Source organism: Anabrus simplex, chromosome 4 (assembly GCF_040414725.1).
Source record: "Anabrus simplex isolate iqAnaSimp1 chromosome 4, ASM4041472v1, whole genome shotgun sequence".
In the NCBI taxonomy this organism is placed as follows: Eukaryota; Metazoa; Arthropoda; class Insecta; order Orthoptera; family Tettigoniidae; genus Anabrus; species Anabrus simplex.
The window spans coordinates 144959545-145103723 of record NC_090268.1 but is presented as its reverse complement, the minus strand read 5'-3'; the positions used below and the strand labels follow the sequence as shown (position 1 = coordinate 145103723).

The following is a 144179-nucleotide window of genomic DNA, read 5'->3' as shown; positions in this document are numbered from 1 at the left end:
ATGCGAGTTGTCTATGCTATGTTCACAATATTTTCCTGTCACTGAAAAAAGGCTATAAGTACTCCGTGAAATTGTTATTAATGGAACAAATTTCAAAAACCGTAGTTGCATGCATGCGTGAACATTGCTCGAAGGATAAAGAGCTACTATGGAATTGACGACGGGTATTTGTATTAGAAGGCATATTACTGAACACTAAGGGCCGATAGGTAAAATGATGACTGTAATTGACCCGTTTAATTAGAACATCCGTACTAATAACGTTACTACTACTACTCCCTCATGGCACTACAGCCCTTGAAGGGCCTTGGCCTGCCATGCGACCGCTGCGCAGCCCAAGGGCCTGCAGATTACGAGGTGTCGTGTGGTCAGCACGACGAATCCACTCGGCCAATATTCTTGGCTTTCAAGACCGGGGCCGTTATCTCAACGTCAGGCTGAGTGGACCTGGAACCAGCCCTCAGGTCCAGGTAAAAATCCCTGAATTGGCCAGGAATCGAACCTGGGGCCTCCGGATAAGAGGCAGGCATGCTACCCCTACACCACGGGCCCGGCACTACTACTACTACTAATAATAATAATCATAATTGTACCGAGATGTACACCTCAACCCGTGCATTTATATGAAGCGCCTTGAAGAAAGCTATCTAACATACAAAACTTGGGACACCTAGGGCAAGAAGTTGGGACGTTGATCAACAGATGTCACTACTAAAGTGATAAAGTAATGCGTTATTTTATGGTATCCTACACTGACTGGATTTCTTTCTTTTTTTTTTTTTTTTTGGTGTATAACAGGTTGCAGCAACTATTTCAAGAAGTTTGGACTGTTCTCCATAGATGTCTCTATTAAAGAACTGATGTCATGCACTCTGGTGCAAAGTGGAATAACTGGAAACTTAATGAAATTTTGTATTTATGGGTTTTCTAAACTGAATTGATTACTCCTTGTTTTGATATTTCAACGTTTGCAACACTTCTAGATCTTCCCGCCGACTTGGGATATCAACCAATAAGAAAATTCATGTATTTATTTTCCGCCAATCATAGGCTTCTTGTGAATTCCTCGGCTGTGCAATAAAAATGGGAGGGTGTGTCCGGATTTAGTCCAGAGCCTTCTCGAACCTTCCTCTCAGGTATAAAAGCCGACGCCTTTTCGAGCTAACTTGTCTTACTGATCGTCGTGTTACTGAGTGTGTATGTTAAGAGAGGAGGCTGGGGACCTTGTTCTTCGGCAGGCAGAACACCAGCCCAGGTAATAGCCACCATATTTCTTTCTATCTTAGTATTCATCTCCGCAAGTTGATTCGTGGGTAAGTTTCCTATCTTTAACTATGTAACCGTCAATTACTTATTCTGTAAAATTTCTTCTTTCTCATGTAAGTCAAAGTACTTAACTGAAAACCGGGGATAGCCTCTCGAATTCCCCTTCAATTAATCTTGAGGCGCCTACGATTTTGTAACTGTTTTTCACTTGTAAATTATAAATTAACTTGTCCATCTAGTCACCTCAGTAGTTTGGGATTAGCATCTGCAAGGCCCTACACCACTGGTTGCGCAATATTGTGTGACTGGGGAAGAGATGTCCATGCGCGTATCGCCATGTTGCGGGCACTCCACAGCTCGCCGAGGAGACCGTAGTATGGAATTCATGCATTAACTTACATTACGCATGAATGAAAACACATGTCGAAAGGTTATTTTTATTTCTGCGAACAGATGTTCATCAGATGCATAGAAAATAAATTGTTAAAAAGGCGCCGCATTAGAAAGCAGAGATCCGTACGGAAATTCCCGTCAGTTCGCAAATCAAAACTACAGTGCTAATATTAAATCAAAAGCCTCGCAGAAGTTTTACAGAGCAATAATCCTGAGGTCTAAATAGTACCAGTGGAACGTGAAGAGTGAAAGTCTGTGTGTTCCTTCACATTAATCTCCGGTAAGCGTCTAATTTTGTTGCGTTCCAAGTATCAGGAAAACTTAGCAATTCCCAGGTCCTGATTCATTAATAATAAATGGCACGGCCTACACCGACTAGCGCGAATACACGCAATAAATATACCGTACAAGAATCAAGACGTTAATGAAATGAAAATGATACTTATGCATACAAACTGAACACATTTTCACTGTTATTGAACTGGATAAGAAGACTCCAAAATACACTACTAATGATAGTAAATATATACCTAGGTAGATAAACAAATGTCTTAAATTTAGAGAACACTCTCCAGAAACAGAAAAACATTGTATACCCCTAATTATTTAATTTTCTTCAAAAAAGAATACGTAGCTAACATTAGCAATTCAGTAATGATCATGTTTGTAACTGGTGCTCCTCGACTTCATAATCCTAAATGTCTCTAACAATGAAAATAATACCTAGGTTTTTTGAGTTTCTCTGAGTTAAATTTATTTCTAGTAGTTGGTTAGGTATAAGATAGGAAAAATATTATCAATCAGGATGCAAAATTCCCTCTCATACTATTGATGATGATGCTTGTTGTTGTTTGAAGGGGCCTAACATCGAGGTCATCGGCACCTAATGGTACGAAATGAAATAACAAAAAACTCAAATTCACTGACCAAAATAAAATAAAAAAGTCATGAAGAATGAATGGATGGACATGAACCCTACAAAAAACAAAAACAAACAAACAAAAACAGTGGATCAGACTCAAAAAGAAGGTAGGTGTAGTTAATTAGAATATTGCTGACCAAGGGACCATTTATAAAGCACAATGATGCTTGATGTCTGAAGGGGTGCTAAATTCAGATCTAAGGCCCCACAGAATGGTACATGTCGCGAGTAAAGTAGAACCATGGTATTTGTCATTTTGGGGTACTGACCAAAAGTAGCGAAGACTCACGGTGGTCCACACAAGATGATACTACTCACAAGTATTGCAATTCGTACAGGGAACGCAGACCTATGGTGTTTCTCACACAATGGCGCCACTCATAGCCAACGCAAACCGGTAAGGTTCCTCAACTAGGTGTACTAGTCACGGGCGCCGGTATTCCCGTGGTGTTCCTCACATAGTGGGTACCAATTACAGGCAACGCTGACCCACGGTGACGCTCATATAGCGGTACAACTCACAGACTACGTCCAGACCCGCGGTATTCCTCACATGGGTACAACGCACGGGTACTGGAATCCACCAGGCCAGGCTTTTTACTGCACCTAATCACAAACCTATTTCGTACCAATTTAGTGATACTACTCGCAAGTACATGGAACCCATGGTGTTCCCCGCATGATGGTACGAATCAAGAGTAGGTTCATGGTTCTAATTCAACCATCCCTTGGTCGCCCCTTGTAGTCGCCTCTTACGACAAGCAGGGGATACCGCGGGTGTATTCTACATGTGCGTCCCCCACCCGCAGGGGGTAGTGTGTTTGGTTCGCGAGAGGTATTTTATTTCCCTCAAGTCCGCCGGCAAGCCGGTTAGGACCCCCCTATCCTCCACATGGGACGCGCCACGTGGGTGTATCACCTCTCCCCCTGCTACGCCCGCGTAGCAGGTTCGTGGTCTCATACTATTCTCATCTTAAATACCAATATTAGGCCTATTGTTTTTATAAACTCGAACTGGAAGGAGATTTTATGAGCACAAATTAAAATTGAAAATGTATTCTAACTTTTCTCTTACAGGAGCATAATGATTCATATAACAGTTAAATAGGTAGTTTGATTAGTGTTTCCTATGGCAAAGTAGGAGTCAGCCTAGTCAAACTTCTCTGGAACAGCATATTTAGCAGTTCTATTATAAGAAAGAAGATGTGAAAACACGGATGATGGTATCAATGAATCATTTTTTTTGTAATTGTTAATAACTTGAAGCCATATTTTGACCTAAAAATATATGGCTTTATGTAGCTTTGAAATCATATTTCGCAAATTCTAGGCCCGTGTTTATCGAATACGGATACGCAGTCTGTATGAACAAAATGTGCGCTTTTTCAGAACAGATGTTTAATTCTTAAGAATTGTCCCTAATGAAATGAAAAACGCCAAGAAGAAGAAGAAGAAGAAGAAGCAGCCTAAACCTTAAGAATGCCACGTCCATACATCCCTAAATCCAGCACTCTATAGTCCATTCTCGATTATGGTAATTTTATAACATTTCAATTTCTACTCACTTGTGAGAAGAAATACCAGATCCTTTCCGATAGCGATTTTTAATATTGAAAGCTGCACAAGAGGTCACCATCCTGAATAGTTCTCAACTCCCCACTTAGGCGTACGGCTTAACTTAAGCCTAATCTTCTTTAATATCGCCGATCAATGTAAGCTCGCACTTATGACTAAAAATAGTTGCCAGTACTATAAATTTTCACATAACACAACCACAGATCCGCTAACCGATAGGAATCACCATGAAAAACGCACAAGGAACTGTAAACATCACTACGTGTTAACCATGCATTCGAAATTAGAGAGGCCAGAAATTGTAAAGTTTATTGAGAAATGCAAAAGTTAAAGTTTGCTTGAGTAGGCCGTAAGAGTTTGGGAGCGCAGTCTCCTTGGTAGAATTTGTAGACCATGTAAGCTCTTCGTTGTAATGTAAACTGGGTGCTTTTGGAAGGCCGTAACATGTCATATTTTGGAGCAAAAGTGCTCTTGATAATTAACACCCTGTAAAAGAAACTTTGGAGATCTTTCTCCTTGAATGTGTTAGAAATGCGCCTCAGCGCTCGTGTTAAATTGTCAACGTAAAGAGCGACAAGCTCAGGTCCCTAATGTATATGCTTTTCTGATGTTACCTACCTTGTACCTGATTTATCTAATTAGTTCTGTAACCCTATTTTCGCAAGCGAATTGATTGTTAATTTTTTTAAAAGAAATATAATCTTTGTTATCAAAGTTTAAAATGAGTCTTCTGACTGCCAAACATAGACCCATTCCAGGCCGCACCTTCTTTCACCTCTACGTTCCATAGAATTCCCCGGAACAATAATAATACTACTAATAATAATGTCTTTCGGAGACGCCGACGTGCCGGAATACTGCACCGAAGGATTTTTAATGCAAGTTAATCTACAGACACAAAACTGGCGTATTTAAGCACCTTCAAATAACCCTACTACTTGAAAAATAATGCAATCAAAAATTCCATACGCACGTTTCTTAATATAGCTGTGATACATATACCATACATATTTAGTTACATTCGGCAGAATATTATGGGAGAAAATGGGATTAAAATGTAAAATTACAATTGGCAAACAAAGCATTATTACAGTGATAAATTGTTTGAATTCAGCGGAATAACTTCGTGACCAGAAAATAGAAAATCAATTCTTTCATTTCAGTCGTAAAAAGTATTTCACCAAAATAATCAAAATATCGATTTTTATCCCCGGAGTGTCGCCTTAATAATAATATATCCATCCGGCATTTGCCTGTGCGGTTACCTGAGTTGTCAGGCGCATACTACTGCAAGGGTATACGCAGCGTCCACCCGCCGAATCGTGGACTGTCACAAGCGGGCTTTCGGGCGTAATCGCACACGTAAGAGGCCCATATTCGAGCAGCACGCACATCTAGAATTTTGAATCGTTCTACAACTAACCCTCAAGAGCAACAAAAAATAAAGAGGGTCCATGGATACATGACCCTTTTGGTCGTGTTCTATGACAGGCAGAGATTGCCTGTGAATGTATTCAACCCCTCCCATCCACAGGGGATGTATTCTACATATGCGTCCCCCACCCGCAGGGGGTGTTACCCTTTTTGTCGTCTCTTACGACAGGCAGGGAATACCCTGGGTATATTCTTCGTCTGCATCCCCCACGCACAGGGGGTTGTGATATCTTTAGCTGAGGGAGATGAAATACGGAGTTTTAGACTACGGGGCAGATTGGCCAGGTCACGCACTCCGTAAGGATTTGTACCACGCTAAGACGACCACCGCAGGTACTCACCGGGGGCTTATCCCTTCAGTACGTGGGAGCGGGTTGTTAGACCATAGCCAATTCCAAGACGACATAACACCGCTGCTTCGCTCCCTGTTAAGGGCGGCCCTCTTTCCCACCCGCGCCTTCTTTCCTTGTTGAGAAGGGCTTGGAGTAGATTTCCCTGTGCCGCTCGACGATGCAACATACGCCGGGTTGTGTGCGGCATTCACCGACCTCTTGCTGAAAGAAGAGCTACTTTTCATCTCTTATTTGCGCGCGAGCTTTTACTAGGACTACCCCTCCCCCAGCCCCTTCGAGATTTTACTGTGTGCGGCTTTGCTTACAAGAGCAACACTCGCCTTCTGCGCAGGGATCTACACAGGTATTGCAGAAGCAAATGACGAACCTGGTAGACTCTGTGCTATCATGCTTTAATCTAGTGTTTTCGCAAGTTTATTTTTGGAATTAAACTTACGACGCGCTTCCTGGTAGGAGAAACTATCCAGGGTTATGGTTCCCTGGATCTCCTTCACACTGAGATATGCCGGAGAGTTTCGATCTCGAGGAGAATGGAGATCAGGTGAGTTAGTACATCTGTAACGAATAATAACTCATTTTCTGTGTTTGCCGCCCGAAAATAGAATCGCTTACCGGATGACGTCAGAGGAATACCAACCACCAGGTCATTTAAAAGAGCGTTAAGAGGTACAGCAGGATAAGAATGAACTGTGCATTTCTAGTCCTTTACTGATGGTGTTAGTACATTATTACTACTAGCTATTTATATTATTATTATTATTATTATTATTATTATTATTATTATTATTATTATTATTATTATTAGGCCTATTATTATTGTTGTAACTATGTTTATATCACTGGGGTGGAATTTTATTTCTGTTATAAAATATTTAGATTGTCTTTAACTGTGCTATACTTAGTATTAATTACGGTAGTGTTAACTTTGATTCTATGTACAAATTGGTTTAGTGTAAGAGAAGGCCTAATGGCCTTAACTACGCCAATAAAGACATTTATCTATCTATCTATCTATCTATAACGAGGTGTGCACACTTCCGGGCTATGAGATCATCGTCCAAGTGATTCCCACAACGAGATACCATGAGTCCTAATTTTTTGAATTGAGAGCACCACATGGGAAGCGAGACGTACGGCATCACATTGCAAAGATAGTTTGTAACCTTGATTTTCTTTGATGATTGTTGTTTAAAGGGGCCTAACATCTAAGGTCATCGGCCATTGACTTTCTCTGGCAACACTGACAGCTTGAAGGAGACCATAAACCCACACGTGGCAATATCTTCACCGTTGATTTTGAGCGTAATGCGCTCGATGTGTGTCACACCACGGTGCTTCATGACTTCTATCAATTCATCGTCAGTGTTCAAGTTCAGATCACGGCAGGAGATTACTCCACGAACCATATTCAAGGATTTGTGCTCTTCCACTTGGACGGGGATTTCGTCCAAGTGGTCGTACTTAAACACTGATCAGCGTGACGAGCAGACAGCCAGATGGCGTCAAATCGAAATGTCTGCACACGGTAGCTGAGGCCATACGATTATTATTATTATTATTATTTTAGCGTGAACTGCAGTGCGCGTCTTCAATAACAAGCTACGTTTGCGCATTTCCTTTGAGTCTTCCGAGTGCAGGGATATTCCAGCCAAGACAGAGAAGTAAAAGCACAGAGTAAAAGATTGAGATATTATTGTCCTGAGGACCATCAGAGGGCAGCACTTAGCAGGGTAACTTGCTCGGAAATGCCCAGAACCCAGCCCTAAGATAGTGGGAAGGGACTAACCTTTGCTTTACTGAGGGTGGATAAAATACGAATTCAAGATGGCAGAGGGGGATTCTCGAAATTGAACCTGCATAAAGTTGTACGTGAGGTGCTGCAAGACAGGGGTTGAAATGCGCGGAGAGTTATAGGTTAGTGGGTAAGTTCCCGACAGGACAATATAGTGATAATTTGTATATATTGTAAATAGCCTAGCTCTCATCATTCTCCTATAATGTAGCGTAGCATTTTTTTTACTTCATGTTGTTATATCGGGAGATCCGAGCCCAGTACACACGTAATTACTTCCGTACAGAACCGCTCGGCAGGAAGGATAGCACAACGTCTCACTAGACAGGTAGGTCACGACAAGGCCACAGCCGCTGCCTTCACAACTGTAGGCATTTCCCATATTCTGAATTCATTTTACTTTACGGTATTCACTATATACCCCAACTAAATAGCAATATTACATATTGCGAGTTTACTATCAAATATTATGGAGGACGCTCCTCTTGCTTACCTGATTTTCGGTCAGGATTGCATGCATCCTCGCACTCCTTCTGTGTGTCAAAGCTGAAAATAAAATACGAAATAATGTGGGATACATCAAATTAGGAACAATGAAACTATATAGACCATGTTATCCACGGGCCAGTTCAATGATTAAGTTACTTACTGGTTAGCATAACGTGGATCATTCAGCGATTCAGGGTCAGCATAAAAAAGGCCGCAGACCGATTCCTCATTTTCATCGTTGTAGTAGTAGACTTTCACATTCTTGCTAAATGATCCGCTTGAATATGGATGGTCCTTCAAGCATTTTGGGTCCCTATCCTGCGCCATCACTGTGGACAAGAGAAAAATCATGATGATGAGGACGATGATTATGTAGTTTAAAGGGGCCTAACATGTAGGTCATCCGCCATTAATGGTCCGAGATCGAACGAAATGTAATGACCATTTAATAGTCCAAAATTCATCCACTGGCCAGAATTCAAAACGGGATGATTAAGAATGAATGGATGAATATGAATTTAAAATAATCAGCGGATCCAACTCACAACACTGTAAGTTAAAAGTAATTCCAAAATAGATCCACGGACTAGAATTCAAAAAGACGACGATGAAAAATGTTTATGAACTTAAAACTAACGGTGAACCCAACCCGAAAGGCATATTAAGACAATAGTATTACTGACAAGGGGACTGCTTCCAAAGCACAATCCTGAATCGTTAATAGCTTTTTGCCTAAAGGGGTCCAAAATGCAGATCAACGGACCCTCATAATGGTACTTACAGCTAGTAATGTAGAACTATGGTATTTCTCGTCATGCAGTCCTAATCAAAAGTAGCGTACACTCATGGTGTTCCAAATATTATGGTACAAGTCACAAGTATTGTACGTCGCACAGGTAACGCAGACCTATGTCACATAATGGCGCCACATACAGGAAACGCATATCCATGGTGTTCTTTACATATGTGTAATAATCATGGGCGCCAGTATTCACATGGTATTCCTCACATAGTGGGTACTAATCACAGGCAACGTAGACCCACGGTGTCGCTCATATAGTGGTACTAATCACAGGCAACGCCCAGACCCGTGGTCTCCCGAATATGGTGGCACTAATCACACTAACCGTAAACCTATAGTGAACCACTCTCTGCTGCTACCAATCACAAACCTATTGTCTACCTAACATAGTGGTACAACTCGCAATTAAGGCGACCCATGGTGTTCCCCGTGTGATGATACTAATTACAAGTAGTTCCATGGTCCTAATTCAATTACCCCTTGGTCGCCCCTTTTAGTCACCTCTTACGAAACGAAGGAGATCCCGTGAGTGTATTCTTCGTCTGCGTCCCCCACCCACAGGGGAATGTGTGATTGGTCCGAGAGAGATATCTTATTTTCCTCAAGCCCGCTGACAAGCCGATTAGGACTCCCTATCAGCCACCAGGTACGTCCCCCTGGTACGCCAGCGTAGTCGGTTCGAGGAAGGTTATTGGCCGCTAATGGTACGAGGTGCAACGAAATCAAAATGAACATTTCAAACTGTATCCACTGCCTAGAATCTAAAACGAATGATGATGAAGAAATAGTCATGAAACAAAAACAATCAATGGATCCAATTCCCCGAGGTTACCGGCCTGTCATAATGGTATTAACCACTGGTAAAGCAGAACAATGGTCTTCATGCTTTAGTGGTACTTATAACAGGTAACGTAGTCTCATGGTGTTTCTCGCATGGTGGTACAAATCACAAGTAATTTGGCACAACTCACAGGACACACAAACCCTTGGTGTTTCGCACGTAAGGGCAACATCCATAAGCAACGCAGACCCATGATGTTCCTCGCATAGTGGAGCTCCTGCCTTAGTGGCCACAGGCCACGTATACTCATGGTGTCGCTCACACATTCTGGTACAATGTAGACCCACGGCGTATCACTCATTACGCCAACGCCGAAAGGCAACACGAACCCATGGGTTTCCTCACATAATGGTACTACTGATGATGATGCTGATGAAGCTTATTGTTTTAAGGGGCCTAAAATCTAGGTCATCGGCCCCTGATGGTACGAAATAAAATGAAAAATTAAAAGTTTTAAATAATCCACTGACCAAAATAAAAAATGGCAAGAAGAATGAATGGATATGAATTTAAAACAATCAGTGGATCCTACTCAAAAACTACCATAAAAATAGTATTACTGACCAAGAGACTACTTCTAAAGCTCAATCCTGAATCGAGAATGCTTGTTGTCCAATGGGGTCCGAAATACAGATCAAAGGCCCCGCATAATTTTACTTATCGCTAGTAAAGGAGAACCATGGTATTTGTCTTGTTGGGGTACTAATCAAAAGTAGTGTAGCTTCACGGTGTTCCACACAAGATGGTACTGCTCACAAGTATTGGACGTCGTACAGGTAACGCAGACCTATGTTGTTTCTCACATAATGGCGCCACTCACAGCCAACGCAAACCGGTGGTGTTCATCACCTAGGTGTACTAATCACAGACGCCGGTAATCCCCTAGTGTTCCTCACATAGTGGGTACTAATTACAGGCAACGCCCTGACCCGTGGTGTTGCTCACAAGTGTTCGACTCACGGGTACTGGAAACCCACAGTGACCCAGTCTCTGCTGCTACTAATCACAAACCTATTTCGTACCTAATATAGTGGTACTACTCGCAAGTACAGGTGACCCATGCTGTTCCCCACGTGACAGTACTAATTAAAAGTAGTTTTTTGGTTCTAATACAATCACCCCTTGGTCGCCCCTTGCGTCAGGCAGGGGATACCGAGTGTGTATTCTCCGTCTGTGTCCCCCACCCACTGAGGGTGATCTGCCCCAAAGAAGAACCGCTAAGGAACTGCAAAATATTCAAATTCCTAGTACATTTGGCTTTCAACTGAGGCACATGCAGCCCCCCGCGTAAACTTACTGTCGAAATGGAACCCAAGAAATCCGGGAGTGTCAACTACCCCCTAGATATAGATCAGGATGGGGATGGTGTTATTCTCGCAGAAGTGAACAACAGAGGTCTTTGCAGTTTAAAACTGAAAGCATTCTTCTAGGGTAAGCTGTTACACTCTCCTAATAGCTTGCTGTAATTGCCGCTCTGAGACTGCCATATTTTGTCAGCTACAGTGCAGAGCAAAATCATTTACATATAGGGACGGTATTAATGTTGAACCAGCGGCAGTGACAATAACGTTAATGACAATCGCCAACACAGTTACACTGACAACGGATCCCTGTGGCTCTCCACATTCATGAACGTGGTATTGCAAATATTCCGTCCCTACTCGAGCACGGAATGCACGGAGGGGCAAGAATAAAAGCCGTCAAGTTATCTCGGAATCTCCACTGATGCAGGACTGAAAGTATTCCGTATCGACACGTTGTGTTATAAGCCTTTTTTGAACCAAACAAAAAAAGCCGTCAGATGCTGTCTAGAGTTGGCGGCTCGGAAACAACATTGGTACTCGGAAAAAGATCTTTTTTCTCCAAACACCTATCAAGTCCCCGATTCACTATTCTCTTAAATAGTTTGCTCAGACACTTAATGAGACAAGCAGACCTATCACTTCCTCCATACTAAAGATGTTTGATGGGCTTGTGGAGAGGAATTACTATACCCTCTCGTCACTGTGACGGAAACTCAGCCACTATCCAATTTTGGTTGAACACCCTAAGGAGATATAAGATGCTATCCTCGCTCAATTTCCATCCGTTAAGGGCATCTCATAGACCTCTGAGGGTGAAGTGGCAAAACTGAGATGATGACGCTCTGTCTCCCGGTTCGGATCCAGGAAATCACGATGGCGATTCCTCGAATCAGACGCATCTGCGAAATGACTTGCTAGATGCTTAAAAATCGTTATTGGACCAGTAAGGATTCTGCCTGCAAAGGAAATTCCCGGTATTGAGTATGGTCCTTGTACACCAAAAATACTTCGAAGTTTATTCCACACTTCGTATGACGGTGTATTTGATGTCACACACGACACATACTTCCCCAAGAAGCTTTCCTCTTCTGTCGAATAAGAATTCGCGCCTTAGTGCGGCGTATTTATATGTTAACACTTTCGCCACTGTACGCTGCCTACGATTGCGTTTATAAGCGTGAGGTCGTTGTTTAATAGCTGACGAAATTCGTTCATTTCACCAAGCAACGAGTTTTCTTGAAGAAGTCCCAGAAGAGTATAGAAACGACTCCTCAGCAGCAGCAAGAATAACTCGTGCGGTATAAGTCTTATCGTGCTCCGCACTCCCACTATCCGCGTCGTTAAAAACCGCTAGTGATGCGAACTTACAGCTTCCTTTCAAATCCTAGGCCTTTCCTATTCCATCGTCGCCATCAGACATATCTGTGTCGGTGCGACGTGAAGCAAATTGCAAAGAAAACAAGTTCTTAACGAAAGTGGCGTGATCATTAACCTTTCTGTTACACATGAACATTCTGGGCCCGCCAAATCACTTATTTTCGAGGTGGAAGTGACAGCACTCATTTTAATGTTTAATGCGTTGTGCAATTCTATAGGGTATCCTTACGGAACGTAATTCACACTTTAACAAGAAAAGCCACATCGTATTATAATAGAAAACAGTAACAATAATATGGTAATGCACTGTTGAGCGCGGCGGAAAGAACGGACAGTACATCTCAGCACCGGCGTTATAAGCATTTGTTTCCACTTTCCATTGTGGTAACACGACTTGAGAACGTAGCAGGATACATCTCTGTCGAGGGGAAACGGGCCTTGCTTGGCGCAGGCACCTAGCTGTTAGAGATTCAAAACGTGAACCCTGCATGAGCCTCTCTCTCAGCTTTGACGGTGACACACTACTGCAATGGAGTTCTTGGGACACGTCCAGGCGAAGAAACAAAAATAATAAATATTAGTAATAAAAGAATACTAGGTTTTTATATTTTCAAACTGTTAACAGTGGTAAGAGTGGATACTAGCAGGCTTCGCCACTGCAGGAACTATCTGTAAACAATAGAATTACTGACCACAGGATTGCTTCTAAAACACATTCTTGATGATGATGATGATGATGATGATGATGATGATGATGATGATGATGCTTGATGTCTAAAGGGGTTCAAAATCCAGGTCAAAGGCCCCTCATAATGTTACTTATCGCTAGGCGAGTAGAATCATGGTATTTGTCATGTTGCGGTACTAATAAAAACTTGCCTAGACTCACGGTATCCACACATTATGGTACTACTCACAAGTATCGTGCGTCGCACAGGTGACGCAGAACTATGGTATTTTTCGCATTATGACGCCACTAATAGGCAACGCAAACCAATGGTGTTCCTCACATAGGTGTACTAAACACGGGCGCCATCGGTATTCCCGTGGTGTTCCTCACATAGTGGGTGGTAAATACAGGCGGCGCGTACGCACAGTGTCGCTCATATAGTGGCACTAGTCACAGGTACTGTAAACCCACAGTGAAAACACTCTGTGCTGCTAATAATCACAAACCAGTTGTGTACCTAACATAGTGGTACTACTCGCAATTAAAGGCGACACATTGTGTTCTCCGCGTGGTGGTGCTAATCACAAGTAGTTTCATGGTTCTAATACAATCATCCCTTGGTCGCCCCTTGAGTCGCCTCTTACGACAGGCAGTGGATATCGTGGGCGTATTTTCTTCTGCGTCCCCCACCCACAGGGGGTTCTAAGAATTAGACATTTATTTTGGAACAAAACGCTGAAGGAGGAATGAGTGAATATGTCAAGAATAGAACTATAAATACAATACCTGCTATGACGACAAAAGCCAGAAGAATGCAGACTTGTTTGTACATGTTGCCGGTGTTACACGTTCTGTGTCGGTTCTCTGGATACCGACTGCTATATATACCAAAAGTAGAAGCTCGTTGGCAACTAATTATCATAAGTGGAGGAGATGGGGAAATTTTACATGCTATCGGACTTGGCATTCGTGACGGCGAGGCTGAACAGATAGCTCTAAGTGGAACTAAAAGATTAATAATTACACTTATTGCCTAAGCATTAGGATAATGTTTCGTTAACAATTTCGAAATGTCCCCCTCTCCCATTGGTAATGGCGTAGTTGACAGGAGAAATCACCGCAGCCTATAAGCAATGTAGAAGGAATTAGTTGAAACCCGGCAATATTTTTTAATTCAAAGTTACATTAGGACTTCCAAAAGCGATCGCGCTGGCTACGCGGGTGGAATGTCGTATCTATTACCTTGCATTCGGGCGATGATGAGTTGATATTATTATTTTCCAGGATATGTAGATACAATTCACGGATGGTGAATAGAGGAAGGGAACGGCCCCACGAACGACAAGGTACCTCGATAACCACCTTAAATTATAGCGTTAAAAATAATTACAAATATAGGCTTTAGAATGTGCTTGTACAAGTGTCGTATTTATATGGGATGTCATTTACAGGATTTGTTTTACACTATCAAGAAAGTCTTCTTACACACACGCATATCTCCACTTGTACTCCAGCTAGACTGGCACATCCATACTCATATACACTCTCACAAACTCGGACTGACACAAATATTGTAATGATGATGTTGATGATGATGATACTTGTTGTTTAAAGTGGTCCATCTTCGAGATCATCGGCCCCTAATGGTACGAGAGGAGACAAACTGGAATAATAATAATAAAGTTAAAATTACATACTGGCCAGAATTTAAAATATGATTATGAAGGAAATGGCGATGAATTTAAAATAATCAGTGGTTCTATTTCGCAATGACACATTTTCCTAGAAAATGGTTTAAATATTAGATTTCCTATGAATTTAAATCGTGTGTTTAATTCATGGTTCATTGTGTGGGTTACTGTAATGACGTCCTAGTTCGTGAACCAAGGGGCAACGGCTGAGTAGCCTAGTAAGTGGTCCTGATAGTCGGGATACCAGTTACTATGGAACAGGAGTGGGCATCTCGGACATATTTTTAATCATGGCCCCTTTGTGCTCAGGCGACTAGGACTATGCGATCCACCGGTGGTCCCCAACCCGTTTGAGGAGAGATCCTCACTTGGACTATGTGTTAGTATGGGCAGCATCCTGCTTTACAGAATTTTCATCCAGCACGCTCAGAACATTTTCAGCAAGCATCCGATCAATGGGAGAAAGGGAGTCCCACTCCCATTTGACAGGCGGGGGACTTGATAGAAAATACTTGGCGAACGAAAAGGGTGATGATGATGCTTGTTGTTCGAAGGGGCCCAACATCTAGGTCATCGGCCCCTAATAGTAAGAAAGGAGAGGAAATGCAATGCCAATTTAAAAGTCCCAAATTCATCCACTGACTAGAATTTAAAACGTGATGATGAAGAATAAAAAGATAAATATCAATTTAAAATAATCAGCGGAACCAATTCTCAATACTGAAAGTTAATAATAATTCCAAAATTGATATACTGGTTAGAATTAAAAAAGATGACGATGGACAATGATAATGAACTTAAAACAATAAGTGGATTCGACTCGCGATGCCCCACCATCGCAGAAACTACGGTATTTTAAAACTGTAGTATATACTCACCAAGGGAGTGCGTCCAAAGCAAATCCAGATTCGATGATGCTTGTTGTCTATAGGTGTCAATAATCCAGATAACGGCCCTCATAATGAATTATCTTTAATAAAGTAGGGGCATGGCATTTTTCATGTTGCGGTACTAATCAAAAGTAGCATAGGCTCAAGGTGTTGCACACAGTATGGTCCTACGCACATGTATTGTGCGTCGCACAGGTAACACAGACCTGTGGTTTCTCTCACGTAATGGTGCCACTCACAGCCAACGCAAACGCATGGTGTTCCTCACATAAGTGTACTAATCACAGGGACTCGTACTATTCCGTCGTGTTCCTCACATAAGTGTACTAATCATAGGGACTCGTACTATCCCGTCGTGTTCCTCATATAAGTGTACTAATCACAGGGACTCGTACCATCCCGTCGTGTTCCTCACATAATGGGTACTAATCACAGGCAACCCAGTACCACGGGGTCGCTCATATACTGGTACTAATCACGCGTACAGTAAACCCCATTCTGATTCACACTCTGTTGCTACTAATCACAAACCTATTGTGTACCTAACATAGTGGTACTACTCGCAGGTAATGTCGACCCATGGTGTACCTAGCGTGATGGTACTATTTACAAGTAGACTCATGGTTCTATCATCCCTCAGTTACGCCTTTTAGTTGCTTCTTACGGGAGGCAGTGGTACCGAGGGTGTATTCTTCGCCTGGATCGTGTGTTTGGTCCACGAGGGCTATTTTATTTCGCGTAAGTCCGTCAGTTAGCCGGTTTAGACCCCAATATCCGCCACCTGGTACGCGCCAGCTGGGAGTTTCACCTCACCCTCCACTGTACCGGCGTAATAGGTTCGTGGAAGAAACTCGAAGGGAAGCTTTAAATACCTTCCTAGTTCCTTTCGAAGCCCTCAACTTATTCCAAACAGGGGTTGCCTGCCACTGCAACTCCCAAATGGTCATTACCAAATTAGAACGAATATCACTGGTTGGATTCTTGTAAGGTAACGAGAGTAATGTGATAGAAACCTCGATGGCCCTATCAGCTAATTCGTTTCCCGCAAAACCCATTTGGCATGGAGCCACCAAAATCCTTATAATGGCACTAGCACTCCAACACCCGACCAGCAGAAGATCGATCCGCGGCACCAGAGGGTCCAAAATCGTCCACTTAACGACGAAACTACTGCTGAACCAACAGCAGCCATTAAACCATTTATGATAATTGCGAACGGAGTGACACTGAGAACCGTTTCCTGTGTGACTTCATTAACTAAAACGTGATATTGCGAATGTGTCATGCTTACTCGGAAAAGAAATAGACGTAGGGACAAATAAATCGTGAGAAAAACGGGACATTTCGACATATCGCAACTTAGTATCATAGCATTTTTAAATATAAAAAAAAACAGCGACCATATACTGTTTTCGAAGAAACACCTCCTGGATAGAACTCTCCAGGCGTACTGAGTGGTCAGGTGTGGAGCGAGCAGCTAGAAAACCACACTGGTACTCGAAAAACGTCCTATAATTCCAAACAGCACATAAGTCGTCGATTCACCAGCCTCTCAACAGTTCGATGACGATAATGATGCTCGTTGTTTAAAGGAGCCTAACATCGGGTTCATCGGCCCCTAGTGACCAAAATAAAAAAATGTCATGAAGGATAAATGAATGGATATGAATTTAAAATATCAGTGGATCCGACTCAAAATACTATCATAAATAATAGTATCGTCACCTAGGTGTACTAATCACGGGTGCCGGTGTTCCGTGGTGTTCCTCAAATAGTGGGTACTGATCACAGGCAACGCAGACCCACGGTGTCGCTCATATAGTGGTACTGAGGATGATGATGATGATGATGACCATGATGCCTGTTGTTTAAAGGGGCCTAACATCGAGGTAATAATAATAATAATAATCGTATGGCCTCAGCTACCGTGTGCAGACATTTCAATTTGACGCCATCTGGCTGTCTGCTCGTCAATTTCGACGTTCCGTTTTACTCTAGGCCACCACTAGATGGCAGACCGAGTAAACCGAAACTCTCTTGGGCGTCTATGGTTGAGATTTTTAATGAATTTTGTCGGGTAAACACCAAATGTGTCACCAGAGATCTTTTACATGCCGACATCGTACGACATGGAGTGTCGAATGGACTTTTTTCCGCCCTTCAAAAATCCGACTACCTCTACCGGGTTTGAACCCGCTATCTTGGGATCCGGAGGCCGACACTCTACCGATGATCCACAGAGGCAGCTAACATCGAGGTCATCGGCCACTAATGGTAAGAAATGAAATGACAACAAAAAGTTCAAAATCATCCACTGACCAAAATAAAAATTGTCACGAAAAATGAATGGATGGACATAAACCCAAAAAACAAAACACACAAAAAAAACCAGTGGATTCAACTCGGAAAAGGTCATAAATAATAGTGTTACTGACCAAGGGACCGCTTAAAAAGCACAATCCTGAATCAGGGCCGATGACCTTCGATGTTAGGCCCCTTTAAACAACAAGCATCAAGCATCATCAATCCTGAATCGAGGATGCTTGATGTCTAAAGGTGTCCAAAATCCAGGTCTAAGGCCCCTCAGAATGGTACACGTCGCGAGTAAAGCAGAACCATGGTATTTGTCATGTTGGGGTACTAATCAAAAGTAGCGAAGACTCACGGTGTTCCACACAAGATGGTACTACTCACAAGTATGTACTCGTACGGATAACGCAGACCTATGGTGTCTCTCACACAATGGCGCCACTCATAGCCAACGCAAACCGATGAAGTTCCCCGCCTAGGTGTACTAGTCACGGGTACCGGTATTCCCGTGGTATTCCTCACATAGTGGGTACGAATCACGGGCAACGCAGACCCACGGTGTCGCTCATATAGTGGTACAACTCACAGGCAACGCCCAGACCCGCGGTGTTGCTCACATGGGTACGACGCACGGGTACAGGAAACCCACAGGGGAGCCCACTCTTTGCTGCTACTAATCACAAACCTATTTCGCACTTAACATGATGCTGCCCGCGTGATGTTAAGTGTACCGGCGGTACACCTCTACGACGCAAGTTCAAATCTTGCGCCAATTGAAACTCCTGTACAGGAGAAGCTCTGAACTTTAAAAACTGATCTAACTCTACTGTTTATCAGAAGATGTCACTGTGTATTTTTGATTTGCTTTTGTTTTTTATTGATAAAGAAGTGTGGACAGTCTCTAACAGATGTCTCTACCAAAAGCTATGATAACGCACTCCGGTGTAAAGGAATGAACCTTCTTGGAGAAATGTTGTATTCATAAGTTTTGTTTTTACTAAATTTTGTTCTGTGGTTTGTGGGTTGGCAACATTAATCCTTTCTTTCCGCCTGTTTTGAATTTAGCCAATCAATAATTTCTGTAATTAATTTTCCTCTAATTATAGCTTTCATCTTCAAATTTCCATGTGTAATTCTTGTATACCAATAAAAATTGAGGGGGTTTGTCTACTCATTCCTGAAAGGTCTCGAATTTTCCACGAGGGTATAAAAACTGCTGATTTTCTTGTCTCAGCGCCACTTCAGTAACATCTAGCTTAGTGTGTGGATATGTAGCAGGAGGCGGGAAGCGCCCCGTTCACCAGCCAGCAGCTCTTCATCAAGGTAATGGCCTCGTAACATCTTTATTTCTTGCTAGCTCAGCAGTTTAACTCCCGGGGAAGGTTCGGAACTTTTAATATGTAAACTATTAAACATGTAAACCCTTTTCCTGGTAAACTTCAGTTTTCTTGAACTTCAATTCGGGGATAGAGAGTGCTTTACCCTCTCGAGCTCCCCTTCATTTGAAATTGAGGTGACTACTATTTCGTAACCGTTTGTTCTTTTCCTTAAGGTATTAAAAGTTTTCTCATATGAGTCACCTCCCTAGTTTGGGATTAGCCCCTGTGTATCGGTCTAGAGCCACTCAGGTTTTAAAATGTAGATTTAGGAGTGCAAATTCAAGCCTCCATCCTTTTGTTTTGAGCCATTTAAACTAACCTTGTTTTCTACTCTAAGGCCCAGTAGATTGGGTACGAGATACCCCTGTTTATTTATTATGCCTTGATGGCAGTTTGTGTAAAAGTCTGGTATTGCCTTTATAGGCTTGAAAGATCGAGAATGGGTCAGCTCTTTATGGTGTTGTGGTAAAAGTGCCTTAGAGAGGCTTGAGATGTAAAGTTGGGAGCTAATGCTCCGTGTAATTAAGGGTTTCCTGCCCTTTGGTATTTTGTGGTTGTGAGGTGAGAGCTCAGAGATTGTAAAAGGTGGGGCTTGAAGCCCAGATCACTAACTTGTCTCTAAATCCTTTCTTTTCTGGTCTGGTACCTGACTGACTTGAATTGTTAAGTTTTCAAATTCTATGTAAACTTTTGTTAACTCTTGTTGTCTATTGAAAATATAACCTTTATTTAAATTTTAAATTCATCTTTCGAAATTGTAGTTAGACCCATTCCAGCCCGCACCTTCTTTCACCTCTGACTTCCACGGATAACTCCGTAACAGTAAGAATCAAAAGCAGTTTCATAGCTCTAATTCAATCATCCCTTGGTCGCCCCTTATAGTCGCCTCTCACGACAGGATACCGTGGGTGTATTTTTCGTCCGCGTCCCCCACCCACAGGGGGTAGGGAGGGAGAAAAAAAGAAGAAAAAGGAGTGATCCGTCACTTCGAAACATTAAGTAACGGACGAATAAAAACAAGGGCCACGAAGGGCATGAAAATATAAGACACCCGAGGCCTCGAATGCTCTAATACCGTTGGGTTAGGAAAAGAACAAGAGTTGACCAAGGGAGGTCGAACAGGATAGACGAAAGTGAGGAGCCTGGCACAAGTAAGTGGAAGCAAAACCAGGACTCAGTTAAGGGCCCGCGGTCGCCAAACGACACTCCCATGTTGAGAGCCCCGCGGACACCTTTTAGTCGCCTCTTATGACAGCCAGGGGATACCGTGGGTGTATTCTTCATCTGCATCCCCTACCCACGGGGGGTAGTGTGTTTGGTCCGCGAGAGGTATTTTATTTCCCCCAAGTCCGCCGACAAGCCGGTTAGGACCCCCCTATCCACCACCTGGGACGCGCCACGTGGGAGTATCACCTTTCCACCTGCTACGCCAGCGTAATAGGTTCGTGGGTGGACTTCTGTTTTAACATACAAAGAATAATAGGAAAATCATCACTGTCACAGAGGTCATGGTGTAAAGGGATCAAGGAAACGAACGTACGGCTGCACAGACTAATATCAATGCGGCAGATGATACCGTACGGTACGCTGAAATATGTTGGTTCCCGTGTATTCAAAATGCATAAATCCATCTCTCCTATTATATGATCCGACACTCTTCCTCTGGGAAAAGGCATTTCACCATAATGCATAACAGCAAGGGAGGTGGGAGATGGTCTCTAATATCCATTACATCATGGATATTAATGATGCTAGCCTGGTGAGAAATGAAAGTGTAGTTATAACAGGCAGGGAGGCAGGTGCAGCAACTGCCTCCACGTTGCTTTTTAGTCGAACCAGTTCACTTTATGGTCAAAACGAGTAAAATTACCAACGCAACCGGAAGCTCGATTAGCATAATCCCGATGAAGGGGATGTGTCCCTATTCACAGGAGGATGGGAGAACGCATGGTAACGGCGTCCTTCTTCCACGCCTTCGTTTCTTGTTTAGTTGAGCTGGGAGGTTAAATACCAGCCCCGGTCTCCAATGCCACCGTCGGCAGTTTGGGCATGGCTTTTGCCGACCTCCTGCATGGCTTAGAGTCTTTAGTCGGCGCAGACTTATTTGTGATTGGAGGCTGGGATGGCCCCACCTTTGAGCTCATACTCTTTGCGGGATTGCTCAAGGGAGCAAATGCCGCTTTAGGCGCAGGGATCATAATAGGTGCCGCTTGAGTAAACCACGAACTTGCGAGAGTCTGTGCTAGCACACGAAACACTTGTATCTTGGCAGGTGCACTGAAAGAATTATAGTTAAAGAGCGCTTCCTCTTAGGATAGACCATATAGTGTCTTGATCTCCTGGATCACCTTCTCGCTGGGATACACTGGACTGTTTGAATCTCGAGGAGAATTTTCAGGCTAACACTGACAGTTTGAAGAAAACATTGAACGCACCCATGGCAATGTCTTCGCCGTTGCCTTTGCGTGTAATGCGTCCAACGTGTGTCACACCAAGGTGCATCATGTCTTTCATCAATTCATCGTCAAGGTTCAAGATGAGGTCTTGGTGAAGGATAACTCCACAAACAAAAATCCAGGTTTATTGAACTTCCATTTTGACTGGGATTCCCTCAAATTGGTCGCACGTGAGCAGCTAATCAGCTTGCATGGCAGTTGGCGTCTTTAACAACAAACTACCAATGTGCAATTTTTTCAGGTCTTCCACTTCGGCGTAGACACCTTCTATATGTCTACTAAACAAAGTAGAATTTACCAGCTTAGAAACTTGCCATCAGTTCTGGTAGCAACCAGGAACCCAGAGCATCTGCATTCCATGCATTCACGCTGCGTTTGTTCCCAGGTGTTTGGCCCCATGAGGGAATAAAATTTTTTAAAGTCTTCGGTGGCGGACATCCTTGGGCAGACTGTAGACGTTTGTTTCCAGCCATGCCCGGGAAGCCACCCACTCCTATCAGGCGGCTCTCTAAAGGAAACCTGCATCAGAGGCAATACCAACCTGGTCGCTGTATCTATTGCCCGGCGCCGGATGCTGGCCGATGCCTAATACGGGTTGACTGAGGTAATGAGCACTACGACTACAATCCTCCAATCACCCGGGTAAGTACACAGAGAAAAAACTAATTAACTTTAATATGTCCCTCTGGAATTCGGCTCTGCGGAGAAATGCGTTGTCGGTGGATACTACTGCTGACTACGTGCCGCCCCCACCCAACTGGGGTTTTGGGGCACCGTCGGGCTACAAGCGTAGTCTCACACATAAGGGGCCTATCGCCAAGGAGCACGCGCATCAAAGATGTCGATTCTATCCACAACGAAACCTCAAGAAGAAATAAAAATTATACAAGTGACCGATGGCCACATAACTCTTTTAGTCACCTTGTACTACAGGCTGGGACTGCCTGTGGATGTATCCTGCGACGCCCACCCCCCCACAATCCACAGAGGTACAATACATTGTACTAAAGCCACAATCCATTTCCACGCCTTAATCGCCTCTTTAGTCGCCATTTACGACTGACAGTGTATACCGTGGTTGTATTCTTCGCCTGCGTCTCTCACCCGCAGGAGGTTTTAGCGAAAGAAAATTCGAGGCAAGCCAGAGGAAAACGTAGTCTCTGGTGCAAAGTAAAGGAAGTGTTATTGAAAGAAATTGTGTGTTTATAGGTTTCCTCTTCATTTGTTTTTTTACGTAATTCTAGGTTTGCAATGCTTCTTTCTTATTCTGCCAGTTTTGAATCTGGCCAGTGAAAATTTTCTGTAATTAATTTTCAGTATATCAGAGACTTCTTGTTCGATTTTGAATGCAACTTTTGGGTTCAGCCAATAAAAATGAGAGGGTGTATCCGGATTAGTCCAGAATCCTCCCGAACCTTCCCTAAGGGTATATAAGTTGCGGTTTTTCAAGTTTCCTCGTCTCGTGATCGTCGTCTTTCCGCGCGCGCGCGTGTGTGTGTGTGTGTGTGTGTGTGTGTTAAGGCAGGAGGCGGGACGTCTCATTCTTCGGCAGGCAGTACATCAGCCAGGTAATGTACAACAGACTTAGATTTCTGTAGCTACCTCCGCATACTTATCCGAGGGGAACGTCCGAATTTTTAACTATGTAACTAAACTTTTCTACAATGTAAGTTTTCTTTCGGAAAATGTAAAATTCCATAAAGTCTTTAATTTTAACTCGGGGATAGAGAGTGAGCTACCCTCTCGAGCTCCCCTTCATCTTGGTTCGAGGTGACGACGATTTCGTAACTGTTTGCTTTCCTGTAATGTATTAAATTTATTCATATGCGAGTCACCTCAGTAGCTTGGGACTAGCCCCTGTTTCATCAGGCCAAGAGCCCCGTTAGGGTTGCAATTTTCATCATCATCTTTTCAGTTTGTGCTTCGGGACAAGAACAGGTTTTTTTTTCGCAAAGGCCTAGTAGGTTCGTTACTAGATACCCCTGTGTAAAACGATTTCAATTTGTAAATCGTGCCTTGAGAGGACAGAGATTGTTAAGATTTTGATGTAAGGTTGCCTTGAGTATGCTGTAAGAAACTGAGAGCCTGTAAGCTCTTTTCTAAGTTTTCTGTAATTGTGAGGGGTGTCTCTGGGAGGCTAAAGATTGTAACAATTTGAGCAAAGTGCTCTTGTATTGGGGGATTTCTGCCCTTGCCTAAATTATTCCTCATTTTTAATTGTAAATCTTGTTCAATTGAGCTTGCAGCTCAGAACTTGGAAATCTTCTAAAACTTATTTCAAGACTGCTTTTGTACCTGACATGTTGTTATCTTCACTAAGTGAAAATTTGTTAAGTATGTTATTTTGAAGAATTACAACCTTCAGTTCATATTTTACATTAATTTTGATATTGTAGATAGACCCATTCACCCCGGCACCTTCCTTCACCTCTTTCTGCGATCCACTAAAATACGGTAACAGTTATTATTATATTAAAGTAATTTACTAAGAACAGTATGGCAAATCCTTCCGTCCGTTCTACTGGACCGATTTGCTTCACCTTTGTTTTATTCCCTCCGGAAATACTTGCGGTGAATCATGAGACATTCAGAGGTCTCGAAGTTCAGCCAACTTTGAGTAACCATAAACCCAAATCATTAAATGATTACTCTAACAATTGATGGCGAAAGGTATAATTATACCTAAGCGAATAACACTTTCAAAATAGTCTAATATATTATTTTCATCCTTAGTAATGTCATTCCATGCAGCCATGTGTGATTACTATCTATCAAGCCAGAGAGTATACACTTCCTCTTATCACAGACTAATACTATTCCTTGATAGATACTCTTTGATTCTCTAACTTGTCCCATCTTCCTAACAGATGAAAGAGCGTTCCTAATGACTTACATCCTACTAAGTGAAAAAAAAAGTCTACGTACAAACAGACCCCGTCATGACATATATGAATATAGAGGGGCCGACTGCTTGGCTAAATGGTCAGCGGCGAGGTCTTGTTTCTGTGGGCACCTGGTTCGTTTTCCGCCGCGTTGGCGATTTTCATCGCTACTGGTTGATTACTCTGACTCGATGAGCGGGATTTTGGAATCACGGATGCTGTTGAGGATGATGTTATACTGTATAGAGTAGTAAATTAGTTGCAGGATTGTGAGCGACTTCAGGGGACCTAGACAATGTTGTGAGATGGACAGCGGATATTGGTAAGATGGTAAATGGGATGGAAAATCAAATTGTGTCTTCATGCTCTTCGCTGGGGTAGCCATATTTACGAGGGTGATAAAGAAGATTACAGATCTCTTCACACGGTCATGAGAGTATTTCGGTGTTTTAGTAAGGATGTCCTCTCCTGCCAACCACGTGACCTTGCCACGGTGGGGAGGTTTGTATGTCCCAATGAGGCAGAAACCGAGCCGCAGGTGCAACCATATCGGATGAGTATCTGTTGAGAGATCAGGCTAACAAATGGGTCATCGAAAAGGGGATAGCATCTTTTCGGAACTTACAAGGGTGGAGGCCTAGATGATTGACTGTTATGGCCTTGTAATAATACTCAGCATGGCTTAGCTGTGTTGATACTGCTACATGGCTCAAAGCAAAGGGAAACTATAGCCGTAACTAACTCCCGAGGACATGCAGCTCTCTCTGTAGAAGGATGCGCTGATAATGACTTCCTCCTGGGTAAAATATTCCGGAGGAAAAGTAGTCCCCCATTCGGGTCACGGGAGGGGGGGGGGGAGTACATGAGAGAGGGCAATTATCAGAGAGATATATACCAACATTCCACGAGTCGGAGCGTGGAATGTTAGAAGTCTGAATCGTTCTAGAAGCTTAGAGAATCTGTAAAGTGAGATGGATAGACTAAAGTTAGATGTAGTTCGTTTAAGTGAAGTGCGTTGGGAGGAATAACAGGAATTTTGGTCAGGTGACTACAGAAATAGCAACACAAAATCAAACAGAGGAAATGCAAGAGTTGGTTTAATAATGAACAAGAAAATAGGGCAGCGGGTAAGCTATTACGACCAGCATTGTGGAAGGATTATTGTTTTCAAGATAGACACCAAACCACTGCCCACCACAATAGTGCAGGGCTTTATGCCTACTAGTTCAGCTGATGATGATGGTGATGATGATGATGATGAAGACATCGAAAAAATATATGAAGAGATAGAAGATTTAATAAAATATGTAAAAGGCGACGAGAATGTAATTGTGATGGGAGATTGGAATGCAGTGGTAGGCCAAGGAAGAGAAGGTAATACAATAGGAAAATTTGGAATGGGACAAAGGAATGAAAGAGGAAGTCGGCTGGTTGAATTCTGAACTGAACATACTTTAGTCATTAAATAATTAGTTCAACCTCCACAGAAGACGGCTGTACACGTGGGCGAGAGCTGGAGACATTGGAAGGCATCAAACAGAATTCATTATGATTAGGGAGAGATTCAGAAACCAGGTGTTAGATTGCAATACTTTTCCGGGAGCTGACGTGGACTTTGACCACAACCTGAAATTGAAGAAATTGAAGAAAGGAAGGAATGCAAGGAGGTGGAGTCTAAACAAGTTGAGAGAAAAGAGTGTGAAGAACTGTTTCAAGGAATATGTTGCACAAGGACTAAATGAAAAGGCTGAAGGAAACACAATAGTAGAAGAATAGACAATCATGAAGAATGAGGTCAGTAGGCTGTTGAAGAAATGATTGGAAGAAGATCACCTACTAATCAATGGGTAACTCAGGAGATTCTAGACCTGATAGACGAACGATGTAAGTACAAGAATGCAAAACATGAAGAGGTAAAAAAGGAATAAAGGCGATTAAAGAATGAAGTGGACAGAAAATGCAGGACAGCTCAGGAAGAATGGCTGAAGGGAAGTGCACGGTTGTTGAAGGTTTTATTGTCCTACGGAAGGTAAATGCCACACACAGGAAAATAAAGGAAACCTTTGGAGAAAAGAAAAATAGGTGTATGAATATTAAGAGCACAGATGGAAAACCACTTCTAGGGAAAGAAGACAAAGCATACCCAACAGTTGTATCAAGGTAAAGATGTAGACGATATTGTTATGAAACAAGAAGAGGCTGTTGATGCTGAGGAAATGGAGGACCCAATTTTGAAATCAGAATTTGACAGAGCTTTGAGAGACATAAGCAGGAACAAGGTACCTGGAATTTGTGATATTGTCTCTGAATTACTGACTGCCTTAGGAGAAACCATCATGACGGGGTTATTCCATTTAGTAAGATGTATTAGATAGGAAAAATAAAATCCGATTTTCGGCAATATATCATTATACATATTCCTAAGAAAGCCGCTGCTGACAAGTGTGAAAACTACCGCACCATTAGGTTAGTATCTCACGCCTTCAAAATTTAAACACGTATTATTTACAGACGAATAGAAAGACAAGTTGAAACTGAATTGGGAGAAGAACAATTTGGCTTCAGATGAAATGTTGGAACACGTGAATCAATCCTGACTTTACGTCTGATCTTAGAGGATCGAATTAAGAACGACAAGGCCACATATATTGCATTCGTAGATCTTGAAAAGGCCTAAGACAATGTTGATTGGACCAAGCTATTTGAGATTCTGAAAATGACCGGAATTAAATACTGAGAACGAAGAATTATCTACAATCTGTATAAAAATCAGTCTGCAGTGACAATAATCGAGGGCTTTGAAAAAGAAGCAGCAATGCAGAAAGGAATGAGCCAAGGTTGCAATTTGCCCCCCTTACTTTTCAATATATTGTATATATATAACAGGCAATAAAGCAAACCAAAGAGGAATTTGAGAAGGGAATCAGAACCAAAGGAGAGGAAATTAAAACAATGAGATTTGCTGATGATATTATTTTATCCGAGACTGCAGAAGATCTGGAGAAACTGCTTGAATGGTATGGACAGAGTCTTGGGTTAGGAGTACAAGATGAAAATAAATAAATCCAGAACAAAAGTAATGGAGTGCAGTCGGACAAAGTTAGGTGATACAGAAAAAAGCATTAAATTAGGGAATGAAGTCATAAAAGAAGTTATTTGGGTAGTAAAATAACTAACGTTGGCAGAAGTAAGGAGGACATAAAATGCAGACTAACACAAGCAAAGAAGGCCTACCTCAAGAAAAGAAACTTACTGACTTCCATCACTGATATAGGAATTACAGTAGAAAAACGTTTTTGAAGACATTCGCCTGGAGCGTGGCATTGTATGGAAGTTAAACATGGACGATAACTAGCTCGGAAAGAAAGCGAATAGAACCTTTCGGAATGTGGTGTTACAGAAAAATGCTGAAGGTAAAACGGATAGATCGAATGACGAATGAAGAGATACTGAATCGAATTGCTGAGACGAGATCGATTTAGCTAGAGAGATCGAATGATAGGACACCTCTTAAGACATGCAGGACCCGAGCAGATATTCGACGCAGCCGTTATGTAGAAATGAAAAAATTAGCACAGGATAGGGTGGCATCAAAGCAGTCTATGGTCTTATGACTCAAACAACAACAGTGAGGATGTAAGGGAGAGGGCATGTAGATCTCGTAAAAAAACCCGTTCGAGTACGGTTGCAATGTATGGGATCCACACCAGGGCTACTTGTTCTGGAAGATTTCCGACAAAGAAGTAGTGTTACGAAAATGTTGCAAACTTCGGGCTGGTAAGACTTGAGAATAAGGAGAAGAGATGCTCGCTAAGTGCTACGTTTTGAGCTGTTTGTGGAGGGATGGCGTGGAATGATATTAGTAGTCGAATAAGTTTGAGCGGAATGTTTGAAAGTAGGGAAGGTCAAAAATTGAAGATGAAGTTGGAGTTCAAGAGGACACATTTGGGCAAATATTCATTTATAGGACGAGGAGTAACGGATTGCAATACATATGGAGGTATTGTTCGATAAATTTCTAAATTTTATGCAAAAGTTTAAGAAAAGGCTGGGCACATAATTTCTTGAGAATCTGCCACCTGGGGGACACCCCGAAATGATGATGATGCTGATGATGATGATGATGATGATGATGATGATGATGATGATGATGATGATGCTTGTTGTTTAAAGGGGCCTAACATCGGGGTCATCGGCCCCTAATGGTACGAAAGGAAACGACAAAGTAAAAGTTCAAAATTATCCACTGACCAAAATAAAAAATGTCATGAAGAATGAATGAACGAATGAATGAATGAATGAATGAATGAACATGAATTTAAAACAATCAATGGATCCGACTCAAAAAACTATCATAGTTAATAGTATTACTGACCAAGGGACCACTTCCAAAAGCGAATCGAGGATGCTTGGTGTCTAAATGGGTCCAAAATACAAGTCAAAGGCCCCTCAGAATGATACTTATCGCTAGTAATGTAGAACCATGGTATCTGTCCTGTTGCGGTACTAATCAATGGTAGCAGAGACTTGCGGAATTCCACACATTATTGTACTACTCAAAGCTTATGAAATTCGACATTAATACAGACCTATGTTTTTCTCACTCAGCGGCGCCATTCACAGGCAACGCAAACCTATGATGTTCATCACATAAGAGTACTAACCACAGGGACCTTTCCCTATCCCGTGGTGTTCCTCATATAGTGGGTACTAATCACAGGTAAGGCAGGTCCATGGTAGCTACCATCCCATGGTCCCGCTCATATGGTGGTACTAATCACAGGTACTGCAAAAGCCGACCACGCGGTGCTCCTGTGTGCTACTAATCACAAACCTATTTCGTACTTAATATAGTGGTACTACGCACAAGTAAAAGCGACCCTTGGTGTTCTCCACGTGGTGGTACTAATCACATGTAGTTGCATGGTTCGAATACAATCATAACTTGGTCGCCCTTTTTAGTCGGCTCTCACGACAGGCAGGGGATGCCGTGGGTGAATTATTCGTCTGCCTCCCGCACCAACAGGGGGTGTGTGTTTGGTCCGCGAGAGGTATTTTATTTCCCTCAAGTCCGCCAGGAAGCCGGTTAGGACCCCCCCTATCCGCCACCTGGGACGCGCCACGTGGGAGTATCACCTCTCCCCCTGCTACGCCTGCGTAGCAGGTTCATGGCAACCCGAAATGCAGATGATTATTTGATTAATTGATTAATTGATTTTTCGTATACATACTACACACTCCACCACTTAGCACCAAAGAAACATTTAAAAATTAATACATCCATCTCCTACATTTTATTTTTTATTTTTACAAGTTACTTTGCGTCGCACCGGCACAGACAGGTCTCAGGGCGACGACGGGATAGGAAAGGGCTAGGATTGGGAAGGAAGCGGCCTTGGCCTTACTGAAGGAGCCTGATGAAAAATTGGGAAAACACGCAAAGCCATCTTCAGAGCTGCATTCTCATAATTTGGAGACCTTCCGGTTGAGTAGCGGTACGTCGGTAGGCCAAGGTTCAGGAGAGCTGTAGTGCCGTGGGGTTGCTGTGTATTTTTATTAGGCCTACTTGTATCGGCAGATCATGCGCGTGACCTTTTACTTAACGAGTAATTATGGTTTTCTGACCCATGAAACTTAATTTAAACTCGTGAAAAGTGTACCTCCTCCCCAAATTTTCGGATGCAACGTCGTATATTAAACCAAACCCGATGGCGCAAGAGCCCCGAAGGGCTATGGCCTACCAATGCCCGAAGGCCTGCAGATTACAAGGCGTCGTGTGGTCAGCACGACGGATCCTCTCGGTCGTTATTCTTGATGATGATGATGATGCTTGTTGTTTTAAGGGGCCTAACATCGAAGGTCATCGGCCCCTAATGGAACGAAATGAAGGACATGAGATATGAAGTTAAAATTTTTAAAAGTATCCACTGACTAGAGTTAAAAAGGAATGGTAATGAAGAAAAATGAGGGTGAGATTAAAACAGTCAGTGGATCTAATACGCAATGCCTTATATTCTATTAAAATAAGAGAAAGTACAGGAAATCGAAGGAATAAGGCATCGCCCAGTAATACAGATATTAACACATAATGTACGTTAGACGTTAAAATAACACATTAAAATGCGCAACACAAACTAAAATGGAGTCAATGAGATAAAAGCGCAACTGACAAAAACAACACTAGGACAAAGGACATGATCACACACGATAAAACAGACCGCTATCCCTCATAAAGCGGATGACGAGGTCTGCTGACTGCTCGTCATCGCGCAAGATAAGGGAGATAGTACTCGGAAGGTTAATACTACGGCGCAGATCGACCAGGTCCCCGCACTCCGTAAGGATGTGTACCACGGTAAGATGGTCGCCGCAGGTACACACCGGAGGGGGTTCTCCTGTCAGTAGATGGGAGTGCGTCAAGATACCGTGGCCGATCCGAAGGCGACATAATACCACGGCTTCCCTCCGCGAAGCCCGAAGGGAAGTCCTCCATACCTTCGTTGTTCCTTTTATCGCTCTAAGCTTATTGGGAAGTGGGATGGCCTGCCACCCCATCTCCCAATGAGACATAACCAGATGTCTCAGCTGAGAGCGAATATCACTTGCTGGAACCTTGAAAGGCAACGGGGGCAGTGTAACTGCCTCCTTGGCAGCGTGATCCGCTAACTCGTTTCCCTCTATGCCCATGTGGCTGGGGAGCCACACGAACGTAATTCTGGTGCCGGCATCCGAACACCCGGCCAGCAGGTCCTGGATCCGCTGCACCAGAGGGTGTCGAGGGAAACAGGTATCAATAGACTGAAGCGAACTCAAGGAGTCAGTACACACGAGAAAGTGTCGGCGCACATTGTCTAGTGCGTACCGCAGAGCCTCACAGATAGCATAGAGCTCTGCCGTGTACACACTAGAGGTGTCCGGGAGAGCAAAAAGAAAACGATTATTGTCGACAACGAACGCACAGCCCACCTTCGTATCTGTCCTTGAACCATCCGTGTAAACGACGACCGAACCTGGATAGCGGCCAAGAACGGACAGGTAGATCCTCCGATAAATCGAAGGGTCCGTGTCTCCTTTCGGGCCAGTGTGCAAATCCAGGATGATTTCAGGTCGTCGTACAACCCACGGAGGTACCCCACTTGGTTGTCTGACAAGGCAAGGATCCGAAGGTACGTCAAACAATTCATAACTGCTATCCAAGCGTATCCCAACCGGGCGCGTCGCACGAGGATGAGCAACGTACAACAAACGGTTACCAATGTTGAACACGCAGGGATAGCTCGGATGAAGTGGCATCTGTCGCAAATTTGCAGCATACGTAAGTAGTAATTGCTGGCGCCTCAGGTGTAAAGGCGGCACACCAGACTCAGCGAGCAGGCTAGCGATGGGGCTAGTACGAAAAGCTCCCGTCGCCAACCTAACCCCGCTGTGGTGGATACTGTTCAGCTTCGCAAGAACGCTTGGCCTTGCGGAGCCATATGCTGCACTGCCGTAGTCTAACCGAGATAAAATGTGTGCCCGATAGAATCGCAGGAGCACCACGCGGTCAGCTCCCCAATTAGTGCTGCTAAGAAACTTCAAGAGGTTAAGCCTCTTGGTGCATTGCACTTTTAGCTCCCGCACGTGTGGCTCCCACGATAATTTACTGTCAAAAAGGAGCCCAAGAAATCGGTAGGTGTCAACAACTGGAAGAACGACATTACCTAGATAAAGCTCAGGATGAGGGTGAAGTGTACGTTGACGACAAAAGTGGACAACGGAGGTCTTTGAGGCGGAAAACCGAAAGCCATGTTCTAAGGTCCACTTCTCCACCCTCCTAATAGCTTGCTGTAACTGTCGCTCTGCGACTGCCATACTGCACGAACTATAGTGCAGAGCAAAATCATCCGCATATAGGGACGGTATTACGGCTGGACCAGCAGCAGCGACAATACCGTTTATGGCAATCGCGAACAGAGTGACACTAAGAACCGATCCCTGTGGGACTCCATTTTCTTGAACGTGGTATTGCGAATATGTCCCACCTACTCGGACACGGAATAGACGGAGGGACAAAAAATTCGCAATAAATACCGGCAAGTTACCTCGGAATCTCCATTGATGCAGGACTGAAAGGATGCCATATCGCCAGGTGGTGTCGTAGGCCTTCTCCAAGTCAAAGAAGACAGCTACCAAGTGCTGTTTGCGGAGAAACGCATCCTGGATAGAGCTCTCCAGGCGTACCAAGTGGTCTGTGGTGGATCGAGCGGCTCGAAATCCACATTGGTACTCGGACAAGAGTCCTTGTTTCTCCAGACACCACACGAGTCTGCGATTTACCATCCTCTCAAATAGCTTACACAGGCAATTTGTAAGACAAATCGGTCTGTAACTTCCTGCATACTTAGGATCTTTGTCAGGCTTGAGGACAGGGATGACTATGCCCTCTCGCCACTGAGACGGAAAATCACCCTCCGTCCAGATTCGATTGAACACACGAAGGAGATATAGTAAACTATCATCACTAAGGTGTTTCAACATCTGGTTATGGATGTTGTCCGGTCCAGGAGACGTGTCCTTGCAAAGCGCTAAGGCGCTGCGGAGTTCCCACTCCGTAAAGGGCACGTTGTAGTCCTCTGAAGCTTGGGTGGCAAAACTAAGGTGATGACGTTCTGCCTCCCGCTTCAGAGGGAGGAAATCAGGATTGTAATTCCCGGAGCCAGAGACATCCGCGAAATGACTAGCGAGATGGTTAGCAATCGCGAGGGGATCAGTGGCGACACTGCCTGCAATGGAAATTCCCGGTACAGCAGATGATCCTTGAATACCCGAAATTCGTCGAAGTTTTGTCCACACTTGAGATGATGGAGTATGTGACGTCATGGACGACACATATCTCTCCCATGAAGCCTTCTTACTTTGTCGAATAAGAACTCGCGCCTTAGCGCGGAGTTTCTTAAATGTTACCAAGTTGGCCACAGTAGGCTGTCTACGGTAACGCTTATGAGCGCGACGGCGTTCTTTGATGGCTGCTGCTATTTCATCGTTCCACCAAGGAACGAGTTTTCGGCGAGGAGTCCCCGAGAAAAACGGAATGGACTCCTCAGCAGCAGCAAGAATAACTTGGGTGATGTAAGTTATTTCCTCGCCGACGGTCCGCCTGACATCATCGCTAAAGACAGCTAGTGATGTGTACTTTGGCCAATCAGCATGTTTAAGAATCCATCGAGGGGGAGCCTCGACGAGTTTATGATTCAACAAAGTAAGAACGATGGGAAAATGGTCACTGTCACAGAGATCATCGTGTGCATTCCACCGAAACAGTGGAACCAACGTTCGGCTGCATAGACTAACGTCTATGCGAGAATATGTGCCGTAACGTACACTAAAGTGAGTTGGTTCCCCTGTGTTCAAAATACATAAATCCAGATCTGATAGGAGTGCTTCCAGCTCTCTTCCTCGGGGGCAAGGCGTCTCAGAGCCCCATATGGGGTGATGGGCGTTAAAATCTCCCAATAAGAGGAAGGGTGGTGGAAGCTGATCCATAAGATCAGCGACATCATTGATGTTCAGATGCTGGCCTGGTGGAAGATAAACATTGCACACTGTTGCTATGACAGGCAGCGAGACGCGAACAGCTACAGCCTCAAGAGGGGTTCTTAATGGAACCTCTTCGCTGTAGCCATCAGAACGTACAAAAATGCCAACGCCTCCGGAAGCCCGATGAGCATAGTATCGTTCTGTCGAGTATAGTTTGAAATTCCTCAAGACCGTGTGATGACCAGGTCGGAAATTCGTCTCCTGAATACAGACTATACTCGCTGCGTACTCACTAATAAGCTGACGTAACTCAGCAAGATGCCTGTCATAACCGTTACAATTCCACTGTAACAGTGCCATAGTGTGGACTATAAAAGGAGTGTTAGGTTATGAGCGACAAAATGCTCGTAAGCCTAAACACTATCTAGTTCTACATCCGTAGATGTAGAGGACAGCGCGACATCCATCCCGTCATCAAAAGATGGCAGGGGTGCCGCCCAGAACTTCGACGCTTTTCGGGCGCGAGGGGGTCCCCTACGAGGAGAGCGCGCAGGTTTGGGAGCAAGAGTGCCTCCCGGCGCAGACTCATATCCCCCAGATGGAGGGCATGACTTCTCCTTCGCAGGGGAAGTCCGAGAGCGCCCAGGACGGGCGCTCTTCTTCCCCTTTTTCTTTTCAAGTTTAGACGGGCTGGGAGATGGTTTCCCAGCCCTGGTCAACGAAGCCGCCTCCGCCGGCTGGGGCACGACTTTCGTCGACCTCCTAGGGGGGGGAGACTTAGTCTTCCCCCCTTGCTGTGCCGGCTGGCAGTTCCCAGCCGGCACAGACTTCTGGTTGGTCGAAGGTGGGGTGGTCCCCCCCTTCGAGCTTTGACTATGTGCGACGTTGCTGGGAGAAGCAACAGTCGCCTTGGGCGCAGCGGTCCGGACAGGTGTCTTGGTCGTAAATGACGAACCTGGAAGACTCTGAGCTATCAAGCTATAGTCGAGTGTACGGGCAGGTGTATTCATAGAATGAAACTTACGTCGCGCTTCCTGGTAGGAAAGACCATCCAGGGTCTTGATCTCCTGGATCTTCTTCTCACTCAGGTATGTCGGACAATTCCGATCCCGAGGAGAACGAAAACCGGAGCAGTTAGTGCACTTGTATGGAGTTGTGCACTCCTCCGCGCCGTGAGCTACTCGTCCACATGTACCACATACAGCCTGATTCGAACAGCGAGATACCATATGTCCGAATCGCTGGCATTGATAGCATCGCATAGGAGGCGGGATGTACGGCCTCACATCGCAACGATAAGTTGTTACCTTGACTTTCTCTGGTAACACTGACAACTTGAAAGAGACAATGAAGGCACCAGTGGCAACGTCTTCACCGTTGACCTTGCGCGTAATGCGCCGGAAGTGTGTCACGCCACGGTTCTTCATGTCTTCCATCAACTCGTCGTCAGTGTTCAAAATAAGGTCGCGGTGAAAGATGACTCCGCGAACCAGGTTCAAGGACTTATGCTCCTCCACTTTGACGGGGATTTCGCCAAAGTGCTCGCACTTAAGCAACTGATCAGCTTGCAGTGCGGTACGAGTCTTCATAAGCAAACTACCGTTGCGCATTTTCTTAAGTTCCTCCAGTTCGCCATAGACGCCTTCGATGTGCCGACTAAAAAGGATCGACTTCACCAGCTTAAAATCGTTCCCATCGGTTCTGGTAGCGACCAGAAACCTAGGGAAGCTGGATCCTATTCCTTCACGCTGCGCATGTTCCCAGGGAGTTGAACCTCTCAGGGAAGCAAAAGTAAAGACTTAGGTGGGGGACCACCTTGAGAGAGCAGACTTCGTTTGGAAGCCATGCCCGATAGCATCCTCCCCGAATGCCACCCACTCCGATCAGGGGTCTCTGTAGCCGAACCAAGCAGCCAAGGCAATACCCACCTGGTCGTAGCAGGTATTGCCCGGGGTCCGATGTTGAACGATGCCTAATACGGGATGACTGAGGCAATGAGCACTAGGACTCCCTTCCTCCGGTCACCCGCAATAGCATGTACCCCATAGCGTGTACAGAGCACTAACAATAGAAAAAATAAATAAAAATAATTAATAATAATATGTCCTTCTGGCATTCGGCTGTGCGGGGACCTGTGTTGTCAGGCGGATACCACTGCCAAGGTACATGGCGCTCCCACCACGCAATGGTCCTGGGTGGACAGTTGCGGGCTTTTGGGCGTAATCGCACACGTAAGAGGCCCATCTCCGGGCAACACGCACATCAAAATTTCGAATGGTCTACATCTGACCCTCGGAAAAATAATAATAAAATAAAGAGGGGACCATGGTCACATGACCCTTTAAGTCGCCTTCTACGACAGGCAGGGATTACCTGTGAATGTACTCGACCCCTCCCATCCACAGGAGGTCCAACACGTTTTACCAAACCGCAATCCATGTCCGCGCCTAGGTCGCCCCTTTTAGTCGACTCATACGACAGGCAGGGGTACCGCGGGTGTATTCTACATGTGCGTCCCCCACCCGCAGGGGGTAGTGTGTTTGGTCCGCGAGAGGTATTTCATTTCCCTTAAGTCCGCCGGCAAGCCGGTTAGGACCCCCCTATCCGCCACCTGGGACGCGCCACGTGGGAGTATCACCTCTCCCCCTGCTACGCCTGCGTAGCAGGTTCGTGGGGTCGTTATTCTTGGCTTTCTAGACCGGCTGCTCAATTGCAATCACGTAAGATATGACGGACAGTGCATAGACGCAGAATTCGAGGCTCGTGGCGAACGTGAATTTAGCAGGTGAATTTTCGTAGTGTGGCAGCTCAGAGTTTATTACACTATCTCTACCAGTGCAGTAGTTCCGTGTGAGTGTTAGTGAAGTGATTGGTGAAAGCGTAAGGCAAAAATTCAATAAATTAATAATGCCACGCAAGGTGAAGCAAGTGCCAATGGAAGCCTAGTTAAGCAGGCCGTACAAGAAGCGCTGAGCAGCAAGGAGACACTTGCCAACCTTATCCAGGACCAGGTAACAAAGTCAGTTGTTGATCAATTAAAAGAGACTATCAATTTTAATACGAGTGTAATTGAAGAACTTAGGAGGGCTCTGGAGGAGCGGGACAAAACAATCAGTGATCTAAAAACTGAACTGCAGGATAAAACTGACTGTTTGGAACAATATCAAAGAAGGCAGTGCCTACGTGTGTTCGGTATACCGGAAACTGCGGACGAGAACACTGACAACTTAGTTCTAGACATTGCGAAGGAAATCGGGGTCAGTCTTTCCGTGGATGACATTGATAGGTCTCACAGGGTTGGGAAAATCCAGAACGGGCGTCCGCGACCTATAATTGTCAAGTTTGTATCATACCGTAAGAGAAACGCTATGTTCACGAACAAAAGGAAACTTAAGGGCTCGAAAAAACCATCCGCGAGGACCTAACCCCAGCAAGACTCCGGCTTCTTCAGGACGCAGTCGCAAAATTTACCGTCCAAAACGTATGGTCTAGAGATGGGATCATATATGTAAAACATGGGAACCGAAAAATAGCCATTACTAATCGTTCAGACTTGAACAGTATTCACTATCCATGAGCAGACTCTCTGCAATATAAGGACCATCATAGTTATTTTAGTTCACTTAAGTTAATTTTCCACATAGTTGTAGTGTTGATTTAGGTGCTAATCTTATAGTTGTAGTAGGTACTTCTTACTATCAGTTGTCATAATTTAACTTTCAAGTTGGCAGCATTTAGCAACCAGGAAACAAATGTCTCTAATTTCAGCCTCCTTTCACCACCGACCCAGGCAGTTCATTACCCCGTCGTGCCAGCCCCTTCGAAGAATACCGCTAACCGTCTCAAAGACATTCTTGCGCCCTACCCTACTTCTCTACAAATAGCACATGTCAATGCACAGAGCATTGTCCCACATTTCTCAGAATTCTCCGAAATATTTTCAACCTGTAATCTGCATGCTATAATGATTTCAGAATCATGGCTGCGTCAGTCTATCCCTTCAGCACTGGTTAAAATGAGTGGATACACTTTAATTAGGAACGATAGAGAAGGAAAGCCTGGAGGCGGAGTCGGAATGTTCATACGTGACGATTTGAAATACAAGGTAATATTCAAATCGCCAAGCGAATACTCTCACAGACCGGAGTTCTTGTTCGTGGAAATTGAAATTCGTGGTACGAAGTGTTTACTCGGTGTAGTGTATCGCCCACCGAAGACCGGAAACACAACGGATCTAGAGGAAGCCCTACAGGATTTAATATCCAGGTATGAACACATGGTTTTAATGGGAGATTTTAACAGTGACCTGACAAATGCAACTACTGAAACTAGGCGACTAACATGCATGTTTGAATCCATTAATATGACAATTCTGCCCTTACAACCCACACACCATGTTGCAACATCGCACACACTCCTTGACCTAATCGTTGTAAACAATAAAGACCGTATATTGTCACATGGACAGATGCCTGTGCCAGGCCTTTCCCGCCGTGATATGATTTACGCTGCATACTCTTTGAAGTGTCCAAAATACAAGCCTAAGATAATCACATACAGAGATTTCAAAAATTTGAACGAAGAAGCCCTCATTGAGGACGCTCTGAGCACACCATGGCACACAGTTCAGTACATAAAGGACATTGACGACAAAGTATCTCATTTTAACGAACTTCTCTTAACTTTATACGACAGACATGCCCCGTTACGTACTGCTCAAGTGAAGCGACCCTCTAACCCTTGGCTCAATCAAGAAATTTGTGATCAAATGAAAGACAGAGACGTAGCCTATAGCTACTATGTGAAATATCCAACACAGGACAATTTCGAGAAATATAAAAGACACCGAAATAAAACAACGCAGATGATAAGAAACGCTAAAATACGGTACTCGTACGAAGTTTTAAATACACATAACTCTGCAGCTGTATGGAAAACTCTCCGCGATATGGGTCTAAATAAAACAAAGACAAAGGATAGTAACTGTAATGTACCACTGGACGATCTGAATAGTTATTTTAGCTCAAGAAACGTCCAGACGAACGGAAATACCAAGAGAGCCACTATTGACAAAATATCTTCAAAGAGAAAGCATGGTGGAGAAACATTCTACTTCTCTCATGTGACTCCAGGTGATGTAAAGAGCGCCCTCAATGACATAAAATCAGGGTCTACCGGACACGACGGAATAAACCTGTCCCTTTTAAGAAAAATTCTAGACATCATTCTTCCTACAATAACGCACATTATTAACACCTCTCTGATGACGGGAATCTTTCCTGAGAAATGGAAAAATGCCATCCTCAGACCCTTGCCGAAAAATAGTACCCCTATAACCTTTGACGATTACCGGCCTGTTAGTATCCTCCCTGTACTAGGAAAAGTACTGCAAAAACTAGTACACAAACAAATGACAGACTATCTCTTACATCATAACTTACTCGACAGATATCAATCAGGGTTCAGATCGAATTACAGTACCAACACAGCATTGGTAAAAGTAACTAACGACATTCAGCTAGCAATGGATAACGGACAAATGACAATTCTAATTCTTCTCGACCTTACAAAAGCATTTGACTGCGTAGACAAACACATTTTACTAGCCAAATTAGAAACGATGAAATTTTCTAATAATGTATTATGCTGGGTACGTTCCTATCTCAGCGGACGTAAACAATGTGTGTCAGTGGGAGACAATATGTCTACATGGCTAAATACTGAGATGGGAGTAGCACAGGGTGGGGTGTTATCGCCGCTTCTGTTCTCCCTATACATGAATGACCTATCAGAACAACTGACGAACTGTAAATATCACTTATATGCTGACGAAATCCAATTGTATATTCATACCAAGCCGAATGACATACAAGAAGCAACTATGAAATTAAACGAAGACCTATTTAACATTAACGAATGGACTAGTAGCCACTGCCTGAAGGTAAACCCATTAAAATATCAAGCCATCATAATAGGATCTAAAAAAGGGCATGCCAAGTTAGAAAGTATCAATATACCGGTTATCAAGATCAATGAAACACCTATAACACTGAAAGACTCCGTTAAGAACCTTGGAATATTTTTTGATAAGTATTTAAGTTGGTCAGAGCACGTAACAAAAATTTGTCAACGTGTGTTCGGCTCATTACACTCACTGCACAAACTGAGGGACTTTCTTCCTGTCAAACCCAGGAAACTGCTCGTTCAAGGATTAATTCTACCAATATTTGATTATGGTGACATAGTCTATAATAACATAAGTTATTCACTTGGTTCCAAACTTCAACGGGCGCATAATGCCTGCATTCGATTCATTCCAAATGTTCCGCTCCATTCCCACATCAGCCCATTCCTCCATCAGCTGTCCTGGTTAAGATTATGCGATAGACGCAAGCACCATGCTGTTTCTCTTCTGCACAAAATACTACGAACAGGTAAACCAGACTACCTGAGAATAGATTTTAGCTACCTCTCTCCCTCAGGCAGAACACCTGCAATGTCATCAACACGATCCCTGTTGTCCATCCCCATTCATCACAGCAGGATGTATAACAACTCATTTGTACCAGGGACCATACGTTCCTGGAATTTCCTCCCGGCTGAAATTAGAGACATAAGCAACCTAAAGGTATTCAAAAGAATGTGTTGGAACTTTTATCTACAATCAGAATAATTTACTCCAAGAAGTACCCTCAAATGTTAGATTAAGTCAAATGAATAAAATGTAAATGTAAGATTAGTGACATTGACAATTTTCGAGGTATAGTTTTAATAATAGTAAATACTATAAATTCATTTTAAAATATAAAAACAAATTATTAAATTACATTTCACGTTAATTTTAAATTATATTAAACTTATTTTAAATTTGAAATAGTTATAATGTTCTGTTTACACAGGTGTAGCCTACATAATGGCATAATAGCAGGCTTCATAGCCTGAGCCCCACCATGTACAGAAAGACATTAACAAATAAATAAATACATAAAATAAGCTGAGTGGACTTCGAACCAGCCCTTAGATGCAGGTAAACATCCCTAACCTGGACGGGTAAAATTACCTTACCAATGAAATGTTATTTTTTTTATGATGATGATGATGATGCTTGTTGTTTTAAGGGGCCTAACATCGAAGGTCATCGGCCCCTAATGTTACGAAATGAAAGAACAAAAATTGCAAAGGCATCCACTGACCAAAATAAAAATAAATATGGCATGAAGAATGAATGGATGGACAGGAACTCAACAAAACACAAAACAAACAAACAAAAACCAGTGGATCGGACTCAATACAGATCGAAAATTACATTATTACCGACCAAGGAACCACTTATAAAGCACAATGATGCTTGGTGTCTAAAGGGGGTGCAAAATCCACGTCTAAGGCCCCACAGAATGGTACATGTCGCGAGTAAAATAGAACCATGGTATGTGTCATGTTGGGGTATTAATCAGAAGTAGCGAAGACTCACGGTGTTCCACAAAAGATGGTACTACTCACAAGTATTGCAATACGTACAAGTAACGCAGACCTATGGTGTGTGTCACACAATGGCGCAACTCAGTGTCAACGCAAACCGAGAAGGTTCCCCACCTAGGTGTACTAAACACGGGCGCCGGTATTCCCGTGGTGTTCCTCACATAGTGGGTACTAATCACAGGCAACGCAGACCCACGGTGCTGCTCATATAGTGGTACAACTCACAGGCTACGCCCAGACCCGCGGTGTTGCACACATGGGTACGACGCACGGGTACTGGAATCCACCAGGCCAGGCTTTAACTTCTACTAATCACAAACCTATTTCGTACCGTATTTAGTGGTACTACTCGCAAGTACAGGCAACCTATGGTGGTCCCCGCGTGATGGTACGATTCAAAATTAGTTTCATGGTTCTAATTCAGTCAGCACTTGGTCGCCCCTTTTAGTCGCCTCTTACGACAGGCAGGGGATACCGCGGGTGTATTCTACATGTGCGTCCCCCACCCGCAGGGGGTTGTTATTTTTTAAATTTTTTTTTCAGTAAAAGAACAAAGAAGAGCCTGATTCCCTTTCTACTAACTAGAATATGATGTCATTATTTCGCAACGTTCATGCAGATATGCTATCTCTTGCTGTCACGTTCAGTATATCGTTATTTTAGTGCCTGCATGCACTTTTATCACATTTTTACTGTTCACTTTCACGGAATATTTCTCAACATGTATGCTGATACGCTATCTTTGCGCGCCCTTGAGATCAAGATTTCATTGGTCTAGGACGATGTTTGTACCTATTATAGTGTAATAGCACAGATGTGTGCGTCACGAATACTGATAAGTAGCACACAATTATTCCTCAACACTTTCATATGTGATAACTAGCGCACCGATTCTTATATAACCGAAAAGGTTCGGATGGTAAGGAAAAGTGGTAGAGCATTCCTGAGCTCATTTTACCTGAAATATGAAAAATGACTGTGTATGATAGATCCCTGACCACGTTTGAGGCAATTTTATGTTGCATATAAATAAGTATGTCGGTCATTTTATTAGATTGGTAATATTTTTTATTTGAGTGATACAAGGTGATATACGAGGCGTCGTTTTTAACAAGGTACATGTTATCTGCGCTTAAATTCAAACGCAGGATTTGCAAACACTGTAATAGATATATTTTTCTTTCTTTTCTAGAACAGACAGGTAGAAGCATGTTAATACTTCCTTTTTCGGCTCTTTTTTTAGCAAAACAGTGAGAACTGGGCGGCAGGGCTATGCTATTGATTGAATGTATAAAGTTTTAACGTACCTACAGAGCTCTTGTCAGTTCGCGTGATTAAATTTGTCTGATTTATCACTAATCACCTTTTTTGGAGCATTTAATGTTAGTAATAATCTTTGCTACCCATCGCTAAAATTCTTATGTCACATTTTACCCTTTCTTAGGTCATATATAGGTAGATTTTAGAGCATACTTGCTTGGACATTTTGGACTTCTTTAGGTCATAAACTTCCCAGCCGGCGTAGTCAGTGATGGGAAAAGTGAAAAATTTTACTCAGTTGTTACTTACCTTCTTAACAAGTAATCAATACAATTATAATTACTTCAAACAATGCCAGTCTTTTGGGAATAACTGACTTTTTTAACAGCGGGAATGAAATTATATCAAAGTATGCAAAAAGTTTACTTTCTTTTTCTTTTTCTTCCCTTTTTATCATTCAGGCGTAATGTGGCTATCATGACTTAGTGACACAGAAACTTTACAAATGTTTCATCCATAGCAAAGTTTGAACGGAACATTAGAATTTTTATTTCTTTCAGCGTAGCTAATTCACATTATTTACTCAAATAGGAGAATAGAAATTCCTTAGCCCTTTCTCCACCGTAAATTGATTGCGGCTCCATCCTCGACCACGTATCCCGTGCGTGCGGTTGGTAGAATACCATCCACGGTACCCCCTGCCTGTCATAAGAAGTGACATTTTCTTTCTAGTGTTTTTACGTCGCACCGACACAGACAGATGTTATGGCGATTAAGGGATAGGGAAGGCCTGGGAGTTGGAAGGAAGCAGCCGTGGCCTTAATTAAGGTTCAGCCCCAGCATTTGTCTGGTCTGAAAATGGGAAACCACGGACTCTCAATTGGGAGCGTGGGATGGAAACCACGGTTCCGCTGGCTGAGTCTGACATTTCTTCCACTTACTTTTAGTAAGTTCCTCACCTTCGTCTTTTTTTAACCGACCTCCCTTGGTCAACTCGTGTTCTTCTCCGGACGCGACATTACTATGTTTTAGAGGCCTAGGGAGTCTCATTTTACTCCCTATGTGCGCCTCCCTTTCTTTATCCGATATCATTATTTTTCGAAATGTTGGTCCCCTTTCATTTTCCTTGATAACTGCGATGCTTTTTGTTTAAGGGGCCTAACATCTATGTCATCGGCCCCGCATTCCATTTTGCTACTGGTTAGTGATAATTAGGTTTCGGAAGTTTATGACCTAAAAAGTACAAAATGTTCAAGGTAATATGCCCTGAGTTAAGTATTACCTAAAATTGTAAAATATGACAAACAATTTAGGGTTAGGTAGCAAGAATTAGAGTATTACTAATATTAAACGTGTCAAAAAGTGATAAGCTATAATACAGCAGTTTAACCATGCCTCCTGAGAGAGATACAGTACGTAAATTAAAACTGTATACATTCATTCAGTATAAGGTCAATGCTGAGTAGGAAAGCAACGCCGGTTCAGCATCATAAGTCAGCACCACTTCTGCTGAGTCAGCACCCAGTGCCACTGACCCCAGCCAATGTCACTGACCCCATGACGTCATGACCACGTGATTGTGACGTCACGACCACGTGCTCTTGTTATTAAAAACCTAACTTTTGAGGACAAGTGAACATCACTAACCTCAGTGCTGCCATCTTGACGGTGCCTAACTTCACTGCTGCCATCTTAACCACGTTGGAGCGCGGAATTTAAAATATACGTGCTTTTGACAGCTGTCATCTTGACAGGTCCTTTGAACACGTGGGCGCGGAATTTAATCAAGTAAACTTCGCTAACCTCAGTGCTGCCATCTTAACAGGGCCTAACCTCACTGCTACCACCTTAATCATGTAGGGGCGCGCGGCATTTAAAATCCACGTGCTTTTTGACAGTTGTCAGGTCCTTTGAGCACTTCGACGCGGGATTTAAACAAATGAAATTACTGCTACTATCTTAACAACGCCTAACCGCACTGCTACCATCTTAACCATCTAGGGAGCGCGGAATTTGAAAAAGTGACAGGTCCTAACCACGTGCACTTGTTTTGAACGTGGTTAGCCTCACTGCTGCCGTCTTGACAGGACCTATCCTCACTGCTGCCACCTAAGAGCACGGAATTGAATTTATCTTGACGGGACTTAGCCACACCGAGGATTGGTTTTGATCGAGGACATAGCCAGGGGTCCTAACCACATGGGATTAAGGCAAGTTGACCTTCTCGATATGCCCCTTCCCGTTACCTTCTTGGAGGTTGCCTAAGGACTATAGTTTAAAGCAAGCTGTCCTTCTCGACATGATCCTTTCCCGTTTCCATCTTGAAGGGGATTTAAACTGAGAGGTTTAAGACAGGTTGCCCTCCTCGACATGATCCTTCCCCGTTTCCATCTTGAAGGGGGTTTAAATTCAGCGGTTTAAGGCAAGCTACCCTCCTCGACATAATCCTTCTCCTCACCATTTTGGAGAGGGGAATATAATTTTAAGGCTTGCTGCCCCTCTCGACATCACACCAACTTAGATGACGGCCAAACATCAGAGTTCTAAGGCTAGCTACCCTTCTCGACATGACCTTCTCGTCATAGTTTTCAATGCAAGCTGCCCTTCTCGACAAGACCCTTCCCGACATAGTTTTAATGCAAGCTGCCCATCTCGACATGACCCTTCCCGACATGGTTTTCATGCAAGCGTCCCTTCTCCACAAGACCCTTCGGTTATATTTTTAACGTAAGCTGCTCTTCTCGACACCATCATAGAGTGGGCTATAGATTTAAGGCAAGCTGGCCTTCTCAACATATTCGAACCCTGATTAATAGTTGAATAAAAATACCAAAACATAACCTAGGAGATTCTTCTAGTTTGAGGACTGGGTGTTTGTTCCAACACTTTCCTCTTCATATTTGGACAACTTACTACACTACACAGGCATGCAAATCTGATTATATAGGGGTTGGCGTGAGGAAGGACATTCGGACGTCAAATCAACATGTGCATCACAGTTCATAGGGTCGGAACGTTATACGCAGTTGTATGACCGGATGCTCTTCCTAGATGTATTCAATATTGCGTGGTTCTGTGTGTGTGTGTGTGTGTGTGTGTGTGTGTGTACGTGTACGAAGAGATGTGCAATGAGATAAAATTCACAGTCTCCGAGGTAAGAGAATTAAAACATTCGACATTTTAGAACCCCGGCCCACTGCATCACAGATCAGTACGCTTACCAAAGCACCCTCTATGATGATGATGATGCTTGGTGTTTAAGGGGGCCTAACATCGAGGTCATCGCCCCTAATGGTACGAAATAAAATGACAACAAAATTTCGAAATCATCCACTGACAAAAATAAAAAATGTCATAAAGAATGAGTGGATAGACATGAACCCAAAAAATAAAAAGTAAGCAAACAAAAAAACAGTGGATTCAACTCAAAAAATCGTAAATAATACTATGACTGACCAAGGGACCACTTACAAAGCACAATCTTGAATCGAGGATGCTTGATGTTAAAGGGGTCGAAAATCCATGTCTAAGACCCCTCAGAATGGTACATGTCGCGAGTAAATTAGAACCATGGTATTTGTAATGTTAGGGTACTAATCAAATTAGCGAAGACTCACGGTGTTCCACACAAGATGGTTCTACTCACAAGTATTGTACGTCGTATAGATAACGCAAACCTATGGTGTTTCTCACACAATGACGCTACTGATAGCCAACGCAAACCGATGAGATTCCTCACCTAGGAGTACTAGTCACGGGTGCCTGTATTTCCGTGGTGTTCCTCACATAGTGGATACTAATCACAGGCAACGCAGCCCCACGGTGTCGCTCATATAGTGGTACAGCTTACAGGCAACGCCCAGATCCGCGGTGTTGCTCACAGGGTACGACGCACGGGTACTGGAAAACCCCCAGGCCAGGCTCTTGGCTGCTACTAATTACAAACCTATTTCGTATAGTTGGGGACAAATCATAACGACGTCGCCTCACACCACTACTTTCCAGCGGCAGCTCGGTGTTATTAGCGACTTAATAGGATTTACTACCTCTACTGCAGCCCGAGTTGCCAAATCAGCTACTGCACTCTACACGAAGTAAGGGTAAATACTACAGAGAGTGAGGAAGAAAGTGGTTTGGCAGCCTCTCCAAAACAAACAAGGATCACTTGAAACTCGTTAATTCAGCCGGGTGCAAGGTGTGATTGACTACTGGCTTCCAGCTCGCTTCTAGGAACTGAGGCCGTCATGTTTTGTCCCCAACTATACCCAATATAGTGGTACTACTCGCAAGTAAAGGCAACCCATGGTGTTCCCCGCGTCATAGTACGAATCAAAAGTAGTTTCATGGTTCTAATTCCTAATCCCTTGGTCGCCCCTTTCAGTCGCCTCTCACGACAGGCACGGTATACCGTAGGTGTATTATTCGTCTGCGTCCCCCACACACAGGTGGTAAGCATCCTCTATAATCATCCGAGCATTTGCCTGGTGTGATAATTGGAAACCATCTTTAGGGATGAGATAAAAACAGTCAGTCCCCGAGCTAAGGGAATTAAAACTTTCTGCCTGATAGAACCAGCGTCTCTCCCAATCACAGATCAGTACGCTTACCAAAGCAAACTCTATACTGGCACAGCCATTAATAAAACTAATCTCTTTTTTGATGATGATGATGATGATGATGCTTGTTGTTTTAAGGGGCCTAACATCAAAGGTCATCGGCCCCTAATGGTACGAAATGAAACGACAAAGTAAAAGTTCAAAATTATCCACTGACCAAAATAAAAAATGTCATGAAGAATGAATGAACGAATGAATGAATGAATGAATGAATGAACATGAATTTAAAACAATCAGTGGATCCGACTCAAAAAACTATCATAGTTAATAGTATTACTGACCAAGGGACCACTTCCAAAAGCAAATCGAGGATGCTTGGTGTCTAAATGTATCCAAAATACAAGTCAAAGGCCCCTCAGAATGATACTGATCGCTAGTAATGTAGAACCATGGTATCTGTCCTGTTGCGGTACTAATCAATGGTAGCAGAGACTTGCGGTATTCCACACATTATTGTACTACTCAAAGCTTATGAAATTCGACATAAATACAGACCTATGTTTTCCTCACTCTGCGGCGCCATTCACAGGCAACGCAAACCTATGATGTTCATCACATAAGAGTACTAACCACAGGGACCTCTCCCTATCCCGTGGTGTTCCTCATAGAGTGGGTACTAATCACAGGTAAGGCAGGTCCATGGTAGCTATCATCCCATGGTCCTGCTTATATGGTGGTACTAATCACAGGTACTGCAAAAGCCGACCGCGCGGTGCTCCTGTGTGCTACTAATCACAAACCTATTTCGTACTTAATATAGTGGTACTACGCACAAGTAAAAGCGACCCTTGGTGTTCTCCGCGTGGTGGTACTAATCACATGTAGTTGCATGGTTCGAATACAATCATAACTTGGTCGCCCCTTTTAGTCGGCTCTCACGACAGGCAGGGGATACCGTGGGTGTATTATTCGTCTGCCTCCCCCACCCACAGGGGGTGTGTGTTTGGTCCGCGAGAGGTATTTTATTTCCCTCAAGTCCGCCGGCAAGCCGGTTAGGACCCCCCTATCCGCCACCTGGGACGCGCCACGTGGGAGTATCACCTCTCCCCCTGCTACGCCTGCGTAGCAGGTTCGTGGAATCTCTTTTTTGCTAGTGGTTTAGCGTTGCATTAAATTTTCAGCGATGGAAGGATGGGGAAAGGGCGTAGACTAAGCCGTGGCCGTAGTTAAGGTACATCCCAGCATTGGCCTGGTGTGATAATGGGATCCTACGAAAACCAATAATCGAATGGCGCTATTTTGTCCTCCGGAGCCCTGGTTCACAGCTGCAATCTTGCGCATTACTCCCTAGGCCATTAAAGTAGAAAAGTACTTTTTGAATAAGCCAGGATCGAGTATGCTAAGCTGTACACAGATAAAGTTGATGTAACGGAATTTTTCTGTTCCTACAACGGTGTTGTAATGCTTTATCATTATTGTTATTATTATTGTTATTATTATTATTATTAGCCCGCATTGTGGTCATGATCGTTGGTGGAAAGTCTACAAAACCTACGTCGTGCTATCTTATTAATGGTGTTAGTGATTATTGTTTCGAGAGAAAACACCTGCTACCGCTTTGTTTACAATCATAGTGTGACCGAGATTGGAACCACGGACCACCGAGCGGTTAGAGGGCCTGCCACCTAAGTTCGTACAATGATAAGGTAACGGTGAGTTGGCAGTGCGGTTAGGGGCGTGGCGTTAAGGTAGGGAAACTGTAACATTTAATATCACACCATATCTTATTTAATTATAAATCTCAATAGTATATGGGCCAGTCGTGCGGTTATGAGCTGTAAGCTTCCATCCAGGAGTTGGTCGTGTACAAGGTCATCGCTAGCATAAATGAAATCAGACCTATCGCTTACTGCTCACTCGCTTGCCGAGCGAGCTTCTCAGCCCACTTCCTATGAATAAGACGCTAGAAGCAGAACTCTGCTGAATTTAAATCAAGTTTAAACATGATCACTTCCCTCTATATGTAAGTATTGATAATCTCAGCTAATGTGTATGCGTGTGCGTGTGTATTAAAGTTCTACTGTGCACAGAAATAGTAGTGATTATTGTTGTTTAAGAATGTGATCCGTGTGAAAATATTCCAACACTTCAACGTCTTGGAAAACCGTGTAGGAACGTAAAGCCGATACTATCGACGTTTTCTAAACGTGATTGCAAGTAGAAATACGACCTATCATGCAGTTAATATCTAGCTTCTCGTAAAATGTGTGATTTACTGAAAATGTTAAACGACGGAGGACATTGGCTACCAAGCGACTGCTACTCAGCCTACGAAGGCCTGCATCCATCGTAGCTATCGGCTTGCATTTGGGGATAACTGGTTCGAACCCCACTGTCGGTAGCCCTGAAGATGTGTTTCCGTGGTTTATTATTTTCACACCAGGCAAATGCTGGGGCTGTACATTAATTAACACGGTCGCTTCCACTGTGCGGTTTGGGTCACGTAGCTCAGTTTGCATTCGGGGATAGCGGGTTCGAACCCCGCTGTTGCAGTCGCTAACCTACAGACTCAGCTACGTGCCTCGTAATCGTCAACTGCATGCATTTAGAGCACTGTAGCAGGACCGTTGATGGTGTGTAACAGGACTGAACCTGTACAGATAGTCAACATGTTTTGTCTTGTCGGATGGAGACATACAGCAAAGACCCCGGTCGGGCTGAGCGGCGGTCGGTTTGTAGGTCAAGGACCTTCGGGGCTGTATCTAATACCCCAGTCGTGTTGAGCAGCGTCGCTTGGTAAGGCAAGGCCCTTTAGAGCTGTATGCCATAAAATTGAAGTATTATCTCAACCCCTACACTACTAAATTGTATGTGATATATATTTCATTATAATTCTCAGTACTGCATAGAACTGTATAGTAAGTGTAAAAGTGCTTCGTATGCTAGGTCACATCGGATTATGCTAGCGACGTGCAGCCAAAATCTTGCTGTGTAGTAAAATGCTGACAGATATTGAACCTTGATCGATACGTCGGTATATAAGCAGACAAGTAATTCTGCCCCCTCTCTTACTTTCAACGAAGCAGCCTTCGCGACAAGGTAAGCACGCATGTGTACTGTTTGTAAAAATAAATATAAATATAGACAGTAAAATAATATATATTTACGATTTTCCCTTTTTAGAAATTATTATCAAAATTATTGGCATTATTATCGGTGATTTTTGCCGTACTGTGGTTTGCTGCTACATCGCAGAAAGGACTAGGAAGTTGTTATCTGCTGTCTACTCTATCATCGGTGATTGTTGCCTGCTAAAAATCTTGCGGTTTGATTTTCAACATTAATCTAAAAATGTAAGTCTGATTTAAAAACAATTATTATTATTTGATTTGGTTTGCTGCCACATCTCAGAAAGGATAGGCAGGTGGTTTGCTGTATTAATCACAGAAAGGACTAGGTTTGTCGTATCTACATTCAACGCGTACATTATTTAAAGGCATGATTTACCTTTTTATTAATGATGCATTTTTATGTAAAAATAGTATTTTGATTTTTAGATAAATAGAAAGGATTAACCATCTAGGACAGCATACAGGGACAACAACAACAACAACAACAACAACAACAACAACGAGATTAAGTGAGCTTCCTGTTAAACAACAATTTAAAGTTATTTCGCTTCAGATATTATCAACGAGATATGGTGATAGGATATTGTGCACCTGTGATGACTTCGAGGTACTTCTGCCGAATAGATTTAATGCGTAAACAGATACAGAAATACAAAATAAATATCAAGGAACATTTGCCTTCACATATCATGGAATAGATAACAACTCATGTATTCTTAGATTTAATGATGTTTAACACACTCATTTTTTATTATTATATTTAATGTCATGGCATCTAATTGGGAGACTATTATGCATGATTTTCATCACCTATAGTAAGTGTTATTATAAGAAATTCATTGAATATTTTAGATCCAAATTTTTTCTTATTTTCCTGCTACAATGTATTTGAAGAAAAAGTCACTTCTTTGCTGACTACGCATACTGCGCTTAAGCTAAATGCCTCACTTTCTTGTTCATTTATTCTTTTTAAGGGCAATGATGAAATTCATGAAACATTTTTCATATCTTCTGAAATGACAAAACTATTATGTTCAGATAATATTTCAGAATGGTTTCGTGAACACATTGTTGACGAATTGCCTGCCAGGTTTCAAAAGTTTGACAAGGTTGCGAGCAATAAAGCTCTACAAAGTATTTCTCATCTTGAGATTAATGTCTGTAAATTTGATCCATTAAATTCAGGTAGACAATATATCGAACGTCCGCAAGCCATTGCAGATAAAATAGCTATTCTCAATATTCAGAATAATGATGACTGTTGCTTTCTATGGTGTATCGCATTGGCATTAAAACAAGCAATAAATAATCGCACAAGAACTACAGAGTATAAAGATATGTTTACTGACTTGCAACAGATGTTACATTTGACGGTGTTACTTTTGCAATAGACTTAACAAATATTTCCAAATTTGAGAAAACAATCCTAATTTTTAATTTTGTGTGTATGGTGTAAACGGAGAGAGTATTTTAGGACCCCTTTACACAGCTTCTTCTCCAAGACAACAACATATTCATCTTTTGTATGTTTGCGATAAAAACACAAGTCACTACTGTCTTATAACAAAACTTTCACGTTTGTTAAGCTCTCAACTTTCATCAAACAATCACAAGAAGTTTACACGTGACAGATGCTTGCAATGCTTTTCAACAGAAAGCATTTTAGCTACACATTTAGTTGATTGTACAACACATCTAGCCGTAAAACTTGTTCTTCCAAACAGTGAAAATGCCGAAACGAAATTTGAGAATTATTATCGTCAGGAACCTGTTCCGTTTACTGTTTATGGAGATTTCGAATGTTTCACAGAACCTTACCATCGTCAACAACCAGACTTGACTGAACCGTATACTGAATATATACAGAAGCATACATCATTTTCTGTAGCATACAAAGACGCTTGTTCATACGATTTGTTATTATAATTTTTTAAGGTGTATCGCAGAGAAAACTGTACTGAATGACTGTTAAATGAATTACAAGAGTTAGCACATCGTGTTCATTTTCTTGTATCACATCCACTTCCAGTTCAAGTGACATTGGGTGATATGATTTTGCATGATGATACAAATGAATGTCATATCTGTTAACAGCCAATTACATTCCCAGAGATTAAGGTTAGAGATCGCTGGCACTTTACTGGAAGATATCGCGGACCTGCACATTATTCATGCAACATTTGGTATCGTGTTCCTACATTTATTTAATAACTAGTCAGGCTACGGCAGCTACTTCATTGTTCGAGAGTTTGCACGATTAAATTGCACAAAGTTCGCTGTAATTGCACAAAATCATGAACGGTTCACTTCATTCAGTCATCGTGTAGCCGATATTAGCATTCGCTTTCTAGATTTCTATAAATTTATAAACTTTTCTCTTGATACAGTTGTAAATAGACTTAGATGCGATGACATACATTCACGAGTATTTTCCAGATCCTGAGAAATTGAATCTTTTTTTGAGGTAAGGTATTCGACCATAGGGCTATATTTAAAACTTTCAAACATTACAAAAAACAAAATTATCTCCTCGGTCTGCATTTACCAGTGTATTAAGTGAATGTAGTACACCATCACTAAGCTCATCCACATATGATAAGCATACAATATCGATTTCTGACAAAGACTATTTGCATGCATGTAATGTGTGGTCAACATTTTATATAAAGTCTAGCTGATGTACCCGCGCTTCGCTACGAGATTCTCAGAAAGACTGACCTTGTGGTTTTCCTAACTGAAGTAAACAAAGGCCATTACGTTTGCTAGTTGCTTTACGTCGCAGCGACACAGATACGTCTTATGGTGACGATGGGACAGGAAAGGGCTAGGAGTGGGAAGGAAGCGGCCGTGGCCTTAATTAAGGTACAGCCCCAGCATTTGCCTGGTGTGAAAATGGAAAACCACGGAAAACCATTTTCAGGGCTGCCGACAGTGGTGTTCGGACCTACTATCTCCCGAATACTGGATACTGGCCGCACTTAAGAGACTGCAGCTATCGAGCTCGGTAAAGGCCATTACAAAAACGTCAGTAGGAAAATAGCGATGTTATAACAATAATTTCGTGTGGCTACTTCTAGCCGGGTAAGGCTAGCCCTTGTAAGGCGGACCCTCCGAAGAGGGTGGGCGGCATCTGCCATGTGTAGGTAACTGCGTGTTATTGTGGTGGAGGATAGTGTTATATGTGGTGTGTGAGTTGCAGGGATGTTGGGGACAGCATGAACACCCAATCCCCGAGCCAAGGGAATTAACCATTTAAGTTTAAAATCACCGACCCGGCCTGGAATCGAACCCGGGACTTATGGACCAAAGACCAGCACGCTAAACATTTAGGTATGGAGCCGGACAATGTTATCATATAAAATACTCGATCAAATGCAAAACCGCACATTTACTCAATTTTAATGAACAGTACTACGGTGCCGATCTAACAGTCCAAAGTTCCAGAGCTGGAATGACCAGGCCACAGACATCCGTCATCATTCCTCTGCCATAATTCTCTTAAATATGCAAACTGCTCATTCCAATCAGTGCCTCAGAGTACGGATTGAACAGCTCGAATGCTATGATGAACCAGTGTGTTATGTACCAGTAGCATCAGAAAATGTATGAACCAGAGGAATGGCATGCTAAAGAAGAAAGTTTTCTAACTCCCCAGCTACTTCCCGCTAATAATCAGGCAGGCTGTTACACTCGGTACGACCGGGCGAGTTGGCCGTGTGGTTAGGGGCGCGCAGTTGTGAGCTTGCATCCGGTGGATTCGAACCCTACTGTCGGCAACCCTGAAGAATGTATTCCGTGGCTTCCCATTTTCACACCAGGCAAATGCTGGGGCTGTATCTTAATTAAGGTCAAGGCCGCTTCCTTCACACTCCTAGCACTTTCCTATCCCATTGTCGCCATAAGACCTCTCTGTGCCGGTGCGACGTAAGGCAATTTTCATACTAAGTATCGTAGATGTGTGTGCAACAGAAGACACAACGCCCAGCACAACAAACAATGGTCATTGAAATGTTATTGTTGATCAATTTTACGCGCTTTCAATATTGTACGCCTTCACATTTAGTTTTCTTCCGACTCTGAAATACCACTCTTATCATAGTCGGTACGATAAAATGATGATGATGATGATGCTTGTTGTTTTAAGGGGCCTAACATCGAAGGTCATCGGCCCCTAATGGAACGAAATGAATGATATGAGACATGAAGTTAAAATTTTAAAAAGTATCCACTGACTAGAGTTAAAAAAGAATGGTGATGAAGAAAAACAAGAAGAAAAGTACCGAAAAAATTACCTCAGCAATGAAATAAGACTTTTCCTCAGTAAGAAAACAAAGAACAGCCTTTCTACTAACCAGAGTATGTTGCCATAATATGTATGGAATATTTCACAACGTTCATGCAGATATGCTATCTATTGCACGTATGCATTTACCTTCAAGATAGCGTTGCTTTAGTTCCTGCATGCAATTTTATCACATTCTTACTGTTCACTTTTATGGAACATTTCTCAACATGTATGCTGATACCCTATCTAGGTGCGCCCTTGAGTTCAAGATTTCGTTGGTCTAGGACGATGTTTGTACAAGCCATTATTCAAGCTGTTATATGTATGCCTCACCAATACTGATAAATAGCACACAATTATGCCTCAACACTTTGATATGTGATAACTAGCGCCCCGATTCTTATGTAATCGAGGTTCGGGTGTGATGGAAAAGTCACATTTCATTCCTGAGCTCATCTTACCCGAAATGTGAAAAATGACTGTGTATGATAGATCCCTGATCCAGTAGCGTAGCCAGGATTTCAGTTTGGGGGGGGGGGGCATTCATCCAGAATTTTATTTTGATAGGTGTCCAAACTTCCAGAATTTAGGTGGTGTAGAATACCTAAAAAGGTAATGATTGTCCTTGGATCCAGTAAGAGTGGCGGATTCATGCGGATTCTGGAAGTAATTTTCTTCTCCTTCTTCTTCATTCCCGTTTTTCCCACACCTGTGGGGTCGCGGGTGTGAACTGTGTCGCAAATGTGGGTTTGGCCCTGTTTTACGGCCGGGTGCCCTTCCCGACGTCAACCCTATATTGTCCCCGTTAAAATTGGCGATATTACGAATATTTTAACAAGTGGAAAGTGAAAAGTTTATTGTCTGCTTGTAACTGCAGTATATCATGTGGGGAGTTGTGGCGAGCTGAGAACGAGTTTTTTTCGTCGTTCAGAGGGGTGACACACCGGCAAGACTGTGCCAAGGTCAGAGCAGACCACGTGACTGCCTTCGCACGCGCGCAACCCAGCTTGTTTCTGGAATAGTCTGAGCCAATTAAACGAGACCATCAGCCAATCACCGTTCTCGGTGAAGATCACACCTCCCTGGCTAATTAGATAAAAGGCCTTGTTTCGAGTAAATCGCTCTCTTAATGCTCTTAATACTCTTGAAGCTCTTACTCTGAATATCCTTCGTCATTCTCAGACCACGTGGAGAAGTAATTTCAGTTCAAGTCGACGCCGTTCTGCTAGAATTTAGAGAAACCATTAGTGAATTCTATGGAATAAAGACGCCTAGGAGCCAAGTTAAGTGTGACAGTGTAGACGAGCTATTTATATTCGGCGTGTGCTTGTGCAAAATACTTAATTTTGTCATCTCAGTTACAGCTTGTGACCGGCATTCTACGGAAGTCGTCTTAGAATTGAACTTCTCAAGATGGATAATTCTGCAATCACCGACAACATCATTTCATCGAGGGACACCGGTTGCAGAGCCTCCATGGAGCTGTAAAATGTGAGGCGTATCTGGTAAATGGAAGGAGACTGACCGGAGGAGTATGCTGGAATAACTGACTGTCGACGGGAATCGAACTACACCAAAAACTTGAGTACCTTTTTAATTTAATTTATCTGTCTTACCTTTTGTACAACTAGAGGTCTTTCTTCTTAAGTCGTAGATCTATTAGTTTGTTGTAGTTAGAAATATTTCATTTTTCCACTTCTTAAGGTGTCGTGGTAGACTAGGTACGTGTGAATGAAATTTTGGAATCTATTAGAGTAGACATGTAGGTTGTCTGAATGATTTCCCATGCTTAAGGAACTTTATATTTAATAATCACTGACCACACGATAAATCTGCTTTCCTTGTAATGTTGAAAGTTACTGGATGGAAATTTGCGTGTACATTTTGAGTGAATAGGGTCGAACCTAGTGTCTTTCAAGATCACTTGTTGTATTTATGATGAAGTCATCTAATTTTACGATATTCCATGAGGATCAGTAGATGTAATAATCACTTAAATAATAATAATATTAACTAAAGACCGGGTAAAACAGAAGTAAACACTCGTGAGCCTAAAAAAATTACGGTAGAGTCCTTAGATGTGAGATTGAATGTGCTCTGTTCATGAAGGGTCTGGAATATGACCAATCCTGAGGGATACTTGTTGTATAATTGTGCAGTTGATGATTTAATGATGATATTTGACTTATTCTTGTGTATTGGGAGCGCAAGATGGATTATAATTATTGGAGCACGTGTTACGAGTGTATCTCACAGGTAGGAAATAAAAGTAATACAAGTAAGGCTCACGCTTGCGGTAATTTCAACCTGTAGCCCTAAATGATGGTAGTGCTTATGGATTTTACTAGAATCTTCCATTATAATTTCATGAGTTAGATGAACTTGCATTGATACGTGAAATGTGTTTCTACCAAGTGATACCCATGACTTCGATCACTAGCCACTATAAATGGAGGATAATTTCAGTACACGGATTATTTCTACTAGACATTACGCGTCCCGACCACCAATAAAAATCATGCATAAACTTGCCAAAACAGGATTCGATGTAAAAATGTACATAAAAACGTGTTTCCCTAGTGTGAATGTGTGTGTGTATGTAAATATGTATATTTCTCTTGTGTCATGTTGGTTTCATTTAATTTTGATCTGTCACGCACTCGCTGTGACGCAGATTGCACTCATCGTTGTGTGTTGCCTTAAGAAATAATTTTCATGCCCTTAAGGGAAAGTTTGATTAAGTTAAGTCGAGGAAGACTAGGAAGAATTTATTTTCTTAATTAGCGAGATTTAAAAGGAAAGATCATCTCGTTACTTTATGAAGGCACTCGATTTGTAAATAAAATTTATTTAACTAGCTCACACGTTGGTAATGTAAATTTCAAAAATTTGGAAAATATTAAGATTAATTTGAATAGAAATGAAATACAAAGATCAGAGGTAGAAATTTTGTTAGCCGCATAATTAATTGGAGTTATGGTGAAAATAAGTCATTAATAATTAATTCAAAATAATTATTCTGAAATGCTAATGACGATCATTAGGTAAATAATGCAGTGGAAAATTAATAAGAACACGATCGTGTGACCATGAAACATGGGCTAATTAAATGATGAGAAATTAATAATAATAATAATAATAATCAGAATAATAATTAATTAATTTTGAGAATCTTGAAATCAATTTTCATTTTCTGCTGAAGTTCATGTTGGTGTCATTGACGATTATTAAATACTATAAATGACAAATTCAGTTGAGTACATCTTAAAACCACGTGTTGAGACTACTTTGAATTGGTAAAGCTTTGAACACATTTATTGTAAAACCCTCGTTCGCAAGACAGCTGTTTATGATTTTATGAAGTTCTATGTTAATTTATTTAATTTTTAGTCAAATATTTTGATTTGAAAAGGCAAGAGGCCTAATTTTTCTTTGGTTTCATTACAGCACAGTAAGGCTGGAGATTAAGAACACGTGTCACTCTAAATCGAGGAAGAAATGCAATATTGTGAAAGTTCTATTCTGTAAAAAAAAATATCAGCAAGAATATTTTCATTTGTTTGTTTGCTTATGTGAATAAATGTCAGAGTGTTGTTTTAACATTTCTTTTTTATCCTGCTTGGTCATCAATCCTTAACAACCCTTAAATGCCTCTAGAAAGTGATAGCCAACGATCGAACGGTCCACCTTGGGATCTCTCGCTCGACGGCTTGGGCTTAGCTCGGGAAAAATGGGGGCAATATGGAGGGATGTAATCACTGTTGTGTCTTTCTTTGGTGGTTGGTAGTGTAGTATGTTGCCTGAATATGAAGAGCAAAGTGTTGGGACAAACACCCAGTCCCCGAGCCAGAAGAATTAATCAGACGCTATTAAAATCCCCGACCCGGCCGGGAATCGAACCCGAGACCCACTGAACCGAAGGCCTCAACACTGAACATTCAGTCAATGAGTCGGACTCCGGAAGCTAACATTAATATACATCTATATATATAAAAATGTATGTATGTATGTATGTATGTATGTATGTATGTTTGTATGTATGTAAATGACACATCTCCTCCTAAACCACTGGAGAAAATTCAAATAAATTTTGTACACTCATAACTTACCATCTGGAGACGAGCACAGTGGGGGTAAGCCATTCCTAGCACCCTTAGGGGTGGGGGCCAGGGGGGTTATATATAAAATTAATAGAAAGTAGTGTCGAATACATAGTTTTCGGGTTCGCTGATATGAATAGTGACACGCCAGATTTTTAAAAAGTCCAAGTCAGCCCCCTTTCGTTAAATGGGACGTGGGGGCAGTGATATATAAAAATAATCGATAATAGCGTCGAATCCATTGATTTCGGGGTCGCTGAGATGAATAGTAACACTCCGAAAATTTTTAAAGTCCAACTTCAGCCCCCTTTGAAGTGGAGGGTCCGAGGGAGAGTGATATGTAAAAATAATACAAAATAGCGATGAATCTACAGATTTCGCGGTCGCTGAGGTGAATAGTGACATTCCGGATTGTTTTAAAAGTCCAACTTCAGCCCCCTTTGGTGTGGGGAAAGATTTATTAGTGATATATGAAAATAATCGAAAATAGTGTCGAATCCATACTTTTCGGGGTTGCTGAGATGAATAGTGTCAATGAGGATATTTTTAAAGTACAAGTTTGGCCCGCTTTGGGGTGGGAGAAGTACAAATATTACCTACTATCTGGAAAATATACTGTGGGGGCAGGACGCCCCTAGAACCCATAGGGAACGGGGTTAAATATAACCCATATTAATACATGAAAGTCGGTTTGGAACTATCTACATACGTAGTATACTGTACTGTATATATAACTTAAGGTATAAAAATTAAAATAGACCTGAATTAATGAGGCACTTCCAGGCATCCTAGAAACTTAAAACTTGGTACCAGAGAAGCTGGTGAATTCAGGGACCCAAGAAAAATAGAAAATTTTAAAAATACCCTGAGGGCCCTCGCTGGGAGTCTCAAAATTGGGGCTCGGCATCAGAACGCAGTCGGATATATTTATCCTAAACGATAACCTATAGGTTTCATGGGCTTAAAAGTCTCCTGAAGGTCCTAATTTGTTATCCTCTCCCCCATATCGAGATGGCGGCAAAATCTACCAGACGAGCTAGAAAATTGAAATTGAGCAAAATTATAACTTTTAGCCTGTAATCAACGAAAAAATTACGAGATGTTAAAAAATGTTTATTTTATACTCCCAAAAAATATGGAAATGTGGAGGCAATTTTAAATACGGTGCTGACATTCCTTTTGAGGTATTTGGTGGCTAAACGGTAAGTCGTATCACAAAACGGATGGCATATTCTCCGTTCAATTTGGAGTGGTCTACAACTTTGGTCCTATGACTTTTTGTCGTATCTCTATCCCTTATACGTTAAATTTGACTGTATGTCTGGATTGTACGTTTTTTGCACTTTTTACACGTATAATTGGTAGTTTGATTCACTTATCCGAAAGATAGGATCATCAACTTGGTGAACGTTGGCCCACGCATTAGCTATATGTGTACCAAATTCTATGTTTGTAGTTGTCACATATGTGTCCGAAGAGTAATTCAATGTGAGAACACTTTACCAAAATTTCACCGTATTCAACATTCTAACCCAATCTTACCTAAAAATAGATGAGATATGAGAACATATCATATGACCGTTATATATGGCGTCTCATCGTAGGCCTACAATCCTTTTGTCGATGTGGTGTACCTTTTAGAGCAGTTAATCTTCAAATGAAGGTAAAAAATGCACTTACTTTCGTATGTCGATCTCCATTTATTCATTGAAATCGATTTGTAGCGATCCAGAAGGAGTTTGCGTGCCCTTGTAATTAATACTTTAAAAATCGATAATGAATCTCAGCAGGAGGGCATCTGCTGTTGTAATCAGTACTCCCCACAGCGACTTAAACTGGCAGTATGAATGGGGTCTATCTCCAACTCCTGTGTACCACTATAATGAATATTTTCCTTCTCGATTTGACTGGCAGAAGGCTAGGGAACATGCAATTTTCTTAAAACCCCATAACCGATTGTGTTTGGTATTAGGCTGGGGTGCTCGTCATTATAAACAAATTTGCTCATCTAAAATATGCTTGACGTTAGGCATAGTGGCCTGCTATCATAATGGAAACTCACCAACTCGGTGTGACTGGCAGTAAGCTGACTGGCATTGGGAAAAGGGGCCTGTCATTATATTGATAACAGCACAACTCAATTTTGACTGGCTGTAGGGAAGGTGCCTGCCATTATAATAAAAATTCCTCGACTGTTATCTGTTTGGAAGTAGGAAATGGGGCCTGTCATTGCAACGAAAACTTCCCAAATATATTGTGACCTCGCAGCAGGCAATGGGACCCGGCATTATAATGAATATTCCCAAATCGATTGCGAATGGCAGGTAGGTTACTGGACCTGCCGTTATCGTCACAACTCCGTAACTCACTCTTTACATTAGAAGCAACGTATGCGGACCTCCCTATGCTGTTTCTCGGATAACGCTCAGAGACATGGAATTAAAAAAAACATGTTATTCACTGCATGTACCGTAATTTACTTAAATATCCGTATACAATATAGAATACCGTAGTGAAGTACGGGTACATTTGCTAGTTATATATAAAATGCTTAATAAAATGACATTCGTTAGAACTCCTGGGGTGTTTGGACTCCTTGGACGACAACCCCCCCCCCCCCGTACCTCTGTTACTCCCATCCCAACATAACAGCAGCATTTCATATATTCCTAGTTAAAGTGAAATGAATGCAAAAATAAACAGTTTGGATGAAGATGCAATATTCTGCTTTAGAATAAATACGGTAATGTTATTATAATAATGGTCATGTGCTAAGCAATAAAGAAGTGACATTTTATACAAATATTGCTGCAAAGAAATACACACCCTCGCACGTCGAATACAGGTTTCTCGCCCTCCTTGTCCATGGCTAGATGATGAAGCCAAGAGAATGATGGCCCACCGTGACTCGTTATTTCGACATTATAAACAAATCCTAGATGACACAGAATTCTAATCTAACCGCATCTTAAGTAATCGCACAAAACAGTTAATCAGAAATAAAAAATGTATATATTTCCGGAATTTAGCTAACAGCTTAAATTTTAATCGCGCATGGGACCAACTTAGAGCTGGGGATAGGAAAACATCAATAGAGACAACTACTGATATTCCACTTGACGAACTGAACGATTACTTTAGTAGAATAAATATTCAACCTATCCGACTCACCACCCTCCCCTCCAGCCAATCCACCATTCACATTTCACAGTGTCACAGAAAATCAGTTTAAAAGGCTTTGTATTCCATTAAATCAAAGACTACAGGTGTAGATGATACAGTATTCCAATTACTTTTATACATAACATTATGGGTGCTGTCCTGCCTATACTACTGATGCACATACTGAACTACTGTTCACTAAACGGTACTTTCCCTCCTGTCTCGAAAACAGCCATTATTATACCGGTACCTAAGTGTTTAGACCTAGTATCCAGTAATCGGGTGATAGTGGGTTCGAGCCCCAGTGTCGGCATCCCTGAAGATGGTTTTTTGTGGCGTCCCATTTTCACACCAGGCAAATGCCGGGGCGGTACCTTAGGCCACGGTCTCTTCCTTCCAATTCCTAGGCCTTTCCTATCCCATCGTCGTAATAAGAGCTATCTGTGTCCGTACGACGTAAAGCAAATAGCAAAAGAAAAAAAAGAAGTGTTTAGACCCACAATCACCCTCTGACTATCGTCCTATATCCATACTCTCTGCGCTTTCTAAAGTCCTTGAACGTTTAGTATACGAGCAAGTTCTGGAATACCTAAATAAACATGCTCTTTTGGGCCCTTTGCAATCTGGATTTAAGAAGGTTCACAGTACCGCGACAGCACTTTCGAAGGTTACTGATTGACATTCAACAGCGAGGACATAACTTTGGTAAGCATCAAAGAAGGAGAGATGTTCAGAGACCGCAGGTGGTGGAGAAGCCTCGTTCGCCGACCCATCGCTTAAGATGGAACGACGTGGAATATGTATGTACTGAAAACATTAGAAACGCTGTGTACAAACGACTGCTCACTGTACTTATCCTTCTTGACTTCAGTAGCGCCTTTGACACTATAGTAATTCCGACTATGATCAAGAAAATGGAACTGCTAAATTTCGACCTGGCTGTGCTTAAGGTTTTTAGTTCTTATTCGAGTAACCGTCAACAGCGTGTAACAGTAAATGACAAAGCCTCTAAATGAAAAATGAAACTTAGTGTTGCCCCACAGGGAAGTATTCCAGGGCCCCTAATTTCCTGTACGGGAATATCCGTGGACCAGCAGAGGTGAAGGAAGGTGCCGGGATGAATGGGTCTAACTACAAAGTCAAAGTTAATTTAAAATTTTAACAAAGGTTATATTTTCTTGAAACAACAGAATTTAAAGAACTTAGTGAAATAACACTGACCCAGAAAATTAGACACAAGACTTCGAAAGATCCAAGATTTCAGAATTTTAACACACTTGGGCTATAAGCCCCTAGTTTTACAATTTTGAGCTCCTAGCTCAACTTAAAAGCTTACAATTTTACACAAAGGGCAGAAATCCCCTAATACCTGGAGCATTTGTTCCCTAATTTACAATATCAAGCTTCCTAGAGGCACTTTTCCAACACTTGAAAAGAGCTGACACGCTCTCAGGTTTTTCAAGCCTATTCCAGGCAATACCAGAACTTACAATTCATTGCCCACAAGGCACAACTTACGGAAAATGAAACAGGGATATCTCCTACCCAACCTACAGGGCCTTCATGTAAAAGAAATAACAGTTAAATAAATGGCCCGAATACGAAATGAAAGGAGGCGAACACTTGCACTCCTCTATGTAGCTTCTTAAAACCTAAAAGGCACCAGGCCGATGAAACAGGGGCTATTCCCAAACTATGGAGGTGACTCGTATAAGAATTATTTAAGACATTAAGGAAGAGAAGAAAATCAGTTACCAAAACGTAGTCACCTCAAACCAAAATGAAGGGGACCTCGAGAGGGTAAATCACTCTCTATCCCCGAATTACAGTTACAGATTTAATTTTCTTATACAAGCCGACAGAAAATTACATGTTTAGAAAGATAGGTTACATGGTAAAGGTTTCGGACCTTTCCCGCAGGTTAAACTGCTGAGCTAGCAAGAAATAGAGATGTTTAACGGCCATTACCTTGCTGAAGACCTGCTGCCTGATGAAAGAGGCACCACCCGCCTCCTGCTTCACATCACACACTTAGATAGATGTTGATCAAATGACCAAGAGACGTGAAAATCCGCAGTTTATAAACCCTCGGGGAAGGTTCGAGACCTTTCATGAATAACTTAGCCACACCCTCTCAGTTTTATTGGATAGCTTACAGTTACACACCAAATCGAAGAAGAAGCCTGTGATTGGTAGAAAATTAATAACAGAAATTCTGGATTGGCTAAATTCAAAACTGGCGGAAGGAAAAGATAAATAATGCCAACCCACCAATGAATGAACGAAATTTAGTAAAGAACAAACTTAGACATACAAAATTTCTTCAAAAAAAGTTCCTTAACTTCGCACCAGGGTGCATGATCATAGTTTTTTAGCAGAGACATCTATGAGAGAATGCCCACACTTCTTGAAGAACGGAAAACAAAACAAGTTGAAATGCACAAGTTCAGGAAACTTCACTATTAAAAAACTTACGGTAGTGACATCTTCTGAGGAAAAGTTTAAGTCAAGTTCCAAGTTCGGTGTTTCTCCTGTAGAGGAGGTTTTATTGCCGCAAGATTTTAAAGTGCGGCGTAGAGGTGTACCGCCCGGTACAATATCAATGACATACCATCTGTGACAGGAAATAACACACACCACCTCTATACTGACGATCTTCAAATATTTCGACACTGCAAGACATTAACAATGACCTCCGACGACTCAGTGTATATGCACAACGAAACTCTCTTACACTAAACTGCACAAAATCTCAGGCAATCATAAGTGGATCACGAAAATTACTGAGCTGCTCAAACAATGTCGCAATCCCGCCTATCCTACTGAATGGTAACATTATTCCCTACAGTAAAGCGGTTATAAATCTCGGCATAATGATGAATGAAACAGTTGATTGGTCTGATCACACGAAAGAAATACGTAAAAAGATGTTTGGAGTTCTTCACCCTCTTAAATGGCAGAGGGATATATTTCCATTTGAGCTACAGGCCAAACTAATACAGACACTCATTCTCCCTATTCTTGATTATTGTGACGTTGTTTTAGTTGACATGACGAGAGAATAAGCACTGAAACTTCAACGAGCACTGAATTCCTGCCTGCGATTTATTTACAATATCGTGTACGATGTTTGTATCAGCCCATACTATCAGGCTGTCTCATGGCTTATGTTTGATAAACGTCGGCAGCTACACACTTTAATGACGGTGTTTAGAGTGGTAGCTGAAAGTCAGCCACTGTATATTTCTTCTAAATTCATCTTTTTATCATCATTTCACAACTTAAATACACGTTCTGGATTCATTTTTTCTATTCCACTGCACCGCACAAATAAAATTAATAGATCATTTGTGGTGACTGCCACCAGATTATGGAATACCCTGCCAGCTCAGGTCAGAGAAAGTGGCTTTATTTAAAATCACGATTTAAGGTCACCTGCCGAGACTACCTGGTGAGGACAGCTGACTGAATGGTTGAAGTATGAATGTGTGCGTGACTGAGGATTAGTCATTTTTAAGAGTATTTAATGTTAACTAGTTTTAATATTAATTTAGTAATTTATTTAAATTTATTTTCAATTCTATTAATGTATATAGTTTTAACTATTTTAAGTATCTCAGTATTTTATTTAAGATTCTGATTAGTATGTGGTTAAGTGTACGAGAGGCCCTGGAGCCCTAACTTTGCCACTGTACAGAAGGTACAAATAAATAAATAAACAAACAAATAAATAAACACATAAATATAGAATGCAAAGCGTATGGGTATAGATACGTATTTTGTCAGTTGGTTAAGAAAAATACACGTCACAACATATGCTAGGTAGGATTTACCTTGTCCTATTAGTTTCCCTTGCGGTTAGGGCCATACAACTGTGAGCTTGCATCCGGAAGATAGTGGATTCGAACCCCACTGTCGGCAGCCCTAAAGACGGTTTTCCGTGGTTTCCCCATTTCCACACCAAACAAATGCTGGGGCTGTACCTTAATTATTAAGGCCACGGCCGCTTCCTTCCCACTCCTAGGCCTTTCCTATCCCACCCTCGCCATAAGACCTATCTGTGTCGGTGCGACGTAAAGCAAATGCTAATTACTTTCTCTCGCAAACCTGGGATAGAGAATATAGTACCGTAGAATAAAGTTACAGTTTTGTGACGCTAATATTCGTATCTATCATTTTTATTGACGTGCCGGAAACCAACTACATGGAGCTATTGCCATTTCAACACCATTTTAAGGGCCACCGACCCAAGCAGAGATTTAAACCTGCAAACTCGGACTCAGAAGGACAGGGACTCAACCAACTGAGCCATATGAAAAGGAAGCGTTTGTGATTATTGTTATAAATAGATGCAGTTAGTATTTCTACAAAGGTTTTATGACGAGCATTTATTAAGGCGTACGTTTTCCAACTGTCCTATATGCACGAGGTCGGACAGAAGAACTAGCTGGAAGCTAAAGAGTCTTGCAGGGGTGTCGCTTCCTTCCCTGTTCACTTTTCCAAACCAGACTCCATGGTGAAACAGCCCCGAAGGACCACCGCCTACCAAGCGACCGCTGTTCAGCCCGGAGGCCTGCAGATTACGAGGTGTCGTGTGGTCAGCACGACGAATTCTCTCCGCCATTATTCTTGGCTTTCTAGACCGAGGCCGCCATCTCACCGTCAGATAGCTCCTCAATTACAAACACGTGGGCTGAGTTTACCTCGAACCAGCCCTCAGATCCAGGTAAAAATCCATGACATGGCCGAGAATCGAACCCAGGGCCTCCGATAAGAGGCAGGCACGCTACCCCTACACCGCGGGGCTGGCTGGTGACTTTTAGGTCTCCTTATTTTAGAATTTGACTTAAGGCATCCTGCATTCGATTCTCGGCACTGACAGAGTTAAGAAACGCATGGGATGGGGAAGATACAGCCTTGTTTTTGGGTGCATTAGAGTAATCGAAATATCTACGACCTAGAAGGTAGTCACCTTCACGGGGTGTAGTACCAAAGTGGCTCCTTTTTATAAGAAGACCAATTAAATGGAGATTCTTCTTCCTCACAAACGAAGAACGATATTACCAATTTTACGAACAGTTTCAATAATGCAGCCGATTTATGTTAAGAGTACAGAAGCTATGATAGTACATGGTAACAATCAAAACCATCAATATCTACTGAAGATCCGTCACCGCACTCGGTAGGACCGGCTTTCTTTTCATATACACCGGGCGAGTTGGCCGTGCGGTTAGGGGCGCACAGCTGTGTGCATGCATCGGGAGACAGTGGGTTCAAACCCCACTGTCGGCAGCCCTAAAGACGGTTTTCCGTGATTTCCCATTTTCACACCAGGCAAATGCTGGGGCTGTACCTTAATTAAGGTCACGGCCGCTTCCTTCCCACTCTTAGCCTTTCCTTTCCCATCGCCGCCATGAGACCTACGGTGCGACGTAAAGCAAATTCTAAATAAAAATTAAAAAATATTTTCACAACCCCTTCCAAGGAAATGTTGTATCCACGCTACTGGCCTGGACTTACACCTCACCCACTGAAATTACTTTTGAGTACGCCACTGCATCCACTCACCATTTAAAGTACAAGGTAAACCCGAAGAATTTTTGGATACTCAAAATACACCACCATAAATGATGCGATTATGGCTCAAAAGTATAAAGAGAGGTAAGGGACTCGATCTAGTGTTTTAAGTAGTATCCGTATCAATAAAACGTGTCTTCCCATTTTAAAAATGTTTCAGGCATCGACTGCGATTCAAGCCTGGGCCGTCCTGATGAGAAGATAGAACCGTTGAGTTATCACGCCCGCCAATTAAAAAAAAGTTTTGATGGTACAATTTGATGATGATGATGATGCTTGTTGTTTTAAGGGGCCTAACATCGAAGGTCATCGGCCCCTAATGGTACGAAATGAAAGAACAAAAATTACAAAGGCATCCACTGACCAAAATAAAAATAAAAAATTTCATGAAGAATGAATGGATGAACAGGAACCCAACAAAACACAAAACAAACAAACAAAAACAAAAACCAGTGGATCGGATTCAACAGAGAACGAAAATAACATTATTACCGACCAAGGAACCACTCATAAAGCACAATGATGCTTGGTGTCTAAAGGGGGTGCAAAATCCACGTCTAAGGCCCCACAGAATGGTACATGTCGCGAGTAAAATAGAACCATGGTATGTGTCACTTTGGAGTATTAATCAGAAGTAGCGAGGACTCACGGTGTTCCACAAAAGATGGTACTACTCACAAGTATTGTACTTCGTACAGGTAACGCAGACCTATGGTGTTTCGCACACAATGGCGCCACCCACAGCCAACGCAAACCGATGAGTTTCCTCACCTAGGGTACTAGTCACGGGTGCCGGTCCCAAGGGCCCCGTGGTGTTCCGCACATAGTGAGTACTAATCACAGGCAACGCAGACCCACGATGTCGCTCATATAGTGGTACAACTCACAGGCTACGCCCAGACCCGCGGTGTTGCCCACATGGGTACAACGCACAGGTACTGGAATCCACCAGGCCAGGCTTTTTACTGCAACGAATCACAAACATACTTCGTACCATGTTGGTGATACTACTCGCAAGTACATGCAACCCATGGTGTTCCCCGCATGATGGTACGAATCAAGAGTCGTTTCATGGTTCTGATTCATTCATCCCTTGGTCGCCCCTTTTAGTCGCCTCGCACGACAGGCAGGGGATACCGTGGGTGTATTATTCGTCAGCCTCCCCCACCCACAGGGGGTGTGTGTTTGGTCCGCGAGAGGTATTTTATTTCCCTCAAGTCCGCCGGCAAGCCGGTTAGGACCCCCCTATCCGCCACCTGGGACGCGCCACGTGGGAGTATCACCTCTCCCCCTGCTACGCCTGCGTAGCAGGTTCGTGGGGTACAATTTGAGGTTCCAATCCGTTCCGGGGCATTTGTCAAAATATATAGGCCTACCTATCGAACTTAGGCACGCATCCGCAATTCTCTTGCTACTGTAAGAATTTTAAGAAAACTTTTTTATAACTTACCAATGATGCACATAGTTCTGGCTTCTCATTGACAAAACGGGCCCTCTTCAAAAAAAGTTGCTTATACATCACAAAATGAGGAACTAAGTGCAGCTCACATTCCTGCCACAGTCTTCCCAACGCTGTAACTTAAACACAGCACATCTCTCAAACACAACACAACCCGATGATCCCTAGGACATTGTTGTTTCTGGGAACCGATGTGCAAAAGCTGTAAGCTTGCAACTGTTTATGGCCGTGGCCCCCGTTATCTCGGTGATAACGTTCTGGCCCCTTACTGAGTAATCCCTTGCTAATTGCCCCTTTCCTCATGTCTTGACATTTGTCAACACACGGTTGCATTCCCAATACTGCGGCCTATACAGGGAAATATTCCCGCGCATCACAATCCTAAGTGTTTTCCTTTCATTCAAACAGTACAAATATGGAGAACTATGTATGACCCTATTGAGCCTTGCTAGTAGAGTCTTTGTCGCTACATTAATTTAACATTTCGGCGTAAGTTTTTAATTTGTTCGTATCGTACGTAAAACAACGGCTGATCCTCGCTCTAGTTTCAGGAAACTTTTGGGGGGGGGGGGGCTTTCTGACCCCTCCCCCCTTGGCTACGCCAGTGCCTGATACCGTTTAAAGCAATTTTACGTTACATATAAATGCATATGCTGGCCATTTTATTACATCGGTCATATTTTTTTATTTGAGTGATATAACGTGATATATGAGGCGTCGTTTTTAGCAAGGTACATGTTATCTGCGTCGAAATTCAAACGCAGGATTTTCAAATACTGTAGTAGATGTATTTTTCTTTCTTTTCCCGAAACAGACAGGTCCAAGCATGCTAATACTTCGCTTTTGGCTTTTTTTTAGCGGAATAGATTGAGAACTGCGCGGCAAGGCTGTGCTATTGAATGAATGTATAACGTTTTATCATACCTACAGTAGCTCTTGTCAGTTCGCATGACTAAATGTGCCTGATTTATCTGTAATCACTTTTCTGCGCGTGAATGTTAGTAATAACTTTTGCTATCCATCCCTAAAAATTCTTATGTCATATTTTACCCTTTCTTAGGTCATACTTAAGTATATTTTAGAGCATACTTGCTTGGACATTTTGTACTTATTTAGGTCATAAACTTCCCAGCCGTAGTAGTCTGTGATGGTAAAAGTGAAAATTTTTACTCAGTTGCTAATTACCTCCTCAAAAAGTAATCAATAAAATTACTTCAAAGAATGCGAGTCTTTAGGGAATAACTGACATTTTTACAAGGGCAATATAATTATATCAAAGCAAGCAAAACATTAATTTCTTTTTCTTCCCTTTTTTGGAATTCAGACATAAAGTGGATATCATCACTAAGTGCGAATAAAACTTTACAAAAGTTTCCTCCAAAAGCACAGTTTGCATGGCACATTCGAGTTTTTATTACTTTCAGCATAACTAATTAAAATTATTTACTCAAATAGGAGAATATAAATTCCTTAATCCTTCCTCCATCGTAAGTTGATTGCGGCTCCATCCTCGACCACGTATCCCGTGCGTGGGGTTGGTAGATTAACATCCACGATATCCCCTGCCTGTCATAAGAAGTGACCTTTTCTTGCTAGTGGCTTTACGTCGGACCGACCCAGATAGATCTTATGACGATTATGGGATAGGGAAGGCCTGGGAGTTGGAAGGAAGCAGCTGTGGCCTTAATTAAGGTACAGCCCCAGCATTTGTATTTCATGAAATGGGGAAACCACGGAAAACCATCTTCAGGGCTGCCGACAGTAGGATTCGAACCCACTATCTCCCGGATGCAAGTTCAAACCGCGTGCCCCTAACCGCATGGTCGACTCGTCCGGTAAGAGGTGACTAAAATTGAGGCCAGGGACTCTCAAATTGGGAGCGTGGGTTGACAACCACGGTTCCGCTGGCTGAGTCTGACATTTCTTCCACTTACTGTACTAGTGTGAGGCGCCTCACCTTCGTCTTTCCTATCCGATATCCCTTGGTCAACTCGTGTTCTTTTCCGGCCGCGACAGTATTAGGTTTTAGAGGCCTAGGGAGTCTCATTTTACTCCCGTCGTGCGATTCCCTTTCTTTCACCGATATTATAATTTTTCGAAATGTCGGTCCTCTTTCATTTTCCTTGATAATCATGATGCTTGTTGTTTAAGGGGGCCTAACGCCAAGGTCATCAGCCCCTCATCCCATTTTTCTGGTTAGTGATTGTACCGGGCGGTACACCTCCACGCCGCTAATTCAAAAGGTGCGCCAGTTGAAACTCCTCTGCTGGAGGAAACCTGAACTTTATTGACGGTATTAATTTTCTACTTTCTCAGAAGATGTCACTACCTGTAAATTTCGGAGTTTTAGAACTGTGTCATTTTTGATGTGTTTTTGTTTTGCTTGAAGTAAGAAGTGTGAACTTTCTCTTCTAGAGGACACTACTGAAGAACTACAATAGTGCACCCTAGTGCGAAGAAAAAGAACTGTTCTTTGGAGAAATTTTTATTTCAAAAGTTTGTTTCTTGTTAAATTTCCTTCTGTTATGGTTTAAGTTGGCTGTATACCCCTCTCTTTCTCCTTGTTTTGTATTCAACCAATCCCGAATTTCTTAACTTAATTTTCCACCAATAATGTGTTTCTTCTTCATCTTGTGTAGGGGTTTCTCTTTATTCTCCAATAAAGTGATTGTGGGCGGGTGTTCTCATTCCCCTAACGCCTAGAACCTTCCGCGAGAGTATATAAACTGCTGATTTTAGGGTCTCTGCGCCACTTCTGTTCCATCTTTCAGTGTGTAAAGTACATAGCAGGGGGCGGGAAGCGCCTCTTTCTTCGGCAGCGGTCAACAACAAGGTAATGGCCAATTAATAACTTCTTTCTTTGCTAGCTCAGCAGTTTAACTCTCGGGGCGGGTCCGAAGTTTTTCCATTATGTAACCTTCCTTAAAAATGTAAAGAATCTGGTATCTATTTTACCTTTTAAACTACGTATTGGGATAGAGAGTGCTTAACCCTCTCGATCTCCCACTCATATTGTTTTGAGGTGAACTTTTTTCTCAACCTATTCTTCCTTAACATTATGTAAATTTGTTTCTTTTCTAAAGTCACCTCCGTAGTATGGGATTAGCCCTTGCATCAGTGGCCTAAGAGCCAAATTAGGTTTTAAAAACAAAGTGTATTAGGAGTGCAGATCGCCTCCTCTCAAATTGTTATTTTGGAGGTCATGTAATCAACCTTCTTTTCATTTAATAGACCTCAGTAGGTTGGGTATTTTACCCCTGTGTCTATGTCCAGTGAGGACAACTCGAAGGTGGAGTTTGGTGTGGCCTTTGAGAGGCTTAAAGTTGAGAGCGAGTAGCTCTTTTTGAAAATTGAGTGTTGTATGCCTCGTGGAGGCTTTTCAGTGTAATTTGGAGCAAGGGCTCCTAGGCATGAATGGGGTTTTCTGCCCCTCTGTTGAAACTTGTGTTTGGGGTAAAACTGAGCTGATTGCCCAAGCATTGTGAAGTCAGGGCGCGAAGCCCAAATCCTGTAAATATTGTAACTACCCTTTTGACTTGCTACTTTGTACCTGCCGTGCTTGTTATTTCCTTATTTTGAAAAGAAAATATAACCTTGTTAAATTTTAAATTAATTTTACTTTCGTAGCTTGAGACCCGTTCACAACCGCACCTTCTTTCACCTCTACCTACCGCTAAAACACGGTAACAGTGATAATTAGGTTTCGGAAGTTTAAGACCCAAACGTACAAACTGTGCAAGGAAATATGTTCTAAAATAGCTAAATATGACCTGAAATTGTAAAATATGACAAACACTTTAGGGTTAGGTAGCAAGTATTAGAGTATTACTAACATTAAACGTGTCAAAACTGCGATAATACAGCAGTTTAACCATACAAAAAGACAGAGCTACAGAAGATAAATTAAAACTTTATACATTCATTCAGTTTAATAGCAATGAGGAGCAGTTCGCATTCATTTATATTTTTTCAAGGAAAACATAAGTATTAGCATGCCTGTTGGTATCTGTCGACGTACGTCCCTACAGCATCTCTTTTCAGTAATCATTTCATTTTACCTTCCTACCTATCTCTTACTGGAAAAGCGGGAAAAGTACATCACCTACAGTAGTTTGAAATTCTTTGTTTGAAAATCGACGCAGACAACTTCCTTGTTAAAAACGAAGCCTCAGTTTAAACGAAAGTGTTGAAAATATAACCAAATGTGACCTTATATCACTAAAATGAGCAAAATACGGCCAAAGCAATAAATTTTCCCAAAATAAGCATATACCAGGTGGCTCACGAACGCCGTACTTTCTACTTATAAATGCCCCGCAAGCGCAAATGATGAATGGGACGTCTACCAACTGATTTTCACAGGGTAACTACTGCCAGCGGGCAGCTTACGTCAGAATATGAAGAGATAAGAAACGGAGTGTTGATGAAGATGATGAAGCTTGTTGTTTAAAGGGGCCAACATCGAGGTCATCGGCCCCTACTGGTACGAAATGAAGTGACAATAAAAATTTCAAAATCATAAACTGACCAAAAGAAAAAAAATCACCATGAAGAAGCAATGGATGGACATGTAGCAAAAAACCAACAAAAACGAGCAAACAAAAGAATTAGTGGATTCAACTCAAAAAAGGATTATGTATAATTTATTACTGACCAAGGGACCACTCATAAAACAGAATCCTGAATCGAGGACGTCGAAAGGGGTGCAAAATCTACGTCTAAGGTCCTACACAATGGCGCAACTCATAGCCAACGCAAACCGATGAGTTTCCTCACCTAGGTGTACTAGTCACGGGTGCCGGTCCCACGGACCCCGTGGTGTTCCTCACATATTGGGTACTAATCACAGGCAACGCAGACCCATATAGTGGTGTCGCTCTTAAAGTGGTTGCTTACATGGGTACGACGCACGGGTACTGGAAACCCACAAGGGAACCACTCTCAGCTTCTACTAATCACAAACCTATTGTGTACCAAATATAGTGGTACTACTCGTAAGTACAGGCGACCTATGGTGTTCCCCGCGTGATGGTAATAATCAATAGTAGTTTCATGGTTCTAATACCAGCATCCCTTGGTCGCCCCTTGTAGTCGCCTCTTACGAGAGGCAGGGGATACCGCGGGTGTATTCTACATGTGCGTCCCCCACCCGCAGGGGGTCCTAAATATTCATATTTAAAACCTAAGGGGCACTAGGCCGATGAAACAGGGGCTATTCCCAAACTATGGAGGTGACTCGAATAAGAATAAATTAAGACAATACGGAAAGGAAGAAAACCAGTTACAAAGCGTAGTCACCTCAAACCAATACGAAGGGGAGCTCGAGAGGGTACATCGCACTCTATCCCCGATTTACAGTTAAAGATATTATGCAGTTATTACATAAGCCGGCAGAAATTACATTTTCAGAAAGTAGGTTACATAGTTGAAGTTTCGGACCTCTCCCTCGGGTTAAACTGCGAAGCTAGCAAGAAATAAAGAAGTTAATTGGCCATTACCTTGCTGAAGAACTGCTGCCTGATAAAAGAGGCGCCTCCCGACTCCTACTTGGCACACAGTCTTAGTTAGATGATGATCAAAAGGCCAAGAGACGTGAAAATCCGCAGTTTATAAACCCTCGGGGAAAGTTCGAGACCTTTCATGAATAATCAAGACACACCCACAGGGTTTTATTGGTGGATTTAAAAGTTACACACAAAATCGAAGAAGAAGCCTGTGATAGGCGGAAAATTAATTACATAAATTCTTGATTGGTTGGATTCAAAACTGGCGAAAAGAAAAGATCAATATTGCCAAACCAAAAATGAATGAACATAATTTAGTTAAAAAAAACTTATGAATACAGAACTTCTGCAAATCAAATTTTTCCACTTCGCACCCGGGGGCATAACCATAGTTTTTTTTGAAGTGACTTCTGTTGAAGAAAGTCCAAACTTCTTGATAACTGGTAAACAAAACGCGTAGAATTTCATAAGTACATGAAACTTCACGAGAACAAAATTACGTCAAATTACAGTAGTGACATCTCCTGAGTAAAGGTTTAAGTAGATCTAGGTTCAAGTTCACTATTCCTCCAGTAGAGGAGTTCTACCAGGCGTAAGTTTTAAACGTGCGGCATAGAGGTGTACCTCCCTGTACAGAAATAACAAAAAGTTCAAATTCATCCACTGACCGAAATAAAATTTAAAAAATGTCCTCAAGAATGAATGGATGGACATGAACCCAACAAAAAACAAAAACAACAAACAAACAAACAAAAAACAGTGGAGCAGACTTAAAAAAAAGTCGTAAATAATAGTATTACTGACCAAGGGACCACTTATAAAGCACAATGATGCTTCTGAAAGGAGAACCCCCTCCGGTGTGTACCTGCGGCGACCATCTTACCGTGGTACACATCCTTACGGAGTGCGTGGACCTGGTCGATCTGCGCCGTAGTCTTAACCTTCCAAGTACAATCTCCCTTATCTTGCGAGATGACGAGCAGTCAGCAGACCTCGTCCTTTATGAGGGATAGTGGACTGTTTTATCGTGTGTGATGATGTCCTTTGTCCTAGTGTTGTTTATGTCAGTTGCGCTTTTATCTCATTGACTTCATTTTAGTTTGTGTTGCGCATTCTAATGTGTTATTTTAACGTCTAACGTAAATTATGTGTTAATATCTGTACTACTGGGCAATGCCTTATTCCTTCGTTTTCCTGTCTTTTCTCTTATTTTATTAGAACATAAGGCATTGCGTATTAGATCCACTGAATGTTTTGATCTCACCCTCATTTTTCTTCATCACCCTTTTTTTTAAACTCTAGTCAGTGGATACGTTTTAAAATTTTAACTTCATGTCTCATGTCATTCATTTCGTTCCGTTAGGGGCCGATAACCTAGATGTTAGGCCCCTTAAAGCAACAAGCATCATCATCATCATCATCAATGATGCTTGATGTCTAAAGGGGTGCAAAATCCGTGTCTAATGATGATGATGATGCTTGTTGTTTAGAGGGGCCTAACATCTAGGTTATCGGCCCCTATGGTACGAAATGAGACGAAATGGGGTTACAATTTATAAGTAAAATATTCATCCACTCACCCGAATTCAAAACGTGATGATGAGGAATGAATTGATGAATAGGAATTTAAAACAAGCAGTGGATAAGACGCGCAGTGCCTCACATCCCAGAAAAAAATGTTACTGACCAAGGGACTGCTTCCAAAGCCCAATCCTGAATCGATGATTCTTGTCTGAATGGATCAATATCTATGTCAACGATCCCGCATAATGACACTTGTCGGTAGTAAAGGAGAACCATGATATTTCTCAAGCTGCGGTACTAATCAAAGGTAGCGTAAACTCACGGTGTTCCAAACATTAGGGTACTACTCACAACTATTGTACATCGTAAAGGTAACGCAGACCTATGGTGTTTCTCACACAATGGCGCCACCCACAGTCAACGCAAACCGATGAGGTGTACTAATCATGGGCGCCGGTATTCCCGTGGTGTTCCTCACATAGTGGGCACCAATCACAGGCAACGCCAACCGACGGTGTCGCTCATATACCGGTACAACTCACAGGCTATGCCCTGACCCGCAGTGTTGTTCACATGGGTATGACGCGCGGGTACTGAAAACCCCCAGGCCAGCCTCTTTACTGGTACTACTCACTAACCTATGTCGTACCTAATTTAGCGGTACTACTCGCAAGTACAGGCAACCCATGGTGTTCCCCGCATGATGGTACGAATCAAAAGTAGTTTCATGGTTCTAATTCAATTATCCCTTGGTCGCCCCTTTTAGTCGCCTCTCACGACAGGCAGGGGATACCGTGAGTGAATTCTTCGTCTGCCTCTCCCACCCACAGGGGGTGTGTGTTTGGTCCGCGAGAGGTATTTTATTTCCCTCAAGTCCGCCGGCAAGCCGGTTAGAACCCCCCTATCCGCCACCTGGGACGCGCCACGTGGGAGTATCACCTCTCCCCCTGCTACGCCTGCGTAGCAGGTTCGTGGCCGTCGGGGTCAGAAAAGAATAAGAGTTGACCAAGAAAAGTCGGACAGTAGCCTATAGATGGAAGTGAGGAGCCTGGCACAAGTAAGTGGAAGCAATGCCAGGACTCAGCTAAGGGCCCTTTTTTGTTTCTTAATTCTTCTCAGTTTTTCGGGAGTTCGAATAGATTAAAACACATGTCCCTAGCATGTGCATTTATGGGCTTAGGTGGAAGAGGTACCGCTTCTTTCGAGTTTGCTACCCGCAACACCCACGTATTTAGGTAGCCACGCAATGGTAATTCTGGTACCAGCATGACACAATCTACAGCACCAGCGGGAATTTCTGGAAACACGAATGAATTGACTGTAGGGAATTTGAAGAGAGTCCGTCGTTCGTGTTTCCACTTAGATGGGGTAATAAAATACTCATTGGAGGCCCTTAGTTGGTCAAGTAGTGAACTCTAGAAGGAAAGACCGAACCAATAGCACGCAGAGAACTACAAACCCGAATCGATAAGAATTCTTCAGTCGCCTGATGTTCACCTCGACATGGTTTCGTGGTATCATTTAGCCTTGACAGAGTTATTGAAGGCTTTCCCCAGAACTAAATACACCGCATTACAAGTGCCTTGCGCCGTCCTTTCGTTGAGTGTTCAAGCAATACCTGAACAAAATGAACAAGTTACTGCCGCTACTGCTTGTGACTTCTTTTCTAATCGGTAAGTACCAAATGATATTCTGTGCACGCTTTGACCTAATAAGAACATACAAGCACGTTTTAAAATCAAATACATGTCTAGAATTACTATTTCAACAAACAAATTTCAGAAGTTTCTACTGTTGAGCTATTTAAAGAGTCTTGACAATTACTGTCAATAAACCTGGACTCCATTATAGATATGATGTCAGTATTGGTGCGCGTACAAGTTCGTAATTAGCTGTTGTTTTATGCGGCCAAATATCAAGGTCGATGGGCTCTGTGGACATGCAATGGGATGATTGTCTAAAATATACCCACCAACTGCGATGAACATGTATATGAATGTAAACTAGCGGTGGGCCGGGCTGAGTGGCCCAGACGCTTGAGGCGCTGGCCTTTTGACCCCAACTTGGCAGGTTCGATCCTGGCTCTGTCCGGTGGTATTTGAAGACGTTCAAATACCTCAGCCTCGTGTCGGTAGATTTACTGGCACGAAAAAGAACTCCTGCGAAACTAAATTCCGGCACCTCAGCGTCTCCGAAAACCTTAAAAATGTAGACAGTGGGACGTTAAGCAAATGACAAAATGGGCAGAAAAATTAAATGGTAATAACATACAGTAAGGCACTGACTTAAAATATATATATTAAAGCAGTTCACTAAAAACAGGTTTGGCCAATCCGTGCATCTGTTCTACCGAACTGATGTGCTTCATTTTTGTTTTATTCCCTCTGGAATTACTTGTCGGTGAATTATGAGGCATGGATAGGTCTCCTAAGTACAGTCAACTTTGAGTAATACTAAAATCGTGCCACTAAATGACCACTCCAATAACTGCAGGCGTAGGCTTACGCCACCCCCAATACAATCTGTACTTAGCAAGTTGCCCCATGTGGGTGGGGGCGGTAGAATAACACACACGGTATCACCTGCCTGTTGTAAGAGGCGACTAATAGGGCCCGAGGGGCTCTGAGATTTGCAGCGTGGGTTGGCGACCACGGCGCCCTTAATTGTGTCCCGGCATTGCTTCCACTTGCGAAAGGCTCTTCACTGTCATCTGTCCTATCTGACCTCTCTTAGTCAACTCTTGTTTTTTTCTACCCCGAAGCTATTAGGTTTGCGAAGGCTAGGTAGTCTTTCATTGTTACGCCCTTCGTGGCCCTTGTCTTCCCGTGGCCGATATATTCATTTATCGAAGTGTCGGGTCCCTTCCATTTTTACCTTCTGATTAGTGTTATATAGAGGATGGCTTCCTGGTTGTACTTCCTCTTAAAACAATAATCACCACCACCACTTAGCAAGTTGTTAAGCGATTAACACTTTCATTTATATTTTGATATAATGTGTTTTCGTCCTTAGTAATGTCACTATATACAGTCATGTTTGATTACTACCTAACAAGCCGTACAGTATCCACTTCATCAGACCGCGGGTGAATACTGATGATGATGGTGATGATGATTCTTGTTGTTTAAAGGGGCCTAACATCGAGGTCATCGGACCCTAATGGTACGAAATGAAACGAAATGCTATGACAAATTAAAAGTCCAAAAGCCTCCACTGACCAGAATTCAAAACGTGAGGGCGAAGAATGATTGGATGGATATGTATTTAAAACAATCAATGGATCCGATCAGAAACGCAATGTTTCGCATTCACAGAAATTGACGTGAAACAATAGTATTACTGACCAGGGGATCGCGTCTATAGCATAATACTAAATCGATAACGCTTTTAGTCCAAAGGGGTCCAAAATCCAAGTAATCGGCCTCTCATAATGGTACTTATCGTTAGGAAAGTAGAACCATGGTATTTGTCATAGTGCGATGATGATGATGATGATGCTTGTTGTTTTAAGGGGCCTAACATCGAAGGTCATCGGCCCCAAATGGAACGAAATGAATGACATGAGACATGAAGTTAAAATTTTAAAACGTATCCACTGACTAGAGTTAAAAAAGAGTGGTGATGAAGAAAAATGACGGTGAGATTAAAACAATCAGTGGATCTAATACGCAATGCCTTATGTTCTCTTAAAAGAAGAGGAAGTACAGGAAAACGAAGGAATAAGGCATTGCCCAGTAATACAGATATTAACACATAATTTACGTTAGAGGTTAAAATAACACATTAAAATGCGCAACACAAACTAAAATGAAGTCAATGAGATAAAAGCGCAACTGACATAAACAACACTAGGACAAAGGACATCATCACACACGATAAAACAGACCGCTATCCCTCATAAAGCGGATGACGAGGTCTGCTGACTGCTCGTCATCGCGCAAGATAAGGGAGATTGTACTCGGAAGGTTAAGACTACGGCGCAGATCGACCAGGTCCACACACTCCGTAAGGATGTGTACCACGGTAAGATGGTTGCCGCAGGTACACACCGGAGGGGGTTCTCCTTTCAGTAGATGGGAGTGCGTCAAGATACCGTGGCCGATCCGAAGACGACATAATACGACGGCTTCCCTCCGCGAAGCCCGAAGGGAAGTCCTCCATACCTTCGTTGTTCCTTTTATCGCTCTCAGCTTATTGGGAAGTGGGATGGCCTGCCACTCCATCTCCCAATGAGACATAACCAGATGTCTCAGCTGAGAGCGAATATCACTTGCTGGAACATTGAAAGGCAACGGGGGCAGTGTAACTGCCTCCTTGGCAGACTGATCTGCTAACTCGTTTCCCTCTATGCCCATGTGGCTGGGGAGCCACACAAACGTAATTATGGTGCCGGCATCCGAACACCCGGCCAGCAGGTCCTGGATCCGCTGCACCAGAGGGTGCCGAGGGAAACAGGTATCAATAGACTGGAGCGAGCTCAAGGAGTCAGTACACACGAGAAAGTGTCGGCGTTCATTGTACAGTGCATACCGCAGAGCTCCACAGATAGCATAAGCTCCGCTGTGTACACACTACAGGTTTCCGGGAGAGCAAAAAGAAACCGATCATTTCCGACAACGAACGCACAGCCCACCTTCGTATCTGTCCTTGAACCATCCGTGTAAACTACGACTGAACCTGGATAGCGGCCAACAGCGGACAGGTAGAGCCTCCGATAAATCGAAGGGTCCGTGTCTCCTTTCGGACCAGTGTGTAAATCCAGGATGATTTCAGGTCGTCGTACAACCCACGGAGGTACCCCACTTGGTTGTCTGACAAGGCAAGGAATCGAAGGTACGTCAAACAATTCATAACTGCTATCCAAGCGTATCCCAACCGGCCGCGTCGCACGAGGATGAGCAGCGTACAACAAACGGTTGCCATTGTTGAACACGCAGGGATAGCTCGGATGAAGTGGCATCTGTCGCAAATTTGCAGCATACAAAAGAAGCATTTGCTGGCGCCTCAGGTGTAAAGGCGGCACACCAGACTCAGCGAGCAGGCTAGCGATGGGGCTAGTACAAAAAGCTCCCGTCGCCAACCTAACCCCGCTGTGGTGGATACTGTTCAGCTTCGCAAGAACGTTTGGCCTTGCGGAGCCATATGCTGCACTGCCGTAGTCTAACCGAGATAAAATGTGTGCCCGATAGAATCGCAGGAGCACCACGCGGTCAGCTCCCCAATTAGTGCTGCTAAGAAACTTCAAGAGGTTAAGCCTCTTGGTGCATTGCACTTTTAGCTCCCGCACGTGTGGCTCCCACGATAATTTACTGTCAAAAAGGAGCCCAAGAAATCGGTAGGTGTCAACAACTGGAAGAACGGCATTTCCTAGACAAAGCAAGTTGATGTTGCCTTGAATAGGCTTGGTAAACTGAGAGCCTCATAGCTCTTTTTCAAAGTAAGATTTCTGTATGCCTCTTGGGTGATGTAAATTATTTCCTCGCCGACGGTCCGCCTGACATCTTCGCTAAAGACAGCTAGTGATGTGTACTTTGGCCAATCAGCATGTTTAAGAATCCATCGAGGGGGAGCCTCGACGGGTTTATGATTCAGCAAAGTAAGAACGATGGGAAAATGGTCACTGTCACAGAGATCATCGTGTGCATTCCACCGAAACAGTGGAACCAACGTTCGGCTGCATAGACTAACGTCTATGCGAGAATATGAGCCGTAACGTACACTAAAGTGAGTTGGTTCCCCTGTGTTCAAAATTCATAAATCCAGATCTGATAGGAGTGTTTCCAGCTCTCTTCCTCGGGGCAAGGCGTCTCAGAGCCCCATATGGGGTTAAAATCGCCCAATAAGAGGAAGGGTGGTGGAAGCAGAGCTATAAGATCAGCGACATCAGTGATGTTCAGATGCTGGCCTGGTGGAAGATAAACATTACACACTGTGGCTATGATAGGCAGCGAGACGCGAACAGCTACAGCCTCACGAGGGGTTCTTAAAGGAACCTCTTCGCTGTAGCTATCAGAACGTACAAAAATGCCAACGCCTCCGGAAGCCCGGTGAGCATAGTATCGTTCTGTCGAGTATAGTTTGAAATTCCTCAAGACCGTGTGATGACCAGGTCGGAAATTGGTCTCCAAAATACAGACTATACTCGCTGCGTACTCACTAATAAGCTGACGTAACTCAGCAAGATGCCTGGCATAACCGTTACAATTCCACTGTAACAGTGCCATAGAGCGGACTATAAAAGGAGTGTTAGGTTATGAGCAACAAAATGCTCGTAAGCCTAAACACTATCTAGTTCTACATCCGTAGATGTAGAGGACAGCGCGACATCCATCCCGTCATCAAAAGATGGCAGGGGTGCCGCCCAGAACTTCGACAAATTTCGCTTTTCGGGCGCGAGGGGGTCCCCTACGAGGAGAGCGCGCAGGTTTGGGAGCAGGAGTGCCTCCCGGAGCAGACTCATATCCCCCAGATGGAGGGCATGACTTCTCCTTCGCAGGGGAAGTCCGAGAGCGCTCAGAACGGGCGCTCTTCTTCCCCTTCTTTTTTTCAGGTTTAGACGGGCTGGGAGATGGTTTCCCAGCCCTGGCACGACGGCTGGAGCACGACTTTCGTCGACCTCCTAGGGGGGGGGAGACTTGGTCTTCACCCTTGCTGTGCGGCTGGCAACTGCAAACCTGCACAGACTTCTGGTTGGTCGAAGGTGGGGTGGTCCCCCCCTTCGAGCTTTGACTATTTGCGACGTTGCTGGGAGCAGCAACAGTCGCCTTGGGCGCAGCGGTCTGGACAGGTGTCTTGGTCGTAAATGACGAGCCTGGAAGACTCTGAGCTATCAAGCTATAGTCGAGTGTACCGGCAGGTGTATTCGCAGAATTAAACTTACGGTAGGAAAGACCATCCAGGGTCTTGATCTCCTGGATCTTCTTCTCACTGAGGTATGTCGGACAATTCCGATCCCGAGGAGAATGAAAACCGGAGCAGTTAGTGCACTTGTATGGAGGTGTGCACTCCTCCGCGCCGTGAGCTACTCGTCCACATGTACCACATACAGCCTGATTCGAACAGCGAGATACCATATGTCCGAATCGCTGGCATTGATAGCATCGCATAGGAGGCGGGATGTACGGCCTCACATCGCAACGATAAGTTGTTACCTTGACTTTCTCTGGTAACACTGACAACTTGAAAGAGACAATGAAGGCTCCAGTGGCAACGTCTTCACCGTTGACCTTGCGCGTAATGCGCCGGACGTGTTTCACGCCACGGTTTTTCATGTCTTCCATCAACTCGTCGTCAGTGTTCAAAATAAGGTCGCGGTGAAAGATGACTCCGCGATCCAAGGTCAAGGACTTAAGCTCCTCCACTTTGACGGGGATTTCGCCAAAGTGCTCGCACTTAAGCAACTGATCAGCTTGCAGTGCTGTACGAGTCTTCATAAGCAAACTACCGTTGCGCATTTTCTTAAGTTCCTCCAGTTCGCCATAGACGCCTTCGATGTGCCGACTAAAAAGGATCGACTTCACCAGCTTAAAATCGTGCCCATCGGTTCTGGTAGCGACCAGAAACCTAGGGAAGCTGGATCCCATTCCGCCTGACATCATCGTGAAAGACAGCTAGTGATGTGTACTTTGGCCAATCAGCATGTTTAAGAATCCATCGAGGGGGAGCCTCGACGGGTTTATGTTTCAACAAAGTAAGAATAATGGGAAAATGGTCACTGTCACAGAGATCATCGTGTGCATTCCACCGAAACAGTGGAACCAACGTTCGGCTGCATAGACTTACGTCTATGCGAGAGTATGTGCCGTAACGTACACTAAAGTGAGTTGGTTCCCCTGTGTTCAAAATACATAAATCCAGATCTGTTATAAGTGTTTCCAACTCTCTTCCTCGGGGACAAGGCGTCTCAGAGCCCCATATGGGGTGATGGGCGTTAAAATCGCCCAATAAGAGGAAGGGTGGTGGAAGCTGATCTATAAGATCAGCGACATCATTGATGTTCAGATGCTGGCCGGGTGGAAGATAAACATTACACACTGTTGCTATGACAGGCAGCGAGACGCGAACAGCTACAGCCTCTAGAGGGGTTCGTAATGGAACCTCTTCGCTGTAGCTATCAGAACGTACAAAAATGCCAACGCCTCCGGAAGCCCGGTGAGCATAGTATCGTTCTGTCGAGTATAGTTTGAAATTCCTCAAGACCGTATGATGACCAGGTCTGAAATTGGTCTCCTGAATACAGACTATACTCGCTGCGTACTCACTAATAAGCTGACGTAACTCAGCAAGATGCCTGTCATAACCATTACAATTCCACTGTAACAGTGTCATAGTGTGGACTGTAAAAGGAGTGTTAGGTTATGAGCGAAAAATGCTCGTTAGCCTAAACACTATCTAATTCTACATCCGTAGATGTAGAGGACAGCGCGACATCCATCCCGTCATCAAAAGATGGCAGGGGTGCCGCCCAGAACTTCGACAAATTTCGGGCGCGAGGGGGTCCCCTACGAGGAGAGCGCGCAGGTTTGGGAGCAGGAGTGCCTCCTGGCGCAGACTCATACCCTCCAGATGGGGGGCATGACTTCTCCTTCGCAGGGGAAGGCCGAGAGCGCTCAGAACGGGCGCTCTTCTTCCCCTTCTTTTTTTCAGGTTTGGACGGGCTGGGAGATGGTTTCCCAGCCCTGGTCAACGAAGCCGCCTCCGCCGGCTGGGGCACGACTTTCGTCGACCTCCTAGGGGGGGGGAGACTCAGTCTTCCCCCCTTGCTGTGCCGGCTGGGAGTTCCCAGCCGGCACAGACTTCTGGTTGGTCGAAGGTGGGGTGGTCCCCCCCTTCGAGCTTTGACTATTTGCGACGTTGCTGGGAGCAGCAACAGTCGCCTTGGGCGCAGCGGTCTGGACAGGTGTCTTGGTCGTAAATGACGAACCTGGAAGACTCTGAGCTATCAAGCTATAGTCGAGTGTACGGGCAGGTGTATTCGTAGAATGAAACTTACGGCGCGCTTCCTGGTAGGAAAGACCATCCAGGGTCTTGATCTCCTGGATCTTCTTCTCACTCAGGTATGTCGGACAATTCCGATCCCGAGGAGAATGAAAACCGGAGCAGTTAGTGCACTTGTATGGAGTTGTGCACTCCTCCGCGCCGTGAGCTACTCGTCCACATGTACCACATACAGCCTGATTCGAACAGCGAGATACCATATGTCCGAATCGCTGGCATTGATAGCATCGCATAGGAGGCGGGATGTACGGCCTCACATCGCAACGATAAGTGGTTACCTTGACTTTCTCTGGTAACACTGACAACTTGAAAGAGACAATGAAGGCACCAGTGGCAACGTCTTCACCGTTGACCTTGCGCATAATGCGCCGGACGTGTGTCACGCCACGGTTCTTCATGTCTTCCATCAACTCGTCGTCAGTGTTCAAAATAAGGTCGCGGTGAAAGATGACTCCGCGAACCAGGTTCAAGGACTTATGCTCCTCCACTTTGACGGGGATTTAGCCAAAGTGCTCGCACTTAAGCAACTGATCAGCTTGCAGTGCTGTACGAGTCTTGAGAAGCAAACTACCGTTGCGCATTTTCTTAAGTTCCTCCAGTTCGCCATAGACGCCTTCGATGTGCCGACTAAAAAGGACCGACTTCACCAGCTTAAAATCGTTCCCATCGGTTCTGGTAGCGACCAGAAACCTAGGGAAGCTGGATCCCATTCCTTCACGCTGCGCATGTTCCCAGGGAGTTGAACCTCTCAGGGAAGCAAAAGTTAAAGGCTTAGGTGGGCGACCACCTTGAGAGAGCAGACTTCGTTTGGAAGCCATGCCCGATAGCATCCTCCCCGAATGCCACCCACTCCGATCAGGGGTCTCTGTAGCCGAACCAAGCAGCCAAGGCAATACCCACCTGGTCATAGCAGGTACTGCCCGGGGTCCGATGTTGGACGATGCCTAATACGGCATGACTGAGGCAATGAGCACTAAGACTCCCTTCCTCCAGCCACCCGCAATAGCATGTACCCCATAGCGTTTACAGAGCACTAAATATAGAGAAAAAAATAAAAATAATTAATAATAATATGTCCTTCTGGCATTCGGCTGTGCGGGGACCTGCGTTGTCAGGCGGATACCACTGCCCGGGTACATGATACTCCCACCCGCCGCGTCCTGGGTGGTTGCTGGCACGGGCTTTCGAGCGTAGTCGCACACATAGGAGCTCCATCGCCGGGCAGCACGCACATCAAATTTTGAATGGTCTACATCTGACCCTCGGAAAAATAATAAAAAAATAAAGAGGGGACCATGATGATGATGATGCTTGTTGTTTTAAGGGGCCTAACATCGAAGGTCATCGGCCCCTAATGGAACGAAATGAAGGACATGAGGTATGAAGTTAAAATTTTAAAAAGTATCCACTGACTAGAGTTAAAAAAGAATGGTAATGAAGAAAAATGAGGGTGAGATTAAAACAGTCAGTGGATCTAATACGCAATGCCTTATGTTCTATTAAAATAAGAGAAAGTACAGGAAATCGAAGGAATAAGGCATCGCCCAGTAATACAGATATTAACACATAATGTACGTTACACGTTAAAATAACACATTAAAATGCGCAACACAAACTAAAATGGAGTCAATGAGATAAAAGCGCAACTGACATAAACAACACTAGGACAAAGGACATCATCACACACGATAAAACAGACCGCTATCCCTCATAAAGCGGATGACGAGGTCTGCTGACTGCTCGTCATCGCGCAAGATAAGGGAGATAGTACTCGGAAGGTTAATACTACGGCGCAGATCGACCAGGTCCACGCACTGCGTAAGGATGTGTACCACGGTAAGATGGTCGCCGCAGGTACACACCGGATGGGGTTCTCCTTTCAGTAGATGGGAGTGCGTCAAGATACCGTGGCCGATCCGAAGGCGACATAATACCACGGCTTCCCTCCGCGAAGCCCGAAGGGAAGTCCTCCATACCTTCGTTGTTCCTTTTATCGCTCGCAGCTTATTGGGAAGTGGGATGGCCTGCCACTCCATCTCCCAATGAGACATAACCAGATGTCTCAGCTGAGAGCGAATATCACTTGCTGGAACCTTGAAAGGCAACGGGGGCAGTGTAACTGCCTCCTTGGCAGCCTGATCCGCTACCTCGTTTCCCTCTATGCCCATGTGGCTGGGGAGCCACACGAACGTAATTCTGGTGCCGGTATCCGAACACCCGGCCAGCAGGTCCTGGATCCGCTGCACCAGAGGGTGTCGAGGGAAACAGGTATCAATAGACTGAAGCGAACTCAAGGAGTCAGTACACACGAGAAAGTGTCGGCGTACATTGTCTAGTGCGTACCGCAGAGCCTCACAGATAGCATAGAGCTCTGCCGTGTACACACTACAGGTGTCCGGGAGAGCAAAAAGAAAGCGATCATTGTCGACAACGTACGCACAGCCCACCTTCGTATCTGTCCTTGAACCATCCGTGTAAACGACGACCGAACCTGGATAGCGGCCAAGAACGGACAGGTAGATCCTCCGATAAATCGAAGGGTCCGTGTCTCCTTTCGGGCCAGTGTGCAAATCCAGGATGATTTCCGGTCGTCGTACAACCCACGGAGGTGCCCCACTTGGTTGTCTGACAAGGCAAGGAATCGAAGGTACGTCAAACAATTCATAACTGCTATCCAAGCGTATCCCAACCTTCCGCGTCGCACGAGGATGAGCAACGTACAACAAACGGTTGCCATTGTTGAATACGCAGGGATAGCTCGGATGAAGTGGCATCTGTCGCAAATTTGCAGCATATGTAAGTAGTAGTTGCTGGCGCCTCAGGTGTAAAGGCGGCACACCAGACTCAGCGAGCAGGCTAGCATTGGGGCTAGTACGAAAAGCTCCCGTCGCCAACCTAACCCCGCTGTGGTGGATACTGTTCAGCTTCGCAAGAACGCTTGGCCTTGCGGAGCCATATGCTGCACTGCCGTAGTCTAACCGAGATAAAATGTGTGCCCGATAGAATCGCAGGAGCACCGCGCGGTCAGCTCCACAATTAGTGCTGCTAAGAAACTTCAAGAGGTTAAGCCTCTTGGTGCATTGCACTTTTAGCTCCCGCACGTGTGGCTCCCACGATAATTTACTGTCAAAAAGGAGCCCAAGAAATCGGTAGGTGTCAACAACTGGAAGAACGACATTACCTAGATAAAGCTCAGGATGAGGGTGAAGTGTACGTTGACGACAGAAGTGGACAACGGAGGTCTTAGCGGCAGAAAACCGAAAGCCTTTTCTAAGGTCCACTTCTCCACCCTCCTAATAGCTTGCTGTAACTGTCGCTCTGCGACTGCCATACTGCACGAGCTATAGTGCAGAGCAAAATCATCCACATATAGGGACGGTATTACGGCTGGACCAGCAGCAGCGACAATACCGTTTATGGCAATCGCGAACAGAGTGACACTAAGAACCGATCCCTGTGGGACTCCATTTTCTTGAACGTGGTATTGCGAATATGTCCTACCTACTCGGACACGGAATAGACGGAGGGACAAAAAATTCGCAATAAATACCGGCAAGTTACCTCGGAATCTCCATTGATGCAGGACTGAAAGGATGCCATATCGCCAGGTGGTGTCGTAGGCCTTCTCCAAGTCAAAGAAGACAGCTACCAAGTGCTGTTTTCGGAGAAACGCATCCTGGATAGAGCTCTCCAGGCGTACCAAGTGGTCTGTGGTGGATCGAGCGGCTCGAAATCCACATTGGTACTCGGACAAGAGTCCTTGTTTCTCCAGACACCACACGAGTCTGCGATTTACCATCCTCTCAAATAGCTTACACAGGCAATTTGTAAGACAAATCGGTCTGTAACTTCCTGCATACTTAGGATCTTTGTCAGGCTTGAGGACAGGGATGACTATGCCCTCTCGCCACTGAGACGGAAAATCACCCTCTGTCCAGATTCGGTTGAACACACGAAGGAGATATAGTAAACTATCATCACTAAGGTGTTTCAACATCTGGTTATGGATGTTGTCCGGTCCAGGAGACGTGTCCTTGCAAAGCGCTAAGGCGCTGCGGAGTTCCCACTCCGTAAAGGGCACGTTGTAGTCCTCTGAAGCTTGGGTGGCAAAACTCAGGTGATGACGTTCTGCCTCCCGCTTCAGAGGGAGGAAATCAGGATGGTAATTCCCGGAGCCAGAGACATCCGCGAAATGACTAGCGAGATGGTTAGCAATCGCGAGGGGATCAGTGGCGACACTGCCTGCAATGGAAATTCCCGGTACAGCAGATGATCCTTGAATACCCGAAATTCGTCGAAGTTTCGTCCACACTTGAGATGATGGAGTATGTGACGTCATGGACGACACATATCTCTCCCATGAAGCCTTCTTACTTTGTCGAATAAGAACTCGCGCCTTAGCGCGGAATTTCTTAAATGTTACCAAGTTGGCCACAGTAGGCTGTCTACGGTAACGCTTATGAGCGCGACGGCGTTCTTTGATGGCTGCTGCTATTTCATCGTTCCACCAAGGAACGAGTTTTCGGCGAGGAGTCCCCGAGAAAAACGGAATGGACTCCTCAGCAGCAGCAAGAATAACTTGGGTGATGTAAGTTATTTCCTCGCCGACGGTCCGCCTGACATCTTCGCTAAAGACAGCTAGTGATGTGTACTTTGGCCAATCAGCATGTTGAAGAATCCATCGAGGGGGAGCCTCGACGGGTTTATGATTCAACAAAGTAAGAACGATGGGAAAATGGTCACTGTCACAGAGATCATCGTGTGCATTCCACCGAAACAGTGGAACCAACGTTCGGCTGCATAGACTAACGTCTATACGAGAATATGTGCCGTAACGTACACTAAAGTGAGTTGGTTCCCCTGTGTTCAAAATACATAAATCCAGATCTGATAGGAGTGTTTCCAGCTCTCTTCCTCGGGGGCAAGACGTCTCAGAGCCCCATATGGGATGATGGGCGTTAAAATCGCCCAATAAGAGGAAGGGTGGTGGAAGCTGATCTATAAGATCAGCGACATCAGTGATGTTCAGATGCTGGCCAGGTGGAAGATAAACATTACACACTGTTGCTATGATAGGCAGCGAGACGCGAACAGCTACAGCCTCAAGAGGGGTTCTTAAAGGAACCTCTTCGCTGTAGCTATCAGAACGTACAAAAATGCCAACGCCTCCGGAAGCCCGGTGAGCATAGTATCGTTCTGTCGAGTATAGTTTGAAATTCCTCAAGACCGTGTGATGACCAGGTCGGAAATTGGTCTCCTGAATACAGACTATACTCGCTGCGTACTCACTAATAAGCTGACGTAACTCAGCAAGATGCCTATAATAACCGTTACAATTCCACTGTAACAGTGCCATAGTGTGGACTATGAAAGGAGTGTTAGGTTATGAGCAACAAAATGCTCGTTAGCCTAAACACTATCTAGTTCTACATCCGTAGATGTAGGGGACAACGCGACATCCATCCCGTCATCAAAAGATGGCAGGGGTGCCGCCCAGAACTTCGACGCTTTTCGGGCGCGAGGGGGTCCCCTACGAGGAGAGCGCGCAGGTTTGGGAGCAGGAGTGCCTCCCGGCGCAGACTCATATCCCCCAGATGGAGGGCATGACTTCTCCTTCGCAGGGGAAGTCCGAGAGCGCTCAGGACGGGCGCTCTTCTTCCCCTTTTTCTTTTCAATGTTAGACGGGCTGGGAGATGGTTTCCCAGCCCTGGTCAACGAAGCCGCCTCCGCCGGCTGGGGCACGACTTTCGTCGACCTCCTAGGGGGGGGGGAGACTTAGTCTTCCCCCCTTGCTGTGCCGGCTGGCAGTTCCCAGCCGGCACAGACTTCTGGTTGGTCGAAGGTGGGGTGGTCCCCCCCTTCGAGCTTTGACTATTTGCGACGTTGCTGGGAGCAGCAACAGTCGCCTTGGGCGCAGCGGTCTGGACAGGTGTCTTGGTCGTAAATGACGAACCTGGAAGACTCTGAGCTATCAAGCTATAGTCGAGTGTACGGGCAGGTGTATTCATAGAATGAAACTTACGACGCGCTTCCTGGTAGGAAAGACCATCCAGGGTCTTGATCTCCTGGATCTTCTTCTCACTCAGGTATGTCGGACAATTCCGATCCCGAGGAGAATGAAAACCGGAGCAGTTAGTGCACTTGTATGGAGTTGTGCACTCCTCCGCGCCGTGAGCTACTCGTCCACATGTACCACATACAGCCTGATTCGAACAGCGAGATACCATATGTCCGAATCGCTGGCATTGATAGCATCGCATAGGAGGCGGGATGTACGGCCTCACATCGCAACGATAAGTTGTTACCTTGACTTTCTCTGGTAACACTGACAACTTGAAAGAGACAATGAAGGCACCAGTGGCAACGTCTTCACCGTTGACCTTGCGCGTAATGCGCCGGACGTGTGTCACGCCACGGTTCTTCATGTCTTCCATCAACTCGTCGTCAGTGTTCAAAATAAGGTCGCGGTGAAAGATGACTCCGCGAACCAGGTTCAAGGACTTATGCTCCTCCACTTTGACGGGGATTTCGCCAAAGTGCTCGCACTTAAGCAACTGATCAGCTTGCAGTGCTGTACGAGTCTTTAGAAGCAAACTACCGTTGCGCATTTTCTTAAGTTCCTCCAGTTCGCCATAGACGCCTTCGATGTGTCTACTAAACAGGATCGACTTCACCAGCTTAAAATCCTGCCCATCGGTTCTGGTAGCGACCAGAAACCTAGGGAAGCTGGATCCCATTCCTTCACGCTGCGCATGTTCCCAGGGAGTTGAACCTCTCAGGGAAGCAAAAGTTAAAGACTTAGGTGGGCGACCACCTTGTGAGAGCCGACTTCGTTTGGAAGCCATGCCCGATAGCATCCTCCCCGAATGCCACCCACTCCGATCAGGGGTCTCTGTAGCCGAACCAAGCAGCCAAGGCAATACCCACCTGGTCGTAGCAGGTATTGCCCGGGGTCCGATGTTGAACGATGCCTAATACGGGATGACTGAGGCAATGAGCACTAGGACTCCCTTCCTCCGGTCACCCGCAATAGCATGTACCCCATAGCGTGTACAGAGCACTAACAATAGAAAAAATAAATAAAAATAATTAATAATAATATGTCCTTCTGGCATTCGGCTGTGCGGGGACCTGCGTTGTCAGGCGGATACCACTGCCCGGGTACATGATACTCCCACCCGCCGCGTCCTGGGTGGTTGCTGGCACGGGCTTTCGAGCGTAGTCGCACACATAGGAGCTCCATCGCCGGGCAGCACGCACATCAAATTTTGAATGGTCTACATCTGACCCTCAGAAAAATAATAAAAAATAAAGAGGGGACCATGGCCACATGACCCTTTAAGTCGCCTTCTACGACAGGCAGGGATTACCTATGGATGTATTCAGCCTCTCCCATCCACAGGAGGTCCATCACATTATACCAACCGCAATCCATGTCCGCGCCAAGGTCGCCCCTTTTTGTCGCCTCTTACGACAGGCAGGGGATACCGCGGGTGTATTCTGCATGTGTGTCCCCCACCCGCAGGGGGTAGTGTGTTTGGTCCGCGAGAGGTATTTTATTTCCCTCAAGTCCGCCGGCAAGCCGGTTAGGACCCCCCTATCCGCCACCTGGGACGCGCCACGTGGGAGTATCACCTCTCCCCCTGCTACGCCATCGTAGTAGGTTCGTGGAGGGGACCATGGCCACATGACCCTTTAAGTCGCCTTCTACGACAGGCAGGGATTACCTATGGATGTATTCAGCCTCTCCCATCCACAGGAGGTCCATCACATTATACCAAACCGCAATCCATGTCCGCGCCAAGGTCGCCCCTTTTTGTCGCCTCTTACGACAGGCAGGGGATACCGCGGGTGTATTCTGCATATGTGTCCCCCACCCGCAGGGGGTAGTGTGTTTGGTCCGCGAGAGGTATTTTATTTCCCTCAAGTCCGCCGGCAAGCCGGTTAGGACCCCCCTATCCGCCACCTGGGGCGCGCCACGTGGGAGTATCACCTCTCCCCCTGCTACGCCATCGTAGTAGGTTCGTGGACAGGCAGTGTTAGGCGCATTCTAGCCTCGATACCTTTGGCGTCACAGTGTTTTCACATTCCGTGCTGGTGTAATGTTTTAGTAAACGGTATCACAGTGAAATTATAATGGCTATTAGGCCTAGTGAATCTCTTATTTTGAGCTGGATTGAAGAATCTTGCCCTGGAAATCGTAAAGCCACATCTGTTGAGACGTGCTTTAGTCGATGTTCTGTCAATTGGTCTCAGAAATTCCATCAAAAATATCTTTGGACAAGAACTTCCCGTCAGAAATGCGACACCAGCAGCCCCAGGTAAGTATTGCTAACAGTTCTCACTTCTACATTTTTACAAGTATCTAATTGAACACTTTGTAAAACTTGTTTATAATCATTACCAAAAAAAGCTATGGTGTTTACAGTATATATTTTCAGACGTTCCCGGGCTGAAACCAAGATGTGCCTACTCCCAGTTCGAAAAAACCGATTTACGTCAGCTCGTTGAGATGCGTGCAAACGCTCAACGTGCAAAGAGCACACTGGACTAACAAAAGTAGTATGCAGTAAATGTTTTTCGCAAGAAGTTGAAAGAAATGAGTGAACAGGACACTGATACAAAATAATGAGGTTTACAAATCATGTTAACATTTGTTTTGTACTGTAATATGCATTTGTAATGCCAAGGATTTTTGTTAATTTTCATAATATTTAGTAATAGTTATGTAAATTTATATAAATATTTAACATAAAACCAGTCTGTTAAAACAATTATAATTACCTTCTAAAAGAACGAAAACAGTGTACGAGTCGAAATTGTAGTAGCAAGTATTTAGGTAATAAACAATTGTGGATAAATACAAATATGTAAGTATATATACTAAATAACCAAATACTAATTTATTCAAACTGCCGAGAAGAGCTTGTATAAGAACTAAAATCATATACCAAGCCGATGTTAGGGAGCCCCTATACACGCTACCTCTCGCGTAAGTGCGGACAACGATACCGATGGCGGGTTAAAAAATGGTGATGAAAACTGATTATGAGATTAAAACAATAAGTGGATCTAATTCACAATGCCTTATTTTCTAACAATAGTATAGAAAATACCGGTAGCAATGAAATAACGCATTGCCTGGAAGTATAGATATATATCATTCAAGTTAGAAGTTACAATAATCACTTTAAAATACGCCAACACGAACTAAACAGGAATGGAATAAAAGCTCAGTTAACACAAATACACAACGGATGACGATATCTGCTGACTACTCGTTACCTCGCACGATGAGGGAGATCGTACTCGGGAAATTTAGCCTACGGCGCAGATCGACCAGGTCCACATGAACCGTAAGGATGTGTACCACGGTAAGTGGCCAGTGTGCAGATCCAGGATTATTTCACGTCGTTGTATTATACACGGAGGCAACCCACTCGGTTGTCTGACAAGGCAAGGAAACGAAGGTACATCAAACAATCTTTGAATGCTGTCCCAGCGTATTCCGAACGGGCGCGTTGCTCGAGGATGTTAATCGTACAGCGGACGGTTTCCATTGTTAAATACGCAAGGAAAGCTTGGGTGAAGAGGCATATGTCGCAAACTAGCAGCATAGGACAGAAGCATTTGCTGGCGCCTAATCCCGCCGTGGTGGATGCTGTTCACTTTCGCAAGGATGCTGATCCATATTCTACACTGCCGTAGTCTAACCTGGATAATGTATGTGCCCTACAAAATCGTAAGAGCACCGTGCGGTCAGTCCCCTACCCCCCCCCCCAAATTATTGCTGCTAAGAACAAGATATTCAACTGCTTGGTGCATTGCAGTTTCAACTGCCAAACATGTAGCTCCCACGATAATTTGCTATCGAAAAGGAGCCCAAGAAGTCGGTAAGTGTCAACTAAGGGAAGAGCAATATTTCCTAAATAAAACTCAGGATGCGGATGAAGAGTGCGCTGCCGGGGAAAGTGGAAGCTTGCTGTTGCCGTTGAAAACATAAAGCCATGTTCTAAAATCCACCCTTCCATTCTCCCAATAGAATGCTGTAATTGTCGCTCTGCGACTGCCATTTATCCGAGCTATAATGCTAAAATGCTATAGTGACGGTATTATTGCTGAACCAACAGCAGCGACAATACCGTTTATGGCAACCGCAAACAGAGTGACACTAAGGAACGGTCATTGTGGGACTGCATTTTCTTGAACGTGGTATTGCGAATATGCCCTCCCAACTCGGACACGGAATAGACGAAGGGACAACAAATTCACAATAAATGGGCAAGTTACTTCGGAATTTCCAGTGACGAAGGACTGAAAGGATAAGATATCGCCATGTGGTGTCATATACCACTTCTAAGTCGACAACTAGAAGAACGACATTTCCTAAATAAAATCAGGATGGGGGTGAAGAGTACGTTGATGACAAAAGTGGACAACAGAGGTCTTTGCGGCAGAAAACCGAAAGCCATGTTCTAAGGTCCACTGCTCCACCCACCTAACAGCTTGCTGGAATTGTCGCTCTGCAGCCGCCATACTGCAAGAGCTATACAGCAGAGCAAAATCGTCCACATAACGCGATGGCAATCGCGAACAGAGTGACATTAAGGACCGATCCCTGTGGGACTCCATTTCCTTGAACGTGGTATTGCGAATATGTCCTCCCTACTCGGACATGGAATAGACGGAGGGACAAAAAATTCGCAATAGATACCGGCAAGTTAACTCGGAATCTGCATTGATGCAGGACTGAAAGGATACCATATCGCCATGTGGTGTCATAGGCCTTTTCTAAGTCAAAGGAAACAGCTACAAAGTGCTGTTTGTGGACAAACGCATCCTGGATAGAGCTCTCCAGACGTACCAAGCGGTCAGTGGTGGATCGAGCGGCTCGAAATCCACATTGGTACTCGGAATGACTCCTAGATTTTCCAGACACCACACCACACCACCATCCTCTCAAATAGCTTACACAGGCAGTTTGTAAGACAAATCGGTCTGTAACTTCCTGCATACTTAGGATCTATATCTGGCTTGTGGACAGGAATGACTATGCCCTCTCGCCACTGAGCCGGAAAATCACCCTCTATCCAGATTCGGTTGAACACACGAAGGAGATATAGTAGACAATCATCACTAAGTTGTTTCAACATCTGGTTATTGATGTTGTCCGGTCCAGGAGACGTGTCCATGCAAAGCGCTAAGGCGCTGCGGAGTTCCCACTCCGTAAAGGGCAGGTTGTAGTCTTCTGAAGCACGAGTTGTAAAACGTTTTTAGCTAGGAGCTTTACGTCACAGCGACACAGATAGGTCTTATGGCGACGATGTGACAGGGAAGGCCTAGGAGTTGGAAGGAAGCGACCGTGGCCTTAATTAAGGTACAGACCTAGCATTCGCCTGGTGTGAAAATGGGAAACCACGGAAAACCATCCTCAGGGCGGCCGATAGTGGGATTCGAACCTACTATCTCCCGGATGCAAGCTCACAGCCGCGCGCCTCTACGCGCACGCCCAACTCGCCCGGTAGTTACAAAACTAAGGTGACGACGTTCTGCCTCCCACTTCAGAACGAGAAAATCAGGACGGTAATTTCCGTAACCAGACACATCCGCGAAGTGAGTAGCTAGATTATCAGCAATCGTGAGAGAGTCAGTGGCGACACTGCCTGCAATAGAAATTCCCGGTACAAGAGATGATCCTTGGATACACAAAATCCGTCGAAGCTTAGTCCACACTTGAGATCATGGAGTATGTGATGTCACAGACGACACATATCTCTCCTATGAAGCCTTCTTACTTTGGCGAATACGAACTCGCGCCTTAGCGCGGAGTATCTTAAACGTTACCAAGTTGGCCGCAGTAGGCTGCCTACGGTAACGTTTGTGAGCACGACGGCGTTCTTTGATAGCTGCTGCTATTTCATCCAGCTCTGTTACTAATGTTTCCAGCTCCGTTCCCCGGGGGCAAGGCGTCTCAGAGCCCCATATGGGGTGATGAGCGTTAAAATCTCCCAATCTATAAGATCAGCGACATCATTTATGTTCAGATGCTGGCCTGGTGGAAAATAAACATTACACACTGTTGCTATGACAGGCAGTGGAACGCGAAAGGCTACAGCCTCAAGCGGGGTTCATACTGGAACCCCATCGCTGTAGGTATCTGAACGTACAAAAATGCCTACGCCACCAGAAGCCCTGTGAGCATAGCATCGTTCTGTCGAGTATAGTCTGAAATTTCTCAAGACCGTATGATGACCAGGTCTGAAGTAGGTCTCCTGAATACAGACTATACTCGCTGCGTACTTACTAATGAGCTGACGAAACTCAGCAAGATGCCTGTCATAACCGTTACAATTCCACTGTAACAGTGCCATAGTGTGGACTATAAAAGGAGTGTTAGGCTATGAGCGACAAAATGCTCGCAAGCCTAAACACTATCAAAATCAACATCCGTACATGTAGAGGACAGCGCGACATCCATCGCGTCATCAACAGACGATGATGATGATGCTTGTTGTTTTAAGGGGCCTAACATCGAAGGTAATCGGCCCCTAATGGAACGTGATGGACGACATGATACATGATATTTAAAATTTTAAATTGTATCCACTGACAAGAGTTTAAAAAATATGGTGATGAAAATATGAGTATGAGATTAAAACAGCAGTGGATCTAATTCGCAATGACTTATTTCTAATAAAATAAGAGAAAATACAGGGAGAAAAGGAATAAGGCATTGCCTGGTGGTGCATATATATATATATATTTCATTTACATTAGACGTTGAAATAACACATTAAAATACACAACACAAACTAAAATGAAGTCAATAGGATAAAAGCGCAATTGAAACAAATACACGAAGACAAAGGACATCACTAGACACGGTAAAACAGACCACTATCCCTCATAAACCGGATGACGAGGTCTGCTGACTGCTCGTCAACTCGCAAGATAAGGGAGATTGTACTCGGAAGGTTAAGACTACGGCGCAGATCGACCAGGTCCACACACTCCGTAAGGATGTGTACCACGGTAAGATGGTCGCCGCAGGTACACACCGGAGGGGGATCTCCTTTCAGTACATGGGAGTGCGTCAAGATACATTGGCCGATCCGATGGCGACATAATACCACGGCTTCCCTCCGCGAAGCCCGAAGGGAAGTCCGCCATACCTTCGTAGTTCCTTTTATCGCTCTCAGCTTATTGGGAAGTGGAATGACCTGCCACTCCACCTCTCAATAAAATGTCACCAGATGTCTCAGCTGAGAGCGAATATCACTTGCTGGAACCTTGAAAGGCAACTGGGGCACTGTAACTGCCTCCTTGGCAGCCTGATCAGCTAACTGGATTCCCTCTATGCCCATGTGGCTGGGGAGCCACACAAACGTGATTCTGGTGCCGGCATCCGAACACCCGGCCAGCAGGTCCTGCATCCGCAGCACCAGAGGGTGCCGAGGGAAACAGGTATCAATAGACTGGAGCGAGCTCAAGGAGTCAGTACACACAAGATAGTGTCGGCGCACATTGTACAGTGCGTACCGCAGAGCTCCACAGATACCATAATGCTCTGCTGTGTACACACTACAGGTTTCCGGGAAAGCAAAAAGAAACCGACCATTTCCGACAACGAACGCACAGCCCACCTTCGTATCTGTCCTTGAACCATCCGTGTAGACGACAACTGAACCTGGATAGCGGCCAACAACGGACAGGTAGAGCCTCCGATAAATCGAAGGGTCCGTGTCTCCTTTCGGGCCAGTGTGCAAATCGAGGATGATTTCAGGTCGTCGTACAACCCACGGAGGTACCCCACTTGGTTGTCTGACAAGGCAAGGAACCGAAGGTACGTCAAACAATTCATAACTGCTATCCAAGTGTATCCCAACCGGCAGCGTCGCAGGAGGACAAGCAGCGTACAACAAACGGTTGCCATTGTTGAACACACAGGGATAGCTTGGATGAAGTGGCATCTGACGCAAATTTGCAGCATACGTAAGTAGCAGTTGCTGGCGCCTCAGGTGTAAAGGCGGCACACCAGATTCAGCGAGCAGGCTAGCGATGGGGCTTGTTCGAACCCCACTGTGGTGGATACTGTTCAGCTTCGCAAGAACGCTTGGCCTTGCGGAGCCATATGCTGCACTGCCGTAGTCTAACCGGGATACAATGTGTGCCCGATAGAATCGCAGGAGCACCGTGCGATCCGCTCCCAATTAGTGCTGCTAAGAAACTTCAAGAGATTAAGCCTCTTGGTGCATTGCACTTTTAGCTGCCGCACGTGTGGCTCCCACGATAATTTACTATCGAAAAGGAGCCCAAGAAATCGGTAAGTGTCAACAACGGGAAGAACGACATTTCCTAAATAAAGCTCCGGATGTGGGTGAAGAGTACGGTGACGACAAAAGTGGACAACAGAGGTCTTGGCGGCAGAAAACGGAAAACCATGTTCTATGGTCCACTGCTCCACCCTCCTAATAGCTCGTTGTAATTGTCGCTCTGCGACTGCCATATTACGCGAGCTATAGTGCAGAGCAAAATCATCTACATATAGCGACGGTATAACTGCTGGGCCAGCTGCAGAAACAACACCGTTTATGGCAATCGCGAACAGAGTGACACTAAGGACCGATCCCTGTGGAACTCCATTTTCCTGAATATCGTATTGCGAATATGTCCTCCCTACTCGGACACGGAATAAACGGAGAGAGAAGAAATTCGCAATAAACGGCGGCAAGTTACCTCGGAATCTCCATTGATGCAGGAATGAAAAGGTACCATATCGCCATGTGGTGTCAAAGGCATTCTCTAAATCAAAGAAAACAGCTACAAAGTGCTGTTTGCGGAGAAACGCATCCTGGATAGAGCTCTCCAGGCGTACCAAGTGGCCAGTGGCAGATCGAGCGGCTCGAAATCCACATTGGTACTCGGACAAGAGTCCTTGTTTCTCCAGACACCACACTAGTTGGCGATTAACCATCCTCTCAAAGAGCTTACACAGGCATTTCGTAAGGCTAATCGGTCTGTAACTTCCTGCATACTTAGGATCTTTGTCAGGCTTGAGGACACGAATGGATGTTGTCCGGTCCAGGAAACGTGTCCTTGCAAAGCGTTAGGGCGCTGCGGAGTTCCCACTCCGTAAAGGGCGCGTTGAAGTCCTCTGAAGCTTGAGAGGCAAAACTAAGGTGATGACGTTCCGCCTCACGCTTCAGAGCGAGGAAATCAGGATGGTAATTGACGGAGCCAGATACATCCGCGAAATGACTAGCGAGATGGTCAGCAATCACGAGGGGTTAGTGACGATATTGCCTGCAATGGAAATTCCCGGTACAGCAGGTGATCCTTGAATATCCGAAATCCGTCGAAGCTTAGTCCACACTTGGGATGATGGAGTATGTGACGTCATAGACGACACACATCTCTCCCATGAAGCCTTCTTACTTTGGCGAATAAGAACTCCGCCTTAGCGCGGAGTTTCTTAAATGTTAATAAGTTGACCGCAGTAGGTGGTCTACGGTAACGCTTATGAGCGCGACGGCGTTCTTTGATGGCTGCTGCTATTTCATCGTTCCACCACGGAACGAGTTTTCGGCGAGGAGTCCCCGAGTAGAACGGAATGGACTCCTCGGCAGCAGCAAGAATAACTTGGGTGACGTAAGTTATTTCCTCGCCGACGGTCCGCCTGATATCATCGTTAAAGGCAGCTAACGATGAGTACTTTGGCCAATCAGCATGTTTCAAAATCCATCGAGGGGGAGCCTCTACGGATTTTTGGTTCATCAAAGTAAGAATGATGGGAAAATGGTCACTGTCACATAGATCATCGTTTGTATGCCACCGAAACAGTGGAACCAACGTTCGGCTGCATAGACTTACGTCTATGCGAGAATATGTGCCGTAACGTACACTAAAGTGAGTTGTTCCCCGTGTTCAAAATACAAAAATCCAGCTCTGTTACTAATGTTTCCAGCTCTCTCCCCCTGGGACAAGGCGTCTCAGAGCCCCATATAGGGTGATGGGCGTTAAAATGTCCCAATAAATGGAAGGGAGGTGCAAGCTGATTGATAAGATCAGTGACATCAGTTATGCTAAGAGCGTGACCTGGTGGAAAATACACATTACACACTGTTGTTATGACAGGCAGCGGAACGCGAACAGCTACAGCCTCGATGGGAGTTCTTAATGAAACCTCTTCGCTGTAGGTATCAGTTCGTACAAAAATGCCAACACCACCGGAAGCCCGATGAGCATAGTACCGTTCTGTCGAGTATAGTCTGAAATTTCTCAAGACCGTATGATGACCAGGTCTGAAGTTGGTCTCCTGAATACAGACTATACTCTCTGCGTACTCACTAATGAGCTGACGTAACTCAGCAAGATGCCTGTCATAACCGTTACAAATCGACTGTAACAGTGCCATAGTGTGGACTATAAAGGGAGTGTTAGGTTATGAGCGACAAAATGCTCGTAAGCCTAAACACTATCTACTTCTACATCCGTAGATGTAGAGGACAGCGCGACATCCATCCCGTCATCAAAAGATGGCAGGGGTGCCGCCCAGAACTTCGACGCTTTTCGGGCGCGAGGGGGTCCCCTACGAGGAGAGCGCGCAGGTTTGGGTGCAGGAGTGCCTCCTGGCGCAGACTCATACACCCCAGATGGAGGCATGATTTCTCCTTCGCAGGGGAAGTCCGAGAGCGCTCGGCACGAGCACTCTTCTTCCCCTTCTTTTTTCTAGTTTAGAGGGGCTTGGAGATGGTTTCCCAGCCCTGGTCGACGATGCCGCCTCCGCCGGCTGAGGCATGACTTTCGTAGATCTCCTAGGGGAGGGGGGAGACTTAGTCTTCCCCTCACCCTTGCTGTGCCGGCTGGGAACTACCAGCCTGCACAGACTTCTGGTTGGTCGAAGGTGGGGTGGTACCCCCTTCGAGCTTTGACTATTTGCGACGTTGCTGGGAGCAGCAACAGTCGCCTTGGGCGCAACGGTCTGCACAGGTGTCGATGTTGTAAATGACGAACCTGGAAGACTCTGAGCAATCAAGCTATAGTCAAGTGTACGGGCAGGTGTATTCGAAGAATTAAACTTACAGTGCGCTCCCTGGTAGGAAAGACCATCCAGGGTCTTGATCTCCTGGACCTTCTTCACACTCAGGTATGTCGGACAATTCCGATCCCGAGGAGAATGGAGACCGGAGCAGTTAGTGCACTTGTATGGGGTTGTGCACTCTTCCGCGCCGTGAGCTACTCGTCCACATGTACTACATACAGCCTGATTCGAACAGCGAGATACCATATGTCCGAATCGCTGGCATTGATAGCATCGCATAGGAGGCGGGATGTACGGCCTCACATCGCAACGATAAGTTGTTACCTTGACTTTCTCTGGTAACACTGACAACTTGAAAGAGACAATGAAGGCACCAGTGGCAACGTCTTCACCGTTGACCTTGCGCGTAATGCGCTGGACGTGTGTCACGCCACGGTTCTTCATGTCTTCCATCAACTCGTCGTCAGTGTTCAAAATAAGGTCGCGGTGAAAGATGACTCCGCGAACCAAGTTCAAGGACTTATGCTCCTCCACTTTGACGGGGATTTCGCCAAAGTGCTCGCACTTAAGCAACTGATCAGCTTGCAGTGCTGTACGAGTCTTTAGAAGCAAACTACCGTTGCGCATTTTCTTAAGTTCCTCCATTTCGCCGTAGACGCCTTCAATGTGCCTACTAAACAGGATCGACTTCACCAGCTTAAAATCGTGCCCATCGGTTCTGGTAGTGACCAGATACCTAGGGAAGCTGGATCCCATTCCTTCACGCTGCGCCTGTTCCCAGGGAGTTGAACCTCTCAGGGAAGCAAAAGTTAAAGACTTAGGTGGGGGACTACCTTGAGAGAGCCGACTTCGTTTGCAAGCCATGCCCGATAGCTTCCTCCCCGAATGCCACCCTCTCCGATCAGGGGTCTCTGTAGCCGAACCAAGCAGCCAAGGCAATACCCACCTGGTCGTAGCAGATACTGCCCGGGGTCCGATGTTGGACGATGCCTAATACGAGATGACTGAGGCAATGAGCACTAGGACTCCCTTCCTCCATTCACCCGCAATAGCATGTACCCCATAGCGTGTACAGAGCACTAAAAATAAGAGAAATAAATACAAATAATTAATATGTGCTTCTGGCCTTCGGCTGTGCCGGGACCTGTGTTGTCAGGCGGATTCTACTGCCAAGGTACATGCCACTCCCACCACGCAATGTTCCTGGGTAGACAGTTGCGGGCTTTTGGGCGTAATCACACACGTAAGAGGCCCATCTCCGGGCAGTACGCACATCAAAATTTTGAAATGGTCTACATCTGACCCTCGGAAAAATAATAAAAATAAAGAGGGGATTATGGCCACATGACCCTTTAAGTCGCCTTCTACGAGAGGCAGGGATTACCTGTGAATGTACTCGACCACTCCCATCCACAGGAGGTCCATAACATTATACCAAATCGCAATCCATGTCCGCGGCTAGGTCGCCCCTGTTAGTCGACTCATACGACAGGCAGGGGGTACCGCGGGTGTATTGTACATGTGCGTCTCCCACCCGCAGGGGGTAGTGTGTTTGGTCCGCGAGAGGTATTTTATTTCCCTCAAGTCCGCCGTCAAGCCGGTTAGGACCCCCTTATCCGCCACCTGGGACGCGCCATGTCGGAGTATCACCTCTCCCCTTGCTGCGCCAGCGTAGTAGGTTCGTGGTAAGTCGCCTGTTACGACAGGCAAAAATTACCTGTGAATGTGTTCTCAATCTCCAACCCACAGGGCGTCCTATTCACAATTGCATCGCCGCAGTCCAGTTCCTTGCCACGTTCGCCCATTTTAGTAGCTTGTTCGACAGGCAAGGGATACCGTGGGTGTATTCTAGACCTCCAGCAGTAGTGAGGGAGCACCGAACTAATGCGTAATTCCACCATCATCAAGTACGACCAACAATATTGCTCGGTTCTTGAGGCAGAGTGAATGGGAGGTGCACGAGAAGGTTAATTACATATCTACAGAAGACTCCTTACTGCGGGTAGACATCATAGCCATCCATAGAAAGGATGGTTCATGAGGCAATGATATTATATCGCACCACTCATTTTGAAAGGTAATCAACTCAGGCTGAGGACGTTTATAATTATAAACAAGCCATTTATGAAACATGTATATTGTACCCTTCTTCGAATTACGAAATTAATTGTGATCAATGGGTCATTAGAGGTCTTGTATTAGGAGTCGGAAGTCCCTTGTCAAAATACACAGAAAAGTCAAAAATTCCATTCCATGAAGTTGAATATCTATTGACAGAATTAATTAGGGGCCAGCTACAAATTGTTCATTGTCATTCATTCGTTACAGTCAGTGATTCTAACTATACTCCTATTGTATATATACATTCAAAATGTATGCAAACATATTATGAATTTATTCAGGATCAACTGTTCAACCTCACTGTAGGACGGACGATTCATTTATTTGATACATCTTAGTAGAGAACGCCTGAAGTACTCCATGTCTAGTTTGAAATCATTTTTGCTTCAGGCAGTAAATAGTTAGTTCATTCAACAACCACAATTTGAATAGTGAGTTGATACGCAGAGAATAAGATGCTCTCTTTTTTTCAGGTTTGTGACAATGGAAGATTGCATGCGCTATTGCTCACATAACGTCACGACCGAAGGACCACATTGATAACGGTGAGTTTATTCATATTAATAATTTCAGTCATTCATTAAACATGATGGTGATGACTAATGATTGTAGTTCGGTTCCTTGGCTGAATAGTCGGCATACTGATGATGATGATGATGATGATGATGCTTGTTATTTAAAGGGGCATAACATCGAAGGTCATCGGGCCCTAACGGAACGAGATGGACGACATGATAGTTAAAATTTTAAAATATATCCACTGACTAGAGTTTAAAAAAACTGTGATGAAGAAAAATGTGTATGAGATTAAAACAATCAGTGGATCTGATTCGTAATGCCTTCTTTCTAACAAAATAAGAGAAAATACAAGTAACAAACGTATAAGGCATTGCCTGAACGTACAAATATAAGTCACGTTGATGATGATGATGATGATGCTTGTTGTTTAAAGGGGCCTAACATCGAGGTCATCGGCCCCTAATGGTACGAAATGAAATGACAACAAAAAATCAAAATCATCCACTGACCAAAATAAAAAAATCGTCAGGAAGAAGGAATGGATGGACATGAACCAAAAACAAAAAATCAACAAAAAACGAGCAAACAAAAAAGGAGTGGATACAGCTCAAAAAAGATCATAGATAATTCATTACTGACCAAGGGCCCACTCATGAAGCACAATCCTGAATCGAGGATGCTTGATGTCTAAAGGGGTCCAAAATCCATGTCAAACGCCCCTCAGAATGGTATATGTCGCGAGTAAAGTAGAAACATGGTATTTCTCAAGCTGCGGTACTAATCAAAGGTAGCGTAAACTCACGGTGTTCCAAACATTGAGGTACTACTCGCAAGTATTGTACATCGTAAAGGTAACGCAGACCTATGGTGTTTCTCACAAAATGGCGCCACACATAGCCAACGCAAACCGACGAGGTTGCTCACCTAGGTGTACTAATCACGGGCGCCGGCATTCCCGTGGTGTTCCTCACATAGTGGGTACTAATCATTGGCAACGCAGACCTACGGTGTCGCTCGCGTAGTGGTACAACTCACAGGCTACGCCCAGACGCGTGGTGTCGCTCACACGGGTACAACTCATAGGCAACGCCCAGACCTGTGGTGTTGCACACACGGGCACGACTCACGGGTACTGGAAACCCACACTGAACCCCACTCGAGTGCTACGAATCACAAAAATATGGAGTACCTAGCAGAGTGGTACTACTCGCAAGTAAAAGCGACCGATGGTGTTCCGCGCGTGATGGTACTAATCAAAAGTAGTTTCATGGTTCTAATCCTATCATCCCTTGGTCGCCCCTTTTAGTCACCTCTCACGACAGGCAGGCGATACCGTGGGTGTATTATTCGTCTGCCTCCCCCACCCACAGGGGGGGGTGTGTTTGATCCGCGAGAGGTATTTTATTTCCCTTAAGTCCGCCGGCAAGCCGGTTAGGACCCCCCTATCCGCCACCTGGGACGCGCCACGTGGGAGTATCACCTCTCCTCCTGCTCCGCCTGCGTAGCAGGTTCGTGGACATAATTGATTACTGACAAAGGGACCACACATAAAGCACAATGATGCTTGACGTCTAAAGGGGTGCAAAATCCATGTCTAAGGCCCCACAGAATGGTACATGTCGCGAGTAAAGTAGAACCATGGTATTTGTCATGGTGGGGTACTAATCAAAAGTAGCGAAACTCACGGTTTTCCACACAAGACGGTACTACTCAGAAGTATTGTACTTCGTACAGGTAACGCAGACCTATGGTGTTTCTCACACAATGGCGCCACTCACAGCCAACGCAAACCAATGAGTTTCCTCACCTAGGTGTACTAGGCACGGATGCCGGTCCCACGGCTCCGTGGTGTTCCTCACAGAGTGGATACTAATCAAAGGCAAAGCAGACCCACGGTGTCGCTCATATAGTGGTACAACTCACAGGCTACGCCCAGTCCCGCGGTGTTGCTCACATGGGTAAAACGCACTGGTACTGGAAACCCACAAGGGAACCAACTCTCTGCTGCTACTAATCACAAACACATTTCGTACCGAACGAAGTGGTACAACACGCAAGTACAGGCAACCCATGGTGTTCCCCGCGTGATAGCACGAATCAAAAGCAGTTTCATGATTCCAATTTAATCATCCCTTGGTCACCCCTTTTAGTCGCCTATCACGACAGGCAGGGGATACCGTAGGTGGATTATTCGTCTTTGTCCCCCACCCACAGGGGGTAAAGAGGGAGAGAAGAAGAAAGAAGGGATCCGTCACTTCGAAAGATGAAGTAACGGACGAAGAAAGGCAAGGGCCACGAAGGGCGTGAAAATGAAAGAACCCCTCGGTCTCGAATGCTCTAATACCGTCGGGGTCGGATAAGAACAAGAGTTGACCAAGGCAGGTCGGACAGGATAGACGAAAGTGAGGAGCCTGGCACAAGTGGAAGCAATGGCAGGACTCAGCTAAGGGCCCCGTGGTCGCCAATCCACATTCCCAAGTTGAGAGCCCCTTTGGCACTTTTTAGTCGCCTCTTACGACAGGCAGGGGATACCGTGGGTGTATTCTTCATCTGCGTCCCCCATCCACAGGGGGTATGTCACGTTAGACGTTAAAACAACAAATTAAAATACACAACACAAAATAAAATGGAGTTAATGGCATAAAAGCGCAATTAACACAAATATACTAGGACAAAGGGCATTACACAGATAAAAAAAGACCACTATCCCTCATAAAACGGATGACGAGGTCTGCTGACTGCTCGTCATCTCTCAGGATCAAATAGATTGTACTCGACAGTTCTAGCCTACGGCGTAGCTCGAGGACAAGCGATGATCATGATGATGCTTGTTTTAAGGGGCCTAACATCTAGGTCATCGGCCCCTGATGGTACCAAATGAAATGACAAATCACAAAGTTTAAATCATCCACTGACCAAAATAAAAATGGCATGAAGAATGATGATGATGATGCTTGTTGTTTAAAGGGGCCTAACATCGAAGGTCATCGGCCCCTAATGGAACGAGATAAACGACATGAGAGATGATGTTAAAATTTTAAAACATATCCACTGACTAAAGTTTAAAAAAATGATGATGAAGAAAAATGAGGGTGAGATTAAAACAATCAGTGGACCTAATACGCAATGCCTAATTTTCTAATAAAATAAGAGAATATACAGGAAAACAAAAGAATAAGGCATTGCCTGGTAGTACATAATTTACGAGAGACGTTAAAATAACACATTAAAATACGCAACACAAACTAAAATGAAGTCAATGGGATAAAAGCGAAAGTGACACAAAACACACTAGGACAAAGGACAGCATCACACAAGATAAAACAGTCCACTATCCCTCATAAAGCGGACGACGAGGTCTGCTGATTGCTCGTCATCACGCAAGATAAGGGAGATAGTACTCGGAAGGTTAAGACTACGGCGCAGATCGACCAGGTCCACACACTCCGTAAGGATGGGCACCACGGTAAGATGGTCGCCGCAGGTACACACCGGACGGGGTTCTCCTTTCAAAAGATGCGAGTGAGTCAAGATACCATGGCCGATCCGAAGACGACATAATACCACGGCTTCCCTCCGCGAAGCCCGAAGGGAAGTCCTCCATACCTTCGTTGTGCCTTTTATCGCCGTCAGCTTATTGGGAAGTGGAATGGCCTGCCACTCCATCTCCCAATGGGACATAACAAGATGTCGCAGCTGGGAGCGAATATCACTTGCTGGAACCTTGAAAGGCAACGGGGGCAGTGTAACTGCCTCCTTGGCAGCTTGATCTACTAACTCGTTTCCCTCTATGCCCATGTGGCTTGGGAGCCACAGAAACGTGATTCTGGTGCCGGCATCCGAACACCCGGCCAGCAGGACCTGGATCCGCTGCACCAGAGGGTGTCGAGGGAAACAGGTATCAATAGACTGAAGCGAACTCAAGGAGTCAGTACACAGAAGGAAGTGGCGGCGCTTATTGTACAGTGCGTACCGCAGAGCCTCACAGATAGCATAGAGCTCTGCTGTGTACACACTACAGGTTGCCGGAAGAGCAAAAAGGAACCTATCATTACCAACAACGAACGCACATCCCACATTCGTATCTGTCCTTGAACCATCCGTGTAGACGACGACTGAACCTGGATAGCGGCCAACAACGGACAGGAAGAGCCTCCGATACATCGAAGGGTCCGTGTTTTCCTTTGGGCCAGTGAGCAGATCCAGGATTACTTCAGGTCGTCGTACGACCCACGGAGGTACCCCACTTGGTTGTCTGACAAGGCAAGGAACCGAAGGTACGTCAAACGATTCGGAAATGCTATCCAAGCGTATCCCAACCGGCCGCGTCGCTCGAGGACGAGCAGCGTACAGCAAACGGTTGCCATTGTTGAACATGCAAGGATAGCTTGGATGAAGTGGCATCTGTCGCAAATTGGCAGCATATGTAAGGAGAAGTTGCTGGCGCCTCAGGTGTAAAGGCGGCACACCAGACTCCGCGAGCAGGCTAGCGATGGGGCTTGTACGAAAAGCTCCCGTCGCCAACCTAACCCCGCTGTGGTGGATACTGTTCAGCTTCGCAAGAACGCTTGGTCTTGCGGAGCCATATGCTGCACTGCCGTAGTCTAACCGGGATAAAATGTGTGCCCGATAGAATCGCAGGAGCACCGTGCGGTCAGCCCCCCAAGAAGTGCTGCTAAGAAACTTAAGGATATTAAGCTTCCTAGTGCATCGCACTTTTAACTGCCGCACGTGTGGCTCCCACGATAATTTACTGTCGAAAAGGAGCCCAAGAAATCGGTAAGTGTCAACTACTGGAAGGACGACGTTGTCTAAATAAAGCTCAGGATGTGGGTGAAGAGTACGTTGACGACAAAAGTGGACAACAGAGGTCTTTGCGGCAGAAAACCGAAAGCCATGTTCTAAGGTCCACTGCACCACCCTCCTAATAGCGTGTTGTAATTGTCGCTCTGCGACTGCCATATTACGCGAGCTATAGTGCAGAGCAAAATCGTCCACATATAGCGACGGTATAACTGCTGGACCAGCAGCAGCAACAATACCGTTGATGGCAATCGCGAACAGAGTGCCACTAAGGACCGATCCCTGTGGGACTCCATTTTCTTGTACGTGGTATTGCGAATATGTCCTCCCTACTCGGACACGGAATAGACGGAGGGACAAGAAATTCGCAATAAACGCCGGCAAGTTACCTCGGAATCTCCATTGATGCAGGGCTGAAAGGATACCATATCGCCATGTGGTGTCATAAGCCTTCTGTAAGTCAAAGAAAAAAGCCACCAAGTGCTGTTTGCGGAGAAACGCATCCTGGATAGAGCTTTCCACCCGTCCCAAGTGGTCAGTGGTGGATCGAGGGGCTCGAAATTCACATTGGTACTCGGACAAGAGTCCTTGTTTCTCCAGACACCACACGAGTCGGCGATTAACCATCCTCTCAAACAGCTTACACAGGCAGTTTGTAAGGCAAATCGGTCGGTAACTTCCTGCATACTTAGGATCTTTGTCAGGCTTGAGGACAGGAATAACTATGCCCTCTCGCCACTGAGACGGAAAATCACCCTCCATCCAGATTCGGTTGAACACACGAAGGAGATAGAGTAGACTATCATCACTAAGGTGTTTCAACATCTGGTTATGGATGTTGTCCGGTCCAGGAGACGTATCCTTGCAAAGCGCTAGGGCGCTGCGGAGTTCCCACTCCGTAAAGGGCACGTTGTAGTCCTCTGAAGCTTGAGAGGCAAAACTAAGGTGAGAACGTTCCGCCTCCCGCTTCAGAGCGAGGAAATCAGGATGGTAATTCCCGGAGAAAAATACATCCGCGAAATGACTAGCGAGGTGGTCAGCAATCAGGAGGGGTTCAGTGACGATATTACCTTCAATGGAAATTCCCGGTACAGACGATGATCCTTGGATACCCGAAATACGTCGAAGCTTAGTCCACACCTGAGATGATGGAGTATGTGACGTCATAGACGACACACATCTCTCCCATGAAGCCTTCTCACTTTGGCGAATAAGAACTCGCGCCTTAGCGCGGAGTTTCTTAAATGTTACCAAGTTGGCCGCAGTGGGCTGTCTACGGTAATGTTTGTGAGCGCGACGGCGTTCCTTGATAGCTGCTGCTATGTCTTCGTTCCACCAAGAAACGAGCTTCCGGCGAGGAGTCCCCGAGTAGAACGGAATGGACTCCTCAGCAGCAGCAAGAATAACCTGGGTGATGTAAGTTATTTCCTCGCCGACGGTCCGCCTGATTTTGTCGTTAAAGACAGCTAGTGATGAGTACTTTGGTCAATCAGCATGTTTAAAAATCCATCGAGGGGGAGCCTCGACGGATTTGTGGTTCAGCAAAGTAAGAATTATGGGAAAATGGTCACTGTCACAAAGATCGTCGTGTGTGTTCCACCGAAACAGCGGAACCAACGTTCGGCTGCACAGACTTACGTCTATGCGAGAATAAGTGCCGTAACGTACACTGAAGTGTGTTGGTTCCCCTGTGTTCAAAATACATAAATCCAGCTCTGTTACTAATGTTTCCAGCTCTCTTCCTCGGGGGCAAGGCGACTCAGAGCCCCAGATGGGGTGATGGGCATTGAAATCGGCCAACAGGAGGAAGGGAGCTGGAAGCTGATCTAGAAGATCAGTGACATCATTGATGTTAAGAGCCTCACCTGGTGGAAAATAAACATTACACACTGTAGTTATGACAGGCAGCGGTACGCGAACAGCTACTGCCTCCAGCGGGGTTCGTATTGGAACCTCCTCGCTGGAGGTATCAGAACGGACAAAAATGCCAACGCCACCGGAAGCCCGGTGAGCATAATGTCGTTCTGTCGAGTATAGTCGAAAATTTCTCAGTACCGTATGATGACCAGGTCGGAAATTTGTTTCCTGAATACAGACTATACTCGCCGAATACTCGCTAATGAGCTGGCGCAACTCGGCAAGATGCCTATCATAACCGTTACAATTCCATTGTAACAGTGCCATAATGTAAGTGTGGACTATTGTGGTTTAGGTTAGGAGCAGCGTAATGCCACCTAACCTAACCTACACTCACCTCCCCATCCGAGGATGGAGATTCATGCTCCACGTGCTTCTCCCCGTCACTAGACGAGGTGAAGCATGCCTTCAATTTCTTCGACGTTGTTTTGGGGTGGGGTTTCCTCTTACGAGGGGAGCGCGCAGGTCTTCTAGGAGGAAGACCCGCTGGCGTGGAATCAGGCCCTCCGGGTGGAGGGCGTGAAGCCCCATTCGTAGGAGAAGTGGAAGAACGCCTGCTAAGGTCGCTCTTCTTCCCCACAGTCGATTCTTGTTGAGACGGGCTGGGAGTTGGTTTCCCAGCCCTGGTCGACGATGCCGCCTCCGCCGGCTTGGGCTCGGCTGTCGCCGACCTCGTGAGGGAAGGAGACGTTGTCTTCTTCCCCTTTTGTGCCGGTGTAGGTTCCCTAGCCGGCACAGGTATATTGGTGGTCGAAGGCCGGGACGGACCCACCTTCGAGCTGGTTCTCTTTGGCTTGGGCGCAGCGATCTTCTGGGCAGGTGTTCCAGTTGAAAATGAGGAACCTGGCAGGGACTGTGCTATCAAGCTGAAGTCAAGTGTCTTGGCCGGTGCATTCAGAGAATTAAACTTACGGCGCGCTTCCTGGTAGGAAAGACCATCCAGGGTCTTGATCTCCTGGATCTTCTTCTCGCTCAGATAGGTCGGACAATTCCGATCCCGAGGAGAATGAAGACCAGAGCAGTTAGTGCACTTGAAAGGAGGTGTACATTCCTCCGCGCCGTGAGCTACTTTCCCACATGTACCACACACTGACGGATTCGAACAACGAGATACCATGTGTCCGAATCTCTGGCATTGATAGCATCGCATAGGAGGCGGGATGTACGGCCTCACATCGCAACGATAGGTTGTTACCTTGACTTTCTCGGGCAACACTGACAATTTGAAGGAGACTATGAACGCACCCGTGGCAACGTCTTCACCGTTGACTTTGCGTGTGATACGCCGGACGTGGGTCACGCCACGGTGCTTCATGTCTTCCATCAATTCATCGTCAGTGTTCAGGACGAGATCACGGTGGAAAATAACTCCACGAACCAGATTCAATGTTTTGTGCTCTTCCACTTTGACGGGGATGTCGCCAAAATGGTCGCACTTAAGCAATTGATCGGCCTGGAGCGCAGTGCTCGTCTTCAGAAGCAAACCACCATTGCGCATTTTCTTCAGGTCCGCAAGTTCGCCATATACACCTTCGATGTACCTACTGAAGAGGATGGATTTAACCAGCTTGAAGTCCTGCCCATCGGTTCTGGTAGCAACCAGGAACCTAGGGAAGCTGGATCCCAAATTTAATCGCGGCGCCTGTTCCCAAGGGGTTGCCCCCCTTAGAGAATCCAAAGTTAAAAAACTTGGGTAGCGAACTACCGAGGTTGCTGGCGGAAGTTGTTTCGACGCCATACCCGAAATCATCCTCCCCGAATGCCACCCACTCCGATCAGGGGTCTCTGTAGCCGAACCAAGCAGCCAAGGCAATACCCACCTGGTCATAGCAGGTATTGCCCGGGGTCCGATGTTGAACGATGCCTAATACGTGATGACTGAGGCAATGAGCACTAGGACTCCCTTCCTCCAGTCACCCGCAATAGCATGTACCCCATAGCGTGTACAGAGCACTAAATATAGAAAAAATTAAAAAAATAATTAATAATAATATGTCCTTCTGTCATTCGGCTGTGCGGGGACCTGCGTTGTCAGGCGGATACCACTGCCCGGGTACATGACACTCCCACCCGCCGCGTCCTGGGTGGTTGCTGGCACGGGCTTTTGAGCGTAGTCGCACACATAGGAGCTCCATCGCCGAGCAGCACGCACATCAAAATTTTGATTGGTCTACATCTGACCCTCGGAAAAATAATAAAAAATAAAGAGGGGACCATGGCCACATAACCCTTTAAGTCGCCTTCTACGACAGGCAGGGATTACCTATGGATGTATTCAGCATCTCCCATCCACAGGAGGTCCAACACATTATACCAAACCACAATCCATGTCCGCGCCAAGGTCCCCCCTTTTTGTCGCCTCTTACGACAGGCAGGGGATACCGCGGGTGTATTCTACATGTGCGTCCCCCACCCGCAGGGGGTAGTGTGTTTGGTCCGCGAGAGGTATTTTATTTCCCTCAAGTCCGCCGGCAAGCCGGTTAGGACCCCCCTATCCGCCACCTGGGACGCGCCACGTGGGAGTATCACCTCTCCTCCTGCTACGCCATCGTAGTAGGTTCGTGGGGCATGAAGAATGAATGGATGGATATGAAATTAAAACAACCAGTGGATCCTACCCAATATCTTCCATAAAAATAGACCACTTCTAAATCACAATCCTGAATCGAGGATGCTTGTTATCTAAAGGGGTCCAAAATACAGGTCAACGGCCCCGCATAATGGTACTTATCGCTAGTAAAGGAGAAACATTGTATTTGTCTCGTTGGGATACTGATGATGATGATGATGATGCTTGTAGTTTAAAGGGACCTAACATCGAGGTCATCGGCCCCTAATGGCACGAAATGAAATGGCAACAAGAAATCAAGAAATCATCCACTGACCAAAATAAGAAAATGGCATGAAGAATGAATGGATGGGCACGAACCCAAAAGGAAACCAAAAACAATAAATACACAAACAAAAAACAGTGGATCCAACGCAAAAAGGATCGGAAAAATAGTATTACTGAACAAGGGACCACATATAAAGCATAATCCTGAATCGAGGATGCTTGATGTCTAAAGGGGTCCATAATCCATGGCTAAGGCCCCACAGAATGGTACATGTCACGAGTAAAGTAGAACCATGGTTGGGGTACTAATCAAAAGTAGCAAAGACTCACGGTGTTCCACACAAGATGGTACTACTCACAAGTATTGTACTTCGTACAGGTAACGCAGACCTATGTTGTTCCTAACACAATGGCGCCATTCATAGCCAACGCAAACTGATAAGGTTCCTCACCGAGTGTACTAACCACAGGGACTTGCACTATCCCGTGGTGTTCCTCAACATAGTGGGGACCAATCACAGGCAACGCTGACCCACGGCGCCGCTCAGAGCCAACGCAAACCGAGAAGGCTCCCCACCGAGTGTACTAACCACAGGGACTTGCACTATCCCATGGTATTCCTCAACATAGTTGGGACCATTACAGGCAACGCTGACCCACGGCGCCGCTCATAGCCAACGCAAAACGAGAAGGCTCCTCACCGAGTGTACTAACCACAGGGACTCGCACTATCCCGTGCCGTTCCTCAACATAGTGGGTACCAATCACAGGCAACGCCCAGACCCGCGGTGTTGCTCACATGGGCACGACGCACGGATACTGGAAAACCCCCGACCAGTCCATTGGTGCTACTAATCACAAACCTATTTCGTATTAACATAGTGGTACTACTCGCAAGTATAGGCAACCCGTTGTGTTACCCACGTGATGGTACGAATCAAAAGTAGTTACATGTTTCTAATTCAACCATCCATTTGTGGCTCCTTTTAGTCGCCTCTCACGACAGGCAGGGGATACCGTGGGTGTATTATTCGTCTGCGTCCCCCACCCACGGGGTAGAGACAGAGAAAAAAGGAGAAAAAAGAAGGGATCCGTCACTTCGAAAAATGAAGTAACGGAGAAAGAAAGGCAAGGGCCACGAAGGGCGTGAAAATGAAAAAATTCCCTAGGCCTCGAATGCTCTAATACCGTCGGGGTCGGAAAAGAACAAGAGTTGACCAAGGGAGGTCGGACAGGATAGACGAAAGTGAGGAGCCCGGGACAAGTAAGTGGAAGCAATGCCAGGACTCAGCTAAGGGCCCCGTGGTCGCCAATCCACACTCCCAAGTTGAGAGCCCCTTGGGCCCCTGTTAGTCGCCTCTTACGACAGGCAAGGGATACCGCGGGTGTATTCTACATGTGCGTCCCCCACCCGCAGGGGGTAGTGTGTTTGGTCCGCGAGAGGTATTTCATTTCCCTCAAGTCCGCCGGCAAGCCGGTTAGGACCCCCCTATCCGCCACCTGAGGACGCGCCACGTGGGAGTATCACCTCTCCCCCTGCTACGCCAGCGTAGTATGTTCGTGGTGTTGGGATACTAATCAAAAGTAGATCGACTTACGGTGTTCCACACATGATGGTACTACTCACAAGTATTAGACGTCGTACAGGCAACGCAGACCTATTGTGTTCCTCACATAATGGCGCCACACATAGGCAACGCAAACCGATGGTCTTCCTCACATAGGTGTACTGATAACGAGCGCCAGTATTCCTGTGGTGTTCCTCACTTAGTGGGTACTAAGCACAGGCAACCCAGACCCACGGTGCCGCTCATTTAGTGGTACTAATCAGGCAACGCCCAGACACGTGGTGTTGCTCACAGCGGTACGACTCACGGGTACTGGAAATCCACAGTGAACAACTCTCTGCTGCTACTAATCATAAACCTATTTAGTTCCTAATATAGTGGTACTACTCGCAAGTACAGGAAACCCATGGTGTTCCCCGCGTGATGGTACTAATCAAAAGTAGTTTCATGGTTCTAATACAATCATCCCTTGGTCGCCCCTTTTAGTCGCATCTCACGACAGCCAGGGGATACCGTGGGAGTATTCTTCGTCTGCATCCCCCACATACAGGGAGTAGACAGAGAGAAAGGAAGAAATAAGAAGGGATCCGTCACTTCGAAAACTGAAGTAACGGACGAAGAAAGGCAAGGGCCACGAAGAGCGTTAAAATGAAAGACTTCCTAAGCCTCGAATTCTCTAATACCGTCGGGGTCGGAAAAGAACAAGAGTTGACCAAGGGAGGTCGGAGAGGATAGATGAAAGTGAGAAGCCTGGCACAAGTAAGTGGAAGCTTGATAATGATGCTTGTTGTTTTAAGGGGCCTAACATCGAAGGTCATCGGCCCCTAATGGAACGAGATGGACGACATGAGTTATGAAGTTAAAATTTTAAAACGTATCCACTGACTAGAGTTAAAAAAATGGTGATGAATAAGTATGAGATTAAAACAATCAGTGGATCTAATTCGCAATGCCTGATTTTCTACTAAAATAAGAGAAAATATAGGAGAACAAGGAATAAGGCATTGCCTGGTAGTACAAATGTATATACATAATTTACGCTAGACGTTAAAATAACACATTAAAATACGCAACACTAACTAAAATGAACTCAATAGGATGAAAACGCAATTGACACAAATACACTAAAAAAAAAGACATTATTACACATGATAAAACAGACCACTATCCCTCATAAAGCGGATGACGAGGTCTGATGACTGCTAGTCATCACGCAGGATAAGGGAGTTTGTACTCGGGAGGTTAAGACTACAGCGAAGATCGACCAGGTCACCACACTCCGTAAGGATGTGTACCACAGTAAGATGATCCGCAAATACACACCGTAGGGTGTTCTCTGTTCAATAGATGGGAGTGAGTCAGGATACCGTGGCCGATCCGAAGACGACATATTACCACAGCTTCCCTCCGCGAAGCCCGAAGTGAAGTCTTCCATACCTTCGTTGTACCTCTTATCGCTCTCAGCTTATTTGAAAGTCGAGTGGCCTGCCACTCCACCTCCCAATGGGACATAACCAGAAGTCTCAGCTGACAGCGAATATCACTTGCTGGAACCTTGAAAGGCAACGGGGGCAGCGTAAATGCCTCCTCGGCAGCCTGATCTGCTAATTCATTTCCCTCTACACCCGCGTGGCTAGGGAGATACATAAAAGCGATTCTGGTGCCGGCATCCGAACACCCGGCCAGCAGGTCCTGGACTCGCTGCACCAGAGGGTGTCGAGGGAAACAAGTATCAATAGACTCTAGCAAACTCAAGGAGTCATTACACACAAGAAAGTGTCGGCGTCCATTGGACAGTGCGTACCGCAGAGCCTCACAGATAGCATAGAGCTCTGCTGTGTACACACTACAGGTTTCCGGGAGACCAAAAAGAAACATCTAATTGTCGACAACGAACGCACAGCCCACCTTCGTATCTGTCCTCGAACCATCCGTGAAGACGACGACTGAACCTGGATAGCGGCCAACAACGGACAGGAAGAGCCTCCGATAAAACGAAGGGTCCGTGTTTCCTTTCGGGCCAGTGTGCAAATCCAGGATTATTTCAGGTCGTCCTAATACCCACGGAGGTACCCCACTTGGTTGTCTGACAAGGCAAGGAACCGAAGGTACGTGAAACAATCTGTGAAAGCTATCCAAGCGTATCCCAACGGGCCGCGTCGCTCGAGCAGCGTACAGCAATCGGTTGCCATTGTTGAACGCGCAAGGATAGCTTGGATGAAGTGGCATCTGTCGCAAATTTGTAGCATACAAATGTTGGAGCTGCTGCCGCCTCATGTGTAAAGGCGGCACACCAGACTCAGCGAGCAGGCTGGCAATGGGACTTGTACGAAAAGCTCCCGTCGCCAACCTAACCCTGCCGTGGTGGCTGCTGTTAAGCTTCGCAAGAACGCTTGGTCTTGCTGAGCCATATTCTGCACTGCCGTGGTCTAGCCGGGATAAAATATGTGCCCTATAGACTCGTAGAGCACCGTGCAATCAGCCCCCCAAGAAGTGCTGCTAAGAAACTTCATGAGATTAAGCTTCTTAGTGCATTGCAGTTTTAACTGCCGCACATGTGGAACCCACGATAATTTGTTATCGAAAAGGAGTCCAAGAAATCGGTAAGTGGCAACTACAGGAATAGCTACATTTCCTAAAGAAAGTTCAGGAAGAGGGTGAAGGAACGTTGGCGACAAAAGTGGACAACACAGGTCATTGTGGTGGAAAACCGAAAGCCATGTTCGAAGGTCCACTGCTCCACTCTCCTAATAGCTTGCTGTAATTGTCGCCCTGCGACTGTCATAATACGCGAGCTATAGTGCAGCGCAAAGTCGTCCACATATAGTGACGGTACTACTGCTGGACCAGCAGCAGCGACAATACCGTTTATGGCAATCGCGAAGAGCGTGACACTAAGGACCGATCCCTGTGGGACTCCATTTTCTTGAACGTGGTATTGCGAATATGTCCTCACTACTCGGTCACGGAATAGACGGAGGGACAAAAGATTCGCAATGAATACCGGCAAGTGACCTCGGAATCTCCATTGATGCAGGACTGAAAGGATACCATATCGCCATATGGTGTCGTAGGCCTTCTCCAAATCAAAGAAACCAGCTACCAATGCTGCTATGTTTGCTTGTTGATTAAAGGAGACTAACATCAAGGTCATCGCCCCTAATGGCACGACATGAGACGAAATGGAATGACAAATTAAAAATCCAAAATTCTCCACTGACCAGAATTCAAAACGTGAGGACGAAGATTGCATGGATGGAGATGAATTTCAAACAATCAGCGGATGCGACCCGTAATGGCTTACATTCACAGATTCTGGCGTAAAACAATATGATTACCGACCAAGGGACTCGTGCTGTAGCATAAAACTGAATCGATGATGCTTGAAGTATAAAGGGGGTCCAAAATCCAATTTATCGGCCCCTCATAACAGTACTTATCGCTAGGAATGTAGAACCATGATATTTGTCATGCTGCGGTACTAATGAAAAGTAGCAGAGACTCGCGGTATTCCACACGTTATGGTACTACTCACAGGTTATGAAATTCGACATACACTACAGACCTCTGGTTTTTCTTACAATGCGGCGCCATTTACAAGCAACGCAACACTATGGTGTTCAGCACATAAGAGTACTAACCACAGGGACGTTCCCATATCCCGTGGCGTCCTTCATATAGTGGGTACTAATCATAGGCAAGACAGAACCATGGTAGATATCATCCCATGGTGCCGCTCATATGGTGGTACTAATCACAGGTACTGCAAAAGCCGACCGCACGGTGCTCCTGTGTGCTACTAATCACAAACCCACATGGTACCAAATATAGTGGTACTACGCGCAAGTAAAAGTGACCCACAATGTTCTCCGCGTGGTGGTACTAATCACAAGTAGCTTCATGGTTGCAAGACAATCATCACTTGGTCGCCCCTTTTAGTCGCCACTTACGACAGGCAGGGGATAACATGGGTTTATTCTTCGTCTGCGTCCCCCACCCACAGCGGGCTGTGTGTTTGGTCCGCGAGAGGTATTTTATTTCCCTCAAGTCCGCCGGCAAGCGGGTTAGGACTCCCTATCCGCCAACTGGGACGCACCACGTGGGAGTATCACTTCTCCCCCAGTTACGCCAGCGTAGTAGGTTCGTGGAATGCTGTTTGCGAAGAAACGCATCCTTGGTAGACCTCTCCAGGCGTACCAAGTGGTTAGTGCTCGAGCGAGCGGCTCGAAAACCACACTGGTACTCGGACAAGAGTCCTTGTTTCTCCAGACACCACACGCGTCGGCGATTTAATATCTTTGCAAGAAACGTACACAGGCAGTTTGTAAGACAAATTGGTCTGTAACTTCCTGCATACTTAGGATCTTTGTCAGGCTTGAGGACAGGAAAGACTAACCCCTCTCGCCACTGCGACGGAAAATCACCTTCTATCCAGATTCGTTTGAACAGACGAAGGAGATATCGTAGACTATCATCACTAAGGCGTTTCAACATCTGGTTATGGATGTTGTCCGGTCCAGGAGACGTGTCCTTGCAAAACGCTAAGCCGCTGCGGAGTTCCCACTTCGTAAAAGGTACGTTGTAGTCCTCTGAAATCTGAGTGGCAAAACTAAGGTTATTACGTTCTGCCTCCCGCTTCAGAACGAGGAAATCACGATCGTATTTCCCGGAGCCAGATATATCCGCGAAATAACTAGCTAGGTGGTTAGCAATCGAGCGTGTGTTAGTGACGATAATGCCTGCAATGGAGATTCCCGGTACAGAACATGTTCCTTGGATACCCGAAATACGTCGAAGCTTAGTCCACACTTGAGATGATGAAGTATGCAACGTCATAGACGACACACATCTCTCCCACGAAGTCATCTTACATTGTCGAAAAAGAACTCGCGCCTGAGCGCGGAGTTTCTAAATGTTACCAAGTTGGCCACAGTAGGCTGTCTACGGTAACGTTTATGAGCGCGACGGCGTTCTTTGATGGCTGCTGCCATTTCTTCGTTCCACCAAGTAACGAGTATTCGGCGAGGAGTCCCCGGGAAGAACGGAATGGACTCCTCAGCAGCAGCAAGAATAACTTGGGTGACGTAAGTTGTTTCTTCGCCGACGATCCGCCTGATATCATCATAAAGGTCAGTGTCACAGAGATCATCATGTGTATTCCACCGAAACAGCGGAACCAACGTTCGGTTGCATAGACACGTCTATCCGATAATATGTGCCGTAACGTACACTAAAGTGAGTTGGTTCCCCTGAGCCCAAAATACATAAATCCAGCTCTGTTACTAAGATTTCCAGCTGTCTTCGCCGGGGTCAAGGCGTCTCAGAGCCCCATATGGGGTGATGGGCGTTAAAATAGCCCAATAAGAGGAAGGGAGGTGGAAGCTGATCTATAAGATCAGTAATATCAATCATGTCAAGAGGCTGCCCTGATGGAAAATAAGCATTACACACTGTTGCTATGACAGGCAGAGGTTCCCGCACCGCAATTGCTTCCAGTGGGGTCGTTAGAGGAACCTCTTCGCTAGAAGTATCGGAACGGACAAAAATGCCAACGCCACCAGACGCCCGGTGGGCATAAAATCGTTCTGTCGAGTATAGTCTGGAATTCCTCAAGACCGTATGATGACCAGGTCTGAAGTTGGTCTCCTGAATACAGACTATACTCGCTGATACAAATGAGCTGACGTAACTCAGCAAGGTACCTGTCATAACCGTTACAATTCCACTGTAACAGTGCAATAGTGTGGACTATAAAAGAAGTGCTATGTTATGATCGACAAAATGCTCGCAAGCCTAAACACTATCAACATCTACATCCGTAGATGTAGAGGACAGCGCGACATCCATCCCATCATCAACAGACGGCAGGGCTGCCGGCCAGAACTTCGACGTTTTTCGGGGGCGAGCAGGTCCCCTACGAGGAGAGCGCGCGTGTTTGGGAGCAGGAGTACCTCCTGGCGCAGACGCCTACCCCCCAAATGGGGGGTTTGACTTCTCCTTCGCAGAGGAATTGCGAGAGCGTTCAACAAGAGCGCTCTTCTTTGCCGCCTTCTTCTTTTCTGGTTTACACGGGCTGGGAGATTGTTTCCCAGCACTGGTCGACTATACCGTTTACCGCCGGCTGGGGCACGGCATTCGCCGACCTCTTAAGGTGGGCAGTCTTAGCCTTCCCATCTTGCTGTGCCGGCTGGGAACTGCCAGCCGCCACAGATTTCTGGTTGGTCGAATATGGGATGGTCCCCCCCCCCCTCCTTCGAGCTTTTACTCTTGGCGACGTAGCTGGGAGCAGCAACAGTCGCCTTGGGCGCAGCGATCAGCACAGGTGACGATGTTGTAAGTGACGAACCTCGAAGACTCTGAGCTATCATGCTATAGTCGAGTGTACGGTCAGGTGTTTTCGTAGAATTAAACCTACGGCGCGCTTCCTGGTAGGAAAGACCGTCCAGGGTCTTGATCTCCTGGGTCTTCTTCTCACTCAGATATGTCGGGCAGTTCCGATCCCGAGGAGAATGAAATCCAGAGCAGTTACTGCACTTGTACGGAGTTGTGCACTCCTCCGCGCCGTGAGCTACTCGTCCACATGTACCACATACAGACTGATTCGAACAGCGAGATACCATATGTCCGTATCGCTAACATTGACGGCATCGCAGAGGAGGCGGGATGTACGGCCTCACATCGCAACGATAAGTTGTTACCTTGACTTTCTGTGGTAACACTGACAACTTGAAAGAGACAATGAAGGCACCAGTGGCAACGTCTTCACCGTTGACCTTGCGCATAATGCGACGGACGCGTGTCACGCCACGGTTCTTCATGTCTTCCATCAACTCGTCGTCAGTGTTCAAAGTAAGGTCGCGGTGAAAGATGAATCCGCGAACCAGGTTCAAGGACTTATGCTCCTCCATTTCGCCAAAGTGGTCGCATATAAGCAACTGATCAGCTTGCAGTGCTGTACGAGTCTTCATAAGCAAACTACCGTTGCGCATTTTCTTCAGGTCCTCAAGTTCGCCGTAGACGCCTTCAATGTGTCTACTAAAAGTGATCGACTTCACTAGCTTGAAATCATGCCCATCGTTTTTGGTAGCGACCAGAAACCTAGGGAGGCTGGATCCCATTCCTTCACGCTGCGCATGTCCCAGGGAGTTGAACCTCTCAGCGAAACAAAACTTAAAGTCTTCGGTGGGGAACCACTTTGAGAGAGCCGACTTCGTTTGGAAGCCATGCCCGAAAACTTCCTCCCCGAATGCCACCCACTCCGCTCAGGGGTCTGTGTAGCCGAACCAAGCACCCAAGACAATACCCACCTGGTCATAGCAGGTACTGCCCGGGGTCCGATGTTGGACGATGCCTAATACGGGATGACTGAGGCAATGAGCACTAGGACTCCCTTCCTCCAGTCACCCGCAATAGCATGTACCCTATAGCGTGTACAGAGCACTAAATATAGAGAAAAAATTAAAAAATAATTAATAATAATATGTCGTTCTGGCATTTGGTTGTGCGGGGACCTGTGTTGTCAGGCGGATACTACTGCCAAGGTACAGGGCGCTCCCACCCGCAATATTCCTGGGTAAGCAATTACGGGCTTTTGGGCGTAATCGCACACGTAAGAGGCCCATCTCAGTGCAGCACGCACATCAAAATTTGAAATGGTCTACATCTAACCCTCGGAAAAATAAAAAGAATAAAAATAAAGAGGGGACCATCGCCAAATGACCCTTTAAGTCGCCTTCTACGACAGGCAGGGATTAAATGGATGTATTCAGCCTGTCCCATCCACAGGAGGTCCAACACATTATACCAAACCGCAATCCATGTCCGCGCCTAGGTCGCCCTTATTGTCGCCTCTTACGACCGGCAGGGGTACCGCGGGTGAATTCTACATGTGCGTCCCCCACCCGCAGGGGGTAGTATGTATGGTCCGCGAGAGGTATTTTATTTCCCTTAAGTCCGCCGACAAGCCGGTTAGGACCCCCTATCCGCCGCCTGGGACGCGCCACGTGGGAGTATCACCTCTCTGCCTGCTACGCCAGCGTAGTAGGTTCGTGGTATATGGAAGCAATGCCAGATCTCAGCTAAGGGCCCCGTGATGGCCAACGCACGCTCCCAAGTTGAGAGCCGCTTGAGTCCCTTTTAGTATCCTCATACGACAGGCAGGTAATACCGTGGGTGTATTCTTCATCTGCGTCCCCACCCCACATACTTACTTACTTACTGGTCCGCGCTACAGTCCTTGTAGGTCCTTGGCCTCCTTTACTGCCTGCCTCCATTCATCTCTGTCCTCAGCTTTTCTTCTCCAACGTTTAACTCCTAACTTTCTAAGGTCTTCCTCAACATCATCAATCCAGCCTTTCCTGGGTCCTCCTCTCCTCCTCCTTCCATCAAGTTTTCCTATAAACACGTTTTTATCAGTGCAGGTTTCTGCCATCTTAACATTCCACGTTGTTAATATAATATCCTTTTTCCTTCTCTTTAGCCGTTTTTCTCGCCGGTTCGTCACCAAGTTTTCCAGTCCTGCTTTATTCATTCTTAAGGTATCCGTAACAGTTGTTTTTTACGAGATAGGGGAGTTAACTTCCGCTCAACCCCCAACCTGGAGGACCACGGTATCACTCTTAGTCTGGATCATCCCTTTAGACCTGTCCGGCTTGGGTGGCCCTACCAGGATCAGATGCTCCTGCCGGCATAGCTCTAAGGATCATTTGACCAACACACAGAGGGTCCACAATCCGTGTCCGCGTCTAGTCGCCCCTTTTAGTCACATCTTACAATAGGCAGGGGGTACCGGGGCTATATTCTACATCTGCGTCCCCCAACCACAGGGGGTGTTAACCTTTTAGTCGCCTCTTACGACAGGCAGCGGATACCGTGGGAGTATTCTCCGTCTGCGTCCCCCACCAACGGGGGATAAAAGTTAAAAATAATTAAAAAATCAATCCACTCACTAGAATTGAAAAAGATGATGATGATGATGATGATGCTTGTTGTTTAAAGGGCCTAACATCGAGGTCATCGGCCCCTAATGGTACGAAATGAAACGACAAAGTAAAAGTTCAAAATTATCCACTGACCAAAATAAAAAATGCCATGAAGAATGAATGAACGAATGAATGAATGAATGAATGAACATGAATTTAAAACAATCAGTGGATCCGACTCAAAAAACTATCATAGTTAATAGTATTACTGACCAAGGGACCACTTCCAAGGCAAATCGAGGATGCTTGGTGTCTAAATGGGTCCAAAATACAAGTCAAAGGCCCCTCAGAATGGTACTTATCGCTAGTAATGTAGAACCATGGTATCTGTCCTGTTGCGGTACTAATCAATGGTAGCAGAGACTTGCGGTATTCCACACATTATTGTACTACTCAAAGCTTATGAAATTCGACATTAATACAGACCTATGTTTTTCTCACTCTGCAGCGCCATTCACAGGCAACGCAAACCTATGATGTTCATCACAAGAGTACTAACCACAGGGACCTCTCCCTATCCCGTGGCGTTCCTCATATAGTGGGTACTAATCACAGGTAAGGCAGGTCCATGGTAGCTATCATCCCATGGTCCCGCTCATATGGTGGTACTAATCACAGGTACTGCAAAATCTGCCTCCCCCACCCACAGGTGGTAGTGTGTTTGGTCCGCGAGAGGTATTTTATTTCCCTCAAGTCCGCCGGCAAGCCGGTTAGGACCCCCCTATCCGCCACCTGGGACGCGCCACGTGGGAGTATCACCTCTCCCCCTGCTACGCCTGCGTAGCAGGTTCGTGGAATAGAAAAAGACGATGTTGAACACTGTTTATCAACTTAAAAACAGTTCCCAACCTTCCCAGAAACTATCGTGAAATACTAGTATATACCGACCAAGGGGCTGCTTCCAAAGCACAACCCTAAGTCGATTATGCTTGTTTAAAGGGGTCCAAAATCCAGTTCAACGGCCCATCATAACAGTCCTCATCGCCAGGAAAATCCATTGTATTTTTCATGTATCGCTACTAATCATGTGTGTGATTTACGGTGTTCCGCACACAGTGGTACTACTCACAGGTAACACAGACCTATGGTGTTTCTCACATTACAGCGCCACTCATACGCAAGGCAAATCCATGGTGATCCTCACATAGGTGCGCTAATCACAGCGACTCGCACTATCCCGTGGTGTTCCCCACATAGTGGGTACTAATCACAGACAACGTAAGCACGTGGTATTCCGCATATAGTGGTAATTGTTACGGAATTATCCGTGGTAGTTAGAAGTGAAAGAAGGTGCGGGCTGGATTAGGTCTCAACTACAAAATTAAAGTTAAGTTAAAACTTTAACAAAGGTTATATTTTCTTTTCGAAATCAACAAATAAGAGAGTATAACAGGTACCAAGTAGCAGATCAACAAATTAAATTAAAAATTACAGTTCGTTACAAGATTTGGGCTTCGAGCACCACAATCACAATCCTTGAGCTGTTAGCCCAACATAACCAAGGTACAAAATTGAACCAAGGGGCAGAAAACCCCATCATGCCAAGGAGTACTTTCTCCAAATTACAATGTTAAGCCTCCTAGAGGCACACAGAAATTAAATTTAGGAAAGAGCAGACCCGCTCTCAAGGTTCAAGCCTATCAAAGGCCACAACGAATTTCACTTCTATTTGCCCTCAAGGCGCACAAAGAAGCAGGGGTATTTACTACCCAACCTACAGGGCCTTCGCATTGAGAATAAAACATCAGGTTAAGTTAATGGCCCAAAGTACAGAAAGGACTGGATGCGTGACCTTGCACTCCAAAACACCTTTTAAAACCTAAATGGCTCTAGGCCGGTACACAGGGGCTAATCCCAAGTTAGGGAGGTGACCCGCATGAGAAAACTATAATATATTAAGGAAGCGTAGAAACGGTTATGAAAACGTGGTCACCTCAATTTCAAAATGAAAGGGGAGGGTAAATCACTCTCTATCCCCGCTTTACAGTTAACGAGTTTTGTAGTTTTTACATAGACGTAAGAGGAATTTACATTTTAAAGTGGTAGGTTACATATTAAAGAATTCGAACACTCCCCGAGAGTTTAACTGCTGAGCTAGGCAAGAAATAAGGATGTTAACAGGCCATTACCTTGTAGAAGAACTGCTGCTTGAAGAAAGAGGCGCTTCCCGCCCCCTGCTACATATCCACACACTGAGTTAGATGTTATACTAGTGGCACCGAGACAAGAAAATCAGCAGTTTTTATACCCTCGTGGAAAATTAGAGACCTTTCAGGAATGAGTAGACACACCCCCTCAATTTTATTGGGTCGCTAAAAGTTAATACATCAACATCGAAGAAGAAAGACACTATTGGTCAGAAATTAATTAAAGAAATTCGGGATTGCCTGAGTTCAAAACTGGCGGACAGAAAGATTAATATTGCCAACCCCAAAAATAAAAGAACAAAATTTAGTAAAGACAAAGCTTAAGAATACAAAATGTCTTCAAGAGAGTTCATTCCATTGCGCCAGAGTGTATTACCATAGTTGTTTTTTTTTTTTAGTAGAGACATCTGTTCGAGAATGTTCACACTTCTTGATCAATGAAAAACAAAAGCAAATCAAAAACACTCAGCGACCTCTTCTGATAACTAGTAGAGTTAGTTCAGTGGTTAAAGTTCCGGGTTTCTCCAGTAGAGAAGTTTCAATTGGCGCAAGATTTGAACTTGCGTCGCGTAGAGGTGTACCGCCCGGTACAGTAATAATCACGGGTATTGCAAACCCACAGTGATCCACCCTTTGTCGCCACTAATCACAAACTTATTGTGTACCTAACATAGTGGTACTACTCGCAAGTAAAGGCGACCCAGGGTGTTCATCGCATGATGGTACTGTTCACAAATACTCTCATGGTTCTAACTCAATCATCCCTTGGTCGCCCCTTATATTCGCCCCTTACGACAGGCAGGGGATACCGAGGGTTTACTTTTTATCTGGGTCACCCACCCACACGGAGTCTGATAGAGAGAAAAGAAAGGGAAAAATGAAGTACTGGTCAAAGAAACGCAAGGACCACGAAGGGCGTAAAAATGAAGGTCTCCTTATGCCTCGAATGCTCTAATAACGTCGAAATTGGAAAAGAACACGAGTTGACCAAGGGAGGTCGGAAGGGATAGATGAAAGTGTGAAGCCTGGCACAAGTAAGTGGAAGCAATGCCAGGGCTCAGCTGAGGGCCCCGTGGTCGCCAACCAACGTTCCCAAGCGTAGAACCACGGAGGACCTATTTAGTCGCACATTATTATGGGTAGGGGATACCGTGGGCGTATTCTTTGTCTGCGTCCCATAGCCACATGTCCTCTTGATACATAAAACTTCAACATGTTCATAATGCATCGTGTATGTGTTAGGAAAAAAGCTAATTAATAACTTTTATCTTTTCAGAAACTATCCAGCGTACTACGCAGCATTTTATAAAACGTCTTGTCTTCCGAGAAGAGCGCAAATGTTACACGAGAAACGAATAAAGAATATTGTACTTACAAATTTAATGTGAAATAAAAAAATATTGAAATTCAAATTAGCGTATGTGTCTTAAAATAAACCTTCACCTATTAATAACACTGATTGTACTGCTCACCAAATCTATAAAGGAACAGAAAGGTTTTAGTTTCACTTCAGTGATTTTCCGCTACAATAAATGATCTTCAAATTTCGTAACATATATACAATCAGCTAACACTTAATTATAACAGATTAATTAACTTGAGTGTCAGTATTTAGAGCCTAAAAAAACCCACAAGGTTTCAGAGACCTGAAATCGACGTTCTCGGTTTTCTGTAAAAGGATAAACAAGGCAGATAGTGGCTGTGATTGCTGCTTTAAGGGGGAGTACAATTAGAAAACCATCCCTCCTAAACCACAATCAGAAAAAAGAGAAGAGTTTCGATGGCGGCGGTGATGGTAGTGATGATTATTGGTTTAAGGGGAAGTGATGATGATGATGATGATGATGATGATGATGATGATGATGATGATGATGATGCTTGTTGTTTGAAGGGGCCTAACAGGTAAGGTCATCGGCTCCTAAAGGTTCGAGATTAACGACATGATATGATAATTAAAATATTAAAATGTATCCACTGACTCGAATTTATGATAATTATGCTTGTTTTAAGGGGCCTAACATCGAGGTGATCGGCCCGTAATGCTACGAAATGATATAACAAAAAGTGCAAATTCATCAACTGACCAAAATAAAAAAAGTTATGAACAATGAATGGATGGACATTACCCCAACAAAAAACAAAAAGCAAAAACAGTGGATCAAACTCAAAAAAAGATCGTAAATAACAGTATTACCGACCAAGGGACCACTTATAAAGCACAAAGATGCTTGATGTCTAAAGCGGTGCAAAATCCACGTCACAGGTCCAACAGAATGGTACATGTCGCGAGTAAAGTAGAACCATGGTTGGGGTACTAATCAAAAGTAGCGAAGACTCACGGTGTTCCACGCAAGATGGTACTACTCACAAGTATTAAGGTAACGCAGACCTATGGTGTTTCTCACACAATGGCGCCACTCATAGCCAACGCAAACCAATGAGTTTCCTCACCTAGGTGTACTAGGCACGGACCAAAAGAAGCAAAGATAGAATTTAAACAAGAAATGGTGGACTGAGCGGTAGCCAGTTTAGTCGGAAATAACCAAGAAAATCTTGTAAAACCATCTACACACACAAGGATGAATTTATTTGCATTCCCCTTTGACTGGGGGAAGGGTCCGACGTAGTCGATATAGAGTCGTTCCATGGGGCGCGACGCTTGGTGGGAAGACAAGAGCCCCTGCTTAGTGGACATGGTGGGTTTACTGAGCCAACAAGTTTTACAAGCTTTTACCAATTCACGAATTTCACCGTCCATACCCTTCCAGATGAACATTTCAAGGATCTTTTCACGGGTTTTGAAGATGCCCCCCTAGTGGGGTCTCATGGTAATACTTGAAGATCATAGGTACGAGAACAGCTGGAACCACAACTTTCATCTTCTTATCATGCCCCGACGGGCAAAAGAAAACACCATTCCTCAATACGTAAGGGACTACATGTTCCCCCGAAGAAAGGGTTTACATGATAGGGGCCAGCGTCGGATCTTCACGTTGATATTTTTCAATATCACTAAAGAACATGGGAGCATCAGTTAGAATGGCATTAACCTCAGTAGGTATGGACTCGGGAGGTGAAGAACTATCAACTGGTTCAGGTGTCTCTATATCATTGGCAAACATACGGCTTAGACCATCTGCCATAACATTTTCCGTTCCTCTTATATGCCTGACATCAAATTGGAAGGCAGAAATTCTGATGGCCCAGCGGGCTATGCGACCCGTACGACGCGGCCTAGCTAAGACCCTGCTTAAGGCTTGGTTATCAGTCTCCAAGTCGAACTTGACATGTTCCAGACAGAGGCGGAACTTTTCTAGAGCAAACAAAACAGCCAAACCCTCAAGTTCACAGATGGAATACTTGGAGTCTTGGGCCGAAAATGTCCTGGATGCATAGGCGATGGGTCGCCTTCCTAGTTCCGACTTTTGAAGAAGGACTGCTGCCACCGTCGACGACGACGCGTCGGTTTGGACGATGAATTTCTTCGATAAATCAGGCATGGCCAAAACAGGGGCATTACACAGAACTAATTTGAGATCTTCAAAAGCGGCTTGTTGAGAAGGCCCCTACTCAAATTTGACGCCTTTCCTACGAAGTAATTTCAGGGCGTCACTCTATTGGCGAAATTTGGAATAAATTTCCTGAAGAAATTCACCATACCAATGAACCTAGCAATCCCTTTGATGTCCTTGGGAGGTTTGAAATAACGGATGGCCTGTGTTCTAGAATGATCTACAGCGACACCATCGGGCGACACAATATGCCCTAGGAATGACATGGAAGGTTTAGCGAAGGCAACCTTGGACAACTTCACCGTTAACCCTGCCTTACGAAGGCGACTCAGGACCTCCTTCAGATGATCTAGATGTTCTTCAAAGGTCTCACAAAATACGACGACATCATCAAGATAATGGTATAAATACTCAAATTTGATGTCAGAGAAGACCCTATCTAGCAGTCTCGTAACCACAGCTGCTCCCGTGGGAAGCCCGAAAGGCACGCGGTTGTATTCGTACAAGTTCCAATCTGTGGCAAAAGCTGTCAGGTGTTTAGATTCCTCTGCTAGCGGTATCTGATAATAAGCCTGATTAAGGTTTAAGATGGTGAAGAATTTAGCCTTTCGAAACCATGAAAAACAAGAGTGGAGGTCTGGAAGGGGCACAGATTGTAACACCACCTTCCGATTGAGAGACCTATAATCAATGACAGGCCTGAAGCCACCTTGGGGTTTCGGGACTAGAAAAATAGGCGAAGAATATGCCGACTTGGAGGGTCGAATAATACCATCTTTCAGCATCTGATCTATGATCTCCTTCAGGGCCTTCATTTTAGACGGAGGTAGCCTACAAGGCGGAAATCTAACAGGGATCGAATCCGTCACCTCAATCGTGTATTCGATAAGGTCAGTAACACCAAGAGTATCAGAGAAAACATCTGGAAATGATTGACACAACTTACGAATACTATCAGCCTGCTCCTCAGGTAGATGTCTAAGGTCTAACAACATCTCATCCTGGGTAGGCGAAACCGATGAACATGACACAGAGCTACATTTCAATAAGGGAATTTTAAATTAGGAGCAAATTTGAACGTGCACGATTTGCTCTGACGGTCAAGCACAGGACCAGTGTGAGACATGAAGTCCGCTCCCAATATAATGGGGCAAGACAAGTGTTTAGCCACCAACAGTTTAACCTTCCAAGTAAATTTGGCAGTTTGCATTCCACTTTGACTGGAGGAAGGGTGCGACGTAGTCGATATAGAGTCGTTCCATGGGCCGCGACGCTTGGTGGGAAGACAAGAGCCCTTGCTTAGTGGACATGGTGGGTTTACTGAGCCAACAAGTTTTACAAGCTTTTACCAATTCACGAATTTTCCCATCTTACAGGTCCTACTTGTGTTTTGCGTCGCGTCCGCAAACTTTTCCCGTGGAGTTCCTCACATAGTGGGTACCAATCACAGGCAACGCTGACCCACGGTCCCGCTCATATAGCGGTACAACTCACAGGCTACGCCCAGACCCGCGGTGTTGCTCACATGGGTACAACGCATGGGTACTGGAATCCACCAGGCAAGGCTTTTTACTGCAACTAATCACAAACCTATTTCGTACCAATTTAGTGATACTACTCGCAAGTACATGCAACCCATGGTGTTTCCCGCATGTTGGTACGAATCAAGAGTAGTTTCATGGTTCTAATTCAATCATCACTTGGTCGCCCCTTGTAGTCGCCTCTTACGACAGGCAGGGGATACCGCCGGTGTATTCTACATTTGCGTCCCCCACCCGCAGGGGGTAGTGTGTTTGGTGCGCGACAGGTATTTTATTTCCCTCAAGTCCGCCGGCAAACCGGTTAGGAACCCCCTATCCGCCACCTGGGACGCGCCACGTGGGAGTATCACCTCGCGCCCTGCTACGCCTGCGTAGCAGGTTCGTGGACAGGAGGAACGAAGGTGGAAGCTGATCTAGCAAATCAGTGACATCACTGATGTTAAGAGCCTGGCCTGGTGGAAAATATACATTACACACTGTTGTTATGACAGGCAGCAGAACGCGAACAGCTACGGCCTCCAGCGGGGTTCTTATTGGAACCTCCTCGTTGTTGGTATCAGAACGGACAAAAATGCCAACGCCACCGGAAGCCCAGTGAGCATAATGTCGTTCTGTCGAGTATAGATTAAAATTTCTCAATACCGTATGATGACCTCGTCGGAAATTTGTTTCCTGAATACAGACTATACTCGCCGAATACTCGCTAATGAGCTGGCGCAGCTCAGCAAGATGCCTATCATAACCTTTACTATTCCATTGTAACAGTGCCATATTTTAAGTGTGGACCTCTGAGGTTTGGGATAGGAGCAGCGTAATGCTACCTAACCTAACCTACACTCACACACCCATCCGAAGATGGAGATTCATGCTCCATGTCCAGCGCTTCGTCACTAGACGAGGTGATGAAGGACTTCAATTTCTTCGACGTAGTCCGTGGGCGGGGTTCCTGCCTACGAGGGGAGCGCACAGATTTCCCAGAAGGAAGACCTGCTGGCACAGAATCAGGCCCTCCAGTTGGAGGACGTGAGGCCCCATTTGCAGGAGATGGGGAAGAACGCCGGTCAAGGGCGCTTTTCATCCCCGCCGTCGATTCTTGTTTAGACGGGCTGGGAGAGGATTTACCAGTCCTGGTCGACGTTGCCGCCTCCGACAGCTAAGGCGCGGCATTTGCCGACCTCGTAGGGGAAGGAGACGTTGGTGGACGAAGGACCGGATGGATCCGCCTTCGAGCTTGTTCTTTTTGCGGCGTTGCTCGGAGGAGCAACCGCCGCCTTGGGCGCAGCGATCATCTGAAAAGGTGTTCCAGTTGAAAATGAGGAACCTGGCAGGGACTGTGCTATCAAGCTCAAGTCTAGTGTCCTGGCAGGAGCATTCAGAGAATTAAACTTACGGCGCGCTTCCAGGTAGGAAAGACCATCCAGGGATTTGATCTCCTGGATCTCCTTCTCCCTCAGATAGGTCGGACAGTTCCGATCCCGAGGAGAATGAAGACCAGAGCAGTTAGTGCACTTGTACGGAGGTGTGCACTCCTCCGCGCCGTGAGCTACTTTCCCACATGTACCACACACTGACTGATTCGAACAACGAGATACCATGTGTCCGGATCTCTGGCATTGATAACATCGGATAGGAGGCGGGATGTACGGCCTCACATCGCAACGATAGGTTGTTACCTTGACTTTCTCGGGCAACAATGACAATTAGAAGGAGACTATGAACGGACCCATGCCAAAGTTTTCACCGTTGACGTGTGATACGACGGACGTTTGATACGCCACGGTGCTTCATGTCTTCCATCAATTGATCGTCAGTGTTCAGAACGATGTTGATGATGATGATGATGATGCTTGTTGTTTAAAGGGGCCTAACATCGAGGTCATCGGCCCCCAATGGTAGAAATGAAATTACGACAAAAAGTCCAAATTATCCACTGACCAAAATATCAAATGTCATGATGTATGAATGTATATACATGAAACCAAAATAAAACTACCAAAAAAACACAAAAATACAGTGGATCCAACTCAAACAAAGATCATATATAGTAGTATTACTGATGATGATGCTTGTTGTTTAAGGGGCCTAACATCAAAGATCATCGGCCCCCAATGGAACGAAATGAGATATGAAGTTAAAATTTTTAAAAGTATCCAGTGACTAGAGTTAAAAAACTGGATATGAAGAAAAATGAGGGTGAGATTAAAACATTCAGTGGATCTAATACGCAATGCCATATTTTCTAATAAGATAAGAGAAAACACAGGAAAACGAAGGAATAAGGCATTGCCCAGTAGTACAGATATTAACACATAATTGACGTTAGACGTAATAATAACACATTAAAATGCGCAACACACACTAAATGAAGTCAATGAGATAAAAGCGCAACTGACACAAACAACACTAGGACAAAGGACATCATCACACACGATAAAACAGACCGCTATCCCACATACAGCGGATGACGAGGTCTGCTAACTGCTCGTCATCTCGCAAGATAAGGGGGATTGTACTCGGAAAGTTAAGACTACGGCGCAGATCGACCAGGTCCACACACTCCGTAAGGATGTGTACCACGGTGAGACGGTCGCCGCAGGTACACACCGGAGGGGGTTCTCCTTTCAGTAGATGGGAGTGCGTCAAGATACCGTGGCCGAACCGAAGGCGACATAATACCACAGCTTCCCTCCGCGAAGCTCGAAGGGAAATCCTCCATACCTTCGTTGTTCCTATCATCGCTCTCAGCTTAATCGGAAGTGGAATGGCCTGCCACTCCATCTCCCAATAGGATATAACCAGATGTCTCAGCTGAGAGCGAATATCACTTGCTGGAACCTTGAAAGGCAACGGGGGCAGTGTAACTGCCTCCTTGGCAGCCTGATCTGCTAACTCGTTTCTTTCTATGCCATGTTGCTGGGGAGCCACACTAACGTGATTCTAGTGCCGGCATCCGAACACCCAGCCAGCAGGTCCTGGATCCGCTGCACCAGAGGGTGCCGAGGGAAACAGGTATCAATAGACTGAAGCGAGCTCAAGGAGTCAGAACACACAGAAAGTGTCGGCGCTCATTGTACAGTGCGTACCGCAGAGCTCCACAGATAGCACAAAGCTCTGTTGTGTACACACAACAGGTTTCCGGAAGAGCAAACAGGAACCTATCATTTCCGACAACGAACGCACAGCCCACCTTCGTGTCTGTCCTTGAACCATCCGTGTAGACGACGACTGAACCTGGATAGCGGCCAACAACGGACAGGTAGAGCCTCCGATAAATCGAAGGGTCCGTGTCTCCTTTCGGGCCAGTGTGCAAATCCAGGATGATTTCAGGTCGTCGTACAGCCCACGGAGGTACCCCACTTGGTTGTCTGACAAGGCAAGGAACCGAAGGTACGTCAAACAATTCATAACTGCTATCCAAGCGTATCCCAACCGGCCGCATCGCACGAGGACAAGCAGGGTACAACAAACGGTTGCCATTGTTGAACACGCAAGGATATCTTGGATGAAGTGGCATCTGTCGCAAATTGGCAGCATAGGAAAGAAGCACTTGCTGGCGCCTCAGGTATAAAGGCGGAACACCACACTCAGCGAGGAGGCTGGCAATGGGGCTTGTACGAAAAGCACCCGTCGCCAACCTAACCCCGCCGTGGTGGATGCTGTTAAGCTTCGCAAGAATGTTTGGCCTTGCTGAGCCATATGCTGCACTGCCGTAGTCTAGCCAGGGTAAAATTTGTGCCCTATAGAATCGTAGAAGCACCGTGCGGTCAGCCCCCAAGAAGTGCTGCACAGAAACTTCATGATATTAAGTTTCTTAGTGCATTGCACTTTTAACTGCCGCACATGTGGTTCCCACGATAATTTATTATTGAAAAAGAGCCAACAAATCGGTAAGTGTCAACTACAGGGATAGCTACATTTCCTAAATAAAGTTCAGGAGGAGGGTGAAGAGAACGTTGGCGACAAAAGTGGACGACACAGGTCTTTGTGGTGGAAAAACGAAAGCCATGTTCTAAGGTCCACTGCTCCACCCTCCGAATACCTTGCTGTAACTGTCGCTCTGCGACTGCCATACTGCACGAGCTATAGTGCAGAGCAAAATCGTCCACATATAGGGACGGTATTACGGTTGGATCAGCAGCAGCGACAATACCGTTTATTAAATCGCGAACAGAGTGACACTAAGGACTGATCCCTGTGGGACTCCATTTTCCTGAACGTGGTATGGCGAATATGTCCTCCCTACTCGGACACGGAATAGACGGAGAGACAAAAAATTCGCAATAAATACCGGCAAGTTACCTCGGAATCTCCATTGATGCAGGACTGAAAGGATGCCATATCGCCAGGTGGTGTCGTAGGCCTTGTCCAAGTCAAAGAAGACAGCTACCAAGTGCTGTTTGCGGCGAAACGCATCCTGGATAGAGCTCTCCAGGCGTATCAAGTGGTCTGTGGTGGATCGAGCGGCTCGAAAACCACATTGGTACTCGTACAAGAGTCCTTGTTTCTCCAGACACCACACGAGTCTGCGATTTACCATCCTCTCAAATAGCTTACACAGTCAGTTTGTAAGACAAATCGGTCTGTAACTTCCTGCATACTTAGGATCTTTGTCAGGCTTGAGGACAGGGATGACTATGCCCCCTCGCCACTGCGACGGAAAATCGCCCTCTATCCAGATTCGGTTGAACACACGAAGGAGATATAGTAGACCATCATCACTAAGGTGTTTCAACATCTGGTTATGGATGTTGTCCGGTCCAGGAGACGTGTCCTTGCAATGCGCTAAGGCGCTGCGCAGTTCCCACTCCGTAAAGGGCACGCTGTAGTACTCTGAAGCTTGGGTGGCAAAACTAAAGTGATGACGTTCTGCCTCCCGCTTCAGAGAGAGGAAATCAGGATGGTATTTCACGGAGCCAGATACATCCGCGAAATAACTAGCTAGATGGTTAGCAATCGCGAGAGGGTCAGTGGCGACACTGCCTGCAATGGATATTACCGGTACATGAGATGATCCGCGGATACCCGAAATCCTTCGAAGCTTAGTCCACACTTGAGATGATGGAGTATGTGTAGTCATGGACGACATATATCTCTCCCATGAAGCCTTCTTACTTTGCCGAATAAGAACTCGCGCCTGAGCGCGGAATTTCTTTAATATTACCAGGATGGCCACAGTAGGTTGTCTACGGTAACGCTTATGAGCGCGACGGCGTTCTTTGATGGCTGCTGCTATTTCATCGTTCCACCAAGGAACGAGTTTTTAGCGAGGAGTCCCCGAGAAGAACGGAATGGACTCCTCAGCAGCAGCAATAATAGCTTGGGTGACGTAAGTTATTTCCTCGCCGACGGTCCGCCTGACATCTTCGTGAAAGGCAGCTAGTGATGTGTACTTTGGCCAATCAGCATGTTTAAGAATCCATCGAGTTGGAGCCTCGACGGGTTAATGTTTCAACAAAGTTAGAATAATGGGAAAATGGTCACTGTCACAGAGATCATCGTGTGCATTCCACCGAAACAGTGGAACCAACGTTCGGCTGCATAGACTTACGTCTATGCGAGAATATGTGCCGTAACGCACACTAAAGTAAGTTGGTTCTCCCGTGTTCAAAATACATAAATCAAGCTCTGTTACAAATGCTTCCAGCTCTCTCCCCCTGGGGCAAGGCGTCTCAGAGCCCCATATGGGGTGATGGGCGTTAAAATCTTCCAATAAGAGGAAGGGAGGTGGAAGCTGATCTATAAGATCAGTGACATCAATTATGTTAAGAGCTGGTGGAAAATAAACATTACACACTTTTGTTATGACAGGCAGCGGAACGCGAACAGCTACAGCCTCGAGTGGAGTTCTTAATGGAACCTCTTCGCTGTAGGTATCAGAAGGTACAAAAATGCCAACACCACCCGAAGCCCGGTGAGCATAGTACCGTTCTGTCAAGTATAGTCTGAAATTTCTCAAGACCGTATGATGATCAGGTCTGATCTCCTGAATACCGACTATACTCGCTGCGTACTCACTAATGAGCTGACGTAACTCAGCAAGATGCCTGTCATAACCGTTACAATTCCACTGTAATAGTGCCATAGTGTGGACTATAAAAGGAGTGTTAGGTTATGAGCAACAAAATGCTCGTAAGCCTAAACACTATCTACATCTACATCCGTAGATGTAGAGGACAGCGCGACATCCATCTCGTCATCAAAAGATGGCAGGGGTGCCGCCCAGCACTTCGACGCTTTTCGGGGGCAAGTAGGTCCCCTACGAGGAGAGTGCGCAGTTTTGGGAGCAGGGGTGCCTCCTGGCGCTGACTCATACCCACTAGACGGGGGGCATGACTTCTCCTTCGCAGGGGAAGGCCGAGAGCGCTCAGCACGGGCGCTCTTCTTCGCCTTCTTTTCTAGTTTAGACGGGCTGTGAGATGGTTTCCCAGCCCTGGTCGACGATGCCGCCTCCGCCGGCTGGGGCACAGATTTCGCCGACCTCCTAGCGGGGGAGACTTAGTCTTCCCCCTTGCTGTGCCGGCTGGGAACTACCAGCCTGCACAGACTTCTAGTTGGTCGAAGGTGGGGCGGTCCCCCCCTTCGAGCTTTTACTCTTTGGGGCGTTGCTCTGAGGAGCAACAGTCGCCTTGGGCGCAGCGATCAGCACAGGTGACGATGTCGAAAATGACGACCCTGGAAGACTCTGAGCTATCACGCTGTAGTCGAGTGGTCGGGCAGGTGTATTCGTGGAATTAAGCTTACGGCGCCCTTCCTGGTAGGAAAGACCATCCAAGGTCTTCATCTCCTGGATCTTCTTCTCACTCAGATATGTCGGACAATTCCGATCCAGAGGAGAATGAAATCCGGAGCAGTTAGTGCACTTGTATGGAGTTGTGCACTCCTCCGCGCCGTGAGCTACTCGTCCACATGTACCACATACAGACTGATTCGAACAGCGAGATACCATATTTCCGAATCGCTGGCATTGATAGCATCGCATAGGAGGCGGGATGTACGACCTCACATCGCAACGATAAGTTGTTACCTTGACGTTCTCTGGTAACACTGACAACTTGAAAGAGACAATGAAGGCACCAGTGGCAATGTCTTCACCGTTCACCTTGCGCATAATCCGCCGGACGTGTGTCACGCCATGGTTCTTCATGTCTTCCATCAACTTGTCGTCAGTGTTCAAAATAAGGTCGCGGTGAAAGATGACTCCGCGAACCAGGTTCAAGGACTTATGTTCCTCCAGTTTGACGGGGATTTCGCCAAAGTGCTCGCACTTAAGCAACTGATCAGCTTGCAGTGCTGTACGAGTCTTCATGAGCAAACTACCGTTGCGCATTTCCTTCAGATCCTCAAGTTCGCCGTAGACACCTTCGATGTGTCGACTAAAAAGGATCGACTTCACCAGCTCAAAATTATGCCCATCGGTTCTGGTAGCGACCAGAAACCTAGGGAAGCTGGATCCCATTCTTTCACGCTGCGCCTGTTCCCAGGGAGTTGAACCTCTCAGGGAAGCAAAAGTTAAAGACTTAGGTGGTGGACCACCTTGAGAGAGCAGACTTCGTTTGGAAGCCATGCCCGAAACTTCCTCCCCGAATGCCACCCACTCCGATCAGGGGTCTCTGTAGCCGAACCAAGCAGCCAAGGCAATACCCACCTGGTCGTAGCAGGTACTGCCCGGGGTCCGATGTTGGACGATGCCTAACACGGGATGACTGAGGCAATGAGCACTAGTACTCCCTTCCTCCAGCCACCCGCAACAGCATGTACCCCATAGCGTGTATAGAGCACTAAAAATAAGAAAAAATAAATAAAAATAATTAATAATAATATGTGCTTCTGGCATTCGGCTGTGCGGGGACCTGCGTTGTCAGGCGGATACTACTGCCCGGGTACATGACACTCTCACCCGCCGCGTCCTGCGTGGTTGCAGGCACGGGCTTTCGAGCGTAGTCGCACACATAGGAGCTCCATCGCCGAGCAGCACGCACATCAAAATTTTGAATGGTCTACATCTGACCCTCGGAAAAATAATAAAAAATAAAGAGGGCACCATGGCCACAAGACACTTTAAGTCGCCTTTTACGACAGGCAGGGATTACCTATATGTATTCAACCTCTCCCATCCACAGGAGGTCCAACACATAATACCAAACCGCAATCGATGTCCGCGCCAAGGTCGCCCCTTGTTGTCGCCTTTTACGACAGGCAGGGGTTACCGCGGGTTTATTCTACATGTGCGTCCCCCACCCGCAGGGGGTAGTGTGTTTGGTCCGCGAGAGGTATTTTATTTCCCTCAAGTCCGCCGGCAAGCCGGTTAGAACCGCCCTATCCGCCACCTGGGACGCGCCACGTGGGAGTATTACCTCTCCCCCCGCTACGACAGCGTAGTAGGTTTGTGGGATGTTACAAATATTATTTACCATTAAATTATATTCATATCTTTTACCTGCCGCTTTTACTGTGGAAGCGCTACATTTTCAGGTGATAGTAATACAGAGCATAGTGCCGATAACTGTTCCAAAGTACACAATGTAAAACAAGACGGACAAGACAGTACTAGTGAAAAAGGTACTGGTAATATCTGCATAAAAGTGTTCTTGGTTATCTCCCTTCACCTGTCATCTTGTGTTAAAGCGCACCTAACTTGGAAATATTCAAGTGCTATCGAATTGCTTCCGTGTTTTTCAGGATTCACTGAAATAATCAATGAAGCTGAACTGAGGAAAGAGGTGGACGAGTTCTTAAAATTCAATCCCTTACAGCCTTCTGCATTTCCGGTAAACTTGTGTAGTAATAATTGCAACAGTGAGCGACATTTACAAGGTGATCTTCAAACTGACGAAACTGTTCCAATTATTGAAGTGCTTAACGCTGTTTCTAATACGGAGTTATCGGAAACCGCTGTTGCTATAGCTTCTACGGAAAATATTATTAGGGATCGATCTACTGACGAACCTCAACATGAAAGTGACAAATTACCTGTGAATTCTGTTGGTTCTGTTAATGTACCTAGTCCAAATGAAAACGCATCTGTTAGTGCTGATGGAGTGGAACCAATCAAACGAAAGAGGTCAGGAACGAACCATGCTCGACCTGATGAATGGGTTGTCAGGAAAAATCAAAAGAAGAGGGAAATGGGATTGCCATATGAAGGTCTTTCAAGAGGCAATGATGGAAAGTGGAAATACCAAACTGCTCGTCAAGAAAGGAAGATGTTGCCTAGGTGTAGGTGCATATTAAGTGAAAAGAAATCGGTAATAAGGTGCAAGGAGTTGACGGATTTGGAACGGGAAGAGATATTTCAACAATTTTGGAAAGTAAGTTGGAAAGAGAAGAAAATGTACGTAAAAATTTTGGTAGACGTTTCACGCACTAAGGATATTAAAAATCGCCATGGTGATTCTTCTCGAAGAAACAGGTCACTGACTTTTCATTTGGAAAAGAACTGTGTTCGTATTAGGGTATGTAAGCAGATGTTTCTTTACACCTTAGGCATGAAAGAATGGTCAGTTCTGAACTGGGTCAAAAATGGTAAAATCCATGCAAGTACAACAAATGAAGAGAAATCACAGACCAAGACGCAACAGAAACACAAGGAAAGTCGAGAACACATTCACAGTTATCGTATGATGTTGCCCAAAGTTTCGTCTCATTACTGCAGAAAATCTACTACCAAGCTGTATTTGGAACCAATCTGGACATCAAAAGCTCACCTATTCCGGGAATACCAAAATTATTGTGATGAAAATCATTTAGAAGCCATAAGATTGAAAGTATGTGATGACATATTGACTGAAATGAATATTTCAATATTTCAACCGAAAAAGGATCAGTGTGATATCTGCATTGGATACAAGATAAAAAAATGTATCTCTTGAAACTTACAGTAAACATCAAAAGAAGAACGACGAGGCAAGAACAGAAAAAGAGAGAGACAAGGTTTAGGCAAACATGTGTATACGATGGACCTTCAGTCAGTTCTTCTTTGTCCATCCCTGAAAACATAGGCGGTGTACTATAAAACGAAATTAGTAGTGCACAACTTCACTATTTATGATATAAAATCAAGGAACGGATTTTGTTATTTGTGGGACGAAACAGAGGGATCTATGACAGTTAACGAATTCGCTTCAAGTATGTGTTTTTTCATACGTAATGAGGTACCATTTGAGCGTGGTGACGAAGTAATTCTCTATAGTGATGGATGTTGTCATCAAAATAGGATTATCACTCTATCTAATGCACTTCTAAACCCTTCTTCTTTGTGTGATATTACTATTACACAAAAGCATTTAGAGAACGGACACACACAAATGGAGTGTGACTCCATGCACTCCACGATAGAGAAACGTCTTAGAAACCAAGATATCTATTCTCCAGCAGCATACATAGATGCCTGTAAACATCCTAGGATGAATCCCAAACCCTACAATTTCAAATATCTTCGGCACGACTTCTTCAAGAATTACAATAAAGCTTGTACGATCTACAAATCATTGCGTCCTGGAAGTAAAGTGGGAGATCCTGTTGTTACAGACATCAGGAGCATTCGTTACAACCCAAGTGGGACTATCGATTACAAGCTGAATCACTCTGATTCTTGGAATAATCTTCCTCAAAGGAAACAAAGGGGTAATACTCAGTGTGCAAAAGTCAAGATTCCACCACTGTATACTCAGAAGCTAAAGATCACGAAAGAGAAATGATGATGATGATGATGATGCTTGTTGTTTTAAGGGGCCTAACATCGAAGGTCATCGGCCCCTAATGGAACGAAATGAATGACATGAGACATGGAATTAAAAATTTTAAAAAGTATCCACTGACTAGAGTTAAAAGAGAATGGTGATGAAGAAAAATGAGGGTGAGATTAAAACAGTCAGTGGATCTAATACGCAATGCCTTATGTTCTATTAAAATAAGAGAAAGTACAGGAAATCGAAAGAATAAGGCATTGCCCAGTAATACAGATATTAACACATAATGTACGTTAGACGTTCAAATAACACATTAAAATGCGCAACACAAACTAAAATGAAGTCAATGAGATAAAAGCGCAACTGACATAAACAACACTAGGACAAAGGACATCATCACACACGATAAAACAGACCGCTATCCCTCAGAAAGCGGATCGCGCAAGATAAGGGAGATAGTACTCGGAAGGTTAATACTACGGCGCAGATCGACCAGGTCCGCGCACACCGTAAGGATGTGTACCACGGTAAGATGGTCGCCGCAGGTACACACCGGAGGGGGTTCTCCTTTCAGTAGATGGGAGTGCGTCAAGATACAGTGCCCGATCCGAAGGCGACATAATACCACGGCTTCCCTCCGCGAAGCCCGAAGGGAAGTCCTCCATACCTTCGTTATTCCTTTTATCGCTCTCAGCTTATTGGGAAGTGGGATGGCCTGCCACTCCATCTCCCAATGAGACATAACCAGATGTCTCAGCTGAGAGCGAATATCACTTGCTGGAACCTTGAAAGGCAACGGGGGCAGTGTAACTGCTTCCTTGGCAGCCTGATCTGCTAACTCGTTTCCCTCTATGCCCATGTGGCTGGGGAGCCACACAAACGTAATTCTGGTGCCGGCATCCGAACACCCGGCCAGCAGGTCCTGGATCCGCTGCACCAGAGGGTGTCGAGGGAAACAGGTATCAATAGACTGAAGCGAACTCAAGGAGTCAGTACACACGAGAAAGTGTCGGCGCTCATTGTCTAGTGCGTACCGCAGAGCCTCACAGATAGCATAGAGCTCTGCCGTGTACACACTACAGGTTTCCGGGAGAGCAAAAAGAAAGCGATCATTGTCGACAACGAACGC

The 144179-nt window shown here is 45.0% G+C and overlaps 1 long non-coding RNA gene across 1 annotated transcript; it reads left to right on the top strand.

Annotated features, from left to right (window-relative positions):
• The first annotated feature begins 50631 nt into the window (after positions 1-50631).
• LOC137500546 (uncharacterized) lies at positions 50632-128721 on the top strand. The gene is made up of 4 exons (XR_011018084.1): positions 50632-50736; positions 50821-50990; positions 105012-105083; positions 128586-128721. It is a non-coding gene; the product is annotated as an uncharacterized lncRNA (long non-coding RNA).
• Positions 128722-144179: the final 15458 nt, after the last annotated feature.